General features: G+C 37.7%; 18 protein-coding genes and 2 pseudogenes across 23 annotated transcripts in view; 11 read left to right on the top strand and 9 right to left on the bottom strand.

The window, feature by feature from the left end:
• Window positions 1–1152, top strand: part of LOC145468558 (calcyphosin-like protein) — a 9229-nt gene extending 8077 nt beyond the window's left edge. Inside the window, exon 7 of the mRNA XM_081452299.1 lies at window positions 2–1152. Within this exon, the coding sequence (XP_081308425.1) occupies window positions 2–95 (94 nt within the window). The 3' untranslated portion in view covers window positions 96–1152. The remainder of the gene's footprint in view (window position 1) is intronic.
• LOC145468552 (N-sulfoglucosamine sulfohydrolase-like) overlaps window positions 1–21447 on the bottom strand; it is a 29372-nt gene extending 7925 nt beyond the window's left edge. The window contains exons 1-5 of one of the 2 annotated variants that reach the window (XM_081452291.1): window positions 21110–21446; window positions 19566–19717; window positions 18399–18585; window positions 17221–18144; window positions 4823–5683 (exon numbers count right to left, since the gene is read on the bottom strand). In XM_081452291.1, coding sequence (XP_081308417.1) covers window positions 5568–5683; window positions 17221–18144; window positions 18399–18585; window positions 19566–19717; window positions 21110–21371 — 1641 coding nt within the window. In that variant the 5' untranslated portion in view covers window positions 21372–21446 and the 3' untranslated portion in view covers window positions 4823–5567. Of the gene's footprint in view, window positions 1–4822; window positions 5684–17220; window positions 18145–18398; window positions 18586–19565; window positions 19718–21109 lie in introns of those variants that run through there. The other variant, XM_081452292.1, reaches the window with a different exon arrangement.
• Window positions 2931–3783, bottom strand: LOC145468557 (uncharacterized). Its single transcript, XM_081452297.1, has one exon. It carries the CDS (start codon window positions 3768–3770, stop codon window positions 3009–3011), a length of 762 nt encoding a protein of 253 aa, XP_081308423.1. The 5' UTR covers window positions 3771–3783; the 3' UTR covers window positions 2931–3008.
• Window positions 6346–7249, bottom strand: LOC145468556 (uncharacterized). Its single transcript, XM_081452295.1, has one exon. It carries the CDS (start codon window positions 7162–7164, stop codon window positions 6346–6348), a length of 819 nt encoding a protein of 272 aa, XP_081308421.1. The 5' UTR covers window positions 7165–7249.
• LOC145468554 (ELAV-like protein 3) lies at window positions 7264–9772 on the top strand. Its single transcript, XM_081452293.1, has one exon. It carries the CDS (start codon window positions 8060–8062, stop codon window positions 9137–9139), a length of 1080 nt encoding a protein of 359 aa, XP_081308419.1. The 5' UTR covers window positions 7264–8059; the 3' UTR covers window positions 9140–9772.
• Window positions 21409–26644, top strand: LOC145468555 (S-methyl-5'-thioadenosine phosphorylase-like). Its single transcript, XM_081452294.1, has 7 exons — window positions 21409–21494; window positions 22775–22861; window positions 23056–23114; window positions 23633–23903; window positions 24031–24270; window positions 25237–25359; window positions 25979–26644. The coding sequence occupies exons 1-7, from the start codon at window positions 21480–21482 to the stop codon at window positions 26015–26017; spliced, it is 834 nt and encodes a 277-aa protein (XP_081308420.1). The 5' UTR covers window positions 21409–21479; the 3' UTR covers window positions 26018–26644.
• Window positions 26645–26989: 345 nt separating this feature from the next.
• On the top strand, window positions 26990–32914 carry LOC145468051 (ELAV-like protein 1 pseudogene; annotated as a pseudogene).
• Window positions 32915–33462: 548 nt separating this feature from the next.
• LOC145468417 (dynein light chain Tctex-type 5-like) lies at window positions 33463–34701 on the top strand. The gene has a single exon (XM_081452120.1). The coding sequence runs from the start codon at window positions 33690–33692 to the stop codon at window positions 34116–34118; it is 429 nt and encodes a 142-aa protein (XP_081308246.1). The 5' UTR covers window positions 33463–33689; the 3' UTR covers window positions 34119–34701.
• A 2108-nt stretch (window positions 34702–36809) lies between these two features.
• On the top strand, window positions 36810–37512 carry LOC145467122 (dynein light chain Tctex-type 5-B-like). The gene has a single exon (XM_081450659.1). It carries the CDS (start codon window positions 36810–36812, stop codon window positions 37509–37511), a length of 702 nt encoding a protein of 233 aa, XP_081306785.1. The 3' UTR covers window position 37512.
• Window positions 37513–38454: 942 nt separating this feature from the next.
• Window positions 38455–39108, bottom strand: LOC145467124 (dynein light chain Tctex-type 5 pseudogene; annotated as a pseudogene).
• Window positions 39109–41527: 2419 nt separating this feature from the next.
• On the bottom strand, window positions 41528–49426 carry LOC145467118 (ceramide glucosyltransferase-like). The gene is made up of 12 exons (XM_081450654.1): window positions 49264–49426; window positions 49060–49129; window positions 48861–48929; window positions 48537–48639; window positions 45644–45745; window positions 44668–44732; window positions 43894–43941; window positions 43700–43811; window positions 43238–43304; window positions 43012–43098; window positions 42327–42519; window positions 41528–41727 (listed from the first exon to the last, which is right to left on the bottom strand). Exons 1-12 carry the CDS (start codon window positions 49386–49388, stop codon window positions 41530–41532), a joined length of 1239 nt encoding a protein of 412 aa, XP_081306780.1. The 5' UTR covers window positions 49389–49426; the 3' UTR covers window positions 41528–41529.
• A 1024-nt stretch (window positions 49427–50450) lies between these two features.
• On the top strand, window positions 50451–55413 carry LOC145467119 (uncharacterized). The gene is made up of 12 exons (XM_081450655.1): window positions 50451–50569; window positions 50819–50885; window positions 51483–51661; window positions 52029–52110; window positions 52487–52560; window positions 52841–52950; window positions 53387–53454; window positions 53586–53662; window positions 53854–53954; window positions 54375–54457; window positions 54679–54909; window positions 55015–55413. Exons 1-12 carry the CDS (start codon window positions 50504–50506, stop codon window positions 55089–55091), a joined length of 1215 nt encoding a protein of 404 aa, XP_081306781.1. The 5' UTR covers window positions 50451–50503; the 3' UTR covers window positions 55092–55413.
• Window positions 55414–55737: 324 nt separating this feature from the next.
• Window positions 55738–57404, bottom strand: LOC145467121 (RWD domain-containing protein 3-like). Its single transcript, XM_081450658.1, has 2 exons — window positions 56679–57404; window positions 55738–56240 (listed from the first exon to the last, which is right to left on the bottom strand). The coding sequence occupies exons 1-2, from the start codon at window positions 57395–57397 to the stop codon at window positions 56072–56074; spliced, it is 888 nt and encodes a 295-aa protein (XP_081306784.1). The 5' UTR covers window positions 57398–57404; the 3' UTR covers window positions 55738–56071.
• Window positions 57405–57504: 100 nt separating this feature from the next.
• On the top strand, window positions 57505–67049 carry LOC145467120 (cytoplasmic dynein 2 light intermediate chain 1-like). The gene is made up of 17 exons (XM_081450657.1): window positions 57505–57592; window positions 58793–58860; window positions 59219–59289; window positions 59972–60006; window positions 60168–60240; window positions 60599–60687; window positions 60991–61069; window positions 61233–61285; window positions 61413–61467; window positions 61578–61646; window positions 62388–62465; window positions 63437–63516; window positions 63728–63798; window positions 64053–64098; window positions 64446–64497; window positions 64718–64810; window positions 65426–67049. The coding sequence occupies exons 1-17, from the start codon at window positions 57579–57581 to the stop codon at window positions 65507–65509; spliced, it is 1110 nt and encodes a 369-aa protein (XP_081306783.1). The 5' UTR covers window positions 57505–57578; the 3' UTR covers window positions 65510–67049.
• Window positions 67050–68717: 1668 nt separating this feature from the next.
• LOC145467633 (serine/threonine-protein kinase NIM1-like) lies at window positions 68718–71634 on the top strand. The gene is made up of 3 exons (XM_081451210.1): window positions 68718–69142; window positions 69225–69493; window positions 69793–71634. The coding sequence occupies exons 1-3, from the start codon at window positions 68887–68889 to the stop codon at window positions 70558–70560; spliced, it is 1293 nt and encodes a 430-aa protein (XP_081307336.1). The 5' UTR covers window positions 68718–68886; the 3' UTR covers window positions 70561–71634.
• A 663-nt stretch (window positions 71635–72297) lies between these two features.
• LOC145467632 (general transcription factor IIF subunit 1-like) lies at window positions 72298–78857 on the top strand. The gene is made up of 10 exons (XM_081451209.1): window positions 72298–72837; window positions 73670–73752; window positions 74007–74076; window positions 74779–74972; window positions 75278–75584; window positions 76478–76571; window positions 76743–76892; window positions 77218–77430; window positions 77927–78076; window positions 78362–78857. The coding sequence occupies exons 1-10, from the start codon at window positions 72775–72777 to the stop codon at window positions 78733–78735; spliced, it is 1698 nt and encodes a 565-aa protein (XP_081307335.1). The 5' UTR covers window positions 72298–72774; the 3' UTR covers window positions 78736–78857.
• Window positions 78858–78996: 139 nt separating this feature from the next.
• Window positions 78997–86260, top strand: LOC145467842 (epoxide hydrolase 4-like). The gene is made up of 11 exons (XM_081451449.1): window positions 78997–80232; window positions 80361–80494; window positions 80621–80691; window positions 81111–81189; window positions 81326–81390; window positions 82061–82126; window positions 82733–82784; window positions 83503–83586; window positions 83990–84151; window positions 85011–85084; window positions 85538–86260. Exons 1-11 carry the CDS (start codon window positions 80103–80105, stop codon window positions 85650–85652), a joined length of 1032 nt encoding a protein of 343 aa, XP_081307575.1. The 5' UTR covers window positions 78997–80102; the 3' UTR covers window positions 85653–86260.
• A 96-nt stretch (window positions 86261–86356) lies between these two features.
• On the bottom strand, window positions 86357–91744 carry LOC145467552 (uncharacterized). Of its 3 annotated transcripts, none has more exons than XM_081451111.1 (7): window positions 91218–91744; window positions 90870–90939; window positions 90028–90192; window positions 89019–89453; window positions 88134–88564; window positions 87598–87772; window positions 86357–87189 (listed from the first exon to the last, which is right to left on the bottom strand). In XM_081451111.1, exons 2-7 carry the CDS (start codon window positions 90910–90912, stop codon window positions 87185–87187), a joined length of 1254 nt encoding a protein of 417 aa, XP_081307237.1. In that variant the 5' UTR covers window positions 90913–90939; window positions 91218–91744; the 3' UTR covers window positions 86357–87184. The 3 variants fall into 3 exon arrangements, with proteins under 3 accessions (XP_081307237.1, XP_081307239.1, XP_081307236.1); XM_081451113.1 differs by having other exon boundaries at window positions 89019–89195; window positions 89280–89453; window positions 90870–91731; XM_081451110.1 differs by having other exon boundaries at window positions 90870–91744.
• Window positions 91745–92454: 710 nt separating this feature from the next.
• Window positions 92455–100692, bottom strand: LOC145467549 (coadhesin-like). 2 transcript variants are annotated; one of them, XM_081451106.1, is made up of 9 exons: window positions 99844–100692; window positions 98719–98895; window positions 97993–98169; window positions 97438–97608; window positions 96594–96767; window positions 96094–96264; window positions 94545–94978; window positions 93920–94076; window positions 92455–93172 (listed from the first exon to the last, which is right to left on the bottom strand). In XM_081451106.1, the coding sequence occupies exons 1-9, from the start codon at window positions 100046–100048 to the stop codon at window positions 93168–93170; spliced, it is 1671 nt and encodes a 556-aa protein (XP_081307232.1). In that variant the 5' UTR covers window positions 100049–100692; the 3' UTR covers window positions 92455–93167. The 2 variants fall into 2 exon arrangements, with proteins under 2 accessions (XP_081307232.1, XP_081307233.1); XM_081451107.1 differs by lacking the exons at window positions 96094–96264; window positions 96594–96767.
• Window positions 100693–101153: 461 nt separating this feature from the next.
• LOC145467553 (von Willebrand factor-like) lies at window positions 101154–105946 on the bottom strand. 2 transcript variants are annotated; one of them, XM_081451114.1, is made up of 4 exons: window positions 104651–105946; window positions 103335–103403; window positions 102564–102581; window positions 101154–101962 (listed from the first exon to the last, which is right to left on the bottom strand). In XM_081451114.1, the coding sequence occupies exons 2-4, from the start codon at window positions 103381–103383 to the stop codon at window positions 101499–101501; spliced, it is 531 nt and encodes a 176-aa protein (XP_081307240.1). In that variant the 5' UTR covers window positions 103384–103403; window positions 104651–105946; the 3' UTR covers window positions 101154–101498. The 2 variants fall into 2 exon arrangements, with proteins under 2 accessions (XP_081307240.1, XP_081307241.1); XM_081451115.1 differs by lacking the exon at window positions 104651–105946 and having other exon boundaries at window positions 103335–103409.
• Window positions 105947–108495: the final 2549 nt, after the last annotated feature.

The following is a 108495-nucleotide window of genomic DNA, read 5'->3' as shown; positions in this document are numbered from 1 at the left end:
TGAAAGAATTCAAAGAGTACTACTCATGTCTTGGAGCAAACATTGAGAGTGATGCCTACTTTGATTTGATGATCAGAAATGCATGGAAATTATAGTCCTGTTTATCAGTGCATGCTTTGTATGGTTTCTCTTAGTTTCATTTAACTACTCTAAATTATGCAAGAACCTTTAGCAGATGGCTCTAGATAAAAGATCAGTATCTATAAGCATCTAAAAATGATCGACAAATTACAAATCAATATGGAAACCGATGTGCGTTTCTATCAGGTGTTTTCAGTGGTTACTAATAGGCTGTGACTTACTGCAGTTTGCTTAGTGTGCCTGCAAGTTTATATCTTTTGTTTGACCAATTAGATGCTCAAGGGAAACATTTAACATTGTAGTCAGATTTTGTCATTTTACTCTACGTTTTTCCTTTAAGACTATTAAAACCAGTTTTGAACAATCTGCCACTTGAAAGTAAAGTGCTAGTTTCTTGTGACATTTATGGCATTTTATAGTTTTATTTGTAATGTAATATGCATTAAAGGTTATCATAACACAAAATAGTTTATTGTCAGTGTCAAATGAAATCTGGAGTATTCCTTCATTAAAGTTAAAGTATTTCCTTGATAATTATTTCATATTGATGTGATATAAGTAATAACTTGTTAAAACATACCTAATATTTTCAAGAGTGAGACCTTGAGTGCTTTTAGTGGGTATTGAAATATTGTTTTAGTCAGATAATTATTGTTCAGTCAGTTATTGTAGCAATTTCTGGGTGAAATAGAACTATGTTTCTTGCTCTATTTTACCCTCTGCAGAAAAATACAGTTGCTTTATTTTATTATTTGACTTGCATCTTGTGAAACTTCGGTGATCAACAACAGTCCTTTCACAGACTATATTTCCCTAATTAAACAAAACAGGATAAACTACTTGTAGGACTAATACTTGGTCTGTTTCTACTGGTTGCTAAGTTCTGATTGCAAGTTCAACAATGTGCAAGAACACTTTTATTATTTTAGAAAGCGTAACAAAATGTGATGCTGCATTCTAACCATTGAAGAGAACTTTTGGAGACTAGTCCAGGAAGACATTTGATTAAGGGTTTTTTGCTCACTGTTATCATTTTAAACTTGTATGAAATAAATTTCTTTAACGTGTAAATGGAATGTGCATGTCTCTTGATTTTAGTGCATTGAAATGTGTGGTGATAGGTGTCACAAACGCAGTGTAGACATCCATTTTCCCACCTAAATTGGACCAGGAATGAAATAGAAGACAGCTACGGGCAAAGGTTCAGCAGTGGCCATGTCATAAGTGTGAGCTGTGCTGTTAATGGTGATGTCTTTATGTTGAGGGAGGCTCAGTGGTTTTATGGTCAATCACCTGGACTCTGGGTGAAACAGTCCAGGTTCTGCCCTGGTGAGGGTCATTGTGTTGTTCTTTGTGGGGAAGTCAATAAACTCTCACAGTGGTCTCTACACCCAGGGGTATAAATGGGGTCATTTGATTTTCATGGCATAACAGAGACAATCAACCATACAAATACTCCAAGTTGTTTAATGCCACAGAAACCAGGGATATTGCCATCTTGATGTGCCACTAGACTTCAAATTTATGTATACTTTAACATTACCATATTTGTAAAGTTACTGGCTTGGACAAGGTGATACAGTACATGTTCTTCGCTCCATCCATTAGTGTATCAATGGGAGTAAGCAATAATGATGGGTGGTGGTACAACAACAACCATGCTGGGCTGGAAGTTCTACTAAACAGTTAGATTATGAGCTTGAGATGTCTATTGCGTGATAGTTGATGAGAGTGCAGCCCAAGTCAACTGTCATGCATAGAACAAATAATCTAATTGTTTTAGTATAAATCTCCTAGTCGTTCAAAACTTTATCTACCGGTATTCCTCTTCACAGACACTTTGACAATGCCAAGAAGTGGCTCTCATTTTGTTTACAAGGGAACACTGCAACGCTACTCACTCTATCACAGAACAGATTGTGAGTAGCGTAGCCAATCAGAGAACGGCATTCGTGATAGAACGCTAATAGATTTATTCTAAAGTGGAACAGTCAAATCAAGGAATATTCAAGCTTGACTGGTGTGGGTTACTCTGTTCTGGATATGTAATAATAAATAGGCATGTCCCATGGTGTAGTTTGCAGCTCAGCAAGGCTGATTTTTCAGGGAGTGAGCTAGACATGTTATCTTGAATAAAATCTCTTTACTGAAAATATAAACAGGCATTGGAAGTAAATGGGGGTTGAGAGAGTGGCTTGCTTTAATTTAGGGTTGTAACCCCCAACACCTGTCACAGGTGAATATTTGATGAGCCCTTGATGCTTACCCGTTGTTGATATAATTCACTCACAAAGCAATAAGCTTGTTACGGGTGTAAAGACCAAGGCAATGGGGACACAAAACTCAATGACATCCCTGGGATATACAGGTTTGAGACAAGTCTTGAAAAGTAAATAAAGATAATCTATTGCCTTTGTATCCATTACACATTAGAGTTCTCCTCCACTGAGCCACGCAAATTACTGAAACTGATAGTGATACCTTTTGTCTGTTATGGTTATATCCCAAGAAACAAAGGAATTAAGAAAAAAAACTGACTTCTGGCTGGGTGTTACTAAGATAAGAGTCAAGATCCTGTTTAAATAAATAGCCCCCACATATTTACAAATAGTGTACTATGCTGCTAAAAACCAGGAAGACCCCTTGACGTATCCTAAAACAAGTGGATGTTCACTGTTCAACTCTTAAACCCTTAGACTCCAAATACAAATATTAGTCAATCAGTGAATAAACATGTTTAAATTAACATGGAATTTGTAACATTATTATATTGAATTTAATTAACCCTTGTAATTAGTAATTCAGTATGGTAAAAAGTAATGAATATTCTAGGAAGTTATCACTGCAAAGCACTTAGATAAAAGTTTATTCATTGTCTATTATTACCACTGTTGTTTTGCATGGTACTATAAACACTTAGCTATTGTCTATTCATGAAGGAACTCACTTAAAATGTTGTTTACTTTGCTGGAATGCAGAGGAACTTTGAACGATTCTTGAGTTTTAACTTTGTCTTCCTCAGTGAACAAGTTGTTACTCATCAAGGACGGAAGAATTTTTTCCTCAAACTCTTCAGCTCTGCACTCGGGGTGAGACTGAAGGCCCAATATGTTATCCGTAAACAAAACCATCTCATGGTCACAGGAAGCCGAACTAGCAATGGTCACGGCGTCCGGAGGAAGTTCTGTCACGCATTCGCTGTGCGACTCTAACAAATCGAGAGGACCGCTCTCGAACAGTTTGGACACAATCGAGTTTGTAACAGCATCGTTCTTCGTGGGCTTCACCTTCTCGGTTTGTAAAATAAACTTTCCTGAAGGATTTCGGCTAACGCTTCCTCCGAGTGCTTTGGCTAAAAGTTGATGACCAAAACAAAGGCCAACCACTCGAGGAGACGGCGATTTCTTAGCCAACGAAACAATGAGTTGCTCCATTCTTTTCACCCATTCTTTATCGTCGTTCACTGAATAGTGACTTCCACCGATGACCAAGCCTTGATATTTGTCAATATCTTCTGCGGAGGGGATGTCTCCTTCACAAGCGTTAAAAGTACGCCATTCCGTGTCTTGTTCCCTTCGGTAAAGATCTATATGACGCTTGCCCATAATTTCTAGTCCGCCCCACTTCTCTGCATCTTCACATACTAAAACGGCGAATCGGTTGCGATTCTTGGCTTCCTCGGAATTCATTATTAGCTCGCCGGTAGCAACACGTATAAAGACCTGTAAAGTATGAGCGGGCGACTAAACGGGAGGATTGTAAAGTTGGCGGGGGTGGTAAGGGAGGTAGTATGGGGAGATAGAAATATCTTTCCGATAGTTCATGACGACGAGGTATACTAACTCATTGTCTTTTTTATTTTTCACGATTTCTTTTTGGAATGTATTCATTTATGTTATGATGGTTCCTTGCCAAAGTTTTCAAATCAGCGCTACAAAAATTTGTTGTACTAAATACCCTAAGCTATCTCGGGGTAGCGTCCTTACCCCTCCGGACGACTATTGCGTCATTATCCCGGCATAACTTACTGACTTCCGGACTGGTGGACGTGGTGTATCCCATGGTGTATGGATCTCATCATCTCGTGGTTTTCACGTGCCAGCGATAAAACTGGAACTAGGCACTACCAGTGGAAGAAGGAAGGTATATATGGACTGACATGGTAGGAGGTCTGAATCTCAAGCCATGTCGCATAGACCGAAAAATAGGCCTAGCAACAATCATGGCTGTTTTTTTTATTATTTATTTTACTTCATACATTTTAAGGCCATCATATACATGTATTGGACATTTGTCACTGGATACAGGTCCCGCTAGCAAATTATAAACCGTCAATTCTCTCCTCATAAGAGTTCTTTTCAGAAAGTATTCATTCCTAACCCTCAAACAATTTGTTTGTATACATTAACAATTAATTGATGCATCTTTAACCCCATGTCACCATCTGTTCAAAATGCAGTCTCCTATTCAGTCATGTTATTGGGGTCATCACACAACCAGGCAGAAGTGTTGTATGACAACCCAAATAACAAAAGCTTTGTGTGACAACACAAACAAGAGCTGTGAAGGAGACTATCCAAAATGTTGGCCAATTTGTTTGACAAGTGCAAGTGCTAACTGGCAGAGAAATCACAGCACGCAAATCAACTTTAGCAGAGAAAGAATATTATTACATTCAGGATTTTACTAGCAAAGTAAATAACATGCCAGATTTTGTTGGTGACACACACTTCATCACATAACTACAACCACACATCAAGTACAGTACTACGCATATCCTCATTTGAATTAAATTCTAGGAACACATAAAGAATATACCAGAAACCTTAGAAAAATCATTCTTAAGCACTAAGTTGTACTTGTCAGATTGGTTACCTTGTAGAGGTTCCAACACTATACTCTCCCTGGTAGTTTGCTATCCATAACTGTTATCCTGTTTCTAACACCAAGACTAGCCAGGGCTGTGCTCTCGAAGCACCCAGGTGCCACAGATGACTAAATTTCGCCTTTGGGCAACTGGAAAAACTTACTTTTTCCACATAAGCTTAAGTGCTGGGCACCCATGATTTCATGGTTAGGAACCTCTATGCTCCTTGTAATTTTTCTTAGACCTCAGCCTAGCTAGCTTAATGTCATGAATTATACAAAACACTTATGTACGCTTCTTTGAATATGTAGAGAAACATACTAGGTGACTAGAGAACATGTTTAATGCTGTTCAGCTCTTTCTGTTTGGAAATTATTGTCTTGTCTGTCTCTAATCTAAGATGTGATGGATAAACACTGGACCAGAGTTCTATTACTCATGCAGCCATTTTATTTTTAAAGCCATTTCTATAAATTACTGCAACTACAAATTATAAGATATTAGATTATATCTTATACAAAACTGTTATACAAAATTTTGGTATTCTCAGAAAATAAAGGTAAAGGATTGATGTTAATTATCCCCTGTGGATGGCTTAAATCTGGACTTCTTTGTCCCTTTAGCCTATCACCATGATATGAAAGCTCCTTACAATCAAAATAGCTGGCACGTCCTGCTTAAGAAGATAATCACTCTCAGTGACTTTCACCATGGCTGCTTGCAATCTGTTTTCCACTTAAAAATCAGAAAGACAAGAAAGAGTTTTAGGACAAGAAGAGAAGCTACACAGCCCTTTGTGCATTGAAATTTGTGAGAACAAACAACCATCAACATACACAACCTGAAGTTAAGAACTCAATGAAAGGCTGGCATTTTATGATGCTAAAAATAATATTTTAACATACATCTCAGGAAATGACAAAAATGCTTACTTCAGCTGGTTGAAAAGGTCTTGTTTGTGGGTTGTAACTGGTAGATTTGGACCCATTTTATTTGCCTCTTTTTTTCCAGGGGCTACTGGTTGACGTAGCATACAGCAGTATGAAATAAGCATTGTTTTCTGAACTTAAGAGCACTTCAATGTAATTTATATGTCAAAATATATAAAAGTGTTGCCTGTGTCATTTCAATTAGTTTTCAGCACTCTTATTTACTCCATATTAATGTGTCACAGGAAGCGTGGTAAAATTAACTTGGTCAAGTAGACGTTCTCTTGAATTTCACATCCCACCCACTACTCATAAGTAGGATTTCTAGCCGACACCTCTTGTCATAAAATCTCTGTGGGAGTTTCCTTACATGGTATAAGCTTATCTTTATAGCATCTAAATTGCACAAAACGAGAAATATGCAAATACAGTTCAAGGTTTTTCATTGATGGATGTTCCTGTAGACAGTTAATTATCTTCTTTGGAGACAAATTTCTTCAAAGCAGCAGCCATCTTTGATGAATCTAAGGGTTGCTCAATGGACTCTTCGCAAAGTCTCTTACCGTTTTCATCGATTTTACCGGCATTGAACAATTCGGGGATTAACAACTCTTTGTAATCTTGTACAGTAAATTCTGGATGGGCTTGTATTCCGAATATATTCTCTGTAAATTGAATCAGTTCATGTTGGCAGGTTGCTGACTTAGCTAAACTTTGAGCTCCAGCGGGGAGGGCTGCAACACATTCTCCATGACATTCGAGCAAACGCAGAGGTTCGTCACTTCCAATGATCTTTTTTATGGCTTCATTTCCTTGAAAATTCTTGTCTGTTTTGACTTCTTCCCTCTGCAGGACAAATTTCTGTGATGGATTCGCCGTTACTTTCCCACCTAAAGCAGCGCCAATTAGCTGATGGCCAAAGCAAACACCCACCACACGAGCCTTCGAGGAATTTAGCGCCGAAGAGGAAATAAATGTCTTCAAATCGTTGATCCACTTGATGTTATCATTTGCGGAACGTGGGCTTCCCGATATGAAGAAGCCATTATAGGTACACAAGTCCTTTTCTGCGGGCAGTTCACCCTCACAGGCAGCGAACACGTGCCACTCTTCCAAGTCAGAATTGCTTCCGAAAGCATCAATAAATCGTTTTCCAAGCCCCGCTATACCTCCCCATTTCTCGGCGTTATCGCAAACTAAAACACCATAGCGAGCCCTGTGACAGCTTCCTGTGTTTGATGTCATTTTGACTCGTCTACCAACAGCGGTAGTGATCGCTCTGCGCATAAACGAATGTGCAAACAACGGAAATGAACAAAGTGGAATTATTTTCAACTTGAAAAATATTGTCAGCCGCTGCAGGTTTTGCTTTCGCCCAAGGCGCAAAGAAATTAAGGAATGAAAAGCCAAAACAAAACAGCTAAGCGACGCTTTCACTGGAATGACGACAAACTCGACAATGAAATGAATATGTACATTAATTTACGAAATCGCTGATCATCAAGCACTTCACACGCGCTAAACAAAGTACAACTAATAACGTCGGCCGTTGTTCAGTCCCTGCGCATCTGTCAAAGTTTTAAAGGGGTAAATTCTCACTTTCGTCGCCTAAAATTCAAATTCGCCTTGCTAAGAAGTGTTGGAATAATCCCTTTAGCCAAAGATCAGACATATTCATCCGCTTCATGGATTTCAAGCGTGCGAATTCAGCTGCAATTTCCGATTTTCCGGTCCTTTGTAATATGCCGCCGACAATCTGATCACCCCACCCTACCCCATTACGTTTTGTAAACACGTTCAAACGTTGCTTTCTCGCTGAAAAGATAAACCGGCGGAAATTCTATTGAATTATGTCGGACCAAAATATGTCTTGAAAATCCTTATCACCCTAGAAAACCTCAGAGAAATACACATAAATAACGAGCGATAAAAAATAATTACTCAACCATCCCCACTGCGTTAGTTGTTATTGCGCCTAGAGGGTGAATCATTTAATGAGAAATTGTACGCACTCTGACCACGTGGAACATAAATAAGTTTTGCCGCCATCTCTGACAGTTCATTTCTCATTCGAATTTTTGACGTTCGGTTGAGTCCACGAGACGATTGAGTTCATTTGGTGACCCTGTAATTTATTCGTTATCTTTCCAAGAGTTCCCCTCTTGCTTTAATTCTTTTCTTGATGTTGGACAAGATGAATGATAGTACAGTTCCCGTGCAAATGAACGGCGAATCACTGGAAAACGGCACAGACCATAACCATTCAAAGACAAACTTGATCATCAACTACCTACCGCCTTCGATGAGCGAAGGGGAACTCAAAAACTTATTCAGTGAATTCGGAACCGTGTCGAGTTGTAAACTCGTACGGGACAGAGTATCCGGGAACAGCCTTGGATACGCGTTCGTGAATTATTTGGAACCCGATCATGCGGCAAAAGCGGTCAGGGAGTTGAATCGACTACGAGTTCAGTCCAAGAATATCAAGGTGAGTTACGCTCGCCCCTCGTCCGATGACATAAAAAACGCCAATCTGTACATTAGTGGACTACCAAAGACAATGAACGAGGAAGAACTCGAGATGCTCTTTCAAAAATACGGCGAGATTATAACATCAAAAGTTCTTAAAGACGAAAACTCTGTCAGTCGTGGTGCTGGATTCGTCCGTTTTGACAAGCGCTCTCAAGCGCAAGCTGCGATCGACGCGTTGAATGGCGCGCAGTTGCCGGGTGTAAGTCCCACGGAATCTTCTAAACTGACCGTGAAGTTTGCCAATCCTCCCAGCAACAAGCCTCAGATTCCGTTTGCCTTTCAGTCACCGCTCGGTCTAACTCCGCCACAAATTCGTGCAAATGCAAGATCGCCATTCAGCGCCAGCGGGGTAGGGCCTCTGTATCACCAAGGCGCGAATTTTCGCTACTCGCCGCTCACGTTTCTTCAAAGCCCGAACAACAACACCTTTACGCCAAACGCTCTGGTTCCTAGTTATTGTGTATTCGTGTATGGCTTACCGTCGGATAAAGACGACGCTGGAACTGTTAAAGTAGACCCAGAGAAGCTGTTGTACAAACTATTCGCCAAATACGGTGCAATTTCAGATGTGCGCGTGAAGAAAGGCCAAAATTTTGGCTTCGTTAACATGCAAAACTATGATGATGCTCAACAAGCGATCGCCGGTCTCAACGGACATCGACTGGCTGGGCACGAGGACAAACCGCCTCTTCAAGTATCATTTAAGACACCCAACGTCAAGAAGCAATAAATATGGGAGCGCTTTGACTAACTTGAATCAGTCGCCGAACATTCACAGCCAGAGTGCCAAGAAAGATGGCGAGTCGCCGCCGTCTCGCCCTTCCTTCCGCCCCACATCAAGCTCGCTCCCAAAGCTTTGATTTTTTGCCCTTTTTGCGTAAATTTTTGGAGGTTTTCGTTTGATCTTTTGAACTTAGTTTAGTTTGAGAAAAGCTTTGATTGCCGTTTGGCGAAGAGCTTTCTGCCGTTGAAACTAGTTGAAAAATTTAGATTTTACTTTGACTTTGTGTGTTAATTAGAAAGGTAAATAGAGTATGTCTGTATGAGGTATACTGGAATTCTTAGAGATCGGCCGCATTTTGACCGAATGCTTCGTTATATATTTTAGGCCAGATCTTACTTTAAGTACACTGTTTGGTAATTCGAGCTATTTCTCGTTAGAACCTTCTTACTTTTTGTGAGACCGAGTTCTAGGTGTTTTGACAGTTCGGCATAATAGCCATGGTTCTCGATTTCTTTGGTTGAATCTTTATTATTTACTTTGCTGTATTTTTTATTTCTAGTGCGATCGCTCTTTCCGTTTTGGATCGAGCATTTTCACGATCTTCTCTATTTTGTTTTCATTAAATTTTTCTTCAGTGTATTTTGTGTTGCTGATTTTTATTTTGTTTTGAGTTGTGTTGTCTCTTCAATATTTCATCTCTGTTTGATCTCTTTTTGCCCTCTGCGCGCTATTATATAAGATAGCTGAAAAAAACAGATAAAATTACTAATTTCATTTGTTCTAAATTTTGGTGATTGGGAAGAACGCAGAAGATAACATTCGAGAATCATTCGTTAGATAAAAACTTATTGCTTTCACTTTTGTGTCGAAAATATTAATTGTTAGTTTCCTTGGGGACACGCGTATTTATTTTAGTTATTTCTCTTGCATTTTTTCCTTTTCTCTTCTGTTTATCATGCCCAAGTAATAAATGTTTAGCATTTGCTAAAGTAAATGCACTCGAGCAAATTTCCTAGTTTATACAAGTGTGACTGTAGCAAACCATTGGAGTTCAATTTACTTTCAGTTTTGTGTTTATTTTCTCAGTTTTCTAATTAAGGCAGTAGATTTTGTGCATAGATGTGAAGGGAGTTAGGTTTTTGATTCGAGTGGGGTAGCAAACATTGGTCAAAGGATGAAAACGTCGAAAGCCTGGTTGGAAAGGACCCAAGAGCAGGAAAATGAACCAGGTAACCATCTCTTTAAAAATTGATGAACACACTGCCACAAGTTTTATCACATAGATCATCAAAGATTAAGAATGCCATAAATGATTAGTTTATTTTCTTTCCTTCTTCTGATTTAATATTTCATGGAACAGTGAACATTTCTTTGTAGGTCAAGTTTTCAAATCTTCCTTCTTGGTCAGATCTTTACTTGGGAAATCTTTCTTCTCTAAAACAGCTGCTTTGACAAAGTGGTTCATTTCACCAAAATGTGTCCAGGTGTTATGAACTCCAGAAAAGAAAAAGTGAAATTAATCATGAATCAGGTTTGACAGGGTGGCAGTGGGCTGGGTGTAGAAAAATGATGTGATGTGATTGGTTGGGGAAAAACTCATTTCATTAAAATTAATCTGGCATTGTGTGTGAACTACCTGCTTACAAAATTGATTTTGAGGATAGAGAATAAATATTTAGGCTAAGGTTTCCATCCATTTTCTACTCGGTAACATTTAAAGATATGTTGTAAGTTGAGAATCATTAGGAAACATTTAACCATTTGCACAGATTTTTGTGTTGCACTTGTAGGAATTATCTGTTAATGGATACCTAGGGAGTTTTTTTTTTTTTATAAGAAAAGTGTTCCATTTAACTTGTTTTCTTTAAAATAACCACACATAGTCCTGCCTGCTTTGCATATGACCACCTGAGTTGATGAAAAACAGCAGAAAATTGGGTAAAGATTGCTTTAAAATTAGTAACAGTTGCAGAAGCTATGCTTTTTGATTTCTTGAGATTCAATGAAAAAAACAATGCAGTGAGAAGAATTTTGTAATGAGATCAGAATAAGGAATGTTTGTAACACTCAGTCATGGTCTGTCATTGAGCTGAAAAACCAAACGAACCACTTCCAGTAAATTTGCCAGGGATTTTAAACTAAATTTAGGCTTCAATATTTGGTTCAGGCTATTGGCTAAATCAATTTCTAATAGGTTTATGTCTGTCTGTGAAACAAAGTGAGCTTTGAGCTAAAAGGTGTGGGAAAAACTTGATGGTTACAAGATGACTGTGGATTTTCAATGCAATCAACTGGTGATTTTTCACCAGCAGTTTAAACATTTCTAGTTTTTCATTCATAGCCTTGCAATACACATGATTTGTACCTTTTTTCATGTTTGTTAGCGGCATAACAGATCTCAGAATTTGAGAATTGTGGTTAATTACATGCAGAATTTATAGGAAATCCCGACATTGAATTTTTAAGCTTCAATCTATTTCACAAAATTTCCTGACTGTCACTTTGTAGCTGAATGCCTCAAGCTGCATATTGGCCATTAGCAGCCACAAAATTAAAATTTATTTGTTTGAAAATTCCTGTAAAATTCTATCCTAGGAAAAAATTCAAAGGCACATCTGTTAAGATATGATGTGTTCTTTTGATCATGTAAGATCAATTCATCATGCCGCAACATTTTATGTTATTTTGTTGAATCTGCAATAATAAAGGAATGCCACATTTTTAGTACATAGCTCCTTGGTAGGTTGTGTCAGGAGTGTTTGGTCTAGACATTGCTCAATCAATAAATGGTTTCAGGAGAAGGAAATGGACACTGACGACACAGCTGGTGTTTTCTTAATTAGTGGGTTCGCATCCCCTGATTTGCCAAGTCAATATGTGTACCACATTTTAGCAAAGCAATATGTATTTTCTGAAAATTGTGAATGCAAGTTTGATGTAATATGATATCCTGGATTTATTTTCATGATTCTCAGCAGGTTATGGGCTAAAAATATAATTGAGGGAAGTAATGATAATTTTCATCTATATTCAAATCCTGTTTTCCTCAAGTATTTCATGAAAAGCTTTATTTTCTGTCCATTGAGGATGTTTGGTCTGTGAAAAAAGTATAAGGGATTTGAATTTTAATTGACTCAGATCAAAGGAAAAGTTTGTCAGTTAAGGAAATTTGAAGGCAATGAAATAAATTTGTTCACCATGTTCAAATGCACATATTTGGGTAATGCAGACAGCAGTCTATTATCTTGAGATAAGAGAAGTTATTTGAATATTCATATACACATTTTATGAAAACTCTGTCTCTCTTTTGCTTGCAAATTTAGCTATAAGCAAAGCATTTGAGGATTAGCGAAGTACAAATTAAAGTTAGACAATTTTCACCTATGAAATACTTCCATTCCATATTCCACCAAAAGAAAATTGTTACAATAATTGTATTTGAATCAAAAGTAGATTCAGCAGTCATGTAATGTATTTTTGTTAAGAATTCCTCCTTCTTTGAGTCCACTCACTTTTGTTTCAGGCATTGAACTAAACTCTCACTGTGTGATATTCATAACCTACTACCAAATTACACCAAAACATTCATTTACAGATAAATTTTTTGGTATGGAAATGTAATATTCTTGAATTAAATTTTTCTGACTGTTTTTTTTTTTTTTTTTTTTTTTTTTTTTTTTCATTCCAAGGAACAAACTGAAACTTTAAATAAACTAAAGTAATTCTGCACTTTCTTTCGAGGCAGTTTACCATGATTGCCAAAAAGTAAACATCTGCTCTAGAAGAGAATGTAAATTTCTTTCTCATTGTAATCACACACTCGGAGATATTTTTTAAAGCAAATAAAATGAAACTAGAGAATTTAGGGCCTTAAAAGTATTGCCTAACATTTTCAAGTTGTTGAAAAAAATGAAAAGATTTTCTGGACTTGTACTTTGCAAAGAAAATTTTTTAGCACTGAAAAAAAACTCAGAAGAAATCAGCTGTTGATGTGTTATTCTTTTTTTCACCCAGCTAATTGACCTTCTGTGAAATTGTTATGAAAATTTCCATCTAAAAATGTAATTGCTTGCAGAATAATAATGATGGCACCAAATGTGTGAAGCTTTTCATGTGTCTTTTGAATTTATCCATGGTATTAGTGCATTAGAAAGACCGGAGTAAATTAATCGTTAAGACATCTAAAATATATTCTGCTTTTGAGTGTTACATGTGACGATCCCTGCACTATGAATTTTGTATTTACCTGTGCTGAGCTTTTAAATTAAATATATTCATCAAGTGAAATTTCCCTTCCTTCAAAGCTTCAAATCACAAAAATAAAAAATTAAAGAAAGATTTGAAGATAGCTTTCAATAACTTTAATCTCCGAACCCCTTGGTTTTGTTGTGGCAAATATGTTTCTGTAATTTGCGAGATGTACGGAAATATCTTCACTTTGTGGTAACTTGTAAACATCATCTTTAGGGTTCTGAAAGGAAGTTTGATAATGTGAAACAAAAAATGATGATAGAACTAGATGCAGCTGAATAACTCAGCACATTATTACCAATTTCCTAAAGGAAAAATGCATGAAACATTAGAAATAAATGGAAATCTGCAGAGAAAGAAAACAAACTTAAAAACAATGCACATTAAAATAATTTTAAATGTTCCACTCTTTGATTTTTAGTTCTTATATTGACTTCAAATGCTTTGCTTTGCTATGCTGTTTTATGTGAAAGATATTTTATAAGCCTCACAGGTTAAGATAAGGACACACTTGCATTGTAAGGTTATTGACATTTTCTTTGTGTGCCCTACGTAATATATACATTGATTTCCATTGTGGAAATATGCACTTTACCGAACTGATAGCCAAAGATTAGAACTGCCTCTAATGTTCTTTTGGTTTCTACACAATTTCCATGTTGATTCAGGCCATTTTTTTTCTAGCTGTCAAAGAAAGGCAGACAAGTATTGAAGCAGAATGGTGTTTTCCTGTGAATTGTCATTTTATTTGGATCAGTGTTGACATTAAAGGCAACAACAGCTGCAAATAAAGCTGTCAAATATTGAGTTAGATGTGAAAGGAACCTAGTACATTTTGTTGTGTTTAGAATGGTATCATCACTTTAGGGCAATCAAACTCTCCTGTTAAAAATTGCAAACCTTGAATGAAAAGAGGAAGGAAATAAGCTGGGGAAGCAAGATTTTATACAAATTTTATAAAAGGGTACATGGCAGATTAAGAGATTGCTTTTGAGGATAAAATTGGGTAATCTGAACAACGACAATATTACAAGCCTCTTGCAGTTAGCGAACAAGCATGTTTAAGATCACTGGTACCATCTTCTGGCATAATATCAAAAACCTGATAATGAAAGGTTTTTCAATCTAAGGATCATTCCATTTTGTCCTCAGAGGAAGTAGTTGTAAAAATAATACCTCTGGTGTACAATTTCCTCCCTGGGATATTTGTAAACAAAGAAAATTTTTCTAAGAGCCTTTACTAGAAATCCACTTAGCTTGTGTCAGAACGTAATTAAATAATTAACCACATCCATGGCTTTGGAAGTTTTAGCACTGCTTTTAGTCAATCACCTGGGGTTATATCTAAACTTGCTTGGGGTATCAATGCTCAATCCTTCAAGGGGGTATTTAACACCCCACAGCAAATACAGGAAAAGACACCTGCAGAAAACAGACCTGATTCCTTAGCCTTAACTCTGATGCTGCCAAGATGGCAACTGAAAATGTAAACACCATTTGGCTAAAAGCATGTAGGAGGGTGTTGTTTGCTCAGGAACTATTAACTCTTGACATAGAGAACACCAATAAATGCATTCTATATTTATATTTTATCCTTACAGCAAGTTAATGGTATTGTTTGATCATTCCTAGAGCCATGAAATTTCCCATCAATTGACTTGAAATCAAACTATCAATCAGTCTGTTGAGTGCATGTCCAGAAATATTCCTCTGTGTCATTAATTAGGATCTGACCTTCAGGTGTATTGTAATTAATGCAGGAAAAAAACCAAATGCCTTGAAGTTTTCAACTTTCTCATGCTGTTATATTAATCTTCCTTTTCCCATGTAAAATAGATTAAAGTAACTTAAAGGTTTGGTAGGAGTGGAGAAAACCTTCTGCTAAATGAACTGCTCAGACTGATGAAATTAATTCCAAGATGGATTAACATCAACATTCTCCTTGTTGCTTGTTGAACATGGCTTTTTATTTTTTCTTGAAGAATCAAGTTTTCTGGCCTTTATTTTCTAAGGTTATCAATACCGAAAATTTTAAATCAAATGCAAACTTTTTCATGCATTATTCTCTTGCCAAGAGATTGTGATGACCAAGGAAACTGAATAGACCAATGTGACTGTTCATAACGCAAGGAAAATAAACATTCATTTGTCTCTCTAGTGATAAACAAAATTGTGAGTCTGCTTCTATAACCCTGGACGAAACAGTCTGTTGAGGGGGTTTCAGTAATGTTTCAATTGCACAGGATACAACAACTAAATCAAACCACATTTTAGTGCACCCCCTCCCCACCTTGACCCCATCGAAAGTTGTTTTTATCTGAAAACCAATGCAAACAATCTTGTCTTATCCAAAACAACATTGAGGTCAGGGTGATGTAGGTATTTTTCAGTTTCTCTAAACTAGGTCCGTCCAGGTTTGTAGTGACGAATGTAGGAGGCAGGAAAGACTGAAGTCCCAGTAGAATTAATGGCACAATTAAGAATTGCTGAGTTTAGGGAATGAAAAAACCAAGTTTGATACGGAATATAAATAAATATTATATTCTTTCACATTCTAAGTTGCCTAGTTCATATGCTTGAGACTAAATAGTACAAACGTTGTCATGGTTACCGTTTTTATCAAAAATTGATTCAAAAGGAATGGGACACTCCCAGAATATGAGAACTCAAGTTTGATTTAAGCTGTGCAAACCTTGAGTTGATCATGTTTCATATTTGAGTTTACATCAAACTAAGCCAACATGCACACATGTTGTTCACTTGATTTTATAAATGAATTAATTGCTCATTGATTGAGTAACATTGTAATTTCATTTTCTTTCATTTTCAGAGGTTAATGAAGAAAGGAGCAGAACAACAAACATCACCATGTGTAATTAAAAAATGTGATGACTTTACCATAAGCTAACCATAAAATACAACTCACAGATAGAGTACTTAGTAAAAAACCTGTAAACTTATAAAATTCAAAATCCAAAATTCCTCACCCTGACAACATCAAAATAATATATAAACCTAACAGCTTAACACATTTTGGAACTCAGTTATGGCCCCACAGTATTGTTTTGGATGCAACATTTCCATCTGAGTAAAAATGTCAATTTTCAAGGAAAAAATCCTTTGAAGAAAAACTAGAACCCAAGAAAGCTGAACAGTAGCTGCTTGAACAAATACTCTCAGACATGTACAGTATCAACACCCCTCATTTTACCCACAGTTAGTTAAATGATCAATATGTACAGACAATTTGACTCACTGGAAGTCACGACTTGTGAGACAATAACACAAGCCATCCTTGGATAGCCCTCTGCTGACTCAGCCTTTTCTTAAGATTTTGAGAATTTGGTAGCACATCAAGGTAGTGCTGTTAAGTCTGCTTTGGTAATGATCTGATGTTTAATGAAGAGAAAATTTAAGGGTGATCTTTCTTTGGCAAGTTAATGTTTACAATAAAATACTCAGGAGATCAGGCTGATGAATGAGAAAAATAATTATTCCACACTGCACTTTGCTTTTAGAGTTATAAAGGTCCTCTTGATAACAGTACAACAGAGCTCCAAAGTCATGCAAAAGTTACTACAATCTCTGGAATTTGTTATGAGGAATTTTGTTGATACCTTGTACTTTCTTTGTCCATAAAAAATAATATATTGACTACTACTTTCCAAGTTATTTTAAACTTCACTTTTCAAGCTATGATAAAAACAACTCAACTGAAGATCTCTTTATACACTACACTACTGGTGTTACAAAAATAAACTAGCATTAACCAACTTTTAGCCAAGAATTTACCAACTTTCACTATTAAACATCATTGTGCATTGACAAACACACACCTGTAGGTGGAAACCTTCCTTTTTGTTCAAGTACACTACCAGGCGAGCAAATCCATGGGTCATTTGTAATATTTTGCCAAGCCCTTAGCTTGCCATGCAATTCATTAAACACATCCTTATAAGCAGGTTTACCAAACAGGTTTGTCAGCTCCTCGGGATCAGTCTTCAAGTCATAAAGTTCCCACTCAGCTCGATAATAATACTGATCCAGTGTGCGAAACCACCCGGTGGGTCTCCCTTCTTGGGTTCGGTTCAATAGGTCTTGATAGGTGGGTGATAAAAAGAAGTCTTGATCTATGGGGAATGGCATCTTGTAGTTGAGGTTGTATATCAGTTTGAAAGAGGTGTTTCGAATAACCCTCATTGGATAATACATTGTCACTTCATGTAAGTTGTGACTGGCAAAAGCAGTATCCCATCCTGACTGCGGTTCCTGATGTAACACTGATAATACAGACTTTCCCGTCAGTTGCACGTTGTTGGGTCCAAACAACTTGTAAGTGGGGTAATCAATTCCAAACCAATCCAACACAGTAGGCACTATATCCAATAGGCTCACCACAGCATCACTGAACTGACCCCAACGTTCCCGGGCATAAGGGGATGACACAAGATAGGGTTCTGCCATACCAGGATCAAAGAGGTTTGTTCGACCTGTGGGGAAGGGGATACCATTATCAGAGCTATAGATAACCAAAGTGTTCTCCTCAAAACCTGCCTGGCGAAGCTCCACCAAGATCAGCCCTATCCCTTGATCAAGGCGGCTGATTGTTGTGTACTGAGCAGCAATGTCCTGCCGTGCGACAGGAGTGTCCTGTACAAAGTATGGAACGATCACCTCATCAGGGGAGTAGTGTACAGGTTTCCAGTCAGGTATCAGGCCCATACCTGGGTCACCATTTCCAAATTTCTCACAAAAATTTCCTGTACAATTAAAAAACAAGAATAAAAAATTAGCATAATTTGTAAAATTAATTTAATGCAGAAAGCTAAATCACAAGATTATGTTTGTACATAATGTTCACACAAATGAATGTGAATTTCTTAATATACTTAGTATGTACTTAATAAGTTACCAACCAGATGAAGGTCAGCTTGTTTTTACTGTGAAGCCAATTACATATTATTGTAAGAATTTGTTTGAGAGTAAATTAGGCTGCTAATAACTTTTGGCTTACCATATTCAGGATGGGTGTGCCCACACCGATGAGGGTCATGGAAGCCAATGTACAAAAAGAAAGGTTGTGAGTCATCCTGTGATCCTTGAAAAAATTTGCGAGTCAATTCTTTCATGTGAGTTATGTTACGTCCCACTTGAAGAATGGAATGATGCTCTTCTGTGTAAGAAAATTCAAATGGATAAACCTGTAAAAAAGAACATAGCATGAAATTTACAGCAATTTAGAGAAAGAGGTTTTATAGAAATAGGATTATGTGGTCCTTAGGAGGAATAAGCAAGACAAGTATAACTGTTTGCACCTTGGCCAGAAGTATCTTCTTTCCAAATTTTTCTGATTTGCAAATTATTTGAATGTTATTTTTCAAACCAGGAATAAATTTAAACTAAATAAGGTGCCTAACATTCCAGCTCTCAACAATAGAAAAATAATGCATATTGCTAGTGTCTTTGAATAAGCGAGACTTTTTTGTAATTTAGAACGATCAAACCATCACCATCAGCTTTAAGTGATTACCTCACTTGAAAAATGACAAAGAAAGCTATCAAGATACACCACACGAAAGAGCATCAGAGTTTATAAGAACATGCAACTTAAGCAGTTATCAAGATTCCAAATTTCAATGGGGCAGTTTTGCTAAATTTCCGGGGAGGGGGGGGTACTGCCATATATGGGCTATATAGGTATGTGCCGCCGTAAAGGGTATGGTTTTCAAGCAGTTTACTCTAGGATAGGGTATATAAATCAGGACCTTTGGGTCTAAAATAGGGTATCATTTTTCACGAAACTGACCACTTGGTTGAAGATTTTATCTAAACTAAGGAAACCAGGAACTGCCACTCACAAATATAAAAAAATGAAATCGGCAAGTTTAAATTTTTGTAACTCAGCCTCAACATTGTCAATAGAAGACTATCATAAAACACTACTGGATATTATTAACTGTCAAAAATCGGGATTCAGATGGAAATTGGTGGTTTTAATACTGGTTACTCTAGTATAGGGTAGCAAAATTCAGCTGAACTAGCTCTAGTATAGGCTAAGGGTTCCAGGGTCCCAACAGCACATCCCCACTCAGAAATTCCTAAAGTACCCCCCCCCCCCCACCCCCCTGGGCTAAATTATACCAATCCTACATGTAGACCAGTTCGTTTGATAAATATTTACCGTTTCAGGCCCAACATGTTTTTTTCCAATGATTCCAGTTCGCACATTTGACTTCTGTAAGAGCAAAGGTAGGCTTTTGACTGCATCAAATGAATTAAAGTGATGCACTGCCTGGTGAAGGCCATACATACCATTCTGATGCTGAGGAAGGCCTTACAAAAATAGAAAAATAAAAATACTTTGGTGCCAGAAGACTATGAAATAAACAGTCGACACATTAAACTTAATTTACACTTGTATATATAACATATAACATTGCAAGTGAATAATATATTAATTTTGTTCTGAAACTTGATTTCCTTGATATCTAGAAATGTACTAAACCAGTACAAACCACATGCCAGTTACAGAACTGGTGCAGCTATTGTGCTATGGGTATTCAGTGTTTTCAAATCAAATCAAATAAGGTTTTGATACAGCTATTATAGACTTGATTTTAGTTGCTTATTAGACAACACAGGCTCACTTTCCTCAAAAAGCATCTGGTAATCACATTAGAGGAAAGACTATGAAGGCTGTTTTTTATGGCCAATTTATTTATTCCGTCTGTGGTCTGAGAAAAATTACGAGGAGCCCAAACGTTCCTGACCACGAAATCCTGGGTGCCCAGCACTTAAGTTTATATGAAAAAAGAAAGTTTATCTGGTTGCCTAAAGGCAAAAGTTAGTTTTCTGTGGCACCCAGGTGCTTCTAGAGCACAGCACTGATAAATGTCAGGCAATTGGTTTCTCTACAACATTCAGTGTCCATACTGTTACTGCAATTCAACATCAGGGCTGTCATTAAGTTTTCATTCATCTGTAGCCTTGATCTTGACACCCGCAACAAACTTGTTACTTCGTAAGTGAATTGTATTAACTACAGGCAAGTTCACCCGTAGCATCAAGAGTCCATCAAGCATGCTTAGCTGTAACAGGTGCTACAGATTATGGCCCTTATTGACAGCCCTGAACACACTTCATTTATTTTTGCTTTTGTTCTGTCTGACAGTCTCAAAGATGAATTTAAAACACTCTTTAAAAATTTCCTAATCATGTTAGTGTTTTGTCTTTTAAAAATTATATAAAAATTATATGATTTAAGAAAATTACCTCTTTTAGGGGGAGGCTGAGTGCGGGTCAATTTATTGCTAATTTTTAATTTGCATTACGGTGCAAATTAATACCCGTGCATTTGTAATTTTCCCAGTCATACAATAAATGAGTAATAATGAAAGCAGAGTGTATTTGTGATATTTGAAAATTTATTGTTCCACATTTGCACTCGCCTAAAGGCAAGTATAATTTTTAGAGTATTTTCAAATATCTTTCATAGAGTCAATCCTTAATTGAGCTTATTCAAAACATAAATTATTTTAATAAATTTTATTAATGTAATTAAATTTAACTAATTAATCTTATTTAGACAAGAATAATTAAAATAAATTAAAGGTAATTATTTCTTAACATTGAATAGACAGGGCGAGACTCTTTGTATGAACTCAGTAAAACAATCGATCTTTGATTATTATACATCACCGATATAAAACTGATTTAAACTTTCACCTGTCAATATGGCTGAGCGGCTTGGAGAACAACTACTGACTGAAGTGAAGGCGTTCCTAAAAATAACACTACGTTTAGCTAGGGCGTTTATGTTGGGAGTTTTGCAAACCATGTTGTTGTACACCTGTGTTTCAAAACCTGCATCGTCTCCAATAATGACCAAGACATTCTTTCTCTTATTTAAACTGGCTTTCGTAGAGATCCAACTCGTGAATATCGTGAAAATTACAACAAGTAACCAGAACTGCCGTGTTGCAGCCATCTTGATTGTTTTCTTTCTATAATAGATCCAGGCCCCTCAGCGCACCTCGTTTGGAACGCCTTGTAGTGTTCGTGGTTACGTGTACAGCAAGAACAAGTGATCAAAATAATGGCAAAGGTTAAGGTACAGTTATAAGAAGAAAGTTTTCTCTCGATTTGTTTGTTTTCTTAGATAACAAAATTCGCCATTTTGGAAAAAAGATGGCACCGTGATCAATTCAAACTCTTACTCATGCATATAATTTTTAACAACTTGAGGGACTAACGATTAACCATGCATTGTACTTCCTATCTTTACGAGCCTTTGTTTAGCTGTTGTACTTTGTTGGGTCTTTTGTATCGGTTCTTGTGTACCGGTACTGGTCAGTGTAAAACGCAGACTGTGGACTGCAGACTGCAGACTGCGGACTGCAGACTGCAGACTGCAGACTGCAGACTGCAGACTGCAGACTACAGACTGCGGACCGTACCGGGGATAAAAATATGCAGACTAAGGATAAAATGCAGACTGGAGTCCTGGGGTACTTATGCTGACAATAGACGTTTTAACTGAACCGTGATACTATTTCCATCATTGAGAACCAACCATAAACAGGGTCTTGAGTGATATTCAGGCTAAATGGAGCACTTGGGCTAAGGAGGGAGCACTCTTGTTAATTAACTATAAATGTAGATGTAGATATAAGTGGACTGCAGACTTTCACTGTGATTAGCCTGAATAACTGGCCTACTTATGGTTAGCACTTGATAATAGAAACAACTGCACATGCAGATGGTTATCTGACATTTGATCAAACTAAGTCTTCTATCAAGCCATTCAAATGCCACCAAAGCAGACCAAACATGCAAAGTATGTGCGGTGAAGCCACTGCTCTAATCTTTGATTACTACTAGTAATATTAAATAATGTGAAGATCTAAAACGAAACCCACATTTACCTCAAGGGGGTTATTAGAAATTCTAAAGGATAGGGAGTCAGCTAAAATTTTTAAAGGAAAGTATGAGTCAAAACTTGGACTTTTCAAGTGGGATAGAGGGTTCAAACCAAACATCCCTCCATGGGAGAGGGTTCTGAAGGGGTAAAATGGGAATTGGAATTGGCCTGCCTCTGCCCTGGGAAAATGGGATTTAAGGTGACTGGGACTGGGATTTGGTCAATGGGAATGGGAAAGAAATATCCAAAATGGGAATGGGATAAATATTTTGTAACCCTGACCAGTTGATATATCACTTATTTCCTGGGTTCCTGGTGTCAAGAAACATCAGAGAATGTTTGTGCACTGTGTACCCCCCCCCCCCTCCTGTTTTAGGACCCATATGTGTGAGGTATGGGTATTTTCTGGAACAGCATAATAGAAAATGAGAAGGTCATATTGACAATTTACTTTGATATTGGCTTGACAGATTGGAATTATTGGTGGAAGTGGAATGAATGATCCTGATATTTTCAAAGAAAGGAAAGAAAAACGTGTTTCAACACCCTATGGAGAGGTATTTTGTTTTAGCGATGACTCATGTAAAACCTTTGGGTATCAATGTTTATCATTGTCAGATAATTTTAAATCAGTACAATGCTTATTTAATTTAAATTATTAAAAGGAAAACTTAGTGATAGTAAAGATCAGTTGCCTTGCACTCTGGCATGTGTCCTACTTATGGTTGACGTTAATAAGTTTTTATTTTAGCCATCAGATTCCTTGTTTCTTGGTAAAATAGCTGGAGTGGAATGTGTGTTGATGCCAAGGTAAGCAGATGTTGAGAAGTATTTATTGTTAAATTACTATTTGAGGATAACAGCTCATTTCGTTTCTGTACAAATTTGCATTTAGTTAGTCAGAGCAACTAGAAGTATTTTAGCTCTTCCCCTCAAGTGTGCCGTAGAGTTAACCCCTCCCCCCCCCCCCTTTTTCCCTCCTCCCATACCCAATATTTGATTTTCTGATACTCATTTGTACTCTTGGGTGGAGAGAGGCACTGCAAGAGTAGGAGTAAAGTCTCCCCCCAAACCCCCCTCCCCCCCTAAAAAAAGAAAAAAACAAACAAACAACAACAACACAACACAATGGCCCTGTAGGTTATGTACAAAAATTTTCTGTGAGTAAAAAATCATGTGCATAGTTCAGTTTATTTAAGACCCATAGATGTTATTGTGTTTTAGATCTTCTGATAATTTAATGGTCTTGGAGTTGGTTATGGCTTTGCCTACACTGTATACGATCCCTACTATCTGATATTATGTTACATATTTTTATGTTTTCATAGACATGGAAGAAAACACACTATTATGCCAACAGACATCAACTACCGTGCAAACATTTATGCCCTAAAAGAGGAAGGCTGCACTCATGTTGTTGTTACCACTGCCTGTGGATCTTTAAAAGAAGAGTATAAACCTGGTGATCTTGTATTTCCTGATCAGTTTATTGATCGAACAACCAAAAGAGTATCTACATTTTACGATGGTAAAGAAGGAAGTCCAGTGGGAATTTGTCATATCCCTATGCATGATCCCTACTGTCCTCATACTAGAAAGGTTCTGCATTTTTTAAAATTAATTTCTTTAATTAATAAAATACAATCAAATCATTTTTGTTGCCTACTGTCAAAACAGTTGGTGTGGCTCTAAAGCAAGAAAATGTGTGTCGTTTTAATTTTTTCAGATTCTTATCGAAGCTGCCAAAGAACTTAATTTGTCTCATCACAGTTCAGGAACTAACGTTGTTGTTGAAGGGCCTCGTTTCTCTTCAAAAGCTGAAAGCAAAATGTTTAAATTGTGGGGAGGAGACATCATCAATATGACAGCTGTTCCAGAAGTCGTCCTGGCTAATGAAGCTGGACTTTGTTATGCTGCTATTGCTATGGTTACAGACTACGACTGTTGGAGAGATGACCATGAGCCAGTAAGTTTTGCATAGATCTCTGTTTGACTCTTTCAGGTTTTGAAGTTATATACTACTTACAGATTGCTGCATGTTGATTGCTTTTAAAGTTGTTTCATTTTTTGGTACATCAAATTGGATGTTGGACACTGACCAGTCAATTTTTTGACTAGAAATAAACAAATTACATATGACCCTTGGTTGACAATATATGTATATTAACTAAATTTTTGTTACTGACTGCCACTTGGCTGATTATTAAAGGAGAAGGTCACTCCAATAAACGTATGTTTTTTGTCATTGCTAATAAAAACCTCACACTTAGTTTAGCCACTCACTGACGTTTCAGGCTCTAAAGTGCAGGTTTTGCTTATGAAATTCGTCTCCAAAGAAGCCCAAAATTCAACATTGCTGCTGCCATTTTGAACACTACTCAGCAGCCAGTCTACATTTTCGTGACGCCATTCCATCCAAGAGATTTTGTCCAAATTGCTTACAACAAGCCTTTTAACTACCACTATGAGTTATGGCTGCTCTTGAGCCGTATTATTTTGAGCCAAACATGCTCCAAACTCCAAAAATGATAGCAGTGAAGATAGTGAAGTGATTATTGCTTGGAAAAAATACATTTTGCTGACCTTGTGAAAGATGCAAAGTCAGTTGCAGGTTTTTCTCCTTGCCACCAATTTAGAGTCAGACGGAATGACGTCACATAAATATGGCTGCCAAGTACAGTTCAAAATGGCAGCCTCCAAAGTCTCATCTTTTGAGACAAATTTCATCAGGATAGCAGTCACTTCGGGTTAGAGTTAGAGGCAAAGACAAAAAAGTAAGCTTTTTGGAGTGAACTTCTCCTTTAACAAGGTGGTGATCTTGTGTGGAGAAACTGATTGCTGATATCTCTTTGTGAGGAAACTAAAACTGTAATGAAATTAAAGAAAATCATTAACTGTAATAAATGGAGTCTTTTGTATTGTCATGGCATAGGTCAGTGTTGAATCAGTGATGGCAATTTTTAAATCCAATGTGGCAAATGTGAAGACTCTCTTACTAGCTGCAATTCCACGTATTGCTTCTAAAGAATGGACAGACATTACTAAAGAACGACAGGTAAGCTAAAATACTTTGCACCTTTGGTTATTTAAGAATCACCAGTAAGCTTCTGGTTATTGAGGTAAAGAAGTGAAACTTAAATTTGTTGTTGAACAATTACAGCTAGTGGTCTTTGTAAATAAATGAGTGGGGGCTACAGGAAGGTCAGAACCTCTCGCTTCCCGTACCCTGCTCTCCTGTTTCCTGCCCTTTCCTCTCCCACCTCCCTCCCCCTATTCTCCCGGGTTCCTGCCCCCTGTCATCCCCCTCCCCCACAAATAAAGCCTTAGAACTTTCTACTATCATTAACTTCTCTCACACACAGCCAACTTTTAATCTGTTTACTTTTGGGGTGTGAAGAAAAATCCTGGGTTTCAAGTTAAATGGTGAAGTCATTTCACCTTTATGAGCTCATGGCTATCCTTTGGACTCCAAATCAGTGATCCAGGATTTCAGTCAAATTCCAATCATTTCCCTGACAGCCAATACTTGATTCTCATGGTATGCTACTGGCAAACTGTTGGACTAACCTGACAAAATGCTGGTGTTCTACCAGCGTAGCAATAATACCCCTAGCTAGTTCACACAGTTCAAATAAATCACTAATTTCTTTCTTTTTTTGATCTTTGCCTTACAGACTGCAGTTGCGAATAATATTGTAAACCATGCCAGTTGATATTCATCCCATTAATGTGTGTCGTTTTAAAGTGTTTCTGTTCTCAAAGTGTCACTCTGAACAAACATAGATGAACCGCAGTTTCAAAAACATAGCAATTGTAGTAAAGATTTCTCCATTAAATATTGTACACACCTCACTGATGTATTCCTTCTAGAAGACTTTCAAATGACTCTCAAACTCTGCGTTTTACAAGAACTTTAGGGTTCATTCAAATGGAAAAGCTTTAGTAAAATTCAGTCAAGCAAAGTCATATAAATTATTATTTTACTCCAGTTTGTAGTGTAAAATTAATGCTCAAAACAAGTACAATTATATCATGTTTTGTAACTCAGAGGCAATATCCAACAGTTTAACTGCAGTTCTCTGCAGTACAAGCAACAAAGAACAATTAATTCAAAGTTTGGTTGTATTTTGAATTGCCCTACCATCTTTTGCAAATACTTCCATTCAATCAGAGCAGACGTAATTATAGGGAATTACTAGTTACCTAGATATAGTATTTAGTCATGTTCTAGGCACCACATCTCTACTGTTCAGACTAATTTCGTTAAGACTGTCCAACCCAACATTTATTTTAATTTTAATCTATGTGGAATAGTCTCAATTAAAGATTACTAAACAAAATGGATTACAGACGGAGTTTATTAGGAAGCCATTATGCTGCATCTGAAGGGAAAGCTCTTTTTCAGCTTTTCTGATTTCAAGCAGCTGCATGTAAGCACTTCATATGTATCAATCAGTTGCGGGTATCAAGGGAAAGGGACCAGCCAAATACCCTGTCTCACCCCACCGTTTGTTAACTGACATATGTCACTAGTTACTGGCAGTTAAGATTTCCTCTGTTTAAGCAAAGATTTCCTACCTGTACTCTTCCCCCCTCCAGATATCCTATGTGCACTCTTCCTCCCCTTCCCCCCTTCCCCCCCCCCCCACCCGTTGTCGCTTTCAATAAAAAATTATGCACCTGTATACTTAACTGATGATGAGACCCAACAACAACCTCCACCCTCATATGATGCCAAGTCCAAGATTCAAACCCTTGCTGCATATATTATTTGTATAAAATGTGTTTTTGTAATATCCAAATAATACGTCCTGTTGTGGTTGACAGCCATGCATGCCATCTGTTTAAATTATGTGACCTTTAGCAATAGTGAAGAGATAAATTAGGGGTTTTCCATTTGAGAGACCAGTTGCAGAAATGATCAACTGGAAAACACTAGCCATCACAATCAAGCAACCTTTTTACTGTTTTTGTGCTTACTTTACACTACTTGTTTCACATGTAAAAACTTAGTTTGAAAATAGTTTTGCAAAACCCTGCTTTTCGGCTCTGTTACTCAGGAAAGATTGCTTGATCAAAGAAGGCCTGCATCTTAGACTATTTTTGTTCCCAATTATTTCAATATATATTTTCCTTATTTTTTCTTTTATGATCGAGGTTTCCACAGTGGAGTGTATGCACATGAATGAATGAATGAATGAATGAATACTTTATTGAACCTCCCCAATGGGGCTTTTCAGAAGCATGACTGCCATATTGGTGTTCCAAAACAATGAAACGGCAGCCATGTTGGTGTACCGAACCAATCCTGTGGGAGTTGAACTCTTTTCTTATGTAACTTTATGTAAACATTTTCTTTTGCTCCAATAAATTTGCATGGCTGCTAGACACGTGAGTGCATAGGCTCTATACTGGGGAGCAAAAAACATTTTTTAACACACCTCGCATGCCTATTTTACGGCCAGTTAGGACTGGGGACGAACATGTGCTCTTAGCGTCAGTGTGATGATCGTACAAGGAAAGATCGAGGTTGTTGATTTTTCTCGGTTTATTGATTCTTTTAAGAGTTATCTGTAGCCAGTTCGTGTCATCAAAGATGGTAGACACACCAGAGAATGGCGATAGTTGCGTAAAAGAAAGGAAAAATGTAATCGTCAACTACATCCCGCACGATATCACCGAAACCTTTCTTCAAGACATGTTTAGTTCTTGTGGTTCGATTGTGAATTGTAAACTTATGCGAGACAAGACGTCGGGTACTAGTCTGGGATACGCTTTTGTAAACTACAGTCACGAAGACGAAGCTGCCAGAGCTATTGAAACATTTGACGGAAAGCAGGTTAGCAATAAGAAGATACGAGTGAGTTATGCACGACCGTCCTCAGAAGAAATTAAAAACGCCAATTTGTACATAAGTGGATTACCCAAGGCTGTCAGTGAAAACGATCTTAAAACTTGGTTTGGAGTATATGGAACTATCATCTCTTCAAAGATTTTGATGTTAGAAAGCGGTGAAAGTCGTGGTGTAGGATTTATTCGTTTTGATAAACGTTCTCAGGCACAAGCCGCCATTGATGCTTTGAATGGTGTGAGTTTATCACCTGGCTCAACCTTGGGGGTGAAATTTGCAAATCCTCCTAAGGGACCTCATTCACAGCAGCTAAATCCTGTGTCCTTACAAACCTCGATAGCTGCGAATGAACTTTTGAGGCCAGCATTAAATCTTGGCGGAGTGGGTCCCATACACCACGAAACTGCGAATAATCGGTTTTCCCCTCTTGGGGCAGGACTGGCACGCAATACACCGAATTTCAACGCTCTCCACCACCCAAGAGATCCAAATATCCTGGGTTCTCTACACTTAAATCCTCTACCAAATCAACATAACTATCACTGTGTATTCGTGTATGGTCTACCTTCTTCAGCTGAGGAAACAGAAAGTGAACTGCTTTTGTACAGACTGTTTGCACCTCATGGAGCAATATTGTCCATATCTGCCAAGAAGGGTACAGGATATGCATTTGTCAATATGATGAGATATGAAGAAGCTTTAAAAGCAGTTTTGAACTTGAATGGCTACTTTGTTCAGCAATATAACACACATCTTCAGGTCTCTTTTAAGAAAAACAAACCTTTGTAGTTGATACAATCAAATCTTATCCCAGCGGTTAGACTGCTACGCAGAAATGGATGCCTATTACGCAGGCTGATGTTTGTCATTTAAGCTGTCCTCTCCTACTTGTGAGAAATGCCCTTTTCACAGCAGAAACAACAAAACTTCCTTTTGCACAGAGTATGTATCAGAGACCACTCAGACCACTCCCAGAGGCAGCAGTCCTTTTGGTTAGCGCAAAGAAATGGAGGCCTTTGGGAGAAATCACAAGAAAAGCCAGCATTAGCTACAACAGACACTCTTTCTAGACACTCTTAATGGATTGAAACACATGTACACAATCAAACAGTTTTGATTTTGTGCAGTGTGTTGCGCATTCGGTCAAACGTTTGGTTGGTAAAAGTATCTAGGACATAATCAATGTAAAGGTAGGAAAACTTGTGGTTGAATGATGTAAGCTTAAGCAGCAAGAACGAATGGGGACATAATGTGACATATCATGATGTAAGCAAAGATCAAAGAATTACACGATTAATTGTTTACATCATATTACTGGTATGTCAACACTTGTTTATATGCCTAATAACTTTGATATATAAGACAGGGCTGTCATTAGGTTTTGAGTCACCTGCACCTTGAACTTTACACCCGTAACAAACTTGTTACTTTGTCATTGAATTGTATCAACAAAAGGCAATTTTACCCATAGCATCAAGTGCCTGTCAAGCATACTTAGCTGTAACAGTTGTTATGGGTTATGGCCTTAATGACTGCCCTGTAACCTGTCCTCTTGTTTTCATTTAGCTACATGACTGACTCAAACTCGTGTGCATTCAAAACTGCTCGCCAACTAGCCTGACAACCATACCTTTAGTTTTCAAGATTCTGTGGTGCACTTCAGTTCTTACATTTTGAGCCTTGGCTAAATTTTTCCAGGACTTGTTTTGGTTTGGACAATTCTCCAACCCTTATATAGGATCTCATAAGTCAAGTCAGGTACATTACAAAATAATGTCTGGAGAGACTTTTTACCATAGAGACAAAAATTCGCAGTTCTCTGCTTACTGGTATAACCTGAACACTGATGACATCAGTTTTGTCCTTTATGGATCTATGTGAGGTTTGACTGTACTTTCAGGAGCCTGGTTGAAACATTTTAATCCTTACTAGGTAAAACATATTTAATTTTTGTATGAGAGATTAATTCAAGGCCATAGCTAGGTTTATTTTAAAGGGGCGGTTGGGGGCAAGGGAGAAAGCACCAGAGGTGCAACCCTCTAGGGTAGTCTGGGTGCGTGCTCCCCCAGACAAGTTTTAAATCAAGAAAATTGGAAATGCTTTTTAATTTCAGAATTCTCCACGATATATTTGGTCAAAGAATCAATTGAATGAGGGGTATTTTTAGAACTTACAACAATATTTCTGAATTTTTTACACATATTTTGGCCTTACTACACTAAACATGAATTGCTACCTACTTGGATTAGTCTATTTCTGTGTGTGAGATCTCTTCAGTTGGATTTTTGTTCAAAAAATTCTTTATCAACCATCATACATTTTCAAGTTAGTATTGTTCTGAACAAAATATAAGTTCTTACTTACATAGTTGCAGATATAAACTAATCATGGTAAAGTTCAAACTATCTACACCTAACACTCCAGCTATGGCCCTGTAATTTAGTTTGGCAGGTCATGTTGATACATGTAAAAATGCTTGACCTGGGACCAAACTACCCCCATGGTGTACAGCTACACAGCCCTCTGTGTAGTTACCAGTAAAACCCCAAGCATGTTGGCTTGAAACACGTTTGAATAAAAAAATGCTTACCTATGGAATGTGAGATGTTAAGGAGGTTCTTCCTATGCTATTGCTTTATTTTCTCTGACTTGCCGTTTTCAAACGCTTATCATGGAAGACTTGGGGATCTTCCTGCTGGGTGGCTGTTACCGACTTGTGCACAAAAATTAATTTAAAAAAACATGATACAGCCCAAATACTATTTTATTAATGCTGGAGGAGCAGTATCTTTTACACCTTGTATCTGAAGCATCTTGTTGAACACTGTACAGAGAAGTGACAGGAGCCTATGTAGACTGCATTTTGAGCTTTTCATTACAAGTATGCAGTTTCCTGGCATTTTCTTTTTGTCCCCACATAATCTCTGGTGGAATACAACCATAAATTGCTTAATATTGTGCACGCTTATGCGGACCTATGCTGTCTGAGGGTGGACTCGGTCCAGAGATCCTCGTTTGAAAAATAACACCGCTGACAGAGAGAGCGAAAGGTATTGTTCATGGGCATGAACTGAGCTTATCATGAAAGCTAAGCTAATTCTACTGTGTGAGTTGTCCTCGGATCTTTTATTCAACGTTGTAAACTTTGTAAATGAACTTATTGCCAAACCAGGATTAAAGGGGAAAAGAAATTTTACGAAAAGTGAAAGCGCGCTGATATTGGCGTTATATTAAACCTGGCAATGGGGGTGGGGGAGGGATTCCCACGTAAAAAGGACGGGGGTGCTCGTCATACCTTTCAGGGGTCGTGTTGGTACCTCTCTAGGGTGTTCAACCTCATAAGCTCCACAGCGAGAGCTTTTGCGGTACCTTTTAAGGTATTGAGCCAAAAAAATATATATGACAGGAGACATTTGTTAATCCACTTTACGAGTAGAAGGTATTCAAAGCAATCGTCCTTGACTGTATTAAAAATTATGAAAGCGTCAGTTAATGTGTTGTTTAAGAATCGGTACCTCTTAGGGGTGAAAATAGTTTCAAGCCACACCCACAAAGTACCTCCTAGGATTCTTTTTAAAATTTCCGACGAGCACCCCTGTCCTTTTTAAATGGGAGTCCCCTCCCCCGGTATTTAAATTGGCTTTCCAACAGCTCTACAATCTTGAGCCTCGAGTGGTCAGCGGTTAGGCTCGAGATAACTCTACCGGTTTTTTTTCTACTGGTTTTGGACATTTTGAGCTCTGAAATTTCATAATTGTGCATTAATCTTAACGTATGGGTAAAACAAAGTCCATGATTTACCGACAAAATCAAAATCAAATTTAACTGAGCTTTTATCATTATTTATTTTTTTTCTACAAAATTAAAAAGAAGAAACGGAATAATTTTGTTTGAACTACTAAAGAAAGAGACCCTCCCGTTAAAGAAAAGCTTTGAACTGAAGAAAAAGAGAATGTGAAACAAAACCGGCATTAGATGTAAAAGCGTCAACCGCAACTCTTTGGATGGTTAGTTATTAACTGATACTTGGCGAAACAGTTTTCCTTGAAACAACCACACGATAATTGAGGGAGGCTTTTTGCAGAATTACATTTCAAGTGAATATCAATGTTTTAATGTTATCCGGTTCCCGTTCATTTTTCTCGGTGATAAAATGTGATAAAATAATTGAGCCACCATTGTTTGTCAGAATAAAAGCATTTGTCTTAATTTCCTTCGTTAACGAGAAAATGTTTTACGGAAAAGTTTCGGTCGCTAACCAACAGGCCTTAATTGGTGCCACCAACTGATTAGCGACATTGTCTTTAATGCTGCGTTTAAATGGCTCCGCTTTCGATATAACAGGCCTTTGGGAGGGAGACGAAATTTAAAGAAATTTCCACCTTAACTGATAGTTCATGACATTCTTTATCTGTTTTCTGCTACGCGAAGAAAATACTTTCTTTTCAACGAACAAAATTAAAGCTGGGTAATTTTGCGAGTAAAGGGGAAAGCAAAAATGGGAAGAATCATCAAAATGTCTGGTGATTACTAATGAGTGTGTTTTGGGTGGGTGATAATCTTGCCGAACTTAAGGACGTCTCGCACCTTTAATTAACTTTTATTCTCCAGCATGCTGAGAAGTGCACGTAGTTTTCCAATAATTGCGACATGTTTGCTCAAGGAACTCATTTCCTAAAATCTTCAAAATGTTGCACCTTTGCCGAACAACTTATCTACCACACTGACGTAATTAAGGCGTTCGGGAGGACAAAGCGAAGCCAACATAATTCCCTCGTCATTAAGCTCTATTTTGTTATGATGAATTGGTTTAGAAATATGAAAGAAAGCGGTTAATGAAGGCTTCCGAGAGACACAAAGGCCATTCACAGTTTCATTTACTACCGAAAGATTATTTTTCCCTTTGCTGATGAGCGGATTTGCGTCTGATTCATTTTTTATGGCCTGTTTTCCATTCATTTCATTTTGGATAACGAGAAATCTTCGATTTTCTAGTGCGTAGCGAGCCCTTGTATTGGTTTTTAAACCTCGATTATAATTTTTTCCAACGGCCCCTGTTTCTTTCCGTCGCTTTGCAGTGACAGCCCTTTCTCATTTAGTGCAGGTTCATTTGATAAACACTGGGGTTATTGATTTGAGAGAAAATAGGAGTTACAGCCAAAGGGTTTTCGCATAATTACTTCATCAAGTCTCCAAGAGCTGAAAGGTAATTGTTAAGCGAGCGAAGTCGTAATCAAACATCATTGTTACTTAAATTTCATTCGAAAAGGAAACAACTGCGGGAAAATTTTTCCTGTCTAAGAGAAAACCCACGAACATCGAGGGAGCTCCGTTTTTATTTCAGCCCTGGCTTTTTTGTTGTCTTTTATCACCGAACTGCAGACGACGTCCTTGTTTGTCAGGCTGTATGTTTCCGTTGTTGGCTTCAGGCTAATTACGTACTATTCAACATAACGGGAAATTCTCATCTTCTTAACAACCTTGCTTGTTTCGAACATTTCACGGGAAACTCTTTAGCGAGCGCACGACACGAAATGATGAGAAAACGCACTTTTGAAAGCGCGGCCATTATTTCTCGTACTCCGCTGGGTGGCCTTATGAAAGACGGCGACTTGCTTATTCTTCAACCGGCCTGTAAACTTCAAGATCTTCAAATACAAGATACGATTGAGGAAGTACTAAGATCTAACTTACAAGGAGTTGGCTTCACCTCATGGGACAGCGACGCTAGATGTGACACACTGAGCCAGATTATCAAACAAAAACTACGAAATATTCAACACCAGTTCTCCGATTTCACTGTGGTTGTTTTGATGGGACAGGCGAACGACACTGGAATAGTGAAAGCTTCACATAAGGTATGGAAGCCAGAGTATGACAGCTTTGCTTCTGCCTGGTACAAAAACGAGTCCTTGTTTGCGGTGGGAACTGTGTTCGCTACTTATGCTACTAGGAACTTTTAAACCGTAAATGATGATTAAGATTCAGTTCTCGTCCTACAGGATTGAACTGAGGACTAAATAACGATAAAAAGTCGACTTTTTAAATTGTTAAATCAAATGAAATACCAGAAAAAGCCAAGTTGAGAAATTCTATAATAGGAACTGATTGCAACAGAACACTGGATCCAAGCAAAGAATATGTAATCGAAAGTTACCGTTTCACAAAATGCTTAAATATGTTATATCTTAATTACCAAAGTTGATTGCATTAGTTCTTAGGCTTTGTTTGCCTAAGACACTTCTGTAAAGTAATCAATTCTACATATCTGCACAGCGAAACTGCAGCCAGCAGATCTAGCATGTTCAGAATATATTCAGTTCGCTGTTCTTAAATATCAATTGTACACTGCAGGGTTCGATCATTTCCCTTGTACAGCGGGGAAAAAAAGAAAGAAAGAAAGAAAGAAAGATCGATTATTTTCGATGTAAACTGAGTATGTCCATTTCTGCCATCTGGCTTGTCTTTTCAATCGATTTCCCTTTCTCTTGTAAATAGGAAGTAGAAAAGGTTATTTATTATGTTAATAAATAGAGTTAACCTCACATTAATCCTTAGCAGGACCATGTGTCAGCTGTTCCCATCCCCCCTGGCAGTAGTAGGGCATTTTCCCACCCTGTCCATATCGGGGGTCGGATATTACCCTTCCAATCAGTTACCCCAAGGCATTCGACCACCTCGCTTTTTCACCCTATATGGCGTTTTTGCTTCTTTTATGACCAGTTCATCGGCAAATACGGTACTTTTCTTATTGAATATATAACTTGCAAAAATTTAGGACGTTAAAATTTCGGACACTTTTTATCTCACTTCGGACAAATTTCGGACAAAAATTTGGGACAAAAATGCGGAAACATAGCCAACGTAATTTTATGCCTACAAAATACGTTTTAGACTGAAACAACATCTGTGAAAATGATAATCTTACTGCATCCTCAAGGTTTTGTAGATACACCGACGAGAAAATAAGAAATATTCTATCAAGCCGTTTAGTATCTCGAGCAGTGTCTCAAACTAGAGTTCGCTCCATAAAGGAACTTTGGAGCTATTTAAAAGTTTCACACTGTACTGTAAATATTTCAGACGCTTAAAATTTCGGACGCTTTTATTTTCGAACACTTTTTTTGTCCAAAACTTTAAATCGTCCGAAATTTTTTGGAAGTAATGCAGTCAAGGGAGGACAAAAATGAGACGCTAGATCTGCAGAATGGCCTATTATTTCACTATTACGGGACTGATTAAGACCCAGCTAGGACTTCCTTTGGCCCGAATTAGCTTAGATTTTAGTGTCAGTAAGACGAAAAAAGAAGAAAATAAAACATTATTGAGCCACTGCCCCGGGGCATTTGAACAGCTAGTTTGTCCAAACGGTGGGGCATTTGCCAGTTTATTTTGTTAAAATAAACCCTAGTTCCTAGAATGGCCGGAGGGGGTGGGGGGCCGCATGGGCACGGCTGGAATTGACTGATGCGCAAGTTCAAAAAAAATATTTGCGATGAAAAACGATTCGATACATGTGGATGCTTCCGAGTTTAATGTCAGCTTGAAGAACAACTTTGCTGTTTGCCGTGTGCATTATCCTCCCCGTACATCCCAATGGCCATGGCTTGTTCAGTCACCACGGGTTGAACTTTTCATTTAACAAAAAATGAACAGTGTCAAACTTAGAACGAAGAAAAGATGCTGATTTCTAGGTACATTCACATACCCCAGCCCTGATTGGATAACAGTCATTAAATTGAGAGAAATCTATAGCCCCGCACCAGAGACATCCTTCAGTATTCTTCACATCATTGATATGTAAGTAAAGTCCATTATAGTCGAGGAACTTAAAAAAAACATCAGATACATCGGGTGTTAATGAACGAACAAAGATTCACAGCAAAACTCTTCGTTCTGTTGGAATTGAAACTGACCCCATTACCTTAGTTTAGCGTAAATGTCTGTTTCTTTCTTTCTGTACAGGTGGTCACTTATACTTTCTAAAAGTCCTTTCCAATAATATTTCCATTGTTAGTTTCTCTCGACTTCTTCGCGCGAAGATTACCCTCTCGCCTCGCTCGAGGGAGGTTAGTAAGTCAAGGATTACGAAAAGGTCGACTTGTGGTAAGTCTAGTAGTCACTCCATCAACACCTCAACAGAATAAAATATGAACGACTTCGAAACGAACCGCTAGCTGTTTACGGATTCGTCAAATTGAGAAATACAGTAGAAACTAAACTGTGATCTATCGTTCGATGCCAACATTGTTAAGTTCTGTGCAGCGTAGCGTTTAATTGGGACATGCATCTCTCAATTACTGATTGGCGCACTTTGAACTGAATGCCAGTTTATATTAAGCACCATTGATGTGTTTTTAGTATCGAATACATAAGTCAATTATTCTCAAACTCTAATGGTAAACAACATAACAGCTTCGTTGTTTTCTCGTTAATTTACATGCAAACTTTTTAAACGATTTGCATTATATAATGAACAATTTTTCTGTAGTTTTCTCAAGGGAGCTGATTGAAGCTACTTAAGAGTTCAAAAGAAGCTGTTTAGTAAAGGTAGCTTACATAATAAATCACACGAATTGGAACCAGTATTCAAACCTCAAAGTTTGCCAAAAACAGACAATGGTTTTGATTTTTCTGTCTCTGGTTGTTTTATAATGGAACCTTCAAGAAAGAGCTCACTGCAGTCGAAGACTTCTCAAAAGAAAACAACTTTCTTTTTAACCGCGCAAGAAAAAGGACAAAGAGAACCTAGCAACGATTTAAAACAAGCCGGCGAAAAGGATAAGATCAAAGGTAAATTTGCCTCCGTTGCTCGAACTGTATTGCTTGCTAACCGCGCTTTTCCACCGGCTGTTGGACGGAAAGTAGGCCATGGTCAGAATTCAGGCGTGATCCCGAATTACCACGCAGAAGTGCCACTTGCAAAGGTTACAAGTTCTAATTTAGCTGCGGCAAATTCCGTCGACGACAACTCTTCTCTGTATCTTGGGGAAAAAGCGATGATGGAAAACACATATAAAATGAAACCCGACAATTTCTTCTTGACTGGAAAAGCGGGCGTGATCATTCGTGACGTGTTGGAAGGGCACTTGAGAAGCAAGTCGTACATTGCAGAAGAAAGCAAGAGGTTATCTGTTGAGATAAGCGAGGAGATTAAAAGGAAAGTGAAGGCAGAAGCGCCTGCGGAAAGGTATAAGTTAGTTTGCGTAGTTTGGATTGGTCAGCAGCTCGGTCAAGGTGTTCATATCACCAGCAGATGCTTATGGAATGCTCATTTTGATAATTTCGCGCAGGAGTCGTACGGAAACGATCACCTTTTTGCACAAGCGTCGATATTTGCTGTTTTTGTGGAGTAAAATTGGTAGTTAATACATTGTCTGTCTAGGCTCTGTTTAGTTACTTTGCTGCGTTTTACACTGGCAACGTAGGCGCGGGCCTGGTAGCGGGTGGAACAGAAATATCCCCCGTCCCCTTCCCCCTCAGTATCTTTAGAAGTATGATCGATTTTGCCATTATTATGGTTTGTATAGCACCCGTAGTTGTTGCCTGCCAGAATCAATTACCAACACTTTAGAAACGCCATCTTGGTTTAAAAAAAAATCAGTGTTTCCAAAAATCGGATAAAAACGCTAAAACCGTTGACGAAGAAGTCAAAATGTACTAAGACTGTAAACAGAGTGAGCTCTTCTGAAACCTGAAGTAACGTGAATATAAATTTGGGTGGAGAAGCTTGTGAAAATACGGTTACCATGGAAATATTAAAGCAAGGCGTGGGAATAAAAGAAGTTGAACAACGATTGTTGTGGACACCTCTGTAAAGCAAATATAGAATTTTCACTGTGCCTTTACTAATATTTAAATTTTGACCTGTTTAAGTTAGTCAGCTTTTTAGTGTTTATAGCGGGCTCTAGTAGCGTGACATGTATTTTAACAATGTGTACAGGTGTTTGAATAAATGTCATTTACCGCTTTCATAATTGGAAAGCGAGGTCTGACACACAGCAATTTGAATTATTGTTTTAAAGGTCTTTCTCTGCGGGGTAATTTTCGTTCAGTTACTGTTATTAAAATTCGTAACAATGTTTTCAGTTCTTAGTTTTCATCCGGCCCCGAATTTGCATACACTAGGTTCGAGAGTTTCATATCAAATCTACTATCGTGCTATAACAATCATATTTCCCCCGCTTAACACAATTTCCTTTCTAGACGTTTATTTTCTTAGGCAACTAACAAGAAAACAATGAAGCTACGCGGTCAATGGCAGAAGACGCCAGTTCAGGCTTGCCGTCTTGTTATTGTCTACTCGCAATACAAACCGAACACAGTGGCGACTGCAAATAAGTCACCGTTTCTGAAATATCCTTCCGCAACATTGTCAAATTTCTGATCCCATAAGCAGCGACTTCCTATCCGCATTCCTTGATTATTAACCTGTCCCATGTGTACAATACAGATGAATTTGTACCGTGAAAATCCCAAGAACTTGACCCGTTGTTTGATAATATCAGAGAGTTTTTTACTCATTTCCTGGCAGAACACTGCTTCGTAAGTGTGACCATTAAGGTTCTGATCCAGAACATCTTCAATAACCTCTTTGACTTTTGGCTCGGAAAAGCGGCTTAGAGGTTCCATGCGGTATGTGTTTTTGGGCGGTTGACTCACATTCACGTAGCCATAACGCGATGATGCACTTGGAGATCGTGAGCTCGTTGGGGATTTTCCTCCAGGGACTAATAACCTTGTTGGTGGCTCATCTCGACGGAAATTTCGAGGGAAATCCCAGTGAATCACAGCCGTCTTACCTGCGTTTTCTCTTCGCTTCCTATCGGCCACTAAAAACTGCGCCCGCTTTTTCATTTTAACGGCGAGTTTTCGGGCCCTAATCATACCAATCATTGAAGGTCCTCCACCGAGTGAGGAGTTTCTCGAATGGGCAGAAACTTGAGCACTCATGTTCGTGGCTAAAAACGACAGTCGAAAAATACAGTCAATAACAACTACCCAACGCAAATCCGACAGATTCACCCACGTAAGCCAAACATGAATGTTTTTAAGAGACGAAACGTTGTTATAGCGATAGCATGGTTACATTAAATTTACATGGCGTTTGATAAATGAGATGTAGATGTGAAACGTGTTCCTGCGTGTTGTGTGAGTATGTAAATACATGATATCAAGTCAACAGGTGCAATCGCTAAAACCAACCAATCATAGACTAGGGTTTTACCAATGTTAATGAGTTTAGTTTGAACAAACGAAACGCTACATGCTGTTATATTGTCATCCCTATTTTTCTATGTTTCTGAAAAGCGAAACACAAGTAATAATTAAAAGAAAACGGTTCAGAATAACATCTTTGCCAGCCCTAATTAAGATTTAAACCCTTTGTTATTTATAGACCTACCAACACGAAGAATCGCCCACAATCCCAACAAGCTTTGCTACTGAAACAAAATTCGCTGTAGAAAATAAAACGTATCATTACTTTTAACGTCCAAAGTTTTAGGTCATGTTTTGTAATCACACCCCAAATACCGAGATCTTGAATATTCGTCACATCAAGAAAACCGTAAAGTAGTTACAAAGGAATACAGTGACATATGTTTGGAAGGAAATGAACATAACACCTTGGCTATTTGTCACTTTCAGTTTTACTTTCTTTACTCAACAACAAGTAAACTTACAAACCAAACACAACAGAACACGATGTCTCGGAAAGAAGCGTTAATTTTCTTCCGACTGAGTAAATTCAACTGTAAATTATTGTCAAAATCTTAAGCATAGCAGACCATGCTTTCTTATCAGATAAACGGCTCGAATAAGCCTTAAACTATTGATAAGTACTGCTAATAGGTAAGGAACGTTTGAAAACTTACTTAGTCACTAAATAGAAGTTACGTTCAGTTTCCTCGAATTTTACATAAGGTGCATTAACTTAAATGTGAGATAAATAAAGAACTGGCATAATCAGAAAGCACATCCGATTTAGTACAATTTCAACCAGAAAAAAAAATACCTGCACAGTTAGCCTTATTATAAAATCCAAACCAATAATAGCGGATACTAACGTGTGGATTCGGGAAAAAAAAACCTTAAAAAAGCAGTTTAAAGAGAAAGTATATAAATTGCCCTTTCGTTAAACATAAATAATAAAAAAATGAGCGTCTTAAAATTCACCGAAATGGAAAAAAGAGAATCGTATAGTAAAACAAAGACGCAACTAGTATCCTGTGAATGGACCAATCAGAGTTGATCCTCCCGCTTAACCAATCAAGTATCAAGTAGTGTTCTACCACGAACGCATTTTCCCGCCTTTTTTCTTTCCTCTTCTGTCTGAAAACGACATTACAAGTTTCATAAGCAAAACCACTTTAAAGAATCGAATGAAGCAAACTAAGATCACGATACGTATGTGTGTATGGAGAATTACCTTGTGAATTGGCTGTACTCACTACAGCCGCCATGATGGTTTTCCTATTTGAATGCAAACAAATGCCCCAGCTTAACGAGAGAAACTGAGAAAAGCCAGACCGTCATAAGAATAACTAAATTAACATATTTGAGACTCTGTGCCGTGAAAGACAATATTTGACAGTTTGAAACTAATATTTTCTGCATATCGCAACACGTAACGCATTTTTCTTTTCACAAACGCGTCAAAGAAACTCACAAAGCAACTCACGTTCACATGTACTATTCGCTATAATACTGTATGCATAAAACATCCCTGAATAGAAAATGAATCAGCAGTACATTAAGAATCTGGTTCTAAGTTGTTGCTGTTTAATAAGCATTAATAGCATTATAACATGAAAACCATCATGTCAACATGCTTGACATAAATTACAATAACTTACAATTCCTTGTCACAAATGACTGCATTAGGCGTAAAACCTATCCTGCAAAACTCTATGATGTAAAATAAATAATTGTTTTCCACGTTTTACAAAATAAGATTTCATCCTTAACACTCATAGATTTCATTACATTTAATAAAGAACTTTTTCTTGATACCAGAGGTGTTAAGTCTCCTTTTACCTTGAAATTGCTTAGAAAACAAGTTCACTATTTGGCACTTTAATCTCATCTTTCCACACAAAACTGATATAATGTAAGCGCACCTTGCGGTTTGTCTACAACTCTGGCATCAAGTACAGCAGTACAATCATCTGATAGCACTGACATTACTGCAAGTAGCAGATAAATCTTCTAGGAATCCCCAAATATAAGTTCCCACAAATTTCTTAACGCTAAGTTCCACAAGGGAACCATGAAATTGCTCTTACTACCCTTAACGAGTTCGATTGAGACCACACTACTGTGTGTAGTAGACTTTAGAATTATAATAAATAGCAGTTCAGTGTTCATTTCAGTTCAACAGCAGTGGTTGTTTAGGTCTTGGCATTTTTCTTGGAGTCGCTCAGCCTTACCACCTAGCCTCAACACAAAGTGTGATGTTCGCCATTCAATCTCACGGCCACACGCTGCTTGAAGAAAAAATGCTATCCATGAAAACTCCCTAAACAGCCATGCCAGAAAGATTTTCCATAACGGTGGTAAGGCATTGTTGGGCTGAAACAAAAGCATGCAAGTCAGACAAAATAAGTGATGATACAAACATATACTAAAGAAGAAATGACAAGGAAAGCTCATTGGAGATACCAAAGGAAACCAGCATCTTCTGTCAGAGAGGTATAGAGAATGTCTAACGCAATACAACAACTTGCTGATTTTTTGCAAACTAAGAAAATGTGAAATCTAAAGTAGCTCAAAATCTGTCTTACAGATTTTTATTTTACTTTGCCTGAATGTTAAATCAGAGCCAATTTCTTATTCCTGAAATTTTGAGGTGGGGTCATACGGGTAGATTTTGAGAAAAACGTGGTTTAACCTACTAGTGCCCAGTCTCTCCTTAGGTACTCGGTCGTTCATTTTGGCCATTTGTTGACGTTTAATTGTTCAAGTTTCACATAGAATGGTAAAAGACTTAATTAAACAGTAAATAGAGAAAGTAGAAACATCTTGGAACATTTTTCAAAAGAGTTAGGAGTTGGGCTGTTATAATCCATCAAAACTGTAGTAAGCCACCACCTTAAGCTTGAGACTTGTAGGAAGAATTAGTGATATTTAGAATGGATATTAGGCTTGTAATAGTACTAAAAAATGCTCACCCCTTGAAGACATCTGAGTAAAATATAATCCAACATGAACCACAAAACAAGGTGTTCAATGAAGAAAAGTATTGCACTGAATTCCCAAAGATGATGTACTGCCCAGCAGGTCAGTAAACCAATCACAGCACTTTCTGTTAGGGGTTCAAATATAGCTGGAAATGGTTGCATTGTAAGACGCAACCTGGTCCATCTAGAAAACAACATGATGAACAGTCAATAGATTCTCATCAAAGAGTCACGGTAATAAAACAACCAATCACAAACATGTCTTTGTTTTAAAACAATGGATACCAGTGAGGGGATTCATGGTCAAACAGGTTAAAAAAGAATGCAAAAAAAAAAAAAAAAAAAAAAAAAAAAATCACCCAAAGGAAGTCATTGGTCTTTCAATTTCAACACTATGTATATTATTGTCTTAATGTATATTCAAAGTTTGCTTTGGGCTAGGTACAGTTAGCAGACACATGATGAAGCTTTGTTAAAGCAGCACTTTTGTCTATAACTCCATCAATAGTTAACTTCAAAAAATTAAATTTAAATTATCTGGGATTGAAAACTGTGCACACTTTCTAACGTCAACTGTGATGAACACATATAGATGCAGAAAAACGTGCAGCAAGGCCAGCAAAGGCAAACATTTACTGTCAAAGGATTGTTCACAGTAAAAGTAATGTCAACATACCTGACCATTCTTTGCTGATATCGAAAAAGAGAGTAACTACTTGGATTCTGCATGGCTGGGTCAGAGCTCAGAACAACTTTCATTCCCCTGCAATCAACAAAATGTGAAGTTACTATCTAGTTACTATCACCATTAATAGGACTGCCAGTCTTCTTGACAACAACATCAATGTGAAGATACAGATTAACTCAATGCATCAATCAAAATACCAAAGTTTGTAACTAACCTTTTAAATATTGCTTTTGATATGAAATAATCTTCTGCTATATAGCAAGAAAACACTTCTAGACCTCCTGCAAAATTAGTAGTGTGTGAATTAGAGACACCCTTCAGGCCTGTGTTCTAGAAGTGCCTGGGTGCCACGGTGACTAACTTTTACCTTTGGGGGACAGGAAAACTTAATTTTTTTTCATATCAGCTTAGGTGCTAGGCACCCAGGATTTCATGGTTAGGAACCTGTGGGCTCCTCATAATTTGATTTAGACCACAGCCTTTCCCTTGCTAATGACCCATAAAATTGTTTTCTATTTCTGTGCCATTGATTATTTTGATCACACCATAAGTATTTATGCGAATCCAGTAGATATTCTCTCTCACCTTATATATCAATGAAATGAAACTGCACCAAAGATTCTTAGCATCCCAAATCACTGTTTGTGAATACAATAACTCTTGAGTTCAACATTACCTATCTCATCCAGAAGAGGTTTGCTATAGAGACTTGACATGCCATTTGCACACAGCTGACCCAGGCTATAAGCTAGCAAATATACAAATGCATGTTGGGTTCCAAAGTAGACCTGTCAAGATTTGTGAACAAGTATAAGTTAAGCCACATAACACATACACACTCCCATACCTTCAAGCAATATCTTCTCTTACCTTATCTACACAAGCAGCAAAATCCATGCAGTTAACAACAAACGGTATCTATTGAAAATAATAATTATACTCATTAAAGCTTCAAGATAAAAAAGACTACAAATTAGCATTTGGCGAGATCATTGTAAGGATCTCGAGGCATAAAAGAACACAAGAACAGCTTTGTGAAGTCCCTGTAATTCCGTAGTTCTGAAAAGGCCTACATACAGCAACTGTGTTGGCTAGCTCACATCAGTGCTGGGTAACCAGGCTACTATCTCACAATATTGTTACAATAATCACTTTTCTGACAATCACTGCCTTGATTACCTTTAGAAAATAGCCCAAAGAAAATATGCCTGCTGACTGGTTCAAAATCGTGATTCTATAACGTGATGGAAACACCAAACTGACATGAGCTGTTGATGTGATGATGACGCAAGCAAAGAGTAAACAATTTGTGTTTTTTTTAGTTGCAGAATTTTCTAAAAAGAATGGAAAACATGTCGCCCATGTTTCTGTTGAGTTATAGAAACACTCATGGAAGTTTGGGAGAAGTTGAAAAAGCTGTGGAAATACTGACGCCTATCGGGTTGTGTTCCCACAGCATTTCTCACTCTCCCAAACTTATGCTCCTGTTTCTATAACTCGACAGAAACATGGTACATTTTGTATTTTTTAAATAACAGTTAAAAAATGTCTACCCCTAGCCACACTTTCCATGCTGAGTACAGTGATTCTATTTTCCTTGTATACATACATGGAAGAAGAAAAAAACAGTTTTTTACTTAATACCTGATGAACCATTCCTACACCTGGCCCCATATGAGACACTAACTCCTGAAGAGTGCCCTGATGGACTAAAAATCAACAATAACAGACAATAAATATTAATAAATAGATATAACCAAATAGCAGGTTGAAATCCTCATTGGCTATTAGAGTGCTCAATAGTTAAACTAGAACAAGTTATAATAACAGAATTACAGAGCTGGATTAGTTGGTCCAAAACATTTACTTGCTTCTCAGAGTTTCATGCTTCTTCTGAAGCAATCATCAGGCAACTGCCAGAAAAAAACATGGTTACAGGGAAAGATATAAACAGAACACTACATAACAGGTGTTGCAGTGACGTAAGGTAAGGTAAGGTAAGGTAAGGTAATTTATTTTACGTCAAGAACACGGGGAGTGGTTGCCCAAGTCTCCTGAGCCAGGGGCTCATGATAAAAGTGTTTGACATACATGTTAAAAAAAAGATTTAAAAACTATATATTAAAAAATACAAAGTTGTCATACTATTAATATCTTAAAAAATATGCGTTAAAAATACAATATTAAAAAACGATAAAAATACAACATATCTATAAAGGAATCATTTAAGACAAGAACTGCATTGGCAGCCACCAAAGTTTGTTCTATTAAGATGATTGATAAAAGCTGGAACGTTTGCTGCATTTTTTGCTGCCGGCGGTAACTGATTCCAAATTCTAGAGATGATATAAGAATACGAGCCGTGGAAGAATCTACTATTGTAAGGGCGTTGTTCTACGTTTAGCCCACTGCTTCTAAGATTGTATGGCGTGACCCGGGGCTTGAATAAGTTGGTGATATAACATGGGCCATTTTCTTTAAAACACTTAAAAAATATGGCTATTTAGCCATGTCATCATAGAATGCTAGCATCATAGCATCTCAAATTAATTAATATACATGTGTCAAGTTAAAGGGGCACTGTAGTGAATTGTGGCATGATTTGGACAAACTAAATTACCTTTAATATTACTATCGCAGATCCATAACAGGTCATACTTGGCTGCCTTATAACCTTGATTCATATTATTTATCTTTGGATTGACACCAATTGTCTTGGCAGCTGTGGTCAAAACAGAAATGAGCAAATTTTAATTAGCAACTCAGTTTGACACAAAATAGTGAAAGTATGTGAATCTATAGTCATCCTTCAGACAGCATCCATTACAACAGGGTTCTTTCCTGATTAGTTAATCTATATACAGATGTACTGACAAGTCTAACCAAATTTTCCAGTTGATTGTGTTCCTCCTAGACTCAACGCAACCAAGGAGTAGTCAATCACAAAACCACTTTGATTGTTAAATAAAACCCATTTGAATCCTAAGGAGCCTAAGCTGTCTAGCATCTGGATATTTTAATTATCTATTATGAAGCACTCTCCAGTGACTGGAATTTCCCCATTCTGACAAAATGACCAAATTATGTCTTGCATTCATGAGATAGTAATTGGTATTCCATACCCAACCTGAGAAGGGTTAGTGATAATTCTAAGTGGGAGGGAGATCTCAAAAGCCAATTTTTCAAAGGATAGTATGAATCCAGAGAGGTGTGGGGTGGGGGGAGGGGATGTTTCAAACCAAACACTTCTGTGGGAGGGGTATGGATATTTTCTGGAAAAATACATTATACTATTTCAAAACTGAAATTGCTCAAAGTCTTGGGTCAATCACACACATGTGACCTCTGGTGAACTCTCTACATTGAGTTGACTGCTCGGTGGCAGTCAGAAACTCGTTAAATGTTAATAACAGAAACTTAATATTCAAGAATTTAAAAACAACTTCAATTTGAGAAGACAAAATCTCTACTCCAAACCTTTTAACAATGACAACCCCACAAAGAAAATAATTAGCACAAGCTTAAATACTATATATTTTTTCTCTGATTGGCTAAAGAATGACAGTGTAATTTGCACATGTCAAAGTGATCAAATTAAGCTCCAAGTTTGAGTAATTTATAAACATTTCATGGAAGATTGTAAAATAATAAAAAATCAGCTCAACAATTCTCACCTCCTTCTTAATTTTGATCATCAATTTCACTAGTCAAAATTCTATTTGTTTTAAAAATCCGAAAAATTCTGTCATAGCACAACTTTGCAACAGTTGTTCATCAACAAATACCGCTAGAGTAAACAGTGTCACGTTGCCTGTTTCCCATTGTCATCAATCAACCACTAATAATAACATCATTATAATAAAAATGTTTGAAATTTATGTAGCACAAATTTCATTTCAGTGATCAAATACACTTTACAAAATATTATACAGTTTTAAAATTACAAACTAAAAAGACACTGAAAAAAAAAATACAAAAACTCCTAAAAACTGTTTAAAAAAAATATTGTAAAAAGTAGGTCCTAATATATTAAAATGGACATATAAATGATAAACATAATTAAAAACTTACCTAGCTTAAAAACATGCTTAAAATGGAAGGTTTGAACATTTTGTTTAAAAACATTTAGGGAGGTTATTAATGTAAGTTGATGTGGCAGTTGACTTCACAAAACACTAGTATCATCATGAATCTGCACAAAGGCAATTCTTGAAACATCCATACCACAAAACACTTATTAAGATACACTACATATATAATTATTATTATAAAAATGTTTGAAATTATTTTATACAGAGCAAGTTTAATTTCAATGATCAAATGCACTTTGCAAAAATATTGTTTTAAAATTACAAAGTAAAAAGAAAAAAACCAAGAAAAATTACAAAAACTTCTAAAAACTGTTTTACAAAAATATTGTAAAAAGAGCAGCCTGTGTTTTGACCTACTCAAACTATGACGTAGATGCTGGTCACCTGTTCAAACTTCTCGGGTGGAAAAATTGAACAAGCCAGCAGCAAATTCAAAGAGCTACAATGGTTTATAAGTCTTTGCATGGTTTGGCTCTAGAATATCTAAGTTCTAAATTCCAGAGGCGAGAAGCTGCATATACATGTAATCTAAGGGACTCTGAGAACAAACTTAATGTTCCATTGCTGTGCACAAACTATTATAAAAACAACTTTAGCTATAGTGGCGCCATTCTTTGGAACAGTCTTCCTTGTGACTTATGGGAAGCAGAGTCCCTGAGGCAGTTTAAATGCCTACTCAAAGAAATGTATGAGGCACAGCATTCGTGGAAAGCAGCTTTTTTTTAAATTTAATTGTTTTTTTTTTTCACTATTAGTTATTAGTAGTTTTAGCTGACTTTTTTTTTTGACTGTGTTTAAATAAAGATTATCTATCCTACAAAAGGTTATTAAAAACATCAAAGAAAATTTCATCTGAGGGCATAATATTATGGTTAACAATTTAAAAACACAGCCAATTTATTCATATTTTCACTTGGCGAAGATTCAAGAATGGGCTTTGAATAAGAACATAATGGAGCTGAATATTTAATGAGCCACAGGACAGATAAACAAAAATTCTAATCCTTTTGAATTAAAAGAAAGCACCCTTGTATTGTTCTAAATTTTGACAAAAAAATTTCAGAGCATTATGCTGTTATAATTATCTGCTTTGGAACGACCCTATAAATTTCAAAGTTGTGCAATTTAGACAGATATTCATAAGCATCATCAGGCATAATACAATGCCTATCTGGAAATTTTTGCCATGCCAACATTTGCCCAAATTCAGACCCTGTCGAGAATTTAATAGGAAAGCAATTTTCAAAAGTTTTCTTTCTGTCATTGTTTATTCGATTTGAGTTCATGTATTTTAAAATGCAGTTAGCTTTGTGGTCTGGAGACCATTCCAGATTCAAGCTCTCTGGGGACATATTTATGTAAATATAAAACAACCCCACCAAGATTAAATTATCCGGATAATTTTGCTCTGATTTAACTTACTCGTAAATAGTCGTGAATTCACTAAAGGAAATGCTTCCATCAACTGGCGTACAATTTTGACAGCCGGATCTAGCTCATCTTGTACACAGAAGAGAATTTCAAACTGAAACAAATTAGACAACAGACTTGTTTAGTAAACTAGCGTATGCATATTTTAACATATCTCAACCGTCAACGGGCGGGCTCCAAATAACATCAACGAGAAAAATTAAAAGGAGAAAAATTAAGTAATGTAAGTTTATTTTAAAACAATGTCGTCGAGAAATGAAACATAGCGAATTTAGTCACTGATATGGTGGAGCGTACGATACTTCTGTATCTTACCTTTGGGTATTTGAGTTCGAAAAAAGTTTGAAGATTTTTTATAAGATTCGGATCATCTCCGACCAAGGGCTACAAAATAAAGATACACACACCGTTAATAAGAGAAATGTTTTTAATCTCCAACATGACTTAACTGATCGATCAAACAACATTTGAAATTGCATGTGGACAATAAGGTCGATTATGAACGATATCTCACCTTCAAGATTGAAACCCCTGGAAGTTCTTTATTATTGGCAATGAGAGGGCATTTGTGGAGGTATATTTTTCTAAAATACGGATACAATGACAAATCAGTAAAATTGCTACAAACATGGTTGTGTACAAGCAACCCATTGAGTCTAGCGAACAAGACAGTATTGAATTACGCAGCTCAGTAAACAGTGAAGCAAGCAATACTTACCCTGTTGCTATAGATATCAACTGGAATAATACTAACACTAACCACAATAAAATAAATACAAAGGCTAAAACATCTGTGGCACTGGGAGCGTAAAACTCCTCGAAATTAGCGAAAGGGGAAGCCATGTTGGATGTTGCAGAGCACTCGGCTTGCCCTCGGGCCAAGTGTAAACCTCGTTCTCTGATTGGTGTATTCTTTCCAAATGATTGATTTTATTGGATGAAAATTCGCGCCGTTTTCGAGTGCTTTGGCGGCGTGACGTGGCCAGCTCTTTCATCCTGCAGGCAGATTGATGCCCTGAAAGTGTTATTTTTACGAATAGCGCGCATCCTTGAGACATTTGACAAAATGCCAACTGGTGCGGCATCATTTTGAAGTGGGACGTCATTATTTAATTTGCCGAGCCCCCCTCCCCCCAAAACAATGTTGGACTTTGGATGATTCAACATCAACATCGTATTGGGGGTGGGGAGGTGGAGGTGGACAGAAATATCATAATAATGATGGCAAAAGTGCAAAGTGTCCGAAGACTTCTGACCAGGATTGTAGCTTCCAAAGGGGTCGTAGCTCCTTGAAGAGTTTGGCTATCTTGTAGAGATCTAGAGAAATTGCCAGTATTGCCATCATCGGGATTTTCAATTTGGGTAGGTGTGCTTTGTTTTCGATTTGCAACTTGCTTCGAGCTCGGGTGACTCTCAAAGCTAGTCCCCACCTGCCCTACAGTCGTCGTACACTCGACTCTACGGGGTAGGCGACGCTGAGGTAACCGGAAGTGATTAGGACTACTCCACTGATCAGCAACCCAGAAAACGTGTCCAAAGTCCAGTGGAAAAGTCTAAAAATCATATTGATGCCGTAAAATGGAAAATATGGAACGTAAAATTGGAGAAAATAGATTCAAGAAGAAACTCGTTCATTGACGGATCCAGTGGGTGGTGGTGGGGAAACCGGACCCCATATAGGAATCAGCAAGATTGCGTATCATTTAACTGGTTGATTTAGTGTTTTAGAAACACGCGTGGCATTTTACCGCTAAGTCAAATCCATGTATATTCAAGAGTGTAATTTTGAAAATGGTAAGTTGCTTCTTCAACTGAGTGGGGGCAGGGAGGGTCGGGAGAGAAGTAATTTGCGCCCGTTTGCCGCCATGGTCAGCGGTATGTTTAATGAGCCTTAACGATGTGATACCGTTGCAGTGAAATGAGCAATTTCACTTTAGTGCTTTTCTGTAGTTCGAGAAATGGAGTGGGAAAACAAGTTTTCTTCCATCGTTCGTGAAACAGAGACGAACTTGGCAAGAGTACGGGTTAGTACATGTAGCCGTCGATCTTGGAAGTACTAATGGTCACACATTCCATCACGCCAAGTACAAAAAAATGATTGCCAAAATGCAAAAGTAACGTACGCAAAAATTAACTGAAGCTTACTTTTGGCGGATTTATTAACCGAAATTTCACACTGAAACAAATATAGTTTTAGCTGTGTCTGTCAGAATCCCCCCAAAAAGTTCATGTTCCTTTAGATCTACTGACAGTTTGTTTGTTTTACACTTTAGGATCGCTTGGGTTCCACCAGTAAAACAAAAACATTCCACCCCAGGTCAAGTGGAAACCGTTATGGCGGTAAGTATGTATCATTGTGATTGGACGTTTTCTCTTTGAATGGTATGACGATGTATAGAATGAACAACTGCAATTCGTATTGTAATGTAAACTTGTTATGTTTACCTCGATGGTCCAATGTATAAGACAATTTTCGGGATAACCTTGTGAAGCGCAATGTAAACACTCAATACGTGGGCAAGGCATTGCATATTTCAACTGACCACATGAGAAGCTACATGTATTGTATAGGACTGCTTAATTCGATTTCATCTGGAAGGCAAGAAGTGTGCTATTTTATAACACCCTTCTGAAAACTAATTGTATTAAAAGTCGATCCTGCAATATCATGGACAGATCAGTGAACAACGCTGTACTTTTCTGGTATATGGAGAAATTTTGGATCATGTATCTTATGGGGAGCCTCGATTGACATATCGACCAATGTACAGGTCAATATGTTGGTTATTACTCGATCAACACTCTATGGTCAGCTATTGACTGTGGTGATTGGTCAGCACACAATTATTGACCTGTCAGAATCAAATCAAAGTGTTCATGGTTTTCCGTGTCTCACAGTAAGATGTTTGCTGCCTCTTTGTATTATCTTTGTCTCAGCCAGTAACCTTCGATCCCAGGCATCAAGGAGTCCATATACAGGTACAGTAGCATGGGACTTGCAAAGCAGTAAACATAGTCCAATAAAAACGGTTGGCATGGCAACTAGTGTCCCATCCAGTCAGACGTCACCTGCTCTAGTGAATGCGTTGTTTGAAAGAGTTGAGGAACAAGCAGAGGTTAGTGCTCATATTTAAGTCAAGTGGCTGTATGAAAAAAAGTGACTAGGTGTATTTACTGCTTTCCTAAGATGAACAGCAACAACAACAACAACAACATACTTTATTTCTCACATATTACATTTACAAATTAAATTACTACTTTTTAATGTTTACAATATGTTGGCCAGAATGCTTACAAATCTAACATCACAGGCAATCTTTTGGGTTGTCAATGGTGCCCTTGTGTAAAATGACTTTTAAAGATTAAAGTGTCTCTAAGAGCAGCTTCTAAGTTCATTGACTGTCAATCACAATACTTTTATATTTAGCAGTTGAGTCCTTTTTCCAGTCAAGAATATAATATTTTTATGTTGCCTTACCTCAGGTAGTGAGTCATTTAACTGACACAGTTAAGAGACTGGAGAAAGAAAAAGATGTACAAGCCGCCGAGATAAAGAAAATGAAAGGTTTTGCAAAATGTCTTTTTCCAAATATATGTTATTTAAAAGGTTTTTTTAAATGGTACAGCAGGTTGGGATGGCACAGGGTATCTTTCCAAGTATTTACTGTAAATTCAGATTGTTCTGAAACTTGGTGATTTGGTATTTCCCACCAGTGTCAAGTGGTTACATCCATTGTTGATCAGTTTATATTTTGCACTCATCATCATCATCATCATCATCGTCGTCGTCGTCGTCGTCGTCGTCACCATCATTAGTGTCATCGTCAGGGGCCTGGAACAGAAATTAATGCTCACAGCAGTAGCTGTTGTCAAAATCCTGCAAATATCTTTGTGACAAAGTACAATATACAGTGTTATTATTTTTTATGCTTTTATAACAGATGAAATGAGCAGCCTAAGTGAGAGGCTCAGAGAAAAAGGAGTGGACATGGAAACAGAAAGAAAACTGGAACAAGTATGTGTATACATGTTTGATTAATAGCATGTTTAGACTGTCAATCAAACAGCTGGGGATAACAAGTTTGTCTTGAAAGGGGTTGTAATCTTGCTGTGAAACTTGTAATCTGTGCAGTTGTTAACAAGCTGCATTGATCAATGACATCTAACAGTGGTGTGGATTAATATTGATAAATCAAGGAATTAACTTAATATTAATAAAACAGAGCTCTTTTATTGGTCATAACTTTCTGAATTTTCCCTGGTTAACATAATCATACATTTTGATCACTTTTCAGTTTAAACGCGATGTATACAGCCAACTGGAATTTGTTCAAAGCCAAGCAAAGCTCAAACTGACTTCTGCTGAGAACTCTCCTCTCAGTGACTCTGCTGTTGTGAATGAAGCGTAAGTTTTTTTACATATAGGGTTTCAATCACATTTAGGGTCCATGTTAATTTAGAATTATCTTTCATCCCTAACAAAGTAGACATCCAAAATTTTGATTTTGAAGTATTTGAGACCAAATAAATTAATCTGATGTGTTCCACTGCAAGGCAGTGATCAGAAATAGTTTTATCTATACTAAGCTTAGGATACAATCGTTAGCAGGATATTACCGTTTAAGCAGTAATGATACTGTGTGTTGTCCAATACTAATTTATGCAATACAGAGTTCACTAAATTTGCCTTTATTTTGTGCTTTTATTCATAACTGCTTGAGGGTTAGGGTTAAACATGAAATAAACAAGAAATCTGGAAAGTAATATTTTAAATGAATTAGAGGCATCCTCCTTGACAAATTTGTAACCTGTTTTGTGTTTAATTGTACAATCTTTTAAAGGAGAAAAATTATCGAAGATGAAACAGAGTCTTTACAAAGGGATATCAAGCAGCTGAAAACAAAGCTGGGTAAGTAAAAATGATTTTTACCCTGCATGCCTTTATTCTAGTGAATATTTAATATATTTATTATATCATAACAGACTTATCATTATAATTATGAATATATTTACACCTAATTCTTATTCATACCTTGCCAGGCAAAATAGAAATGGAATTACACTCAACCCTTGCCGAGTCTAGAGATGTACTTCGCAAACAGGACCGATTAGACAGGGTAAGATCTGTAATCTTGTTTTTTGTTAGTGCAGGATGATTGAAATAAACATATACATTGACTTTATTTACTGCACAACTTGAATGGCATGCAGCATGACTTACTTTCATTATGTTGTTGAGATCTTTGTAGGATATTGATAAGTTGGCTGAGAGCACTAAATTGGTTGTTTTTAATAACATACTGCTTAGGCTTTATCATCACTCTCAGAGAATCAGCGCTCACAGTCAAGAAGTTTGAGCAGCCTTGTGGATGAGAGACAGTCAGACTCCTACGAGATGCGGCAACTCAAGTAAGTATCTTTAGGTGTGAAATGTATGACAAGAACATGCAGCATTTAAATAGATTCATTTGCCTGGTGACCAAAAGTAAGTTTCTGCTTAAGGTTTCTACCTCCCTGAGATGGAATGGTGGACCATTGCAGGTTTATCCCCAGTGAAAATGTGCCATACCATTAATAAAATACTCCTGAGTAGAGAAATACAAGTCATGAAAATAACACAGCTTTCTCAAAAAAACACACCACACTAGCACAGGCCAAGGCTTGTTAACTATAGTCCATCACGTCTCTCAAAACTGCAACTGACTTGGAGTTGGGTCAAGATTCTTGGTGCTGAGCAAAAGGGCTGTGTCCTGAGCTAGGGGTGAGGAGGTACTTTTAAATAACTGGCATTCAATTTGTAATCAAAGTGAAGTTAATTTCTGTTTGCAGGCAGCTTGTAAACAAAGTTAGTCATCAGTATTCTGAATTGGAATCTGAATTGCAGTCCAGCATCAGGCACTCAGGAGTTTCAAGTAAGAGAGCCATCAAAAGAATGTTGCTGTCTTGTTTGGTATTTTCGTGTTAGTTTTGAGTATGGCTATTAACTTTGAGCAAACCTTACATTAAAAGGCACAGGTATCTTTCAATGCCTATGCTGTCATCTCCAATGGATACCATCTTCACAGAATCTCCACACCGTGTTTAATGTAAAACATGTCAATGATGGGTCATTTGGTTTAATTTGGTTGAACAGGTAGAAGCTCTTCTCTGAGACAGCCCCAGCAACGTGGGTCCAGGGAAACAAAAATAACCAATGGTGACTCCAACACACGAAGAAAAGGTGTGAAAAAGAAGTCTAAAGCAGCTTCAGACAATCTTGTGCTATCTAGCAGCAGTAACACTGATCTGAGTTTGACGACACTGGATATTAGCAGTCCTAGTGACACAGAACTGATTTCCTCTGAGTTTCCCAGATCCACTGGAGGTAATTAAACTGTATTAAAATAGTCAGGATTATGAAAATACCTGTATTTTAAAAAGAAACCTTAATCACGTTGATACTACAACAAAAGCTGTTATTTCTTTGCAGGAGTGTCTGGAAATGGAGTAGGAAACATCTCAAGCTCATCACTAAGTTCGCTGGAGTCTGACGATCTCCTGAAATAACTATCACATTACGATCTCAGGCAAAGCTTCATGTGTACTTCGCAATCTATATCTATTCTTGTGACACAACCATATTATTTTATTTATTTATTTAAAAGTCCAACAGGGAAACAAATTGCAGTGCACAAGCTCAAGTGCTATTATTCCTCATTAAAGTTATGATGATGGCCTGCTAAGTGATAGTTAATTTATCATACATGCAGATATAATAATCTGAAACAGTCAAATTAATTATATCTGTCAAAACTTAAGAGTTAATTGTATGTTAAGAAATTAATTATGCAGTTATTCCACTGTGTAATCCCATTTCAACATCCCCCAGTCTGTCTGATTTCCTGTTTAGGATTGTCTTTGATCTGATAACCTTGCACATAACATTCCATGTGTACAATTCAGGGAGTGATCGGGTGAGTAATTTCAAAATCAGACAAGTGTGCGACACAAGACTGATTTCAAATTATGAGCACGATTTCTCCCTGAATTGTATGACACAAGGTATCCAATTACAAAAAGTTAAAATTGGATACCTGTAATCGGACATCCACCTCGTCACACACTGATTACGTGACAAATAGGAGCATGGAGAACAATCATGATTAAGAATTTTATCGTAGATACAATTAAATTTGATATCCTAGCTACAAAGGAAAGATTGAAAAAAAAGATTGTTTTTTGTGTTACAAAAATAATGTTTGACTTTTGAGCTTCAATGCAAGTAGTTTTTCAAGATTTTATTTTCTTATCAAGTTTATTATATTTCTGTAAAATTAAAAATATGAAATATCCAACCAGGTCAGTCCTGACCACAAATAGCAAATAAACGTAGCTACTATTTTCAATTAGTTTTGTTGATCTGTGTTGACCACAGGTGTCCACCAAAGGAGGTATTGCACAAACAAAATTTCCTGTGACTGGGACCACTTGCTTGGCTGTTGGGGTCTGGTCTGTGGATTAAACAAGTAGCGCACGTTCCCATAGTCTTAGTCATTTTTCTGTGAAGGTTTTGGCTGGAGAGCATCCCTCTGTGGTTGAAGTAATGAGAGTAATGGTGTGATGTGCTGTTTGAATAAATGCTCAAGATTCAGCTCTGTGAAGCTTTCCTTAAGTTCTGCAGGGGTTTTACATTCCACTTCCTCAAAGCCACAAATCCTACAAAATTGGTAAAAATGATAAAAAAAAAATCACAGATAATCCCCACAAGGTAGTTTCAATCAATTGTGCTAGAAACGATTCTCTTCTCTCAACTCCAAACAGGGATCATGATGTTTTCCTTATAAGTTTACCACCAATTTCAAAAAATTAAATATTTTGAAAAGAAGGCCCTTTGTGTCCCTTGATATTATTCTAGTTGTAGTTAAATTCTCATCACCTTGCTAGACCTAACTAGGCTAGATTCCTGCTGCTCTCTTGAGTGGCTTCTTTCCAAAACAGCAACTGGTAATTGAGCCTAGGCTAATCACCTGACTGCTTGAAATGGACTGATTATTATCATTCTTAGTGGAATATAAATATGGGGTGGAGAAATAAGATCTATGTTGACAACTTAAGGTACATATGTGTTAATTGTCTATTTTCGTTTTGATTTACCTTAAATCATTTGGAGCCTCCTCTTGCACCAGAACATTTATCATTTTTTCCTTGCATGGTTTCCTACACGAGTCAACGTCAATATTGCAAGTCTTGTGTCGCCGTAAATATTCTCTGATACTGCTAGTTTCTCCAGTTAACAAAATAAAGATCAAGTAATTGGCAAAGAAGAGTCTTCCATCCAAGTGTAGCTCGTCAATCCAGCGAGTTAAGGTTTTGATGTAACGAGTTTTATTCCTCATGTGGTCCAACTTAAGTAAAAGAATAGAATCATCCGAGGAACTACAATTAAATGTGTTGCCTAATTCTGGTTTATCGAAAAATAATGACGCATTCTCTTGCAGCCACATCGCCATATTCATAATCATTGGCTCACTATTCGAACTGTGTATATTTTCTACATACTCCTTCAGTTTGTTTCGCAAAGAAGATAATCCTTTCTTTGAGATGTCCGCACAGGAGAGTGATATTTCTGGCAAAGTTTGTGGATAGTCAAGTGGAAGGACCATCGTCATTTCCACCACAGACAAAAAGGGAGATTTCGCGGCATCGTTCGACCATTGGTCTGCTGTACATTTAACGCCAATCTTGAACGAAATTGGTCCGCGTGATGCTTCAAGTGCCTCTAAACAGGACGGGTTTATGAAGTGAAATTCTCCTGGGCTACAAAAAATTGATTTTAGGGCTAAAATCTCATCGAGCACTTCTGGAGCAGACATGATTGATTTCCGTCAGGCGTCAAACTTGCTCTGAAGAAACTGGTAACGATACAAATCCGCTGGCAACGAATCAAATTGACTGCGGGCTCGATCTCACAAAGAAACAACACTAGTGCGATTACAAGCTGAAAACATCGTAATGTGACTTACTTTCTCCTAGGCTGAGCGTAGTGATATAAAAATGGGCGAGAAGAGGTAAGGAAAAAAATGTCTAACGATTGTCACGTTACTTCTAGCTTTTTCACATCCAGATGTAAGCTTGATAAAACATGTAGTCTTCATAGTTAGCTACAGTTGCTTTGGAAACGATTAACAGTTAGAGTTGTGCGCTCAGTGCACGCGAGACTTAGATATTGCTCCTCTTTTGTCGATAAAATAGTAAAAAAAATAGCTTATGAGCTGAGCTGATGGGAAAAATTTTATCAAATTCAAACTTCTCAGTTTGTAAAAGAAAATAGAACTACAAACAAGGTTTTACTGGTGAAAAAATATTCACCTGCAATTCAACAAATTGACGTCAGTTTTTTATTCGTCTGACCTCTTATTGATGATAAATTACATCATAAAATTGTCAAAGTGGCTGTAAACTTTGATAATGTTATGACGAAATTTATCATCAATAAATTGACAGACGCATAAAATACTGACATCGATTTGTTTTTCACAATAACAAGACCCCAAAATGGCCTAATGCCAGGAATAAATGAGGGGAAAAGACGCTGTAAACTTGCCGTAAACAAAGATAAGTGAATTTATTCAAAATGATGCGAACATTGTCAATAGCTTTTCTTGCTTTTTGATTGGCTACTTAAAAAAAGTCCATAAAATCTCATTTGTTATTCTGTCTAATCAATCTAGTATCAGCACTAGAATGAGCTATTTTAATCCTTTTAAACCTATTTGTAACAGATAATTATTATACCCATCTCTAACCTATGTTATAGATGGGTATAATTATCTGTCACTTGTGTTGGAGGCATAGTGGCCTCATGGTTAGTGCTTGTCCAGGCTCAAACCCTGGTCAGGGGCATAAATTGTGTTGTATTCTTTGGCAAGACACTTAACTCTCACAGTGCCTCTCTCACTCAAGCATACAAATGGGTACGTGTACCAACAAACTTAATGCTGAGGGTAACCCTGTGATGGAACAGCACCTAGAAATATTTCTACTCCCTCCTGGATTGGTCGCTTCACGCTACAGAAACCTGGATAAGCTCCAGCCCGATGGGCCACTTAGCTTGTATGCAGACTTCACCTACCTACATAACCAGTGTTGATATATGAAAAGAAGGAATTTATTAGTTTGTATATCCAGGAGGAATTTAAGGTGGATTTTGGTCCCACTGGTACCAAATAGAATCTGAATAGATGACAAGATGATTTATTATTTAACAGGTTAGAGAAGACCATCTGGGATTTGGCAGTTGAAGAACGAGACAAAGTAGAAAACCACTCCAACAAAGGTATATTTTGGAATTTACTTTCCAAAATGTTTTATTACCATTTCAATCATCATATGTATTGGGCATGTTATTTTATGGGTAATCATAATATAGATAGGACCCTGCATGTGCTCTGATTGGTCGAAAACCCTTGTTTTATCAGATTATAAAACGTAGAAAAGCATGTTCAATTGTTTTTCACCACATTACCTCTATATCATAAAGCAAAGGAAGGAGCCTAAGCTGTGTATTACACTGTGATAAAACACGCCGGCTCGTTATTCTACATTTCCTTCATGTTCTCAAATGCCTGTCGTGTTTTATGACAGTGTAATACACGGCTTAGGCTTCTTTATTTGTTAATATTTACTTTTTATAGATCAACAAGAAGATTCACTTTTATCAAGTAGTGATGAATCCAGCATCTTTATCCTTGGTAGTAAAAACTCTGTAAGTCTTAAACGTGGAGACCTTGTGTCTTAAATATTATGTTGCCTTTTTATATTCTGCATTTTTGAGATCATCAAAAGCAGGTCATATGTTTCGACCAAAGCCACAGTACGAGGTTTGGTTGATTCAAATTCCCTCAAGAACTTGAAGGTGACTTAAACAAGTATAGCTATACACTGCAAGTTAAGATGTCACCTTAAATGAGGGTCACTGAGCTTATTTTAAAGTTATAATCACTTGAAACTAGGATAAGGGGGTGTTTTATAGGTTTTTCTGGTTCTATTGTAGCTTGCTATGTTGTAGAAATTCTGTTAAGCACAACAATTATTGAACCAAGGGTTAGGGTTAGGGTTATATCCGAGGAAATAATCATATATACATGTTAGCTAGAGTTATTATTGTCAGTAAGGATGATCACAACCTGTTCACTAATGATAAGACATTCATTTGATGCCATTGGTGTATCATCAACTGATAAGTGTCATTAAGGTAGCTGTTGCCAGCCACCTTAAATTCCTTTCCCTTCTCTTGATCACAAGCTCAGTCCAATGTGTTATGATGAATCCATGCTATGCTGCAGTTAATGAGTTATAAATATTGTTTCTGGCCTTTCAGCAATTTTTAATTGAAAATTTACTTTATTTACTCATTATTAATTATTGTAAATCAAATATGTTTTTAGGGAAAAACCTCAATGATTTTGAGATTTCTTGACCGGTAAGTAGAACCTTTCTTAGATACCTCTTTCTTTCTTAGACACCTCAGCTTTAAATGATTCTAGGATCCAGACTTTGTGTTATAAAACAAGTTTTAGTGATGTTGTAAAACCCTGTAGTGAGAAAGCAAAAACCTTAAATTCATATTGTTTTCTGTTGTAGTGATGAAGCTCCCAAACCAACCACAGCTCTAGATTATACATTTGGACGAAGAGCTAAAACTGGTCATAATATCGTAAGTTTTTACTGACAGTGTTGTATGTAATTTATAAAATGGTATAGAGCAAGTAAATCATGGAGAATGTGGGCTAGGACTTCAGATCAGAATGACATCAAGGAAATAAGCACATTTGCACTGTCTATTGAACAAGATCAGTGTGAGAGAGTTCCCTCCTCAGACTGATACTTTTAAAATTAACTTAATTTTGGTACCAAGTTAGTTTTTCCTTTGCCTGCATGTATTTAGACTAAAATGGCGAAGAGAAGCTACTGTTAGAAACTCTATCACTGGGGAATATTTTGATATCAACAGCACTGATTAGTTTAGCTTGGTGAACTTCAATTTCTCAATTTCTGCCTGTTTTCTCTTGCAGGGAAAAGACATAGGCCACATATGGGAACTTGGAGGTGGAACATATCTGTCCAAACTGATTGAAATTCCTCTCACTTCTGCTACAATTAGGTCAGTGCATGCTTGCAAGTTGACACTTGATTGCTTGTGAACTTGAATTACTGATGATAGATCTAGGGGGATTCTTGGGTTCAGTTGAACCTGAGAGACATTATAGCGCGCTGACTTGGGCTCAGAATGCCAGAAATCCCTTTTCCGAGGACCTAGATTTTAAAAATTTTCTGGGGGAGGCCCCCCTACACAGGGGACCATATCTCGAACCCTGCTTCTCGAAAATCTGGTATCCACCCCAGAGAGAACATTTGAAACGACCATGAATATTGTTGCTGCATCTTCTCTTTGGTTCTTGTACAGGAGTATGGCTATTGTGATTGTGTTAGACTTGTCCCTTCCAAATGAACTCTGGCACACCATGGAAACACTTCTCTCTCAGGTAAGAAGTCATTGGACAGCTATGAAATGGTTGTGTTTAGTAATCAAACTCACTATATATTGATCAATCTAAATGGAACCCTTGCCAATACCACAGCCATTTTGCAACATAGTTACAAATGACATTACATGTACATGTAGCTAATCTCAATACGTCTATTTAGGTGAAGTCTAAAGTCAATAAAGCACTGGAGAGTCTAGAAAGTGCAAAACAAGGGTAAATTATTCAATATTCCTTTGAACTACATCATGCATTTTTCGTTTTGTATCGAAGACTAATTAGAAAAAAATGCTCAAAATTGATTTGTCTATGGTATGTAAGAATTTTGATTATGTCTTTTCAGTTCTGTACAGCAGCTTAAGAAACAAGCTTGGAAAAAATTTGGAGAAGAACATCCTGTATGTATGAATCTGTTTCTTGTGTTTTATAGTCAGATATTTTTTTTACATGTATTTGTTTGAGAATCGTTCTGACAAGAATATTTGGTTTTATCTTCTTTGTTTTGCAGGACAAATCTTCTATTTATCCCTTTCCCATACCTCTTGCCATAATTGGTGGGAAATATGACATTTATCAGGTGAGCAGTGAGTCAACTCCTGGAAAGATCTAAACATGATATTGGTCTTGGAGCAAGAATGATCAAACAAAATTTTGTACATCTTATGTGGCATCATTTCTCAAGAACCTGAGCCTAAATCAAAAATATGACTTTGCTCTGATGAAGGGCAATCCTCAAAATGTCAGACTTACAAACTTGCTACAATGAGCTACAGTGGTGGATAATTGATCCGTATCAACTTCAAGTTGAAGAATAGCTAAGTGTTTTACTTGCCCTCTGACAAAGTTTCTTTAGTAACCAACAACTTTGCCAAAAACAGGATTGTTTCTTATACTAACTGAAAGGAGCTACGTCATGGTTTGTGCATCTTGAAAAGTTTAGGCTAAATTTTTCAAGTTCTTCATTTGTAATTGGTGTGAAGCTTCCCCATCCTCAGCCATCCTTGTTCTTTGTGGTTTTTTATTATCTCTTCGGTGTTTTTCTATCTTAAAAAAACTGTTATTTTCAGGTTTCCTTCAATTGAAAGGTAATATTGTACGCGGCCAAAATTATAACTTTAAATACCGTGAGCCTCTTTAAGGACCGGTGATTCTGTACAGTTTGGACTGCATGGCACTATTTCAAAATATCCCTTGCTTCTCACCAAGAGTGAAACTATTAATAATGCAAGAAAAACCAATACCAACGTAGTCCTAAAAATATAACGTTGTCACGAACAGCTGTTTTTATTGATATGTTTTTGTAATTTAACAATTCCAGGATTTTGATCCTGAGAAACGAAAAATGATAAGCAGAGCGTTACGATTTGTAGCGCACAAGAATGGTGCTCACCTTCAGGTTGGTATTATACTGCTGATTTTATTACCATTTCTTTTTCTTTCCCTTTCTTTTTTGCTACCCTGGTAAAATAAAGTTGCTTACTTACGTATTATAACAAGTGTTAGTCGCGCAGCTGAATTTTAATTTGGAATAATGATCCTTCAATAGGCCACTTTCAGTATAATAATACAAACTCAGCTTGATAGTGAGGCCTAGAGGACACAAACAAAAGAAATGAATAAACATGGTCATTCAATTCCCTTTGTTTGTGTCCTCTAATCCTCACTGCCAAGCTGAGTTTTAATATATTGCCGGTCTATTGTGGACATGGCTTCAAGAATTTTTGATGATGGACTTAGTTAAACGCGGGGTATTTGCAATTTTCAATTAACAAAATTAAAACTTCTACACAATCCAGATGAGACTACCAATGAGTCGATGCAACGGGCTTTGTGACGTTTACTTGTTTTGCGTTCTTCCCCACGGATTTTCGAGGAAAAGAGAGACTGCTCACAGTCCAGAGGCTTTGTAATTTCTTCTAATGCATTGTCTCAGTCGTAATTAACACTTGAAGTAACTAAGGAACAAACATTGTTTGTCTATCGTGTCTGTCATTACAATTTATTGACAGTTTCTCTCGATTCAAAGTAAACGCGGGAAGCAGTTAGCTCTTGATTGGCTGAGGAATCTGGGGAAACCAGCAGAAATACGTCAAAAGGTTGTCAGTGAGTTTCTCACCACTGTGACTTGCTATCTTCCTCATACTCGAGCTGAATCTCACTCGGTACCAGTTATATCGTCCTGTAGCAAAGTTCTGGCCTGCATTAGTTCAACGCGAACAAAGAGTACCAAGTCATATCACAAATTGAAACCCAATTCATTATTAGATTTCACAGGGAACCTTGACCCTTTTGTCAGTGAAATGTTTCGCACAAATTTGTTATTATGATCAGTTTTGGTGAAAACTTAAAGTTCACTTCCTTTATCAGTTCTTTAGCACCAAAGCTGAAGGTCTGACGAACCGCACCCGGGGTCTGGTTGGGTCACTGCTATTCCGCACCCCACTCAGGTAAGTTACTACTGCATCAGTTCTTCAAGTCACTTTAGTAGCGATGCTTTCTTTGTGCAAAGTCGCCTTTCGTTACTGAACGAATGAGCGAAATTTACTTTCAGTCAGCGCTATGCTAACAAAGTAGCCTTCTGAGATTATTAGCCGATATGAACTAACGTTGCAAAGAAGTGTACTAACAAGTGTAACGTGTTTATACCTTGTTTTGTAGTAAAGTGGTATCAGTGGATCACAACAAACCCGTCATTGTTCCAGCTGGCCAGGACTCGTTATCTCAGATTGGTGAGAGCGTTTTCACTGCCAGCACTTCTCTCCCGTAACTGACTTAGCGCGCTCAACACTGCCATAAGTGTAAAATCTAAACAGCTTTTTCTTTAAGATCGCTGTTTCGGCAGGTTCTTTGTTAGTAGTTCTACAATTCAATATTCCTCTCTTTGTGGATAGAGAGTTTCTAAATGTATGAGGGCTCGACTAACCCCAAATGAATCTGACACCTTATCATGTTCCATCACTCACAAGTTTATTTTGTTAAACAGGGGCACCCCCAGTGGCCAGTCAAGATATGGGAAAAATACACAGCAGGTAAATACACCAGTTAGCATCTGCAGTCTCATTCCTGATTGGTCGACGCAACTCGTTTATCATCTTTGACAAGTGAACGGTTTAAACGAAGTAAAACGAAGCTTTTTGGATAAAATATCTGTTTTGTGTTTGTAAATAACAGGTTTACAAAATCAAATTCTGATGACTTCTTGTACAAAGCTTGAACTTTTGGGCAGTTTTTTTCAGTTTTAAACTTTTTTTTCCGATTGGTTAAAGCGAGTTAAAGGAGTTTTAGGAACCAAATATGGAGAGAGCTAAGGAACCTTAACCTGAAGTAAACAAGTAGTGACTTTTGATTTTTTAGTATACCTCGCTTTACTTTTCAGGGATCCAACTGAACTTTGGAAGGCTGCCTTCTCCGCGTTTTTTCCACCCGAGGTAAGGCTCGATGTAACTTTCCATTGAAAATAGTAGTTTTGTTTAAGAAACGACAGTCGATCCTCTACAGTCCCAAACTTAATTGATACTTCTCCTTACGTGCACCTCGTTAAATGTTTCTAATGAGAATTCGGTGGTTGGTGTCTTTGGGTAGATGATCTTCGATGTTCATTGTTGTTAGGGGTGGGTTTTGTTATAGAAGGACAATTTTCTTTTATAGAAATCCCAGGGCCGCAGCACTAGCGAAGATCCTTCTAAAGATCCTCAGTATGCTGAGCCAGCGGTCGACACTATGAGGAAACAGAAAGATGAGGTAAACTGGAAACCACAATGATAATTCGCCTTGTCAGGTGTTGAGTCAATAACGCAAACCTTACATTACTTAGAGACTGAGTGTCATCGCAAATGCTTGCTGGAAAAAAAAACCTCTCACTTTATTATTATTATATTAGTTCTTTGTTTGAGATCTTCAGAGACATGTTTAAGGCCTATTTCAGCAATCTGGTACTTTCGCTCCAGGTCACGTTTGTGGTGTTCTTTTAAAATTCTGCCATGTATTATTATTATTATTATTATTATTATTATTATTATTATTATTATTATTATTAGCTGTTTACTGACAAACTTCAATGGAAATAATATTATTCTTAGTATTATTTTTTGCATAGTCTGGCAAAAGGTTAGAAATTATAGGTACAAAAATGCTTTGAGATAGATAAATACCCTTGTGATTTTTTAATCACAAGCAGCTGAAGATAGATGAAGTATCAAGTATTCCATTTGATTACCGCGATTTTGAACATGATTGGCCGAGGTTTTTGTTATGTTAGTTATTTCCTGACCCCCCGGTGCTCAACTGAAATGTTTCGAAGTCTTGGTTGTGAAGTACTTTTTAAATTACTTTGTAAATTGCTTTTGTTCTTTGCAGGAACTTGAGAGATACAGGAAGTTGGCCATGCGGAAGGTTCGAGACACATCCAGGGGGGCTGGAGCAGAAAAGCACTCACGGTGATACACAGCAGCATCGAGTTGATTTCAGAGGACTCGGCGACACTTCAGAACAGCTCTGGCAGGCTGTGTTCAATATGATGAACTACTTTTATTTATAAAGTATTTATGCTGGACAAGTCTAAAGCAATGTTAATAAAAGTCATCATCATACATAGGAACGATTTGTATTTGCACACTCTTGAGTTCTCTTTATAGTACTTCACTGAGTCCAGTATTTCATTGCTAACGTGAGAGCATATGGCACAGAATTAATGACAATAAAATGTAAAAGGTTTCCATTGCCACTCGCACATCGTTTGTCTTTGTGTTGTCCACAGGCACCCCAGGCCATAACTGTTATTGAGTAGTTACTTAGCGTGTAAGCAACCACTCTTAGACGCGTGAAGGCAAAACGAAGAGTTATACACAGTACATGTTGACCATACCATTCACCTTTCGCGCCTTTCTCGTCGTTTTGGGAACAGTGGGACTGTGTTTAAGGGGTTTCAGTCGTATCTCTCCGACCGTACGGTCTGTCGAAGTGTATGGCTCCGTTTCTGATCGTCGCACCCTTATGTTTGTGCTTGGACCATTGCTACATTCACTGTACACCTCTCCAAGTGGTCATATTGCTCGAACTCATGATATCAATTTTCACTTAAACATATATGCGGACAACATGCAGCGGTATTTATTACTCAGTTTAAGTCTTCCCCTGATGATGGACCGGAGTGAGTCCAAGTTGATGGCCTGTGTTCGTGATATCGCCATCTGGATGCTTTGTAATAAACTAAAAATGAACGAGGACAAGACTGAGGGTATCCTTGCATGGACCTCGGCCTCCTCTATCATTTATTACAATATGTGATTTGACAGTATATTTTTCTTCTAATGCACGTCACATTGGTGTTATATTTGATCAGTCTCTTTGTATGTTACCTCATGTAACATTGTTTGTAAAGTGGCTTTCTTCCATTACGCAATATTGGTATGATTTCACGTACCTCACAACTGAATTCGTTGTACGTTTAAATACGGTGCCTCATTCACGCCTCAAAACTTGAATACTGTAACTCGCTGATGTACGGTTTACCTAACTTCGTCCTTAAAAGACTTCAAAATGTACAACATATTGCTGCCCGCCACGTATCATTGTCACCAAGATGCTGATCTACACTGGCTTCCTATAAATTTACGCATTGAATTCAAGACCCTCCTTATCACTTACAAAGGCCTTCATGATTTCGCTCCTCGCTACATCAAGGACTTACTTATCAGCCCGCGCGCAACCTCAGATCGTCTCAAAAGAATCTCCTTACCATAATATTAATCTAAAATCCTATGGCCGACGTGCCTTCTCTTTTGCGGCACCTCATCTCTGGAACGGCTCACCAGAGGACATCAAGAATGCTGGCTCTATTAGCGTTTATAAACGTAAACTTAATTTAAACGAGGTTTTTAAACTCGAACGTGAGATTTTTACCTTTTTATGATATTTTTCTCTATTTTTTTTTTCTTGAGAAAATAATTTTTTTACTAGCCGACCCTGCCAGACAGCGCGTCACCAATACATTATAGCTTTTCAATTTTGTTTAAATTGCTCGACTTACATCTTGTTTACACAAATGCATGGAAAAGGTGAAATTATTTCTAAACACAAATCTCATTCTTTGGCGAGCTACCTGACAAGGAAAGTTTGTTTTCTGACAACAAATCATGGTCACTGCAGAGCTAGTCCAAGCTACAACTCGGAAACTCTTCTAACCACATATCCTGGCCATTAGCCAAGCTACACGTCCCGAAAAATTTGTTTTCGGACCACAATTATGGAAATTTTCCGTCGCTGAGCTGCACTCTTGATGACGAGGGTTGAGCCACCTATTACCGAAAATCACAGCACCAAAGTTTGCAGTTAGTGCCAGACTGCAGCTTTGAACACTTGCATCGAATCTGGAGCTGTTCACGTGACTGCGTACAGGCACGTATGACGTAATTTGCCCCTGCTGTGGGGAGGCCAAATCGGTGAACAAATCTGTCCCAAAAAATCTCGATACAGACTGGATTACGATTGCGTTGCACTTTGTCACCGCAATTGTTAGTTTTGCGATAACTGCAGAAATTCTCGCGGGCTCATTGGCTTAATTTCATTGTCAATAAGCGGAGAGACACATGAATTTATGCGATGCGTCAACGAGCGAGAGAGGACAATTTGACAATTTCTTAACGTAAAAAAACGAATTAACGCCAGTTTTTCATGCATCTGTCCTGTTATTGACAATGAATGTCAAAGTAGTCTGCGGAGCCACTCGGCTTTCGCTTCGTGGACTCACAGCTACTTTGACAATGTTATGACGAAATTCATGATCAGCGGTGAACAGGACAAACCAGGGATGGCAGAGCGTAATTGGGAGGGTGCGGGGGGGGGGGGGGGGGCTTACAGAGTCTGGATATATTTATAAAATTATTATTTTGTGTAGTTTTTGCTTGAAATTGGGGGCCTAATGATCCCCCCCCCCAGTACCCCCGGCTCCGCCGTCCCTGCAGACACATGAAGAACTGAACTCAAATAACACACGAAATACAGAACTTAGACTTAAAAAAATGTTATAACATTTATATACCCTCCCTACAACTTAAGATCATTTTGTTACCAAATTAAATGGATGACTAACGGGCAATAACTTTTAATACTTAAATGCCAAGAATTTAAGTCCGGTTATCAACGGCAACGTGTTTGGTTGGTTGCACTACATGGCGTGTAAAATTTTAATTTCGGATTCTTTTGATCACAGATTTCAGACGTCACTTTCTTTGATCCGCACGGAATCAGCAAGAATTCAAAATTAAGTACAAGTTCGTTTCTTTAATTACAGCCTTCATCTGGGCACGAGAATCGTCAGCAAACTATTTATAATTAAGCTTTCAATAAAGTGTTAATAGTTAACTTATTAAATTGGTTTGAAAGAAAGCAACTTATAGGCAACAATGTAGGTCATGATCTCTGGAGCTGACAACCTAGAGTGAAGATCGAAGTTTCAAGAAGTTTGTTTTGTAGCTAAACATAATCTCTACTTTTTAAAACAATTTTCTCCGATAGTTGAGCCTAACTAAACGATTTATGGTATTTTTGCTTAATCCACTTGAATATTTTGTTTATCTCATCGAAAGAAAGATAAAAATCTGTTTTTGTCTTGGGAAAATAAAAACAGTACGACGCATCGCTAGGAGACAATCGACTAAGACGAACACAAAGAAATTAATCAGTGAATTGATCAGAGGTTTCCATAGTAACAGCCGGGACTTCGTAGCCTTTGTTCGCCGTCACAACAGAGTGCACTGGCCGCCCGCTCTTCATTGATCAGTCACTCTCGCCATGGCGGCCCTAAACCTTTCAGAACCATGACGGTGTCTAACAACATGGCTGATTCTTCCTCACGGGAACGTGAAGGAGAAGCAGAACGCAAACACATCGAACAACAACATCGAGAAAAGAGTCTGACACCTTTCGAACGCTTGACGTACGATTTATCTCACGACGAACGCTATATCAAGGAAATAACTCTCGGCAAACGAATTGGATTTTATCGCATTCGAGGAGAATTGGGTAGTGGGAACTTTTGCCAGGTTAAAATGGGAATACATTCACTTACAAGAGGTAAGAATGTTAGGCGATCGAGAATTATTGCATGGCGGCCTGCGTCACTTAGCGTGAACTTACATGCTACCTTTACTTGCAGACAAAGTTGCTATCAAGATCTTGGACAAGACAAAGTTGGATCAGAAAACGCAACGATTGCTATCTAGGGAAATTTCTTCGATGGAGAAACTCCATCATCCCAATATAATCAGACTTTATGAAGTGATCGAAACGCTTTCCAAGCTGCACATCGTGATGGAATACGCGCCTGGTGGCGAATTGTTCGCTCGAATTTCGAACGAGGGAAAATTGCACGAGCGAACAGCTCGTCGAATTTATGCCCAAGTAGCATCCGCAGTAGAACATATGGTAAGTAGGCAAAACGGGATTTTTTTCCTTAATGATATAAAAGCATTCAACACTTGATGTAACAAGCTTTAGAGCGCCAACAGAGTGTATGGCTACTCGACATCGTTTCCTGCTAAATAAGTATTTAGCGTTAAGACGTAAGGTAAGCTTTCATTTTGTAAGCTAGAACGTCTTAAGACCGATCGTTCTTGTTTGGGGATTGAACAACTGGTACACTATACAGATTTTAACAATGTAAAATAATGAAGGTCGATTTTACTTGCAACGTTGCTTATGATGTTTCATTTCCTGAATTTCAGCATGACAACAACATAATTCATCGCGACCTCAAAGCAGAGAATGTGTTCATTGCGGGTCCGAATTTAGTGAAGGTTGGAGATTTCGGGTTTAGTACATTGTCAACTAAGGACAGCACACTTAATACTTTTTGTGGTTCACCACCATATGCCGCCCCGGAATTGTTTAAGGATGAACACTACATCGGAGTGTATGTGGATATTTGGGCTTTAGGAATACTACTTTATTTCATGGTCACTGGCGTAATGCCATTCCGTGCCGAGACAGTAGGCAAGCTAAAGAAGTGTATTCTTGATGGAACTTATTATTTGCCAGAGTTTTTGACCGATCGCTGTCGGTTCCTTTTACGGAACATTCTGAGACCTGTTCCTACAGATAGGTTTACAATGGAGGAGATCAAACACTCCGCTTGGCTTGAAAGCGAAGTGTTTCCACGGCCTGATACAAAGTACAGTCTCTGTCCTTCCGGTACGGAGAGTACGGAGTTGTCTGAAGACGAACGAGATGCCTTGAACACGATGAAAGAACTTGGAATTTCGTCGGAACATTTTGCGAAATGTAGAGATTCAAGGGACAGTATAACAGGAACCTACAGGGTAGTCCTTCATCGAATTACGAGAAAGAAATTAGACCTTATCCGGAAAACGTCTACACTCAGCACTTACAGCAACAATAACCACCTGATGGTGGATTCTCGACCACACAAGACTGAAAGCAACGAAAGAGGAGCTAAGACGCAACCCAAGTCAAAATTCTGCATCATTCTATAATCTCTGTGAAATAGTTATTTTTGTTATAAACTTCGTTAAAAGTTTCAAAAAGTGATTTTAATTTTGAACGTGCCAATTTCAATTTATTTTTTGCGAGAACTTCGAAACATTTTTTTATTGCTGAAAAACAGATTTGAAAGGTTCGTACGGTAAGTATTTGAATGCTTTCCATGCAGGTTCGTGGTTTAATTCTTTAGCATCTGTTAACACTTGAGTAATATTTGCATATAGTTTTTACACATTTTGTCTCAAAAATTTGTATATAAACATATCATACGCGAGGCTCTCGTTGAGGAAATTGAGACATGCAAACATACATACATAAATTATTTGTTTGGCAATACGTTGCTGGGTTGTGACCAGAAACCGATCACTGTAATATATTTTGCATGAGAGTGATTTTATAATATACATTGCAAAACTTCGTAAACCGTCAGTTGAAATAACCAATCAATTATTGGGAATTTCATCTGTCATCAGAATGTTCAACTTGATGAATTTTGTCTTGTCAGGCTCCAGATTTGCGAGTGACACTAGCCTATATCAAATTAACATTCTCAAGCCCTTTCAGAATATTTAATTGAAATGTTCTCCTAATATTGTTCAAGTTCCGTTTATTGCCTCACAGTCATGGTCAAGTTGTTTAATTTTTGCAGAAATATTGGTTTATTACATGACCAATCAGGTGTCAATATCCATAGAAAGCTGAGTTAATTATTTATTAACACAACCCATCTCCAATCAGCATTCTTAAATATTGACAATGTTGCAATTTGATGAATAATGTACCTCATTTTCTGAATGATGTTTACGGAAGAGTGAACTTGCATAACATCATTGACGTCTTTAGCAGACATGTTCCTAGTTCAATTTTTTTCGCCTGAGGCAATGAAATTATCATTGTTATCGATGAAAAATCCACATAAATGCAAAAGCATGTTTGACAAATTTATGAGTTTTAAATTAATGGAGACATTTGAAACAAGCTTTGCGAATAAGAGTGATTTGGGACATAGAAAATGACATGAAAAGATTTGTAGATATTGAATTTCTCGAAGACTGGAACATATTTTTGCGATGCAAGTTTGCATTAACTTTATTTAAGTCCAGCATCTTACTGGTGTGAAAAGGAAAATAAAAATATTTTTTATAAAAAAAGATGTTGCTTAACTTTCCATGAAATGCGAAGGCTTCAGGTCATATGATTGTTTATCAAAGCAGCAAGTTAACCAATTATCCATATAAATTTTTCCCAGCTCATGACTTACAATTCTTTTTCTTCATCTTTTTGCATTTTGTTCCACAATCAACTGATGTTGACTGAATGCTAGCGGATACTCTGTGACTTGCACAAACAGACTTGTATGGGATATGGTAACTTTTCAAAATACAGATAATTGTTATATCAAACTCGGATACCTCAAATTAAGCTCCCCGGATATTTTTTTCAGTAATTTAGTATCAGCACTATCTGGAACTATCTTTCATTCCCTTGAAAGTTCAAGATAGTGGGCTCAGCTGTGTTAAGTGAAAACCACCAAACTGAGATAAAAATCAAAATATTTCATACCAATCAGTGACTTAAATCCTGATTATGATGGTCATGCTTTGAACTTCTGACTCCAGAAGAAAATTGAAAAACAACAACAATAAACAAAAAACATATAATCAGTATATTGAAAAAAATTAATTGCATATGTATAAACAATATAAATTTTTAAAAAAGGATATGGGAGGATGATCAGCAGGGAGCAGCATGTATTTCTTACAGTTTTCCATCCGTAAACTTCTCAGAACTTAATGGCATAATTTTGTTCAAAAGTGGCGGGTTGAAAACAGCTGCTAGCAGATTGCTCTGTATACTCCAGACTCTTTACATACACAATTAAGCAAGAATAATGGAAAAAAATAAACAATAGTATGAAGAAAAAAAACTTGCCTTCTGAGTCTATGAAAACTCAAAACTTCTTGTCCACTATTTTTCCCTGACCCCCCTCCCCTTTCTGCACCTCCTCGCCCCAGGCTCCTCGCTCTCTCTTTCTGACGTGGTTGCAAAGTAGCAATCCTTTTGGAGAGGTTACCAAGAATTCAACATGGCGCCTGTCTGATGTCGACTCCGTTATAATTATCGATTATATTTCGTGTGTCGCACCTTCGTGTCTACTCCATTTTCATTTTCTTTTCATCTGTTTGCCACTTTGGTTAAAAAATATAATGGAGAAACAAATAACCGTGTCGCCAGTACAAGCGACAGCAAAGACAATCCTTCAACAAAAGGTAAAAACGCTTGCTAAAATCTTTATGGCTATGCTCAAGCCTAACTATTGACTTACTTGCTAAAAGTTTCTTATTAAGCTTGAATATTGTATAAATTCAGTTTCTGTTTTTTCATATTATAGTCTACATCTACTTTACCTAGATTAATCTATAATCTTATAGGCTTAGTAGCAATGTGGAACTTTGTAGATCGTTCATGTTAGCCTATATTTAGTGATTGTGATTGTATTCTGATCTAAGGAAATTAATATTTTCAAATGTTTGTACCAGCTGCTGACTAACCAAGCCCTAAACATTCTTTGTCTTGATGTACATTTTCTGGATCATGTGTACTAAAGGCATCCACGGGTGAGTGTGTATCAATGCTCTCAATCAGTATCTCAATCGGTACTTGATCAACATCCCAATTGATATTCGATCGATACTCAATCGACACTTGATCAACACTTGATAAACGGTCAGTGGATAGTCAGCCAAGTGTGGACTGACTCATATGTAACGATCAAAAATTTGTTGATTGTCGACTGAGATGTCAATGGAGTGTTGATTGAATGTCAACTGAGGTGTTGTTGGAGTGTGCATTGACTGAGGGTTGATCAAGGGTATTGATTGAGGGTATCGATTGACACTCAACCGTGGACGCCTTTAGTACACATGAGCCCATTTTTTTTAGCTTTGGGCATCTGGGTTAATGATGACTATGAGCTGATCTTTTCTAGCATGTGGTGTCCTGTTATGGTTAAAATTATTAAAAGTTTGGACTTAATGCAGCATCGTGTGGCTATAGAAGGTTATGTGAAATTTGTGGCTTATTTGCTCTATATTAAATCAGGTGGGAGGTATGCCACAGTCTTCAGGGTCAGGATCTATAGCAGGTTCGGTCAACAGCAACATGTACAAGGTGCGAGTACCAAGGTAGGAAACTTAACTGATCTTTTCTGTCTTCCATGGAAAAACTTGAACCCAAACAAGTGAACCCTTTGCCAAAGGGATAATCAAAGTCTTGGTATCTAGTATTATCAGCCATAACAATTAGCTTTGTTTAATAGCACTATACTTTTTCTTGATTATTCTGGATAACCAAAACATCATGACACAATGCTATTATTACTTTTTCAGATATTTTTAGTTTGCCTCTACTAATTATTATACTTGTTTTGGTTTCTAAGGAATTTGGCAAAAAAATATTCTGTGATGCGTTTCCAGAGCACAAAAGTAGACTTCTCATCAATCTCAAAGGTACATTGTTGCACTAAGGAAGTTGAACATTGAATCATATGTCGGTTTTAGTTGCCAACTCTGTTGTGAGCTTTTAGTGATGTAATAAAGTTACAGTAACCTCTATCTGGCACAAAAATATGCACAGATATTTGTCTTTGGATGTTATCTGTTCCGTTAAGCGAAATAGCAAATATGCTATTGTATTCATTATCCTACCAAATGTTTTTTGTGACACAGGCGTTATGATTGGGCAATATCACTCGAATATTCACCACTTTTAGCAAGGGAATATTCAAGACCAATCACCTGCAAGTGATAAAATTGCTAGATTATAATAATTGTTATTGATATTTTTTTATTTTACTCTATAGTTTGAATATTATGATCTAAGGGCTTTTTCCGTGGCGGCACCAAGGCTCTGGAATAAACTACCCCTCCAGATCAGACTTTCATCATCAGAGGCAGTTTTTAAGGCTAATCTTAAGACTTATCTTTTTAAGCGTGCATTTGATTTGTAGTTTTTACTTTTTATTTGTAGCCTAATTGTATTATATAGCGTATTTAATTCTTAGGATTTTAACTTTTAGGATTTAGGATTTTAGGTTTTTAAAGAATTAGGATTTTTATTTTAAAGTATTGTAAAGCGCCATGGACAATTAGTGGAAAATGGCGCTATATAAATGTATATTTATTTATTTATTTATTTATCTTTCCTTTAAGGCCCAGATGTCCCGTCAAACAGAAGCAGTAGAAGAAAAAGAAAGTGAAAATCTTCCTGCTTTTGGTGCTGGTAGTGAATTTGGTCGAGAAAGACGTGAAGAGGCACGTAAAAAGCGCCGTGGGTTTGTTCCAAAACCCAAGGATCCTGAGGCGGAACCATGGAATTTGAAGCTTGGTGGCAAAAGTGGGAGAAGGTAGTTGAACTAGTTGAACTGTTATAGGAACATAGTTCTCTCTGGATAAACACAATGATCATATTACCATTTTCAATTATTATCTCTAATAATTATTATCCAGCAATTTCATTTTGCAGTGTTAGGTGTATGTAATCATGACCTTTTTAATCTTGAAGATCTGCTCATTCAGTCAATGGTTTTTAATGTGAATTTCTGATAAATAATTTTTTCCATTTGATAATGAAATGTTTATGACAAATTGGATTTTTTCTCTGTTACTCTGTAACAAATTCATATTTTTAAGCTTGTATTATTAATTACAGGTTTACTGGTCGAAAGGAAGCAGGAATCAATGAGAATTCATCTTATTACATACTGACTCAGTGTGAGGATGGAGCATTTGAAGCTGTCCCAGTCAATAACTGGTACAACTTCACTGCCGACATCAAATATCAAACTCTAACAGCAGACGAGGCTGAGGAAGAATTTGGTCGCCGTGAGAGGACAGTGAATTATTTTTCTCTGATGGTCAAGAAACGATTAATGGACAACAAGGAGGACTCGGAAGAAGGAGATGAGAAGAACATGCTGGATAAAACTGTTAAAGCAGCCAGTAGGACAGGAAACCTGGTGAGAAACAAGGGTGGGGTGTAATAATTCATTTACTTTTTGATTCCATTATTATTTCAATTATGGCCTTTCCAATACCAATTTTTTGACTGATAAATGCAAATTTCTCTTACTTCACACTACATGCAAAAAAGAGATGAAGTGTAGGCCTTCAGTGACATTGACATCTTGTTGAAAATGTGTAGTTCCATAAAATATCCATACGTCCCCCACGGAAGAGATTTTTTCTAACACCTCCCCACCCTTCTGGAAATTCCAGTCAAGCTTCATACATTTCTTTAAATGTTTTGGTCTTCCAGAATCCCCCAGCACCCAGGAAATTCCATCCCTTCTGTGGGGGGAGTATGGCTATTTTTTGGAACTGCACAATCACAAATGTGATGTTGGGTAGGTGATTTTCCTGACTACAGGTTATTTGGATATCTTGAGGTAGAGGAAGTAGGCAAGTTAATTGTCACCAGGCATCAACACTAAAAAGTGAAAATGGAGTACCTTCACTAACTTTCTATTCGGCGATCAAAAGGCAAAAGGGAACTCAATTTATTTATCAATCACTGTAAGTTTGGGAACAAGGAATCTTTTACATTACGTTGTGAAAACCTGGTCTGGCATTGGCAATTTTTGAATCAAATGAAAATTGACATCTGCTGTCAAAACTTTGTGAATCAAACTGGATGGTCGTAATTGCAAGAAATTGAAATTTTGATTGAATGTTACAGTCCTAATGCTCAGATCCCTAATCCCTCTTCTCTGATTATCATTTTTAACCAAATGAATGGACACAAGCCTCTGACTGTGAGAGAAATCAGCTTAGCAATTTGACAATGTGTCGCTAGGAATTTGCATTAGGATTGGTTACTACCGAGTCTCAGAGATTTTATTGTTTTCTGCAGATCATACATGATGATGAAAGGGATCATTCTCTGTCAGAGGATGAAAATGATGAGGAAGATGAAGAAGGGCAAGGACGTGACAAAAACAAGGAAGGTAGGACTTCCTCTAGTCCTGTTAGGAGGGATCAACGTGTGTAATTAGAAGTTAGTATGGTGCACAGGACAGCAGCAGCAGACATACTACTAATAGTGGGCAGTGTGTCAGTTCATTTGAATTTTATTGTTAATATTTTTATGGTGAGCCTGTCTGTTTTGCTTCAAGCAGCTAAACGAGGCAAGAAAGACAAGCATAAAGTTGGTCAAAAACGACAACAAAAGAAGGGTTCAGATGACAGCGATGCATCATCTGAGGAAGATGGCTACCTGGATTCTAAGGAAATGGATTATCTGTCAGACACTTCCTCATCTTCTGAGGGTCAGTAGATTGTAGTCTCGTTAGACAAAATATGAAATTGTTAGCCAATGCAACCCTCAACGTAAACTGTGAAGTCAAGGTGACTCGAACACATAGTCCATGTAACTTTTGTGCAAAGCCAGGTTATGGAACTGTCTCAGATTGCTGATAAATTTTTGTAGCTCAAGAACTCGGAATTAAACATCCACTTTCTCCTTGCAGCATTATTGCATTTTCAAGGAGTCAGATCCAGCAAATAAAGACACTCATAAGCTGGAAATCACAAGCTGTTGTGAAGCAATCTTAATGTACTACAAAACTCTCAAACTTGTTCGTTTTGATACAGAGGCTGTCAAGACTGTTGAAGTGAGTAAACCCAAAGCTGAAGACGATCTAAATGCCGAGGAGACGTCAAGTGAAGAGGAAGATGATTTGACACGTGAAGGACAGGAACTAAAAGATATGCTTGACAGAGAGGAAGGGAGAGAGTCCTGGGACGAGGAGGAGGAAGATCCTGATCAAGATGATATTAAGGGCACTTCAGCTCTCTTTTTACAAGGTTTGAAAGAGCCTGGGTACTATTGTTACATGTAGTTAATACAACTTAGCAAAGTGGTTCATCTCCTCCATGAAAACAAAGTTGACAACGTGTGATGTTTTTTGTGTGAAAACGTTTCAAAAATCACTTGCCAAACGTACAAGTATAAATTAATTGGCATGTTGTTTCTTGAGGTTTTTTGTCCTTCTCTCTACTCCATTTTAATTAAGCTATTCAAGATTGTTGACACTCCATGTTTTATCCTAGAAATGCCCCCTTATAAATCGATGCGTTAGTTGCAGCACAATTTGCCTGGCATTACACACATTCTTTGAACGAGAGTTAAAACATTTTGATGAGAGGTGGAACAGTTGTCTGTGGTTTCTCACAAGGCTGCTTCTCTTTTGTCTGCTTCATAACAAGTTCAAGTCATTTTCACCATCTAATTTCTTCTGAAAATGTGATAAGAAATACTACAGAGAAAATACTTACCTTAACGTTTAATATTATTTTAAAGGTGATAAGAAAAGGAAGAGGAAGTCAGCTAGTGGATCAAGTACGTCATCCAACAGCCGATCATCAACCCCTACAGCTGCTGTGGACGGTGCAGCTAACACTATTGCCGCTGCTGCAAAAAAGCTCGGTCAAGATCGACCAGGAACACCCTGTAAGTAATTCTACACCATGTTTCACGTCCTGCACGTCTATCGATTCCTGTCTTGTTTAGGACCAACCATAGTTAATTGAGGGGGTGGAGCAACCAACTACTTACCACATCTCTACACCCCCCACATCCAACCCTCTCCCCAGCCACCCTTGCCTAGCAACAAAAACTCGCATGCCGGTTTCACTTTACTACTTAAACCAACGGCGACAACCTGTGAGTACATTTTACCCTTTATTCCACATGGCAATCTCTTTTTTTAAAAGAACAGTTATTTGTTTTTATCAGCTAAAACCAAGAAGCGCCCAGCAAGCTCAGCCAAAAAAGGAAACACAGCGGAAGATGGAAGTCCCGCGTCTAAAAAGCCCCGTGTATCCCCCGCACCTTCTTCGGGGGGGACAGGAGGTGGTTCAAGAACAAGCACTCCAACGCCGACCGGTAGCGAGGAAGGCCCTCAGGGGATCACCGAGGAAGCCGTTAAGAGATACCTAACAAGGAAGCCCATGACGAGTAAGGACCTGCTGCAGAAGTTCAAGAGTAAAAGAACAGGACTATCTAATGACGAGACTGTAAAAAAGATTGCGGCTATTGTGAGAAAGCTGCAACCAGAACAAAAAACGATCAAAGGAAAACTGTACCTGTCACTCAAACAGCTCAGCTGATTATTACTGAGACTGGCAATAAACAATGCTAAACATTGAAATATAAAGGTGCTTTATGGCGTCATTAAAAGAGTACGTTACACAATATGGGGTCATTTTTGCACGATTCAAACTGATTTCTTTTAGATCAAAGGAATGTTTCGCAAACTATTAATTTGCTAAACGCGCGATGTTGCAAAACTATATAGGAAATGTTCCAGTTTGTTTCTTGTATTGCTTAACCCATAAATGCCTTTTCTCACGAACATAAGTGCCTAAGATTTTACAGCAACGGATTACAAAACAATTTAATTGAAATTTCCACTAGGAATTCAGTGAAGGTTAACTTTGCGCGCCGTAGAAACACTGTTGCAGGAACTTAGTTTTTTCTTTCTTTTTTTTTTTTTTTCTTTCTATAAAGAGTTTGAGGACCTGGCATCATGAATGAGAGAATCTCTTGCTAAAGTATGTGGCCATCCTGCTCGGCAGAGATACCCTCTTCCCACCCTTTCTTTTTGTAGTTACAGTGAGGATGAGCAAGGGCAACTTACAACGCGTGGGGAATGTAGCTTACCAGCCTGTGAAGAGGCTCTCAAGTTGAGTCCAGAGCCAAAGAAAAATAATAAATAAATAAAAAATCAGCGAGCCGAGTGGGACACGCTACCATACTAGTCCAGTTCTGGCTCTCTCTCTCTGGGTGTGTGTGTGTGTGTGTGTCACGCAACGTTGGGGGAGAGAGAGCCAGAACTGAACTAATACCATACTAGAGAGCTTTACAGGTGAGTAGAATGCCAATTGCTAGTACAGTTGTGTTGTAAACTGGTCCGCTTCAGAGCAGCAGTGTTAATAAAACCTAGAAACAATCTGTAGTGAACTCGCAGTAGCCTTGTCGTCATGATCTCATTGTCGGCGACCAGTAGAATTTATTTCTCCCAAGTCAAATGTATACTTCCTAGGTTAGGCTGTTCACAGCCCCCTATTTTCTCGTATTTTTTAAATTCGATCGTTGAACGCGTGGATATAATCGCGAGAGGACCGGACGCCAGCGCAAAACGGAAGACTTGACTGGGTGCTTGACCGCATGCTTCGCACTCGCTTTTTCTTTCGCGTGTGTAAATAGGGAGGCTGTGAACAGCCTATTCCTAGGTCTGGGAAGTGTATGGTAAGGTTTTTGCGAAATTTGAGAGCCTGTCAGTGGAACTTCCTACACTGTGTTCCTGCCGTACGCGTTAGTCCGATCCAAATTCGAAATTTTAAGATCCCAGGCTTCCTTGCAACCTTGCAAACGTATTAAATTTTGGGCCGTCCTTTGAACTCTCTGCATTTGGAAGAGGCCACCTTTGTACTACGGAGCTGTTGTTTGAGGCTTATTCGATATTAGTACGGGGATGCAACTGCTACAGAGTTTGTTTGTATACAGTCTTGCTTTATTTTATGGTCTACTAGTCTGTTTACGACTATTATGGCACACCATTCGAAACTTTAGGATTCCGCCGGGGCCTAAGAAAAGAGAAACCCGTAAGCACATTTTAAGAGCTCTTAATTTCAAGAAAATCAGTTGAGGTTCTGAAAATTTCACATATTTTTGACAGTGTGTGTCTGACTTAATAAGCCTAAAATGTTGATTATTGGGTTACACTCTACAGCTCCTGCATGCCTTCTCGACCCTGAGCTTGGAGAACACAACTTCCTAAGAACAGCTTCTAATTTACGAATCCATTATGTGGCTAAAGGCGATCCAAGCAAGCCACTGATGTTGTGCCTACATGGATTCCCTGAGGTGTGTTTTTGTCATTTATCAATGTGTCTTACATTAATAGTATGCACTCGGATATTAGTCTGCTTATTAGAGGTGTGTAAGTTGGATTGTTTCTTGAGTATCATATTATTCTGTATTATTTTGTAGTTTTGGTATTCCTGGCGATATCAGTTGAAGGCTTTCAGTGATAACTACAGGGTGGTGGCTGTGGATATGAGGTAATAATGTTTTCTGTATTACTTGTAAAATTTCGACAAATACATAACATATATACCTCCCTTCAAGGAAAGGTTTTCAAAATGGATTTGCTGACGTGGGGTTGCATGGGGTGTGTTGGGGTAATAGAGGAGGGTCAAAAGGAGAAAGGATGTGGTTTGGAATGCCACTTTACACAATATTATTGCACCCATAAAAATGTGTATCTTTTGCTTTGGAGGTTTCTTAAATGATTGATGGCAGAAAAAAGTGCAACCTTTTACTGAGTATGGATGACTTTTATCGTTAAGACCTTTGGCAAATAACTTTGAAAATAATATGGTCACCTTACTAGAAATATGTTGTTTTAAAAACAGAGTACTTTGAGCATCAAATAATCACCCTTTGGGAATGTAATTAAGAGTTTGTGGCTCTTTTATAGGGGATATGGAGAAAGTGATCATCCTGAGGGACGAGACCAGTACAAGATGTCATACTTGGTAAATGACGTCAAAGAAATGGTACGTTGGAATTTGTACTCCAAGTGTCATGACTTGACTGTCACAGTGTTAATGACACATTTTGAAATGGAAACTAGTGACATGGAGTAGGTAGCCAGGTCTTGATCATCTAATCTGTGTACTGTATGTGATGCAGGTAGCAGCTCTGGGATACAAGTCCTGTGTGTTGCTGGCCCATGATTGGGGAGGCGGTATTGCATGGTAAGGGATTTAGTGAATAGAAATAGTCCTCTTTGTAGTACTGTGACGTTTTCTGAATCATTGTTGACAAAAGTTTGGATCTTAATTTAAATATCCATAAATATTAATGAAAGGAAAAGCAGTTCTAGACAGTAACATATCTTTCATCATGCTATTAGTATAGGTAATCATACGGTTTCGAGTTCAATTTGGAATTAATTTGCACAAGTGAGTTTTTCAAAAAGCTGAAATTGCACGAGCCGCTTCGGCGAGTGTAATTTCAGCTTTTTTAAAAACTCACAAGAGCAAATTAACTCCAAATTGAACGAGAAAAACCGTATGATTACTTATTAATAATATAAACATGGAAAAATTCGCGCAGAGGAAGTGCCGGAAGATCTTTCTTGGAGCCATTTTTTCTTATTTGAGAAAACTTTTTTCAAAGTTTCAACACAAAATTTTCGTCATCATTTTACCTGATATCATATTCTTAGAAAAATTCCTATTATCTTTCAGTCAATCATAATCCAGAATTTTGATGTGTAATTTGCACTGGTGTTACACTTTTTGCACCGATGTTACACTTTTTGCACTGGTGTTACACTTGAACTGCACTGCTCTTAGCCAATCAGAATCAAGTAATTTTTTCATGTGTATTATTATTTAATTAAAATCTGCTTGTTAATTTCAGGAGTGTTACCCACATATATCCAGAGCTAGTGGACAAGCTGATTGTATGCAACATTCCACACCCAAAGTAATTGCACTTTGTAGTGTTACTTTCAGCATAAAACATTTCTTTACTTACTGTTTTTTATCATAAACGTTCCTTGGGAGCACCTCTCATACATGCTTAAATTGAAGACCCATAACTAACACATAGATGTACCCTATTAAAGTCACTCTCAGTTTCACTTTAAAAATAATTTAGTCAAGGAAATTCAAGTATTCAGTGGTGTGGGGTTAAACTGTTCAACTGAGATGCCTTGCATATTGTTGAACTTTTTCAGTACTGTAAGGAATATGGATGTAAGCACTATGGACCTTTTAAGATCATTTATTTTACATTTGAGGGGCTTGTTAATTCATTCAGTTTCCTTGGCACAAATTATACCCAATTTTTGACTATGGAATTATTAAAACCTGTTATGTAATTCTCGCTAGCCATGCTCATTCTGTACTGGTAAGTCTGAGAAAGGCCTAAAATTTACACAAATATATATGTATGCTAAAACAAGAAGCTACTGCACGAGATCTCTCTGTCTGGCTTACCATATTTTATTACTGTCCTTGTATTGTACATTTACGTACAAATGTTCATTTACAATAGACGTAATACAATAATGATTTTATGTTACATCAGGTGCTTTGGAAAGTGTTTGCTGTCCTCTAAAAAGCAGTTCCTTGCTTCCTGGGTAATTATGAATAATAAGACAGGTTTTTATTATTGGTAATGTCCCTGTTTCTTAACAGACCATTTCATGATCAACTCCTGTGTGTTTGTTTAATTAACAAGCTGTTCCAGTTGGCATTATCAGGGAACACTGCTTTACATTAGGTTAGGCAGTGTGACGTCCTATTATTGTGTGACCACAAAAGATGTTACATCTCTGTAGCACATGTGTTGAGGGAAGTAAACATGTGCTAGAATCAGTTAGCAAGTAATATTCAATGGCAACAAAACCAACAAACGTAGAGTAGTTGCTGCCTAGACCTAATTGAATGAAAAAGGAGTGATCCAAGTTTATTAGAAACTACATGATATGTCCCAGGAATGGACGGAAAAAATTTAACATTAATTTAACAACAAGTGCTACTAACCAACTAAGGTGAACTCTGAACAGTTTGTGGAAGCTTTCATAGCGACATGACCACCCTCAGGCAGAACCAGTAGAAAGAGCTGTGTGAAAGAAATGCATAGCATTACACATGTTAAAACTTTGCTGTGAATAGCACCTTGATATTTTGGACCAATGCATTGGACTGTTGTAGAGTTTATATGATTTACAAAAATTAATTTGATTGCGCAGCAGTAAATTTAAGCGCTCAGGTGTTTGTTTGTTTGTTTTGTGCTAACATAAATGTCAGTTTTTGTGTACTGCCTAATCCATTTCTTCTTTCTCTCTTTTGCAGTACATGTTTTTCTTTCAATTGCCTTGCCTGCCAGAGTTCATTATAGAGATGGGTGACTACAAAACACTAAGTAAAGGTTTTGGGGTAGGATTGTCTTGGCGAATATCTTTGTAACAACATTACCACAAGGTGGTGACGAAATGAAATGATAACTTCTATGGACTAATAAAAGTAAGAATGGGCTGATTAAGGGAGTAATGCTGACCCACTGAGATTAGTTAACTGCAGTCACTTGGCTTTACATTGCAAATATTGTTAGCATTAACTAAATTAATTCTTTTAGGACCAGGTCAAGATTTTTTTTCCTGTTGTTGTCTTTTGAGCACTTGAACCTCTACTTTTGGACAACTTTCACTCAGTCATGTCTCTGATGGAACTAACCTGCAATATGCCATTTAACCTCTGTTTCGCAAGCTCAAAATTCTGCTCAGAAGTGTCAAGTTTATGGTTTTACTTTATTAGAAATGTCTTTAACTTTGTTATTCAGGAAACAAATAACTTTACTGAAGAAGATGTGGAGGCGTACAAGTATGCTTTGAGTCAGTCTGGATGTAGCGGTCCCATAAACTATTACAGGGAAGCACTGTCATCTGATTTGCCTCGAGGTCACACCCGCACAAAGATCAAGGCCCCGACCCTTGTGGTTTGGGTAAGTAACACCAGTCCACAGCAAGTTCAGAGGACAGGGGTATTGTGTCTGGGACCACTAACCACTTCCCATCCCATGCATGTCTATATATCCCTATCCATCTCAGTTTGTACCCAGTTCACACCAGAAGTGAATCATTAGTCCAGATCTTCCCACTGAACTGCAGGAAAGATTGATTTTTGCTCTGATAAATGATAACACATTCATATTTGATTTTATTGATGATTGAACATGAAAAGAACCTAAGGCAAAAGATAAATCTGCAAATCAATCTCAGCTTACTGCATAGCTTTTCTATGAGTTGCTCATGCCTCTAATTCCACCCAATCACTGAAGAAGGAATGATGCTAGATATTCCACCAAATTTTGATAATTTTACAACAGTTAACCACAACTAAAAAATGGAGGGGCCAGATTTTGCCTTGTTTCAGAAGCCACATTTCCATCATTCATTCTAAATTACATAAACAATAGCCTCCATTCAGCGCAAAGACATGCTCTGGTATCTGTCTGCAGACCTGATCTGTTCAGGGAAGCAAACAGTTTTTTGAGAGCATAGTGCAAAGAAAACTGTGAGCTTTGAGGAACAGATAATGTCCAAGGACAAATATCCGTGATTCATATTTTTGGGCCAAAATGAAGGCTATTGTGTTTATTATTCTTCAAATATTTTTTGCAACACACGCAGTTTTGAAAATTGGGGAATATCACTCAGATATTTCCTAGTGTTAACTGGGGGATATTCAGTCACGTGTCGTGTTTAAACCAATCGTGTGCGAGCGAAAATATTTGATGGATTATAAAGTTTGGTATCCATCTGGGGTAGAGAGTTAGACTCCATTGTTCTTCTTTCGCACAGGGAACAGGAGATATCTATCTTATGAAAGAAACCTTGATAGGAACAGAACAGTATGTGGAGGACTTGACCATCAAGTAAGACGTTCATTTGGCGTTTTACTACAAATAAACAAACAAACAAAACAAAAGGAAAGTAAAATCCAGGCTGTGTATCAATACATGTTTCATAGGGAAGTACTAAACAAGATTGGTAAATGATGGAAGGTGCAGGGGACAGTGACACTTTTCAGTCATAACATTTTTCTTGTTGTAGCTGACGTTAGAAAATAGCTTGTTTCTTTATATAAACAGACAGCTGATGAGAACAAAGAACCTTTGACTATCTTGTGAGTAGGCTCACCTTTGAGTCCCTCCTACTAGTGAAGTCATCCGGTAGGGAGGAGTCTGGATTTAGGCGCCACTTCTCCCCAAACGTGAGCCTGCTCGGAGGCTAGTAATTGACCAGATGATATATTCTCCCTTCAAATTCCTAACACTGCGATTTAAATGAGAACTTTCCTAATTTAATTCATTGTGATTTGTTTACAGATATATCGAGGGAGCAAGTCACTGGGTTCAGGTGGACGACTATCAGACTGTGAATAAGCACATTCGTGATTTCTTAAACGCATATCCGCGTGAATCTCTGAAGAAACCAGACTAGATGACTTTGTGACTTGCGCGACACAGAAAAGCTAAAGCGCTGCTATTTCCCAAAGCAGTCACACAATGGTGCTTGTGACAATTAGAAAAGTAGATTAAATTTTTTGTGCCAAAATAAAGTAGAATTAGACAGTGATTTGACACAGACGCTATTGCCCGTTTTGTTAGTGTGCTGCCACGTTTAAAAAAAAAAAGCATATTAAGGAAAAAGCATTACTACTACTTATCGGTAGACCCAGCATGAATTGAGATATTTGCTCCAAATGTTCGTCGTAGGGAACTATAGTGTGGAGGGGGGGGGAGGGGGATGTGGGCGGAGGGGGGGGGGCGGTTTGCAAGAATATTTCTTTTTGATTCTCTGTGTGATGTGTGTGTAACCTTGTTAAGAGCACAATAAAGAAACTATAAACAACAAGTGTGTTTTTGAATTGAAATCCCGTTTATATCCTCGCTAGAGTTTCATTTGCTAACCAGACTAAAATAAGTAGACGATCCGCACATTTGAAGACATGTTAAACCCTTGCAAACTGTCAGGAGAATGTAAACTCTGGCTCTCACTTGCTTTCATCATAGTTAGTCTACTAACTATGTTCTCTCTCAACTGTCGGCAAATTTAGCGAGAACTTCACGTTTCGTTCCGATGGATTTTGAATTGAAGACAATGGTTGGCTGTTATTTTGTAACCGTGATATCAAAGATAGATCATGTTACAAATCAAATTAACTATTTGAACTTTAAAATGCGCCAGAAAATTTTGTCTGCCTTTGATGAAAAAAAGCTGTGTCAAATATCCTCTGTTTGACCAGGGTAAGGAAATTCAAGACACGAACTGCCAAGCGCCATCGTAGATTTGTGGAAACATTGTTACTACGCCCCAAGTAAGGGAGACCCTAGGTACAAACGAGCACGATGAGCTGAGGGGAGGTGAGCAGGGAAAGGAGAAGGGGAAAGGGGAAAATTTCTTGACTAATTTTCCGCAGTTTATAAGGAGGGGAGTTACAAGAGCTCTTAATAGATGTGAGAGAGGCGCCGTTTATAAACCGAATGTGCTACCTGGACCAAGAGAACCTTTTTGGTTGTGCGCATGTGTAGCCGCTGTTAATAGCGCCGGCTCACATCCCGATTTCTCCCAGAGGTCGATTTCTTGGTGCTGACCCAAGAGATCGCGGCCTGAAAGTTAAAGTGACTAATTTATTGATCTCTAGGCAATACACGGATTCTGACTAGTAACAACTGTATATCAAAATGAAAGCCGTAAATTATTTGGCTAAACTTTACGAATTATCTTTTGGACTTTTGCTACATAAAATGAAAACAATATGCAGTCGCACTGGCAGATGAAATTGGAACAAACATCTGCAATGTAGTTTACTTAAATCTTATCGTGTCCCTACAATCACAAGCATGCATTTACAATACATGAAAATGCATTTAATTTAACCTATTACAAAGTCAGGTACAATGTGTATACATAAGTCTGTGCTCCATGCAATAGTTTGACCAATTTTCTGAGCATTTAAATGCCAAGCTTCTTCAATCTGTAAAAAGAGAAAGAAAATTGCTTTGCTTGATTTTAAGACAAGAATATTTGTCACTCTTGAAAGAGAAAAACAAAGAAACGTTACGTCGCAAAATGAAGATATTTAGAATTGCGCACCTCTTTTTTAAAGTTACTTTTGTTTTGGGCCTACATCAAGGCAAGGCACATTTCTTTTATGAAAATAAAATATAACTTTCATCTAACCCAACATAAAAAAAAAATTAAAAAATAATAGCTTACATTATAAAAGATCATGGCTAAGGAAGGAGAAGACTGTAATTGAAAGGTGAAGTCGTTTCTTTCCCAATATTTCGTTGTTCCGTAATGTATTGTATTTAAACAGTCCGAGTTAGCAGCTGAAAATAGGCGACTTATGTTGTTGACAAGTTTTAGGTTTTAGACTTACCTGAACAAGCGGATTCTTTGATTTCATCAATCTTCGTTTGTAGTTTATCAAAGTTCTCCACCTGGACCACTCGGTCTGTATCTTCTTCATCGTCAAAAACTCCCGCGATCAACCGCAGATTCTCTTCATTGATTCGTTTACCAATCCCCACTGCTACTATGTAAATATCTTTTGCCTGTCAAAAGAGAACAAATGTAGTACGACCTACACAATAATAATGATGATGATGATGACGACTAAGATGATGATGACGACGAACATGAAAACACATGAAAACCGTCATGTTGTTGTAGACGCATATTCTCCTATAAAAGTTCGATGAAGAAATAAATGACGAGATACTAGGAGTGTTTTAACATATTAAACTTGCCAAACGAACTGATTTGGAGTAAAATTTGTCAAGTTTGGATCAAAGATGAATTCAATTTTCAAAAAAATGATCTCCAAACTTTACTATCGAGAGGAACGCTTTGCATCCTTACCCAGGAATTGACTGACGGTCACATATAAACGACCAACGATCTAGGGATACTAACCTCAAAACTTTTCGCTATTTCCTTGGCAAACTCTTCGAAAGTCGTCTTTCTGAGGTGATTTGGATTTCCATCCGTAAGCACAATCATGAGATCTGGTTTGTCTGCTCTGTCTCCCCCAGCCTCTGTAAACAGTTCATTTGCTGCCCTCAGTGCGAGGTCGGTACGAGTTCCTCTTCCTGGCTCAACTAGTCGGCTGGCTATTCCCTGCCTGAGGGCTTCCTTGTCGTGGTACTCTGAATCGGCGAAGGTGAACGCCGTGGTGGCCTTCCTGCTAAAAGTGATCAACCCGAAGTGATCTTCATCTGGTCCAGGGTTGAATTTTTCTACTAGATCCTCCAAGAACTCGGCAGCTTTCTTTAGGTTTTTTTTGCTAATACTGCTAGACTTGTCGACAACTAATGCAATGTCAAGCCCTGCTTTACATGAAGGTGCTGTATGATCAAAGAGGAAATTGTTTAATAAATGGTAAATATAAGTCACATACATGTTGGATTGATATTCTTAGTGCCCTAGGAGAGAGCTTCACGTTAACTTTACCACAAATTATGAGTTATACATCTCTTGCCCCTCGCTGATAGCCTCATCTGTCAGCGTACAATAAACAATTCCACTTTAGTACTCCCCGATATTTTCTTATTTTGTTAAAAGACATTCTTACGGAAGTTGCATTTTGCTTCAAGTCTATGAACCTTCACACTTAAATTTTGTTTTGATCCCAATATGTTATCAAGGAAAAAACTTGTGACTTATTCTTTGGCTTAATCTATTTTCCATCAATAAATCAATAAATACATCAAAAAACATCAATTATTTGAAATCTTTTGTAGAAAGGAAAACAGCATGTCAATTCGAACTCAATTATAATTGTTATGAACAAACACTCACGGCATTCCTGTTCGTTGCAGGAGTCTTTCTTTACCGCTGGCCCCAGTCCACTGCAGTCCTTTCCACCGTTAGCAGGCGGGGGATTGGTGCAGGTTCTTGTTAGTATCTTTGTTCCTTCTCCACACGTCACATTGCATTCAGTACATTCCAACCAATCAGAATAACCTCCGTTGATAGCTGTAATGGGAATAGAACAGCGCTTGTTATATATTACCCAACCCAGGGAAGCAATATAACCGTCATTGAGAATACATAGCTTACGACATTCTTGATCGTTACACGAGACTTCCTCTTCTGATGGTCCCAGTCCACTGCAATTCTTTCCACCGTTAGAGGGCGAGGGATTGGTGCAGGTTCTTGTGAGTGTCTGTATTCCTCCTCCACACGTCACACTGCACTCAGAAATCGACCAATCAGTGTAACCACCGTCAATAGCTGCAAAAATATTGAGAAGTTTGGTACGCTTATCTTCTCATAAAAGTAGTACAGCTCTATCAGGGGTGAGACTAGAATTAAATTATAGGAACTAGCTACAAGTCTACAAGAAAAACGAAGAAATAATTGAGATTTTTATATGCCTATGACATTGGCCGTCATCAGAGATATTATATGTCTAAATTATAACAAATCTTCTCCTAAGCTATTTTTTATCATCTTTGTTGGAAGTAATATAATATATGTTTCTTTCAGTCGTGACAGCAAATGAAAATCATGAAGTAAGAATTTCTCCCAAAAATTAATGGGGAATAATTCTGAACATGATTTAATTTTATTGATGGTAATTATACTATTGACAGGTTGTCCTACCACCCTTGGCGCAACTTATTTCTGTTTGAATAGTTTATTCCATGTTCTTCATGGCTTGGGAGATTCAGTGAAACGTATGACGTCATACCCCGAGATATGGCGTAATAACTAACGGGTGATCTCTCAGAGCTTTTCTATTTTTTGATCAGGTCGAAGAACTAAAAGAAAAACAAACAATACGAAAGGTGTAAAGAAAACTCACGGCAGTCTTGCTCGTTGCACGACTCTGTCTTCACAGTTGGTTCCAGTTCACTGCAGCCCTCACCGTCCAATGGCACACAGGTTCTTATAAATGTCTGTGTTCCTCCTCCACACGCCAAACTGCACTCAGAACATGCTGACCAATCAGTGTAGCCACCTTCAGTTGCTGTATGAGGAAAATATTGCTACCTTATTATATTTCTGGTAGCGTTAAATTTGACTTATGCTTATGATGTAGAGAAAGTTTCCTTACATTCGAGTTTCATATAGTAGCAACAAATTTGAGCAATTAAGCTAAGAGTGAGCTTAAGCAAACAACGACGACGATGTCAATGAGAACGTCACCAAGCAAAAGGATTAGTGAGCAAAACAATGGTTGTGCGCGTGCGATATAAATCTTTGCACATTTCTTCGCCGTCCTCTGCAAAACAACAACGTTAGATGACGTAGAGTTCTGCGAAGTCTGAGGAACGCGAACGTCGAAGGCTAATTTTTCGTATTTCCATTTGAATTTGAACACTGTCATTGAATGTTTAGCCGGAGCACGTTTCTAGAGCCATTGGTGTACTGAACAAGACAATTTCGAATTTTGGTGGTAAAATATAAATTCATTTTTGACAAGGAGTCGTCCTCGGCGTCGCCGTCGTCGTTGCTCCCCATCCATGTCTTCAAGACGGTAGTGTCGTCGGTGAATCATAATTGAAGTAACTCGCTTGGACTCTCTCGAAGTTTCAGGTTATCAGACTGAGGAGAAATTAAATCAGTCAATAACATTACTCATAGCGTGTGGTTCCTCTAGCACTCCTCTTAAAAAAATTAAATATTCCTATATGCATTTCTTACCTAAAGTCAGGCTTAAAATCATACTGACGATCAAAGCTAGCATAGCGTCTCTTACGTGTCAAGTCCAAACCTGCAAGATAAAGTTAAAAAAGGCGTGGAGATGTTAGTGAACGTGATGGTACTGGAGAATGTATGATGATGAAAGCATGTACTTATAATTAACTGGCCCGTTTTTATTGATTATTTTGCATTTCTTTACATTGAACTGTAATTGCAAACAAACAAACTATATTAGATTTAGAATATGCGCTGCACAAGGAGCATCACTGTGGAGGAATAATGAAGCATATATATCAGCCTTTTATAGCAGTTCGAGACCTATGAATAAAATCTTCTAATTTGACAAACCTTGTTAAGTTGGCAAAAGACTTTTAAGAACAAAGAATGATGCATTCGAGCATTCGTGAAGGTTTTTGCTGGGTATGAGCCAAGAGCCATCAAAACAATCTAAAGCTAGTGGTCTGCATCGGCTTGGAACGAAGAGTTCTTGCTGTGATTTACGGCGAATGAAGTGAATTCTAACGAGCTGAGATTGAAGAATAATGAAAAGTTAATCAGTCTTTAGTGAACCAAAACTTAACAGGAACACTAGCAAAGAGGAATATCCAGTATCCTGCAGAAGTTTAGCAGCAGTTTGCTCAAGGTTCGTCGTGTGCTAGTAAAGAACTGACTGAAAAGCAATCAAATGATGTGCTCTGTTCCTGCTGGCCGGAAATAATTTCCGTGATGTTGCGGTACACCTAACGGGAGGAAATAGCTAGCTAAATGTTAATTTTGAAATACACTTAACCTTGATCTTCTTGCTTCTTGGTTCAGTAATTTTCTTTAGAAATGTTCCCCGCGGGTAAAAACGTGCGTGGGAGTTTAAAAAACATAGCTGAAAACGCGGGGGAGGTCTCCTTTATGTGTGAACCTTGTTTCAAAAACGGACGATTTTCTCACGCTGTTGGGTGTGAAACACTTCGCAGATTTTCCATTCTGATAGATGTAGTAACAGGAAAACTGCAGCTGTGGCCTAAATTAGTATGTATAACAGTGTGGCATGTGAACTGTGTGGGAAAGAGGAGGGCTGTTTTCTTTGAGGAGTACATCAGCTCACATCAATAGCTATCAATGAGGGCATAAGTTGCCATCAAAGTGTCGGAGAGATTGCGTGTTTACTGCCCCAGCAGTCGCACGAAGCAACAATGATAATTATTAGAGAAGACAATTTTCGTGATGGAAGCTCTATCAAAATTCCTGTGGTCTATTATAGGGCTGGGTGAAACTTCATGTGAATCACCTGAGGCAAAATATTCATACGGTTGAAGAGTTTAAGGCACAAATGCTTAGTCTACTTATCTTTCCCGTACGAAAATAAGGAGCGAGACAAAATCCGGCAGCGCAGCAGGCATGTTTTTGTGGATAAAAGTTTGTACTCACAACAACAAAAGTAAGGGTGGCTGTTATCAGTATGCCGTGCGTAGCGTGCGCCACTAAACTGGGGACATGGGATATAAATGCTAAATGTCAACTCAAGCGAGAACACTTTGGTGAATTACAGAGCAGATTCATTCTCCGAATCCCAGGGGCAGCCAGTCGGGACGACGCGATATTTTCGAGTGATAACTCTTGTTGTAAACTTTCGCCCGAAAATGTCGCACGGCCGGAAATATCGAGATTCCGACTAGAAATCTACTAAGACGCAACGATGAAGGGCAAATAGTAAGTATAATAATTTGCTATCTAGCCATGTGGATTTACGTTATACGGGGTATAACAGTGTAACTGAGGACATTGTAAATAAACAACACGTATTGCAAATAAAACGGAAACTTTTTATAAAACCAGCAGTAAATCCATGTTGCAAGGCAACTTACAGTAATTTATTTAACACAAAGCACTTGCTAAACCTGTCGTTTATTGGTGCACAGGGTTCTGATAAACCTCAGTTATGATATAAACTGACATCACTTCTACCTTTTAACATTAGGTTTTTGTCATTTTATCCCTGATCCAAAATTATATCAATATTAAGAAATTTTATCATGGTCTAGACTAAAGATGTAGTCAAGTGGTTATATTCTGCTCAATATGATGCAGACGTCTTTGAGCTCAAATCAGCACCAGAAAAAACACCGAAATAAAATACCTAGTCATTTTGACCTATTACTTAAATTGTGTATTTTTCAAAGTTTTAAGATATATTTACTGTCATACTATTCTCTACAAAGAAGCTGAAATAAGAAACAAACAAACAAGCCCGAATCTTGTTTACGCCGTTCATCTCAAACATTGGGTTTTGAACGACAAACTTCTTTAATCTGCAAAACAAAATAAAAAACAGCTGAGTCTTTTACTCAACGGCAATCTTATCACCTTTTCATATTCATTAAAGTTACAGTCGAACCTCGATTATCCGGACTCGTCGGGACCTTGGTAAATAGTCCGGAGAATCGAGAGTCCGGATAATCGAAAACATGAATATTAATGAGATAGAAATGTAAACAAAAGGTATACAGCAAAGAAACATCATTTTAATTGTGAAATCTACACAGCCTGTATGTATTTACAAATAAAAACTTTCAGTTCAGGTATTTACAAAGGTCTAAAATGTTGAGCCAATCAGATTTCAGCTGAACGCATCAGAATATTTCTTTGTCTCGTCGCACTTGCGAATTTTGAAAAGCCCACAGGATAATATGCTGTTTCAACAGTCTTTTGAAAGGATTATTGGGCTTTTTACGACTTTGAGTTTTCAAGATCACAACTAATTGATATTCATGAAAAAATTGGGACCAGAGAAAAAGTCCGGATAATCGAATAGTCCGGATAATCGAGGTCCGGATAATTTCAATACTTTCATTAATGGACAGAAAACCCTGGTTAATTCTGTAGAAAAATCGAGGGGTGTTTCTCGGGAAAAGGGGGAAAAAAAAGAGATGCTTATTTGAGTAACCGCAAGTGAAAAAAACACAGGGTGTAATTTGAAAATAGACCTTAATTTAGGGACCAAACAGCAAGTGGCTCAAAAAAACCAGAATCGCCGGCAACTCTCTCTGACCACTCACCAGAACAAGCCTTTGATTTGATAACCGGAATCTCTTCCATGAGTTTGGCAAAGTCATTCACCAGTGTTACAGGGTTATCAGCACCTGCAATCTGACGAAGAGTCTCGAAGTTTATTCCTTTACCAATCCCCACTGCTTCTGTATAAATATCCTTTGCCTGTTAGAAAGGACAAAAGTTGTAGTGCACGCTGTATATATGATTAGAAATAAAAAGGCTGGGTGGCAGACGCACAAAGAGATGATGAAAGATAAATGGATGATGTAGTAATGAATAGCACTGTACAGCACTGTCCCGCACAGCACAGCACAGCACAGCACAGCACAGCACAGCACAGCACCGTCAGCACAGCACAGCACAGCACAGCAAAGCAAAGCAAAGCACCGCACTACACAGCACAGCACTGCACAGCATAGCATTGCACTGCACAGCACCTCACAGCACCGCACAGCACTGCATTGTACAGCACTTTACCGCATAGCACTACATAGCACTGCACAGCAGTACACTGTATAGCACCTCACAGCACTGCACTGCACTGCATAGCACTGCATAGCACTGCACAGCACTGCACAGCATTGTACCTCACAGCACCTCACAGCACTGCACTGCACTGCAGATACTCACCTTGAAATCTTTTGCAATTTCTTCAAAAAATGCTGTAAAATTAAAGCGGTTCTTTTTGGGATGAGTTGGTTTACCATCCGTGAAAATGAACAGGATATCTGGTTTGTCTGGTCTGTCTCCTCCTGCTTCGGTAAACAGCTCGTCCTTCGCCTTTATCAGCGCCAGATCGGTGCGAGTTTGTCCTTCCAAGTCTATCGGCTCTTCGGCTATTTTCTGTAAAAGGGCAGCCTTATTCTGGTACTGGTTGAAGTTAAACACCAAGTTGGCCTTGCTGTGAAATGTGATTAAACCAAAGTGATCAGCTTCTGGCGAAGGATTGAACTCACCAGCCAGTTTCTTCAAGAATTCAATAGCTTTTTGCAGGTTCTTTTTTCCAACGCTGTTTGATTTGTCGAGAATGATCCCAATGTCAAGTCCTGCAGTACAAGGAGGTGCTGTGGCGATAAAAGGTAATGGTGATTGTGGTTATACAATGACTGAACGATTGAATGAATGAACTTTATCTAAGTGTCTGAGTATTTAGCTTAAATAACTAATTGTGGACACAAACAATAACAATAAAAATGAATGAATAAGAGATATAAATTTTTACACATGCTAAAATTGTTCTAAGGTAAGAACGTAAAACGTATTAATGTATTTACAATCACGATAAAAGTGTTTGTGACTATATGTATATAAATTCCTCAAATACGTACACACAACACACTTTGTGCACATGCCCTCAATGAAAACAATAAGGTCGTTTTGTCTAATGGTATTTTTAAAATTGTTCAGTGTCGAAGTACTGGCCTAAGAATCTTATTGAATGTTTACGAGAGAAACATCTTCCGTAGGGACAGACAAATTTGGTCTCTCTAAGAGAGCTTTACATGAAGAATGATAGATGTAGTCACACAAAGCAATGTGCACCTTGCTGCGGAGGGTAAGCCAAGGCAAAACGGTCGTGATACAGGCCTAAGAATCTTATTGAATGTTTACGAGAGAAACATCTTCCGTAGGGACAGACAAATTTAGTTTCTCTAAGAGAGCTTTACATGAAGAAGGATAGATGTAGTCAAACAAAGCAATGTGCACCGTACTGTGGAGGGCAAGCCAAGGCAAAACAGTGCAATACAGTGTGAATGCAGAGCAATGCAGCATAGTATGTATGCACATACAGAGCAGTGGTTATCAAGTGAAGGTTAAACAAGATATGCTGAAGTATAAAAAATGAAGCGTCTCTTATAAAATTACTTGCGCAAGTTTATTTATTACTAAAAACATTCCCAAAAAAATATCCGCTCCTCACGCTGACGCGAACCATATTTTACAACAAAACTATTTGAAAGTTTTGCCTTAGATTTAGAATTTTTTTAATAAAAAATAACAACAGCAACCAGTTGCTCTCCAAAGAAGACGACGAAAGCGTGGGTTAAACCCATTTCAATAATGCATTGGCTATATATAACCCACTTGCTTCTCCCGACACTTCGACCATGTCATTCACCATCCCACAGAAATTAAATGTCATAAATGAGTGTTACCAATTATTTCCAATAATACTCACGGCAATTTACTTCATTACACGGGGCTGTCTTCTGGGTTGGTCCATCGCAGTTCTTTCCACCGTTAGATGGCGGGGGATTGGTGCAGGTTCTTGTTAGTGTCTGTGTTCCTCCTCCACACGTCACACCGCACTCCGAGCACGCCGACCAATCAGAATACCGTCCGTCAACGGCTGCAATATCAAAAGTATTGCGTCTTAATGCATGAAAAGAAACATGAAAATACCTCGGTGTTTTCAATTAATACAATTTCAAAGTTTGGTCTTCATTTAATGCTTCTTCCTTCCAACGTTGTCTTGATATTTCTTCAGTCAAATCACCCACTGCCTCGTTTCTCTATTTTCAGTTCACAATTGTACAACAAATCGTTAACGAGACGTTGACTGTTACACGTAATCATCGATAAGGGCTAAAGAAAAAGAGAGTCCTCATTCATTTTAAAAGATACAATAGATTAAGATAAACTGAAGAGAGCCTGTAACTGTTCCAAAAAAATACTTACGACATTCTTGTTTGTTACAAGAAATTGTCTTTTCCGCTAGACCTAATCCGCTGCAGTCCTTTCCACCGTTAGATGGCGGGGGATTGGTGCAGGTTCTTGTGAGTGTCTGTATTCCTCCTGCACACGTCACACTGCACTCAGAAATCGACCAATCAGTGTAGCCGCCGTCAACAGCTAAAAGAAGGAAAGAATAATATTTGAAATCGAGCACGTTGCAAGAAAAGTAACCACGTTAACGTTATAAATTGGATACTTTTTCATCTTGACTGCGAGAACAACTTAAGTGGATTTATTTACAAAAGAATAACCTATTTAGATCGGACTTCTGAGTGACACTTATTATAATAACTTCAAATTTTCGATCCTCTTTGTAACCTGATAAATTTTTTTTCTGCCAGAAACCTTTTCATTGGGTTGATTTTCAGTAGTTTGATGACCAACAGTCAAAATACCGAAATGTAAACCTTGGAATTTCCCGCTCTTACTTTCCTTGCATTTTATCAACTGGAAAACTATTTCTTACTCTCTAAAAGGGAGATAACTCTTCCCAAAGTGAAGCAATTTAAATTAACCAGCCTTTTGAGGTAAATTTCATGAAAATTTAATATGAAAATAATTCATTGTAAGAACAAAAAAAAGCTAGTGCAATTGATGTAAAAAGCACTTACTACATTCTTGTTCATTGCATGGTTCTGTTTTTTCGTTTGGTTCAAACCCATTTCAATAATGCATTGGCTATATATAACCCACTTGCTTCTCCCGACACTTCGACCATGTCGTTCAACATCCCACAGAAATTAAATGTCATAAATGAGTGTTACCAATTATTTCCAATAATACTCACGGCAATTTACTTCATTACACGGGGCTGTCTTCTGGGCTGGTCCATCGCAGTTCTTTCCACCGTTAGATGGCGGGGGATTGGTGCAGGTTCTTGTTAGTGTCTGTGTTCCTCCTCCACACGTCACACTGCACTCCGAGCACGCCGACCAATCAGAATACCGTCCGTCAACGGCTGCAATATCAAAAGTATTGCGTCTTAATGCATGAAAAGAAACATAAAAATATCTCGGTGTTTTCAATTAATACAATTTCAAAGTTTGGACTTCATTTAGTTTTGCCCATTTGAAAAATTTGGTGACAAGCGAGGGGAAAGTTGCCCGTGGAGGATTCTAATGATGATGACGATGATGATGATGAAGATGATGATGACGCTGGTGGTAGTTGTGAAGATTGTTATAATACTGATGGTGATAATAGTATGCAAACCCATTTTCAACTCAATATTCAGACTGAAAATAAACTTAGAAGATCGATACAGAACGATATGTTATGGAACTATATGTTACAGCATATACTAGTACTGCATTGCATCGTTAGTGAAATAATGTCAGCTTACGGCATCCCTGTTCATTGCATGAAACATCCTTTGTAGCTGGTCCTAGTCCACTGCAGTCCTTTCCACCGTTAGATGGCGGGGGATTGGTGCAGGTTCTTGTTAGTGTCTGTGTTCCTCCTCCACACGTCACAGTACACACAGAAGATGCCTTCCAATCAGTGTAGTCACCGTCAATTGCTGTTAAAAGGAAAAGGAGAAATCTTTCACTACTGCGCTCTATTTTGTTGGTTAAGTGACTTCTTTCATGAAGAACAGTAAACTAAATTAAGGTAAACGTCAGGGATTTAAGACTTCCTACAAGAGATGATGGTGATGATGTTGGTGGCTATAATGATGATGATGACGACGTCGCCATATCATCGTCTTTAGCAAATGTCTCGTTCAGTATTTAAGGGGTTTCTCTCATATTTGCTGCAGTTACTGATGGTTAAGTCGTAAAGTTATAATCAATTTATAGTGTCTATATGCTCTCCAAACTAAATTCAATTCTCCAAAAATTTATTCCTGAAAGAAGATCAAAGAATACCGACGTTACTATGGGCACGTTAACGTCAGGACAAGGAGCGCGCGTAAACAGAGTTTGAACGTCAATTTATTTTGGTTGGTCTCTCTAAGAATCCCTCAGCGGTCGAAGAACATTAAATTTGTACTAACTCGCTTCAGTCGATATCTCCAGACAGGTAACTGACAAAATATACAACAATAAGGGAAACAATATTAACTTACGGCATTCCTGTTCATTGCATGGAACAACCTTCTTAGCTGGTCCCAGGCCACTGCAGCCTTTTCCACCGTTAGATGGCGGGGGCTTGGTGCAGGTTCTTGTTAGTGTCTGGGTTCCTCCTCCACACGTCACAGTACACACAGAAGATTCTTTCCAATCAGTGTAGCCACCGTCAATTGCTGTTAAAGGAAAAAGGGTAAATTTTCATTACTGCAGTCTATTCTGTTGGGTTAATTGACTTCTTTTATAAAGAATCATAAATTAAGGTATCATGTCAAAGCTCTTTGATGGACCACACTTGATCTGGAAATAATTGAAAATTGCATAAAATCAAGCCTTGATAGCAACATGTTTTTGAAAGTATTAGCAAACCTTGGCAAATTATATCTTGAGTTTGTTCTGAAACAAGTTAATATCGATAAATCATTATGATATTTACCAGGAAGTATGAACTTGATCCGTTACGCTGAAAACGTCGTCTTTTATACTTGGGGAGCTCAAGCAAACCACGACGACGACGGCAGCGAGAACGTCACCAAACAAAAGACTTAATGAGTAAAACAATAGCTGTGCACGTTCGTTATAAATCTTTGTGCATTTCTTTGCAGTCCTGGGCGAGACAAGAACGTGAAAATGACCAAGTTCCGTGTCGTCTGAGCGCGGACGACGACGGCTAATTTTTCGTATTTTCATATGAAATTGAAGGCCGTCATTGCATATTTAGCTTAAGCACGTTTTTACAGCCATGGTATACTGAACAGATCTAGGCAATCGCGAATTTCGCGGGTAAAATATAGCTACATTTTCTACTAGGCGTCGTCCTCGGCGACGACGACGACATTGCTTAAGCTCCCTAAATTAATCTTCGACTAATTCACTGAACTCGTAACATCCTATTTACATCTACATCTCAGCCCTGCGTCATTTAAGGAGTGACTCAAGACTTCCTACAAGAAACGCTTAATCCATTAGAGAATGCATAAAAAATGCAAGTCAGTTTTAATGTTCAAATCCATGTACAGTTAGGTAATCTGCAATTTCCCTTTATGAGTTATACGTAAAGAGAAGCTAGCTATCTCGGTTCCACAAAACCTCAATAAGCACAGCTTGTAGATTATTCCACTCACCACAGGCTTTGTCTATGACGTCTCCAATTTTGTCAAGTAGGGAATCAAAATTCTTCGTTAATATCACTTTCCCCTTCTTTCCAACAACTTTATACATGAAACCCTTGTTGATGTTGTCTCCGATTCCAACAGCGATGATTTTAACACCTTTATTCTTTTGAAATAGAACAATACGATAACTTTTAGGATTGCAAGTCAGATCCATACTCGCCTTGTCGCTTCTTAAAAGTTGAAGTACATATGAATACAAATTAGAACTAAAGGTTATACTTCAATCAAGTTAAGGTGATTCCTTAGTATTGCATTGCGCATCTCTACTGCGCAAGATTTTCGCGTCATTTGCGCGCGCACATGAGCGCGTGCGCGTACAAAACGTAAAGAGATTTCCCACAAACTAAGCTCGATAGCGAAATAAATGCTCCTTTTCTCTTAAACGAACACCGTGACCCCCACTTTTTATTTCATAATTTCAATGAGAACAATATCTTCAATAACTGAGAAAAATATTAACAGAAATCTATGGGTACTTTTTTTGCAGTGAAATAAATACTACAGAGGGAGACATGACGGGCTCAACAGCGCATGTCCAAACTATGTTTCCTTTAAAGGATAAAAAAATGCAGGCTATTTAATTTGAAGACATTTTTTCTGGCGGTGACCCCCTCTTTTTATTACGTTTTTAATATCTCCTTGTCCTTTAACATCAGCATACCAAGTTTCATCGGAAATCTATGGCGGGTTCATTTGCTAGAGAATCACTTTAAGCATTACAGTAAGGCCATTGCCTGTATGAAGAAGAAAGTAAATAAATAGCGTCACGATAAAACGCAAATCATCAAGTGGATATTTTTTACCCGGTGCATTGTGTTTTTTACTCTTTTCTTGTTTTGGACATTTGTGAAAAACACACTGATTATTTGCCACGAGAATGATTGTTAAAGCCTATCGAACATTTGAGCAAGCAGATTCGATGAAAAGCTCAGGAAAGACCAGCACCATAACGTGTTATCTTGGTTGACTATACGCCATAAACTGTTTCTTTTTATAAGAATATACTTTATAAAAATATCGAGGCTAAAATTTACGAAATTTTTAGAATATTTAAAGAATGAAGCCGACGCTGAGATTTTGAAAAAAAAACACATAGTTTGTTTGTTTTGAAAAATTGTAAACACAATATAATACAATAAAAAAACTGTATAAAAATTCTTCCTTCCCTGAGCGGCAAAATCAGCCAAAAAAACCAACAAAAACAGCACTAGGCGTAGGTTCGATGTCATAACATTCCTGCAAGATTTATGTGTGTCATATCAGGGTGTATTGCCTGCAATCGGGCTCAAAAATGACTTCAATGCCATCAAAGTCATGATAGAACAGATAATTTGAAGTTTTGTGGGCATAGTCCACTTTTTATTCCTATAATCTAAAAATATTCAAAGAATATTTTGAGCCTAGAATCGGCAGAAGAATAAGAATATTCAGCCTGGGCCAGGAAAACAATATTCTTGTAAAAAAAAAGAATGTTTATGGCTAGTGCTGCAATGCCTTCAGGTTGTGGTTCCGGTTGTTTTTCTCATGGTACACTAGACTGCTCATTCTCCACTATTTTACGAAAATGTTACAAAATCTTTAAGTCATTTCAAAGATAAGTCATGTTATGTTATTAAAGAAAGTTCACTTACCTCCAAATTTCGCGATAGTCGTTGGAAAAGTTCTTTATTGGCGGTATTATGCCCGTAGGGTTTTCCATCCGTGAAAAGGAACAATAGATTGTCGGCCTCTTTCCTGTCTCCGTTATCAGGGTTAAACAGGTCGCTCCAAGCTAATCTAAGGGCTAAGTCAGTGCGGGTACCCCATTTTTTGGCAATGTTCTTAATCTTCTTGCTCACCAGCTTGAGTAGTTTTTTTCTGTCCTGATATTTAGTTTGCTTAAAGAGATTGTGTCGCCAGGCCCAATTAGCAAACGTGATGAGACCAAAATGATTGCCTTTGGGTTCCACGCCTATTCTCCTTATCATGGCAACAACAACTTTTCTGAACTTTGAAAGGTCATTGCGATTCAAACTCTTAGATATGTCCCCGAGAATGGCAATATCCAGCTTCCGGCCAGCACAGCCTCCTAAAGAATGCATTAAGTGTTTAAAAATGTTTGTCTTTTCCAATTGAAATAATAAGAATGATATCTACCGCTCATTTAAATTTTTGAACAAGTTGCAAAGAATTAAAAAATAAAAAAAAATACTTTTTGCATTCTACCATGCTTTTAAGTCCTTTATGTCACTTGGGAAAAGCGAAACTGGAGGCTTTGAATTCATTAATTGTCATTTTCTCTTTGCCGGGAAAAAATTCTATTTTCAGTTTTTCCTCACTCTTAAAATTTTCACTCTGGCAAAATTAAACATACATCGTAGTGAAATATTTCTTACTACTAATGGCTTAGTCAGTTTCTTTTAGTGAGACCGTTCAGTTCGAGTTTTATTTGCAGCACCATGTCTAAATGTTATGTTTGAACATGGAATGAAAAAGGTTTTACCTCTTTTTCACGAACTTGCTACAAATTGGTAATTATGGCGCATTTGAATTGTCATTATTTTCCAGAAGTGTTTTAGCACCTAATTTCGTCTTACTTATTTTTGTATTGAGTCCTTTACTACTACATGAAAGACTAGATAATTTTATACACAACATTACAATCAAGTAGTAGATATTTGGTGACAGACCTTGTACTTCCTGGAAGTCTGAAAAAGAGCAAAAAGTACAGAAATATAAATGAATTCTTCATTATTGAAAGGAACGACAAAGCAAATTGTTCTGACAAAGTAGTGAGACAATTAAGTATGTTTTTTAGAAGAAGCTACTTAAATTTTTTAAAATTTTTTAAAAATTTTTTCGATAAGACTAGCAACAAAAGCCCTTTATAAATTATGTTTAGTGCAACTGCGCCAGCCACAACGGCCATATATAGGGTATCAAATTTGGTCAGGTCATAAATAGGGCATGGATAATTGCAGATTTTGGTCATAAATAGGGAGAGGGTTTTGGGAAGCGGGCTGCACACCGCCAGCTGATTATTCTGGGAGTACTCCCCCGGAACGAAGTCCATTGTTGAGAAAGAGAAATATAAGGCAGGGTGGAAGAGCTGGCATGAAGCCAAGTCGACGGCGTGGAACAGGGAGGCTCGGTTTGAACACGTGATGGTCATATGCACATACTGACGTCACTAGAGAAGATGATCATGATTGGTCATTTTTGTAGACAGGAGTTTACCTTGATCAGACACGTTGTTTTTGTGGTAATATTTCATTGTTCCCAACATTACAAGGGCATGATTTGCATCAGAGAGAAAAATTAAATTCCTTCCAGTAATCTGTTCCCTGATAACGTTTGCAGTTATTAGGTGAAACCGGTCAGAGAAATAACATCAATGAACAAGATTCCTTATTGTTTGACTCACACCCCTAGTCTCTCAATAGATTATGCACACCCCATACCTGAAGACAGGCCCAAAATGATGACAAATACAACCTTCAAAGACTCCATTACGTAAGAGCTCCAAATCTCTAAGAAAAAAAATAGGAAAAAAAAATGCTCACATGACGTTAACGGTGAATGCTTTAAGTCAATGCAGGGTACATGATGTTTAGAGCCATTACTCATCAGCCCTTTCGTTTAATAATATGCAACTATGTAGTATCCAAAAGGTCTAGATAGCAGCAGACATGTAAAGATTTTAAGGAAAACGACCAATTTTTTAAGTTTAATAGACATGTTTCGACAGAACTTCTGTCATCTTCAGTTGAATGAATGATTACAAAGCAAGTTGAATAATAAGTAGGCAAAAACGCTAATTAAGACAAATGTTAACAACAGAACGTGAAAAGGTGTAAATTAAAAGGATAATTTTAGATTTACATGGTGTAATTGTTGATTGAGGCAAGGTAGTTGCCTCAATCAACAAAAGAACAAGATTTCAAAAGAACTACCTTGCCTCAATCAACAATTACACCATGTAAATCTAAAATTATCCATTTAATTTACACCTTTTCACGTTCTGTTGTTAACATTTGTCTTAATTAGCATTTTTGCCTACTTATTATTCAACTTGCTTTGTAATCATTCATTCAACTGAAGATGACAGAAGTTCTGTCGAAACATGTCTATTAAACTTAAAAAATTGGTCGTTTTCCTTAAAATCTTAACTATGTAGTAGCTTTCCGCAACTTGCTTTTATCATTCTTGCCGTTACACACCAACAACCTTCCCTAATGTCCATTGAGAGAGCTCCATTGTTTTCTTTGAAAGTTTCTCTTTTCGTTTAATAATATGCAACTATGTGGCATTTCTCAACCACTACGTTGACACAGCCTAGTAGCTTTCAGCTTGCTTTAATCATTTTTGCCGTTACACACTAGCAGCCTTCCCTAATGTCTAAGAGCTCCATTGTTTTCTTTGAAAGTTTCTCTTGAAAGCGGCATTGGAGCATGTTTTTATTCAATGTTCTCGTAATTTTAGAAATGTAGTTTTTGACACATTAAGTGCTGCTGTCGAGGGGAACTTTAGCAGAAAAAACAGTGGCGCTCTTGAACATTCGTGAACACTTCTGGGCGATAGCTACTAGGCTGTATCGATATAGAAAACAATGCCTTCGGTTGTCTTTAGCTGCGATTTACAAATCACACGGCTGACCTTTCACTACAATAATAAAGTTTGCTTTAGAGAGAAAACATGATAATCACTCACTTCAGTCATCCCTAGATCTAAAAATCAAAAACTTAAAGAGACGATTACAACTGTGAAAACAACTCACCTTCCAAGGCAATTGAAGGAATGGAAATCAATCGTGACTTGAAAAGGACAGTAATAGCGATGGTAACTGAGAGGAATATCCAAGTCGTCACCCAACGAAACCCAATGCAGAAAGTCTAGTTGCAGACTAGGGTCGATAGAGTTGATTTATAATACAAAATGATAAAAAAATAAACAATTTACACTGATTGTACACTGTTCCTATTGGCCAGGTGCTGATGAGCTAATTTTGGGGTGAAGCTAAATGAAGGAGACAACTTTCTAAGTGTTACTAACTATAGCTATTGTAATAAGCTGTGGGCAAGGTTCAATGATTTTCTATCCCACGCAACGGCGCCGGTCCGAATTTTCTTTTATGTTTGGGAGGCAAAGCGAGAAGCCATTAATGGACGAATTTCCTTTGGGTGTGATTATTCAAGTGAATATATGAAAGATTATATATTTGAACTGCGGAGAAGGATATGAAGACATATTTGATCATCGCAATTATATACACAGCTTAACTAGCTGTGAAATTAAACTCTGCAAGCTGTATAAATGGACAATTTTCCCTCGCGTGTGATTACTGTTAGAGACGTTTTGCCGGTTTTTCATTCGGTTGGTTAGCTTTAGCAGCATACTGATTTAATTTTTGTCTTAAATCAAGATCTCACTCACATTGCGATAAAAGCGATAGAGATAGCTAGAAAATTAGGACATCACTTGTTATCAACAGGCAGGGGAATTGTGTTTACCGGGCCGGGATGCCCCCGCAATAAGTGGAAACAAATGAAAATTGTCAACAAGACCATGAAACTACAAAAATATGTCACGAACTCTAAAGCTCATCGAAATTTCAGCTTTACTAAAACTTCTGTGTTCGATCTCTGGACTCGACGAGGTTTCCATATGTAGTTTTTGGGACAAAATTAATGCGTTTTGGTTCAAATGATTGCAATTCTCACTTTCATCGAAGCGCGACCATTAAAATTCCGAGTTTTGGAAACGCGACAAGCAGCAATTTGATGAATAGAATTTTCGCAGCTGGCGGTATACTTCGTTGAGTGATTGTCTAAGACATAAAAAAGCGGATTTTCCTTTATGTTTGGGAGGCAAAGCGAGAAGCCATAAATGTCCAATTTTCCCTCGGGTGTAATTATTTTTAGAAACGTTTTCTAGAGCTCCAAGACATCTCGCCTTAACCACGCCATAAGGAAATACTATACGTAGTAAGTGAGTCTCTAATTTTTTCTCTCTTAAAAACTGCAAGAAATTAATAAAACAGTCAGTGACACACTGTGGAATTCTCTTCTTCTCTGACCGTCTTACCTTGCTCAGTCTCTGGCTAACAGCTGAGGACTATTATGTGTATATTTTTGGAGCATCACACGATTGCCGTTCTTAATTACAAGGTTACAAGGTCTTGCAATTTTCCAGTTGCAGAGAAAAGCAAACATCATTGTAATATAAGAACCTTGTAATGTTGGTTATATATCGTACCAAAGTGTTATCAAACCCACAATCCGTTAAGTGGGACACGAAGATAATTGTTCTCTCTTTTTTATCGTAACATTTTTGTTGTTCAGTTTTACTTCAAGAGTGATCTCCTTCCTTTGATTAAATTGCGCCAGAAAACACCAGTCTGCTCTGTTCCTACCACTGTTATACAATCGCCTGAACTATCATAAGAATATTAACAAAACTAGAGACAGGAGATTTTACACAATTTTGAGACGAGCTGCTGTTTTTGAGAAAAATAAATTTAAGGAATAGTTAGTATATGGAGGTATATAGAGTCATCATGATAACTTACTTTCCGTTTTCAAGGTATCAGTATATACCCAAAAGTTGACCATTTTTTTAAACAAATTATTTTTAGCTTTTTCAGATAGATCTTATTGAGATCTTTCATTTAAAAAAGTGCTCCGGAAAGTAGTGATTCCTAACAAAATTATAAACAAAAAACGTTTCTTTCCGTAAATTATTTCTAACACTAAGTTCACACTGGACGAGATTATTACGGACTCGTAAATGTTTCCGGATTCATCAAGTTTACGGTATTCGGATTAGTAGGCGTTTGCAGTGAAAGGATATTCGAATTCCCAACCGTTTACACACGACGATAACTCCTAGCTGGAACATAACGTGACGGAATGGTTAACAAGGTGTTCGCTGCCTCGATAACGAGAAACAAAATGCCGCCAAAAAGAAGGCTAAGGGTTTTTATAACAGTTTTATATCTTGATATCCACAGAAAAACTACCAAGCTACTAAATAAGAGGTTTTAGACCAGGAAAGTTGCACTTTGTTTTAAAATGGCAGCCATATTAGATTAAGATGGCTGTTAATTTATATGATGCTCTTTTTAACTGGTGAAAAAGATGGGATTCTAATATCGAGAGATGAAGTTCCAAGTGAGAGGACACTGTCTTGATTTAAAGGGAAAAGTAACAAGGTACTAAGAGAAACCTTATTGCACCTGAGGTGTTAGACGTTGCTTCAAGATGGCCCCCATATTACACTAACATGGCCGATGTTTGATATCATTCTCTTTTTCACCCGTTGAAGAGATGGAAGTCTACCATCGAGAGATGAAGTTTTAGGTGATAGTGTTATATCTTGATATCCACAGAAAAACTACAAAGCTATTACATAAAAAGTTATTAGACAGAAGAAGTTGGTCTTCCTTTCAAACTGGTAGCCATAATAGATTACGATGGCTCATGACGGGACGAACGGGGTTTCCACTGTAAGTACCGCAGAGAAATGGTAGGAAATTTTCCTAGCATTCCTTACATACTCTCACTAGGGTTCTTCAACTTGCGGCCAAGGAAGGCGTCATAATCTGTTTCAGTGACATGCCGATGATATTAAATAAAAAATAAACCAGAAAGGGCCGATGGTATATGAGACAAGCTTTAAAATGAAGTCACGATATTAATAGTGCTTTTAAAGTAAATAGTGCGTTCGAGTCATTCCCGACGCCAATAATCTGAACAAAACAAGGTCATTATATATCGGATCACGTCTAAACACACGTGAAGGAAGATTTGGGAGGAAAAAACGTGAGGGGACAAAACCGGGGAATGCCGATAAATCAAGTAATCCCGCAATGATGAACGAATTACACAACATGAACCTTCCTCTGCTTCTCCCCCTGAACCAAGTTCAGATCTACGAAGTGAACTTAAAGATACCAAAGTGCCTACGAATGGATGTTGAGCGCGGCGAGCGGACATAAATGTCTTGTTTAGCCAATGAAAGCCATCACAATAAACTCTGAGCTTGCATCGAGATGCTTGTGCGGGCGTAAAGGAGCGTTTGATTAATCAGTCTAAAACAGATTTTAAGGAATAAAAACCCAGATGATCTGGAATACTTGTCTGAGCATGTCGTTGGCAGTGGGAGTTACGTGCAGTATTATCATGCTCGGCAATTGAAGTTATTGTGTAGAAAATATCGCACAATTACACAGCCGAGGGCAAAAAAGGAAGCTTGAGGAGAAACTTAATACATGGAGCTAAGATAGATTGTCAGTGCTTTAGGTGACCATGCACGGCTACCAATGGCTTGGTCAATGCCTCGTACACGCAACGAATCGTAAAAGTCCGTAAGTAACGACCCCCGAAAGAAGTGAGCCCACCCCGCATCCCCTGAAAATAGAGGAACTAATGTTCAAAAGTATAATTATTTTTCCAATCAATAACCTGAATAACGTACGATAAACTGATGACGATTCAACTAGGGAAGGTATAGCTTATTCCAGGAGGCGCCACAAAGCGCCCTGGCAGGACAAACCCGCAAAATTTTCATCAGGCAACAAGAAGGCACTAACAGGATCTTTTCTTCAAATTGAAATTACTAAAA

The sequence above is a fragment of the Orbicella franksi genome, chromosome 14, assembly GCF_964199315.1.
Source record: "Orbicella franksi chromosome 14, jaOrbFran1.1, whole genome shotgun sequence".
NCBI lineage: Eukaryota > Metazoa > Cnidaria > Anthozoa > Scleractinia > Merulinidae > Orbicella > Orbicella franksi.
The sequence above is the reverse complement of the archived record's forward strand: the minus strand, read 5'-3'. Positions and strand labels throughout refer to the sequence as shown.

Bases quoted from the DNA above. Each gene is read 5' to 3' on its own strand.
- LOC145468557 (XM_081452297.1), bottom strand. From the start codon at position 3,770: ATGAATTCCGAGGAAGCCAAGAATCGCAACCGATTCGCCGTTTTAGTA.
- LOC145468556 (XM_081452295.1), bottom strand. From the start codon at position 7,164: ATGCGCAGAGCGATCACTACCGCTGTTGGTAGACGAGTCAAAATGACA.
- LOC145468554 (XM_081452293.1), top strand. From the start codon at position 8,060: ATGTTGGACAAGATGAATGATAGTACAGTTCCCGTGCAAATGAACGGC.
- LOC145468555 (XM_081452294.1), top strand. The intron at 23,115-23,632 runs GTAAGCAGATGT...ATGTTTTCATAG, and splicing joins GAATGTGTGTTGATGCCAAG to ACATGGAAGAAAACACACTA. The intron at 23,904-24,030 runs GTTCTGCATTTT...TAATTTTTTCAG, and splicing joins ACTGTCCTCATACTAGAAAG to ATTCTTATCGAAGCTGCCAA.
- LOC145468417 (XM_081452120.1), top strand. From the start codon at position 33,690: ATGATGAGAAAACGCACTTTTGAAAGCGCGGCCATTATTTCTCGTACT.
- LOC145467122 (XM_081450659.1), top strand. From the start codon at position 36,810: ATGGAACCTTCAAGAAAGAGCTCACTGCAGTCGAAGACTTCTCAAAAG.
- LOC145467118 (XM_081450654.1), bottom strand. From the start codon at position 49,388: ATGGCTTCCCCTTTCGCTAATTTCGAGGAGTTTTACGCTCCCAGTGCC. The intron at 48,930-49,059 runs GTGAGATATCGT...TTTATTTTGTAG, and splicing joins CAGGGGTTTCAATCTTGAAG to CCCTTGGTCGGAGATGATCC. The intron at 42,520-43,011 runs GTATGTTGACAT...GTTGTTTTCTAG, and splicing joins TATCAGCAAAGAATGGTCAG to ATGGACCAGGTTGCGTCTTA.
- LOC145467119 (XM_081450655.1), top strand. From the start codon at position 50,504: ATGGAGTGGGAAAACAAGTTTTCTTCCATCGTTCGTGAAACAGAGACG. The intron at 53,663-53,853 runs GTAAGATCTGTA...CATACTGCTTAG, and splicing joins AACAGGACCGATTAGACAGG to GCTTTATCATCACTCTCAGA. The intron at 53,955-54,374 runs GTAAGTATCTTT...TTCTGTTTGCAG, and splicing joins TACGAGATGCGGCAACTCAA to GCAGCTTGTAAACAAAGTTA.
- LOC145467121 (XM_081450658.1), bottom strand. From the start codon at position 57,397: ATGTCTGCTCCAGAAGTGCTCGATGAGATTTTAGCCCTAAAATCAATT. The intron at 56,241-56,678 runs GTAAATCAAAAC...CCAATTTTGTAG, and splicing joins GAGGCTCCAAATGATTTAAG to GATTTGTGGCTTTGAGGAAG.
- LOC145467120 (XM_081450657.1), top strand. The intron at 62,466-63,436 runs GTTGGTATTATA...TTCCTTTATCAG, and splicing joins AGAATGGTGCTCACCTTCAG to TTCTTTAGCACCAAAGCTGA. The intron at 64,811-65,425 runs GTAAACTGGAAA...TGTTCTTTGCAG, and splicing joins TGAGGAAACAGAAAGATGAG to GAACTTGAGAGATACAGGAA.
- LOC145467633 (XM_081451210.1), top strand. From the start codon at position 68,887: ATGACGGTGTCTAACAACATGGCTGATTCTTCCTCACGGGAACGTGAA. The intron at 69,143-69,224 runs GTAAGAATGTTA...CTTTACTTGCAG, and splicing joins AATACATTCACTTACAAGAG to ACAAAGTTGCTATCAAGATC. The intron at 69,494-69,792 runs GTAAGTAGGCAA...CCTGAATTTCAG, and splicing joins CATCCGCAGTAGAACATATG to CATGACAACAACATAATTCA.
- LOC145467632 (XM_081451209.1), top strand. From the start codon at position 72,775: ATGGAGAAACAAATAACCGTGTCGCCAGTACAAGCGACAGCAAAGACA. The intron at 72,838-73,669 runs GTAAAAACGCTT...ATATTAAATCAG, and splicing joins AGACAATCCTTCAACAAAAG to GTGGGAGGTATGCCACAGTC. The intron at 74,973-75,277 runs GTAGTTGAACTA...TATTAATTACAG, and splicing joins GGTGGCAAAAGTGGGAGAAG to GTTTACTGGTCGAAAGGAAG.
- LOC145467842 (XM_081451449.1), top strand. From the start codon at position 80,103: ATGCAACTGCTACAGAGTTTGTTTGTATACAGTCTTGCTTTATTTTAT. The intron at 80,495-80,620 runs GTGTGTTTTTGT...ATTATTTTGTAG, and splicing joins GCCTACATGGATTCCCTGAG to TTTTGGTATTCCTGGCGATA. The intron at 85,085-85,537 runs GTAAGACGTTCA...ATTTGTTTACAG, and splicing joins GTGGAGGACTTGACCATCAA to ATATATCGAGGGAGCAAGTC.
- LOC145467552 (XM_081451110.1), bottom strand. From the start codon at position 90,912: ATGCTAGCTTTGATCGTCAGTATGATTTTAAGCCTGACTTTAG. The intron at 88,565-89,018 runs GTGAGTGTTTGT...TTGATCATACAG, and splicing joins CTGCAACGAACAGGAATGCC to CACCTTCATGTAAAGCAGGG. The intron at 87,773-88,133 runs GTTAGTATCCCT...CTCTTTTGACAG, and splicing joins AAATAGCGAAAAGTTTTGAG to GCAAAAGATATTTACATAGT.
- LOC145467549 (XM_081451106.1), bottom strand. From the start codon at position 100,048: ATGGATCTGACTTGCAATCCTAAAAGTTATCGTATTGTTCTATTTCAA. The intron at 98,170-98,718 runs GTAAGTTAATAT...TCCTTTTAACAG, and splicing joins ATGCAATGAACAGGAATGCC to CAATTGACGGTGACTACACT. The intron at 94,077-94,544 runs GTGAGTATCTGC...CCTTTCTAACAG, and splicing joins AAATTGCAAAAGATTTCAAG to GCAAAGGATATTTATACAGA.
- LOC145467553 (XM_081451114.1), bottom strand. From the start codon at position 103,383: ATGGAGTCTTTGAAGGTTGTATTTGTCATCATTTTGGGCCTGTCTTCA.